The sequence below is a fragment of the Stegostoma tigrinum genome, chromosome 21, assembly GCF_030684315.1.
Source record: "Stegostoma tigrinum isolate sSteTig4 chromosome 21, sSteTig4.hap1, whole genome shotgun sequence".
NCBI lineage: Eukaryota > Metazoa > Chordata > Chondrichthyes > Orectolobiformes > Stegostomatidae > Stegostoma > Stegostoma tigrinum.
In genome coordinates, this window is record NC_081374.1 from 7,680,495 (window position 1) to 7,824,673 (window position 144,179).

The 144,179-nt window shown below is 43.8% G+C and overlaps 2 protein-coding genes across 8 annotated transcripts; both read left to right on the top strand.

The window, feature by feature from the left end:
* The first annotated feature begins 6,463 nt into the window (after nt 1-6,463).
* On the top strand, nt 6,464-45,492 carry klhdc8a (kelch domain containing 8A). 5 transcript variants are annotated; one of them, XM_048552934.2, is made up of 5 exons: nt 6,464-6,986; nt 8,822-8,986; nt 11,079-11,294; nt 12,456-12,557; nt 45,098-45,492. In XM_048552934.2, exons 1-5 carry the CDS (start codon nt 6,611-6,613, stop codon nt 45,196-45,198), a joined length of 960 nt encoding a protein of 319 aa, XP_048408891.1. In that variant the 5' UTR covers nt 6,464-6,610; the 3' UTR covers nt 45,199-45,492. The 5 variants fall into 5 exon arrangements, with proteins under 5 accessions (XP_048408891.1, XP_048408888.1, XP_048408890.1 ...); XM_048552931.2 differs by lacking the exon at nt 45,098-45,492 and adding an exon at nt 24,211-26,941; XM_048552933.2 differs by lacking the exon at nt 45,098-45,492 and adding an exon at nt 24,211-26,941 and having other exon boundaries at nt 6,464-6,923.
* On the top strand, nt 39,838-90,382 carry nuak2 (NUAK family, SNF1-like kinase, 2). Of its 3 annotated transcripts, none has more exons than XM_048552927.2 (8): nt 39,838-39,996; nt 49,368-49,671; nt 66,322-66,442; nt 73,440-73,591; nt 79,216-79,281; nt 83,870-83,989; nt 85,006-85,138; nt 86,538-90,382. In XM_048552927.2, exons 2-8 carry the CDS (start codon nt 49,408-49,410, stop codon nt 87,641-87,643), a joined length of 1,962 nt encoding a protein of 653 aa, XP_048408884.1. In that variant the 5' UTR covers nt 39,838-39,996; nt 49,368-49,407; the 3' UTR covers nt 87,644-90,382. The 3 variants fall into 3 exon arrangements, with proteins under 3 accessions (XP_048408884.1, XP_048408887.1, XP_048408885.1); XM_048552928.2 differs by lacking the exon at nt 39,838-39,996 and adding an exon at nt 47,845-48,275; XM_048552930.2 differs by lacking the exon at nt 49,368-49,671.
* The last annotated feature ends 53,797 nt before the right edge of the window (nt 90,383-144,179 follow it).

Genomic DNA, 144,179 nt, shown 5'->3' on the forward strand with positions numbered 1-144,179 from the left:
TCAGTGTGGTACAGTTCTGGTCAACTTGTGGTCACATTACAGCAGAGTGCAACCTCTTCCTATGCTTTCTGAGTACATTCTTCTTATCCAATGTCATGCTGAGGATTTGGCATATTTCCTCAATGTGGTTATAATTTTTGGATGTGCACCACAAGTGACAATAAAGAATTCACAGATTTATAGGATCCATTCCTGGTCATGTTGCATGATAGAAATAGGGAAGTAATCACAGGACTTTTTGAAAAATTGTTTGCCTCACAGATGTGGGCATTGCTGGTCGTTCTGGATTTTATAGCCTGTCCCTAATTTATCCATAGAATGTGTTAGTGGGCTGCCTGCTAGAACCACTGCAGACCTTATGATGCAGGAACATCCACAATGCTGTTCGGGGGAGAGTCCCAGGATGTTGACCCAGTGACACTAAAGGAATGGCAAGTCAGGATGATGAGTGGCTTGGTGGGGAACTTGCAGCTGGTGGTGTTCCCATTTATCTGCTGCCCTTGATGTTCATGATGGAAGCGGGTGTGAGTTTGGAAGGTGCTGTCTAAAGGGTGTTTGGTGAATTTCTGCAATGCATTTTGTCGCTAGTACACACTGCTGTTACTAAGCTTTGGTGGTGGAGGGATGGATGCTTGTGGTTGTGGTACTAATCAATCTGAGGTGGTTTGATGGCTCAGTGGTTAGCATTGTTGCTTCACTGTGCCAGGGACCCACATTCAATTCCACCCTCAGATGACTGCCTCTGTGGGACTTCTACATTCTGCCTGTGTCTGCTTGGATTTCCTCCAGGTGCTCGAGTTTTCTCCCACGGTCCAAAGATGTCCAGATTAGGTGGATTGGCCATGCTAAATTGTCCCATATTATCCATGTTAATGCTAGGTGGGTTAGCTATGGGAAATGCAGGGTTACTGGTATATGGTAGGGGTTGTGTCTGGCTGGGATGCTCTTTGGAGGGTCAGTGTGGACTGAATGGTCTGCTTCCACACTGTAGGGATTCTATGATTCAATCATGCTTTGTCCTGGATGGTGTCAAGATTCTTGAGTGTTGTTGGAGCTGTACTCATCCAGGCAAGTGTGGAGTATTCCATCATAGTCCTAAGTTTTAAGGTGAGAGGGGCAAGATTTACAAAGGACCTAAAGGACAACTTTATCATGCAGGGGGTGGTATGTGATTGGAACAAGCTGCCAGGGAGAGGGTTGGAGGTCGGTAAAATTACAACAATAAAATGAGTGGGTAGGTGTATGAATAGGAAAGGTTTGGGGCATGTAGGTAAAAGGGATATGGACCAAATGCTGGCAAATGGGACTAGACCACACTGGGAGGCCTGACCGATGTGGACAAGTTAGAGTGAAGATTCTGTTTCTGTGCTGTAAGACTCTATGACTTATGCATTGTAGATCATGGATAGGCTTTGGGGAGGTGAGTTATATGCTGCAGCGTTCCTAGTCTCTGATCTGTCACATTATTTATATGGCTAGTACAGTTCAATTTTGGTCAATGGTAACCCTCAGGATGTTGATAGTGGGAGATTCGGTAACAGTAATGACATTGAACATCAAGCAGTGATGCATAGATTTTGTCTTGTACAGCATTTCCTGAGAGTTAATGGATTGAGGACCTTTGCATTGAAAGCCATGTTGGATAAAATATTCCTCCCATTATAACGGCAAATTATTTCTCACAGCACGAATCACTTTAGCTGAAGAGATTTAATTGTATGCATTAGTGTAACAGTGTTTTCCATTGGCTGTTTCACAGCCAGAGTGGGTGTGATTAATTATGACAACTGAATGCCTCCATGCTGAGTGTTAAGACCTAATATATCATGGGACAGAAACTAACCTGTAACTTCAAGCAATGTTTTAGAATGGGATGATACATTTCCTGCTTGCTCAGTGGCTGCAAAAGACCCCCAGCCATTTTGCCAGAAAGGCAGGAGAGCTGTCCTTGAAATCCTGGCTGATGATTATCCCACTCCCAGCATCAGTACTGTCATTGTCTCATTTTTGAAGGCTTCCTGCTTTCCAGCCGTCCCGTTATCTGTGTCTATCCAGCCGTCCCGTTATCTATGTCTATCCACCCCTCCGTCTCCATCAACATTTGAAATTTCTGGCCTAATTCTATCAAAATTGGCCTTCCTCCAATTTAGAGCTCTAACTTTTATATCAGGTCTATCCTTCTCATAACTATTTTAAAACTAATAGACTTGTGATCACTTGCCCAACAGTGCTCCCCCTCTGACACCTCATCACTTGCACTGCCTTATTTCCCAAGAATAGATCACGTTTTGCTCCTTCTGTAGTAGGTACAGGATATTGGTTAGGCCACTTTTGGAATACTATGTTTGATTCTGGTCTCCCTGCTGTAGGAAAGATGTTGTTAAACTTGAAACTGTTCACGAAAGATTTATAAGTATGTTGCTGGGGTTGGAGGGATTGAGCTACAGAAAGAGGCTGAATAGGTCGGGGCTATTTTCCCTGGGGTGGTGGAAGCTGAGGGGTGACCTTATAGAGGTATATAAAATCATGAGGGGTATGGACAGAGTGAATGGTCAAGGCCTTTTCCCCAGGGTAAGGGAACCCAAACTAGAAGGCGAAGGTTTAAGGTGAGATGGGAAAGATTTAAATGGGATTTCAGGGGCAACTTTTTCACACAGAGGGTGGTGCATGTTTGGAATGTGCTGCCAGAGGAAGTGGAGGATTACAATTACAACATTTTAAAAGTCATCTGGATGGTAGTTGAATAGGAAGCGTTTAGAGGGATATGGGCCAAATGCTGGCAAATGGGACTGGATTAATTTAGGATATCTGGTCGAAATGGACAAGTTGGACCAAAGTGCCTATTTCCGTGCTGTGATTCTATAAGTGTTCTGATTCTTATCACATTGCTGTATGTGGGCGCTTGTTCTGAATAAATTGACTGCCATGTTTCCTGGATTACAACATCGAATATGCTTCAAAGGTACTTGTTGAGTTCTTTGAGACAAGAGGAGGTCTTCAAAGGTGTTATCTAAATACAAATCCTTTGCTCTTTCTTGAAACATTTTCAGCAGGAATGGGTTTTCATCAAATTACATTCAATCTCCAACACAGAAACAGACCATTCAACCCATTTAATCCATGCTACTTCTAAAGCTGCACACAATCTTCCTCCCACCCTTCTACATTTCACACTATCAGCATATCCTTCTATTGCATTCCCCTTCATTTGTTTATTTACACTTAAGGGCAGCACTGTAGCTCAGTGGTTAGCACTGTTGCCTCACAGTGCCAGAGACCTGGGTTCAGTTCCACCCTCTGGCGACTGTGTGGACTTTGTATGTTCTCCCCATGCCTGTTTAGGTTTCCTTCAGGTGCTCCAGTTTACTCCCATTGTCCAAATTTGGGCAGATTAGGTAGATTGGCAATGCGAAATTGTCTGTAGTATGCAAAAATGTGTGGGCTAGGTGGATTAACCGTAGTAAATGCAGATTTACAGGGATAGGGCGGGGCATCTGTCAGGAATGTTCTTTGAAGGGTTGGTACAGACTCAATGGGCCAAAGGCCTCTTTCTGCACTGTGGGGATTCTATCTTCCTCCTAAATGCTGCCTTTAGTATTCACATCAACTAATCTTTGTTGTAACAAGTTCAACATTCTAACAATTTGCTCGGTAAAGATCTTTCTCCTGAATTCCCTATGGAATTTATTAGTGACTGGCATATTGTTGGCCCCTTTTTATCGCCTGCAAGTGGACATATCATCTTAGTGTCTAGCCTATCAAATCCTTTCATAATCTGAAAGACATTTCCCAGATTGCCCTTCAATTGTCTCTTCTTTCATGAATCCTTTACACCCCTTCTACATACATATAAACAAGAGTAGGCCACTCGGCCCTTTAATACTGGTCTCCTGTTCACTAAGATCATGGCTTATCTGATTTTAACCTCAAATCTATATTCCTGTGAATGCCCGATAATCTTTCATCTCCTTGGCAATCTTCCACTGCCTTAAATTTTTGTTTTGTTTATTTGTTCTGAATCACCTGCTTACTGAGAAAGGGAATTCCAAAGATTCTTGACCGTCTGCGAGAAAAATATATTTCCTCATCTCTCTCTCTCAAATGAGATCCCCCTTTAATTTTAAACAATCACTACTCATTCTGGATTCTCCCACGAGAGGAAACATCTCTTCCACAGCCACCCAGTTAAGACCCCTCAGGGTCTCATTGCTCTGTCCTTTTTTTCAATCTGTAGGCCAGAACAATGCACAGTACTCCGAGTGTAGTCTGCATTTGGTTCGATATTATTTTAACATGAGTCATTCATATTCCTTGAGTTCCACAAGCCTCTTCCAACATTAGCTTCAGGCAAAATGATTTATGCAGAAAATACTTAGAAAGAAAATATACTCCTTTATCATGGAGATAATTTTAACCAGATGCGAGCAACAATACAGGAAAGCGATGTAAATGTTTTACCCATTCAACACTGTTGGCACATAGCTTCACAGTAGAACTCAGCCTGGTGACTCTGTGGGTCTGTCTAGTGTGTAGGTCAGCCCTAAGGCCAGGGAGATAACAGACTCTAGCCCTATCTGCATTCAGTTACCTGAAATCTAACCAAATTCCTACGCCTATAGTAAAAGCAAAATACTGCAGATGCTGGAAATCTGAAATAAAAACAAAGTGCTGGAGTAACTCAGAGATAATAGATGCTGGAGAATGTGAGATAACAAGGTGTGGAGCTGGATGAACACAGCAGGCCAAGCTGCATCTTAGGAGCAGGAAAGCTGACATTTCGGGCCTAGACCCTTCATCAGAAACTCAGCATGTCTGGCAGCATCTGTAGACAGCAAAAAGGATATGCTTCCACTTCAGAAGACCAGGCATGTGAGGAAAAGTCCTATTGGACTCAATGTTAACCCTGTTTCTTTGCTATTTTAAAATTTATTTGTGGGAGGTGGATGTCGCTGACTGGGCCAGTAATTATAGCCCATTTCAAAATTGCCCTTGAGAATCTGATGGTGCTGAGCTGCCTTCTTGAAATGCTGCAGTCCTTGGGGAATCATGACACTCATAGCCCTTAAAGGGAGAAAATTTCAGGACTTTGACCCAGCAACAGTGAAAGAATGACCATATATTTCCAAGTCGGGATGGTAAGTGATTTAAAGGGGAGTCTGCAGCCTTGTCATGCTGATGCTCCCAGACCTGCAGTTTCCATAACACTGTCTCTTTTTTTTCCCCAAATTCCTCCTACAGATGGGCATTTTTGACTCAGGCTATGAGCTGTGTGTTTGTATCTATGTGTCCCATGTGTTATGATCCCAGATGATGGTAGTAATGAGCAAGGCAGATCCCAGAATAAAATATGGTTTGATAGATCATTTATTTTGATTTCAGTTAACATGATAGTCATTTACTGAAAGATAATCACACAAAACTGCACACTTTAATAATAGAACAGAAGTTTACTACATAAAGGCTGAAAACCAAAGCAAAAACTACCTTGATATAGAACACATTGTGAAAGATTGTAAAACATACACCAAAACAAAGTCTCATCAACTTCCCCGTCTTACGATTCAGATCCAGAGGAATGACCTCTCTGTATAAAGTCTTTAAATTTGATGAAGCTGATCCTCCCAATTATTTCCTGTGAACCGTAAAGCCTTCATATACCAATATTCACAAAACTGAGAGCTTAGATTTTGTTAGCTTTTAATAACCTGTAGATTTCTAACCAAACTCTCCTGGTAACCGTGCTTACCCTGAACTGTTCTGTACTCCCTTTCTGTGAGAGAAATTATGTTTGCTTCTGACCTCAGACTGGATATCCTCCAGACTGTCTAAAAACTTCTATTTGCTGGGTTTTCTGAACCAAGTCAAACTTTGATTATCATGAAGCAAATCCGCACATGGTAGTGTGCAGATGTATTGACTGCCAATTTCTGAAGTTGATGTTGCTTGAAAACCTCGGAGGTCTGCTCACTGAAAATTAGAGGGAAAATTGCTAATAGCCTTCCATATCCCACTATGTTAAACCAGTAAAAACAATCTTCCATGAACACTCGGGACATTTCTGACTGTTACTGTCATGGAAAGACTGTCTGACCTAGTTATTTTCTTAAACTGTTCAGAAAAATAGCCAACCCTATCTATATGCTACTCCTTCAAACTCCAAACTGATATGATATTAATATTGAAATGATATTAATGTATATATCAATCAGAAACATTTTATCACAATTCTGAAAATAGGCTTATCAGTGATGCCCCACACAATTGAATAGCTAGCTGCCATTCATTGTCTCCCATTTGGAGAGTGGGCTTTGGTAAGGTTCTGGGGTGGTGTTTTTCCCCAGAACAGTGCTCCAGAGTGAGTCGGGGCTGGTGAGGAAAATTGGAGGGTATAGTTTTATAGCTTTATTTGTTTCTACATATTTCAGCAGTGCCATCTTCATTTTACCATCTTGTTTTCTCAGTCTTGCCTTTCTTTCATGTTGATGGAGAACTTGTGCCCAGTTGATGCAAGAAATCTGGAAGTGGAAATGGTCTTCAAAGTTTGACATTTCGGAGAGCCGTATGTCAGAAAGAGGAGGTGTAATCCTGCTAGCACGCACAGTCAAATGCCATGGCTGTGTCCAGTGCCAAGTCATTCCATTGGCAGTCCCTGGCATCGTTGCCTGTTGGCCGGGTGTACTGCACTCCTGTGGAGAGTGGGGACCAGCTCTATGTCATCGGAGGCTGCGATGAAGACGGAAGCCCGGTCAGCAACTGTGAGGTTTACTACCCAGAGGCCAACCAATGGACCAGCCTGCCGCCCATGCCCACAGCAAGAGCGGGCGTAGCTGTAGCTGCCCTGGGCAAACAGATATTAGTGATTGGGGGAGTGGGAGTTCATCAGAACGCCCTGTCAACAGTGGAAATGTACAATGTGGATGAAGGCAAGTGGGAGCAGAAGAGTTTCTTGTGTGAAGCTGCCATGGGAGTGTCAGTGACTGTAAAAGGTAACCTTGATCCTGACTTCAGTTACCTAGGGAGACGGGAGAAGCTGAAGAGCGGAAAGAGCCAGGGGGACTTTCAGTAGAGATGTTGGGAACTATGATGGAATTTGTTGGTGGAATGTGTGTTGTCTCTGTCAAGGTGGCCATCAGCATCTGGACATAACACACCCCACTGCCATCCACCCCCATGGGTCTTTAACCCTCCCCTCCCCTCTTCCCTCCCCCAAACCATCACTGCCCAAACCCCACTTCAACTTGTTGGCTACACCCCTCACTCTAATGCTTGACCTTTGGCCTCCTTCTCAGTGCACCAATTGGTGTGCCACCTACTGGTGGCATTGACAATAAATGCAGCCTTGTTTTGCTGGGAGTAAGAAGAACGGAAGTCTTACTTTTGTATCGTGCCTTTCACCAGCCAGCACAGGGTGTCACAAAGCAATATACAGCCAGTTAAGGTGTAGTCCCTGTTGTAATGTAGGAAATGGAGCAGCCAATATTTGCTACATGGGCTCAAGGGGCCAATTGTTTTGCAATTGTACATTGCTATTGAAGAATGCTAGAATGAGTTCTCATTGTAACACAAATAAGCATAAAATGTAGGCTCAATATTATCCTCCAACAACTTCCCACCATGCACCAGTTATTGCTTGTTGTCTCATGGGGTTACTGACTTGTGGTATTGATAATAAAAGCAAGATAAGTAGGAAGCTCAATACTAAAAGATAGCTGCTGCAGCATATGGTGTCCCTTGTTAAGGCACTCCAAGCTTGCTGGTGAGACAGCAAACAAGGCAGGTTTTCTGTATTGACTTGGTCAGCCTCGCAGCTTGCATCCAACAGTCCCAGCTTTCCCTCAAAAACAGTTAATTCATTGCACCTGTTCTTTTTAACCACAACCATAACATTAACCAAACTTAACAATTTTATTGACAAGGCATTAACATCCCCTAGGAGGAAGCTATTTGGCCAATCCTATACAACCCATCTCTTCACTGGACAGACCAAAGTTTAATCCCATTAGCAACTCCCCCCCCCCACCCCCCGCCTCAGTCCCCCCTGTGTTACGCATTCCTTACCAACGATCAGCTCTGTTTCAGTGGGAAGCACTCTCAGGCCTGAAGCAAAAATTTGGGGCTCAAACCTCACTTCCAGAAACCTGGGTGCAAAATTTGGGTTGACTACCCCAGTGCAGTGCTCAGGAGTAAAAGTAACATCAAAGAGGATCACTGTCTAATTAGTTGAAGAGAAACAATTGGTGGAGAGTTGAATCTGAGGGTCTCCATGTCTCAGCCAAGGGGTGAGGTTGAGAAGGTAGGACCTTTTATGGTGACTTGAGCTGGTACAGAAATTGAACCTGCACAGTTGGCACACTCTGCGTTGCAAACTTGCCATCCAGCTAACTGAGGAGGTGCTACAGTGTTAGAACATAGGACATAGAACAGTATGGCACAGTTCATGCCCTTCGGCTCACAATGTTGTGCCGAACTTTTACCCTAATCCGACCACAACTCAGAAGTGCTGCACGAGCTGTAAAGCAGAATCCGTAGATCATGGAAGATGCTGTAGAAATGAAAAATCATTTTTTCTTCTCTCTAAGTGCATGACCATCAAAAGTAGGCGAGGTGCGATTAAGTCTGTGGTGTAACTGTCTAAGTTCAGTTATGAGGACAATCCATTAATTGGGGGAGTGGGGAGGAAGCATGGAGACTGTAACAGGCCAGCATTGGTCATTTTCCCAGAGAGTCATGTGGAGCTATTGTGTAAAGTTGTTTAAGGATGTTGGATAATGTACGTTTGGTTTGAACATTGCACTGGGTTCCCTGGTTTGTTTAATTTCAGACTGTCGGGTCTATGCAGTGGGTGGAATGGGATCAGACATGTATCCACAAGCTAACCTCCAGCAATATGACATAGTGAAGGACATCTGGCTCTCACTTCCTGCCATGCCTACCCCGAGATATGCAGCCAGCACCTTCCTACGAGGGAGCAAGATCCATGTATTTGGTAAGTCCTGAGACATTAACAAAGAAAAACTTGTTATTTAGAGATTATTAACCTCAGGACATCTCAAAGTGCTTCAGAGTCAATGAACTGCTTTTGAAATGTCATCGCTGTTGTAATGTAGGAAATGCAGCTGCCAATTTGCTCACAGCGAGCTCCCATAATCAGGAAGGGGTATTAGCCAAAGAATCTGTTTTGGTGACAACGATAACGCTTGTGCTGTTTCTCAAAATAGTCCAATGGAGTCTTTTCCACCCAGCTGAGACAGCAGACTGGGGCCTTGAAGTAAAGTTTTGACTCTTCTGTAGTGTGGCTGTCCCACAGTACTGCCTGGACTCTGGTGTTCATTAACATATGGTGGGCCCTCTGTGACAGCCTGGGACACTCCCTTATTAGTACAGTGGGTGTATTCTGGGATCTCTCGATTGTCACCAGTTCTTGCTTCCCCTTTCTTGACTATAGTAGTTTCTTATCTGTCATTGGATAAGCATATGAACATACATGGAATAGTGTAGGTTAGATGGGCTTGAGATCGGTATGACAGGTCGGCACAACATCGAGGGCCGAAGGGCCTGTACTGTGCTGTAATGTTCTATGTTTTATCTAACTGTGGCTGCTGGATTTGGATCAGAACAGGAAATAGGTATTTATATCTATTCCACTATTCAGTGAGATCAGGGTTGTCTCTACGTCAGCTGATTGTATTCAGCATTAAAACACTTCTAAGGTCACTTTAATCTGAGTTTAAATCCTTTGGCAATCTCCTTGCATCTCTCCAATCTTTACTACATTTTCCCAATGGGCAGCTAAGCCAGACTTCCAAAGATAGCAGCGTCATTCTCTCAATCTCTCATACTGTAATTTTAACACTGGCCTAAACTGGGGCATACTTTCTACTCAAGCTAATATGAGATAGGGCCTGTCAGCAAGATGGAGAGGCCTAGAGAGAGTTTTTTTTTAAATTAACCATTTGTTGAGCTCCATGAGCCATACCTCCATAACCCACATGGTAAGATAAGACAAAGAACTAGATGCTAAAGATCAAAAACAAAAATTTCCAGAGAAACTCAGCAGGTGTGGCAACATCTGTGGAGAGAAAGACCAGAGTTATGTTTCAAAACCAGTGACCAGTTAGAATCAGTTCTGATGAAGGGTCTCTGGACTCAAAATGTCAACTGTGTTTCTTTTTTTGTAGATATGTCCAGATCTGTAGAGTTTCTGTTTTGGACCCATTTGGGAAGCATCAGCCTCCCTTGCCTTAGGTTCTCCCCTTCTTATCCATGAGACCCTGGTGAAGACTTCTTCACTAAATCTGCCTTTCTATTGGTGGATGGCCAGGGATCATCTGATTCTGTACATTCAGTCGCGACTTCCCACCACTTCAGATTCAGGAATTAAAACAGCAGCAGTACATGTCAGTGGACTGGTGATCCAGAACCCCAGGCTACTGTTCTAGGATCGTGGGTTCAAGTCCTACTGAGGCAGATGGTGAAATTTGAATTCAATAAAACATTAGAATAAAAAGCTAAGCATTGTGACCATGTCAGTTTGCCATAAAAACCCAACTGGTCCACTAATGTCCTTTACAAAGGAAGCTGCCATCCTTACCTGGTCTGGCCTACATATGACTCCAGACCCACAGCAATGTGCTTGACTCTTAACTACTGTCTGGACAATTAGGGATGGGCAATAAATCCCAGTGAGAGACACATCCTGTGAATGAATTGAAAAGTCTCAAATTTTCACCAATACAGAACACAATAGGGTCAATCACAGCTAGACCACGCCCTTGCTCTTTTTTCAAATTGTGCCATAGTATTTTTGCATCCACTTGAAAGAAGAAACAGGGTCTCATTTTAAGATTTCATCCTAAAGACATCACCTACTATAGGGCATCATTTCCTCAGTTCTACACTGGGACTGACTAGTTTAAGTTGCTTTTGAGCCGCTCTGATCTTCACCTCTCCCACCTTTCTCTTCCCTCTTCTGCTGGGGATGTTCGTGTTTGAGTGCTGAGACCGTGAAAGCTCTGCAGCATGACAGTGTGATAGAACAGCTTTCACCTTATTGTTTCAGTTTATTTCTCCCGTGGTAGGTGGAAGACAAGCAAAGAATCCGGTCAGCGCCTTCGAAGTCTATGACATTGAGGCAAAGTCATGGAGCAGGTTCCCAAGTATTCCCGGCCGGCGAGCTTTCTCGAGCTGTGTGATGACGGAGAAGAACTTCTTTAGTCTTGGAGGCCTGCAGCAAGCTCAAGGCTACAAGAGACCTAAGTTTGTCAGGACTGTGGAGGTGTTTGACGTTGAGCAGGGTATGTAAGGGCAGCTAACAGAGCAGAGAGTACGAGTCCTGTGAGTTGCCCAGTTTAATGTCAGAGTAAATGTAACCCAGTAACTAGAGACCATATAGTGTTTGGAGTTCAGTTGCTGGCAAGTACTCAAAATGGGAATGCCTGGTTTAGGCTCCAGTAGTACTTTGATACTATCTTGAACAAAGTGAGAAAGTGGAGTTGACCATAAGAAAATTAGAAATATGAACAAGTGCAGGCCATTCAGCCCCTTGAGCCTGCTCGACAATGCAATAAGATCATGGCCGATCCACCATTCCTCATGTCTACTTTCCTGACCTTTCCCAATAACGTTGGTTTCCCCAACTGATCAAGAATTTATCTACCTCAGCCTTAAATATATACAAGGACTCTTCCCCCACAACTCTCTGTGGCAAGGAGGTCCAAAGGCTCTCAACCCTCTGAGACAAGAGATTCCGCCTCATCTCAGTCTTGAAGTGGTGCCCCTTTATTCTGAGGCTATCCCTCTGGTCCTAGTCTCTCCCATGACGGGAAACGTACTCTCAGCATTTACCCTATCAGGCCCCTTAAGAATCCTGTACATTTCAATGAGATCACCTCTCATTCTTTTAAACTCCAGTGAGTGGACTCCCAACCTGTTTGGCCTTTGCTCATAAAACAATCCCTGCTTCATAGCACTCATCGTAGTGAACCTTCTCTGAACTGCATCCAATGGAAAGATATCTTTTCTTGAACAATGAGACCGAAACTGTTCACAATGCTCCAGATATGGACTCACCAGCACCTTATACAGTTGAATTAAGATTTCCCTACCTGTTATACTCCGACCCCCTTGAAATAAGGGCTGACATCCCATTAGCCTTCCTGATTACCTGTTGCCCCTGTGTGCTAGCTTTCTGTGTTTAATGCATAAGTCTCCCCAAGTCCCTTTGTGTTGCAGCTTTCTGCAGGCTTTCTCCAATTGAGTGAAAATCCAGCTGTTATCTTATTGTCCAGCTGAGTGGATTTGAGATACTTATGAGCCACTCCTGCTCCTAATTCTGCTGTTCTTACATTTTGTCTTTTCATTTGTCAGTTGTTTTATTTTCCCTTCATCCTCTCTCTCTCTCTCTCTCCTTGCCATGTTCTGCTTTTGATCTTCGTGCCTTTCCATTTCCTAACAAGGGGGCTGGATGAAAACAGGACGCCACCTAAACATGAGGAAGAAGAGAGCTGATTTTGCGTCTGCATACCTCCAGGGCAGGGTGATAGTGGCTGGAGGTCTAGGTAAGACACTCACTTGGCCTGTTGCAATATTGTTCTACCTTTTGTACAATGCTAAGCTCCTTTCGGCATTCCCAGTTGACAGCTTGAGTTGGCTTGTGCTGGCCTCTATTCCTCGATGGTGTTTGATTTTGAGTTGTGTCTAATTCTGCCTTTCTTAAAAAAAAAAGAAGCATCTGAATTTCACTGTCTCTTTTTCAAAATTGTTAAGCTTGGGATTTTTTTGTTTTGAAAATTTATTATTTTGTGGAATGTGGGCATCATTCACAAAGCCACCATTTATTGCCCATTGTTTTGTTGTACAAACCACTGCCAGCAAATGGTTGGCGTAAAGAGCTACCACTAATCCTTCTTCCTGCTGGATCTAAAGGTCTGTTTCATTAACATTGGTACAGATGAACCACTGATAGTCTTAACAGGAATTGGCACTTGTGTGAACAACAAAGTTTCCTCAGGGCAGTGCCTTCACTAATCAGACTCATCCTGCCTGGTTTAAATTTAAACAAAGCTTGGAAATGTTAGTTGCCAGTCATCATCTAACTGGTGCATTCTCCAAGTCATATCTTTTACAATTAGAGTCCGTTTACTGAACAATCAGCTTATTCTTCTCATGCTATATAACCATGTTGAAGGGCGTCACAGTGGCTCAGTGGTTAATACTGGTGCCTCACAGAACCAGGGGCCAAGATTCAATTCCAGCCTCGGGTGACTGTCTGCGTAGAGTTTGCACATTCTTCCTGTATCTGTTTGGGTTTTCTCCAGATGTTGAGGTTTCCTCCCATAATCCAAAGATGTGCAGATTAGTTGGATTGGCCATGCTAAATTGCACACAGTATCCAGGGGTATGCAGGAACTGCAGGGTTACAGGGATAGGGTAGGGAGTTGGGCTTGGTTGGGATGCTCTTCAAAGGACCAGTGCACTCCCACAGTGTAGGGATTATATGTCGCTCCCTTTTACACTGGTATTCTTGTTAATTGTCCTGATGTTTGCAAGATGGATAGTTTCAACAAAATGTGTCATTTTTCAAGAAAGAAAGAGTTGCATTTCTGTAACACCTTCCATAGACTCAGGACATCCTAACCATCCAATTTTGAAAGGTAGTCACAGTTGTAACTTAGGAAACATGGCAGCAAATTTACATACAGTAAACAGGATTGTGATTCTAATTTGATGAAAGGTCACAGAACCGAAACATTAATTTGTTTCTTATTGCACAGTTGCATCCAGACCTTTGAGTATTTCTTATATTTTACTGATATTGGTTGAGGAATAAATATTGGCCAAAATGATGGAGAGAGTTGCTCTGGAAATGTGCCGTGGGATCTTTTACATCCAGCTCTGAAAGCAGCTGGGGGCCCGTGTTTAACATTTCATTTAATAAGTGGCAGCTCAGACAATGTAGCACTCCCTCAGCATTTACACTGGGAGCATTAGGCTAGACTGCTCACGTCTCTGGAGTGGTCCTTCTGCTGGCTGTGTTGTGAAGGTGCAGTCACGATACCACAACTGACGCAAGCAGTCAGCAATGCAATGTCTGCAAGAGAATTCTCAACGCTCAGTAACATCTGGTCCTTACAGACTGTGCCCTGCAAAGGCTGCAGCCGTAGCCACTTGCATCCCTTCACAAATGGGAACACAGTTTTGTTGAGGAGACCCAAGAAAGGTGGAACATACAAGGAAGGACCTTTGAAACAAACACAGAGAATGCTGGAGACACTCGGCAGGTCTGGCAGCATTTGTGGCCAGAGAAATAGGTTAATGTTTCAAGTCCAGTATGTGTTTTCTTCAGAGCAATGTGTTCTTTTACCTAAGGAAGGACATACTTCCCTAGAGGAAATGAAACAGCAGTTAAGTACTGTGGATGCTGAAGATCTGAAACAAAACTAGAAATTGCTGGAGAAACTCAGCAGGCCTAGCAGCATCTGTGGATAGAGAAACAGAGGTAACATTTTTGACTCCTGTACAATTCCTCAGAAAGTTTTTGTTTTGTTTTTTATTAACCTATTTTCTCATCAAACTGCTCAGTTATGTTGTTACACATTTCTTGAATATGTGTGATTTGAACCTGCACCTTCCTGGCTCAAAGGTAAAGTTACCACATTGTGCCACTGCAGGCTATGTATGCTATTCAGATAATACAGTCAGTGAGGAGACACTCAGGTCTGAAGAAGAATCATACTGGACTTGAAATTTCATCTCTATTTCTCTCTCCACAGATGCTACCAGCCCTGATGACTTTCTCCAGCATTCTCTGTTTCAGATTTCCAGCATCTGCAGTATTTTGCTGGAAAGGAAGGAGACTTTTCTCTGTTTCTACTTTGAGAGGTATCTGGAGCCTCTACCTTTAAGAGTGTGCAGTTCTCAAATGTCGCCAGCAGAGGTTGCTGCAGGCAAAGGGAAGTAAAACAGGAAACTGGATGAAGAAAGGGCTCTTTCACCAGAAATACAATCTGGTTGTCTTGGCACAATGTCTAACTGCCTGCTAAATTGCATCAAAGCAATCGCTCTGATAGCCAACTGGGAATTCTATCCCTTTGAAATATTTTGAAAGAATGAAGAAAACTTATAAATCTGCAGCATATTTCATGACCCCGAGGTCATCTCAGAAAAGTACAGTCATAAGTAACCACGGTTATGGAGTCATAGAGGTTTACAGACCTTTGGTCCAACTTGTCTGTGCTTCCCAGTTTTCACAGTTAATCTAGTCTCATTCACCCACATTTGGTCCGTACCCCTCTATACCTATCCCATCCATGTACCTGTCCCAATGTTTCATAAATGACAAAATTGTACTCACCACCACCTCTACATCCAGCAGCATGTTCCACACACACCACCTTCTGTGTGAAAATATTGCCCCTCTGGACCCTTTTACATGTCCTCCCTTCTCACCTTAAACCTATGCCCTCCAGTTTTAAACTCCCCTGCTACAGGGCAAAGCCGTTGCCTATCTACCTTATCAATGCCTGTCTTGATTTTATCGACCTCTATAAGATTACCCCTCAGCCTGCTATGTGCCAGGGGAGGAAATCCCAGCCTATCCAGCCTCTCTCTACAACTCAAACCTTCCAGTCTAGGTAGCATCCTATTAAAATGTTTTCTGCATTCTTTCGAGTTGAATAATATCCTTTCAATAGCAGGGCAACCGGAACTGCACATACTGCTCCAAATATGGCCTTACCAAAGTCTTGTACAGCTGCAACAAGATGGCCCGACTCCTGCACTCGATAGTCTGAATGATGAAAGCAAGCATGCCAAAGGCCGCCTTCGCTACCCTGTCTGCCTGTGACTCCATTTTCACTCGTGTTAGAATGTATGCACAGCAGCCTCTCTCAAACAGTGAGGTGATCGCTGCTATTTGTATTATCGAGGTCTTGAAGGATAGTCTTCTTTGAGTAGTGGATCTCTTCTGTCCACCTTAGAGGGTAGAGGGGACATGTCCCAATACGGCACCTCTAGCAGTGCAGTACTCCCTTGGTATCCCACTGCAGGGACGGCCTGGATATTGCCACCCAGGAATGTGTGCTGAACCTACGACTTTCTGAGTTGAGGACACTGCCAAATGAGCCCACAGTTACCAGGTTGAGTGAGAAAGACTTTCTAGGCTTCAGCACAACTCACTGTTTCTCAGGCATTTCAGAAAGCTCAGAATTAACCAGGATAGCAGGGATTGCTGCCACATACTTTGATCAAGTACTCAAAAGTCCAATTTGGGACATTTTCACCCTTGTTAACCCAAATGATTCAGCTCAAACCTGTTCATTCCTTACACAGAGTGGCTGGATTCTCAGTGTTGTGTCCAGCAGTGACTGCAGGATGCAGATTAATGACTAATGTTGAGAACAGGCAGAGGGGAAAGGTGCAGGGCAGTGAGCTAGGAACAGTGTACCGTGAAAAACACCAGCAGGTAGCAGCAAGCAGATGATTGGGCTGTGTGGCAGGGAGAAAGATGGTGTAGAACTGGGCCTCCTCACGTACACTAACACTGCTGCTTGTTCCTAAGACGATCGACTGAAGAGGCCCCGGTGCTAGAGGTACTGCAATCAATCTGAGTAACCAGCAGCCGGGAAAGGGTTTTGTACGGCAGTGTTACATGCCTGTCATTTGTTTTCTGCTGAGTCTGTCAAACTGTGTGCTTATCAAAGAGTGACAGGACTGGTCTGTGATGCCTTCTGCAGTTGAATAGCACACCAATCCTCACTTCCTAATCTCTCTCACATGAAAAGTGTCGAGTTTTCATGAAGTTGGCAGGTTTCCATGAGGACCACCACCCAGTGACAACCGTCAGATGAGGGCAATAAGCCAACAGGAGTAGGTTCCTTGTGACCCTTTGACGTGCTGTGTCAGGCAGGAGGACAGAAAGGATCGATCCTGGATGCCAAGGTATTGCTCAGGGAGAAAATGCAAACCTTCCCTGTGAATTGTTACTCATAGCCTCCCAGCCAATTATGCCTGGATGGAGGGTTAGCTGTGCTTGAGAGGACAGGGACTGCACCTGAGGGCTGGGTCAAGATGTATTAACAGTTGTCTGTTTTCCAGGAGACCAGCCAGCAGTTCTGAGCTCAGCCGAGGCCCTGCACCCAACCAAGAACAGGTGGGAACGGCTGCCACCCATGCCCACTGCCCGCTGCACCTGCGCCAGCATCGTCTTTAAGAACCGCCTTTTGGTCATTGGCGGAGTGTCTAATGGACCCAGCGACGCTGTGGAAGCTCTCTACCTGATAGACTCATAGATGCTCGAAGTGGCCACATGTGAAGGAGAGCTCATCTGGAGGCTTCTTACTTCAGGGTTTAATTGTCATTTGCTTCTGGCTGTTGAACCTGAAGGCTGGTGTATTCTCCTCTCAAACCCAGTGAAGTGTTGGAATTGAGGCAGGACTTAAATCTCCACCCTGCTTCCATGCAGTATGTGGCAGACAAATACCTCCAACTCTTTGTCACTTTCCTTCTGTGAGTTGGTTCAGACCATTTCAATGGGACCACGAATCATCCTGTCAAATCCCCTTCTTTGTGGAACATGAGGCTGTCACAGAACTTCTCATCCTGTCCACTTCTTCCTCCTCAGCCACCTGGTTCCAGCAGGAAGTTTATCCCAGAGCGCCTCCTTTCACTTCTGAGCCGCTGATCATCCTGGAGATGGAGTATGTAATTGAGGGATTTGTCTAAAGGATTGAATTACCACAGTACACAGGGAGATGAAGGTTTGTTAGCCGGCTCAGTGAGGCAGTCAGTAAACATTTTGTTGATCTCTTCATCTTGATGCTACACCTTGACTGGGCACCTCAATAGGTCTTAGCTTTGCCTCTAACAAACAGCTTAGCAATCTTTTTAAAAAAAAATTTTGCATGAGGTGACTAATTGAGACAGAGACCCCGAGCTCAGTTCAGATGAAAGGTCCCTGGACATTAGCTCAGCTTTCTCTCCACAGATGCTGCCAGACCTGCTAAGTTTCTCCAGCACTTCCTGCTTCTGTATCAGACTCCCAGCATCAGCAGGTTTTTGCTTTTTCTCTTTTGGACCATCCTTGACATTGAAAAGGTGTTGGCTTCATCAGTCATTAACCAACAGGAAAATCCTCCAGCATGTTCAGAGACTTTGGAAATAAACATGTGGCGGAGTGAACTCCAATTGGCATCTTGCGGCTCTTGCTGCGATTCAGGGTGTAAGGCAGTGAGGCTATTAACCAACAAAGTCAGAGACTTGGATGACCCAGCTAACAAATATTGTAGGAAGCTGTGAAGTGAGAGATCTGGCAGATTGGCCCCTCTTACTGCAATAGCTTGGGTGTAATTTTAGTGTGAATCCATATTTAGAATAGCTGCACTGGTCTCTCCATTGTGACTGTGGATTGATGTGATTGGCAGTATTACCATATACCTCAGCCCTTCGACGTCAGAATCACCGATTCACCACAACACAACGGGAGGCCATTCAGCCCACCATATCTCTGCTGGCTGCCTGAAGGAGCAATTCACTAAGTGCCAATTCCCTGCCTTTTCCCTGTAGCCCTGCACATTCTTCCTTTTCTGATAATAATCTAATCCCCTCCTAAATGCCTCAATGAACAAGCTTCCACCACGCCCTCAAGTAGTATGGTGCACATTTTATGGTTAGTGTCTATCAGTCTGAAAAATCATTGGAATGAAAGGTTTTCAGTAGGTGGACTCAGCTACTGAGCCTGAACAGGTACTGTAAGGAGGTTGTGTGGCATCTGTGCTCTGGGTTCAAGTCCCATCCCAGGACTCAATGGTTAAGAAAGGCACAGCCAGAAGATGCACGAGCAGATATAGTATCAATTTCTAAAGCCTTCCAGCAACAAGAAGTGGGAAAGCTTCTTTACCAGCCACAATCCATAGCTCCCATCTGCCACAGGTATAGAATGCCAAAGTGGGCTGAAGGGCCTACTCCTAATCCTGTTTTCAATGCATTCAAAATTTTATGTTGCCATAGTGATACAAACTCTGAAAGATGGGTTTGGCTCGATATGTCTGTTGTCAACAGTCAGGGTTGAATCCTTTTCCTAACTGGGACTGAATTTGAGAACCAGCACCTCGTGAGGAAGCTAGTGGTTCTTTGGGTCAGACCTGCCTTTGAAAGGAGAAGGATTCATAAGCATTTCCTTCGGCACTTGAATATTTTTTGCCTTGTCGATCAGGAATGTTGCTAGGGATTCAAAATGGCAGCAATGAGGCCAGATTGGATAGGCTAGAACAAACAAAGTCGCTGGAAAAGCTCAGTAGGTCTGGCAGCAGCTGTTGAGGAGAAAACAGAGATAACATTTCGATGATCCAATGACCCTTCCTCAGAACTGATGGCGGCTGGGAAAACGTCAGTTTATATGCAGAAAATAGGGAGGTGGGTGGGGTAGGGAGTAAACGATAGGATAGAGCCCAAAGAGAGAGAAAGACAGATGGACAGACAAAGGAGTTGCTAACGATCAGGCTGGGAGGGTGAGGAGTTGTTAATGTTAGTGACTAACAACGGGGGGTGTGCAGTGGCAGGCGATGTGGTAACCTTGGTGTGTGGGATGGGGGCGCTGGGACAAGGGAGAGTTTAGGCCGTAAAATTATTGAACTCAGTATTGATTCCAGAGGGCTGTAAGATCCCCAAGCGGAAAATGAGGTGTTGTTCCTCCAGCTTGCGTTGGGCTTTGCTGGAACACTGTAGCAAGCCAGAGACACAGACATTGGCCAGGGAGCAGGGTGGTGCATTGCAGTTGCAGGCAACAGGTAGTTCAGGGTGTCTTGCGAGTAGAATGTAGATGTTCTGCCAAGCAGTCATCCAGTCTATACTTCATTTCCCCAATGCAAAGGAGACTACATTATGAGCAGTGAATGCGCTGGACTAGATTGTGGGAAGTGCAGGTGAAGTGTTGCTTCACCTAAAAGGTATGGTTTGGTCCTTGGATACTGGGGAGGGAGGAGGTAAATGGGCAGGTGTTGCACCTTCAGCGGTTACAGGGGAAGGTGCGGTAGGGCTGTGGGGTGGTGTTGGGGAGGAAGGAAGTGTGGACCAAGGTATCCCGAAGGGAACGGTCCCTGCTGAAGGTGGACAAGGGAGGGGAGGGATGTGTCTGGTGGTGGCATCTTGCTGGAGGTGGTGGAAATGGTGCCTGATGATCTTCAGGATGTCGATGCTGGTTACAATATAATATGCTAGATTAGTCCCATGGTTGTTACGATTCAATAAGCAGCAGGGTAGAAGCTACATGGACAATACTTAGCCATTTTGGGGGTCTGTTAGCTCAGTTGGCTGAATGGCTGGTTTGTAGTATCAATGATTGGATTCAATTCCCACACCAGCTGAGGAAACCCTAAAGGATTCTCCTGCTGAATGTCTCCTCCTCAAGTGCAGAAGGAAATGTACATGAATTCTTCTTCTTTCAAAGGCAGGTCTGACCCAAAGTGGGTTAAATTACCACCAGCCACCTGTCTCTAATGGCAGAGCAGCTTACAGTCTGATAAGATCATTGCAACTTGGCCTGTTTGTAAATGTAGTCATGTCTCCACATAAGATCCTGTCTTATTGGTTCCCAAATCCTTGCGTATGCAGGGTATGTTTATGTTGAAAGAAGAAAACCCATAATACATGACTGTCCCACCTCCCTGGGGAAGTTACTGACTTGTCCCTTACAGGTAATGATACGGTAGTGGAAGTCCACTTCAAGCAGATGTCTAAAAACTGAAACTGCATTGTAGCTGGATTGCACTAACTGGCAAAGTGGAGGTTTCAATAAAGATTTAACTCTTTTTGGGAGTCCTAAAACCCCTACACTGTAATTGAATATTAAACCACAGCCTTTCACCATGCATTAACTCATCTGGTATCAATGGTGGGAAGTTCTATATTGTAATCATTCTCTGGATTAAAAAAAGGTTTCTCCTGAACAGTGATTTATCAGTGATTGGCTTATACCCACAGTCCCTTGTTCTGTCTAAAGCCACTAAAGGAACAAACTCCAGCCTATTCAATCCTTGCCAATGGTTACAGCCGCTCAGTTCTCTGATAAACTGTAAATTTCAATGAGACCATGCAGAATAGAAGAGAGAAGCCAATGGCTTGTATATTTCATTAAATTGCTGTTGAGATTTAATTGTTGACTAATTAGTTATGACAGTGAGGAGAATCATTTCCATTAGCACAGGGGCTAATTTCTCATTAACATGTTGTCTTCCTTTGAAGTGTTAATACAGTTGATAATGAAATTAGTGATGTTTACTGTGTGTTTACCAATGGACAGTTTTCAATGTTGCAATTTGCAGTGTCTGTTGCCGTAGATTTGAAAAGCAGATAAGGTAAACTGGCTGATTGGCACACTGCAAATCAGAGTGGGCAAAGTCATATCACATTCCCGCACCACCCCCGCCCCTCTGAGTATGTTGTGGAGCATCAGTTCAAGTGGGCGTATTTTCTCCAATATACAGGTTGGGAAGTTGGGGGGAGCAAAGTGGGGTGTGAGGTCCCAACAACCACAACAACAGAACAAATAAATGCAACATTTGGAAGCAAGAGAGCTAGGAGTGAGACGAGGAGAAATACTCTACTCAGAGAGTTAGGATTCAGAGTGTGCTGCTTGGGAGAGTATTGGAGGCGGATTTCAAAGGAATCTCCAGAAGGGGGCTGGATATGTATTTGTAAAGGCTGAATTTCAAGGGCTAGAGAGAGAGAGAGAGAGACCTGGAAAGCTCTTTCAGGAACCAGTACAGACACTTGGGTTGAATGACCTCCTCTTATACTGTAAAGTTCTATGATTCTACTTACAATATTCACCAGCTGACTGTCCTTCCTAGTGGGGAATTTGCTGTTTTTTCGCTAGATCAATAATTCCAGCCTCTAGATTACTAGTCTATTATCATTACAACTGTCTGTCTGTAACCTGTTCGTCTGACATGTTCAAGGTGCTAAAAAAAAGTTGCTGTAAAAGCTCAGCAGGTCTGGCAGCATCTGTGGAGGAGAAAAAAGAGTTAACATTTTGGGTTCGGTGACCCTTCCTCAGAACCATTCTGAGGAAGGGTCACCGGACCTGAAACATTAACTCTTTTTTCTCCTCCACAGATGCTGCCAGACCTGCTGAGCTTTTCTAGCAGTTTTGTTTTTGTTACTGATTTACAGCATCTGCAGTTCTTTTGGTTCTTATGTTCAAGGTGCTGATAGCTTTGATTATAAATGTAATTAGTCATATTTCTTGTTTTAAACCTCATCTGAGGAAATGAGAGAATCTGGAACTCGGCATCTCATTGTCCTGAGTGTGACCACAAATAGAGAAGTGCAGGAGGACAGACAGTTTCCTAGTTTGGAAATGTTCAAGGTGGGAGGGTGAGTATGTAAAGGCGAGAATGAGATTAAAGAATGTGTCAGTCCAGAGCAAACAGTGACAACAAAGCATCTAGACCAAATCTTTGTTGGAAGAAAATTAAGTAAAAAATGTGATCAGGATTAAAGACTAACATGATGTCTCAATTGTATCACCCCCTTTTAAGGTTTCAGTGGCGTCTGTAGCTATCTATTTTATCAATACCCTTTCATTTCATCTTGCTGCAGCACAGCGCCATAATTGCTGAGCATTGCCATAAGATCCAAAACCTGAAACCAGACAGTGTTCAGTTACTGAGCGAAGGACCAAGAAGATCAAGTTGAGTCATTATCTCATCAATATCCAGATACACACACAGGAATCACAGGATAGTCTTTGAGGGCAGAAGCCCTGGCTAATCCTCCCCATCTTCAATCATACCAATGTCAATTCTAATATCCCAACTCATACAATGAAAGGATATTTATCTTGATATACAACACAGGAGACCATTTGGCCCAATCAGTTTCTGCTGGCTGTTTGAGGGAGATAACTAATTAGTTCTTCTCCTCTTGGTCTTCCCCCATCACCCTGTCTGCAAAGTTTCCAATTTTTGAAACTTGAACTCTGGGATTAAGATCCTCATGCTCCTCTGATGTAACCTGACCAAGGATTGAACCAGGGGCTAGGAGCAAATCACTGCTGTTATGAAGAGACATCAAATTTGGAATTTTAGCTTGCTGTCTCTCCACAGATGCTGCCCGATCTACTTTGATTTCCAGTATTTGCTTGCTTTTGAACCAGGATCTATCCCAGCCAGGAGGGACATATCATAATGGACTATAGATCTCCAGTGAGCATGCAGCAGAAACTTAACTGATGTGCTTTATTTTAACTCCTATAAAGTATCAGTTACCACCTTGTGCATTTAAATTAAAATTTTAATCCTTGTTTTCAAGTACCTGGATGGCCTTGCCCTCTTCTTCATCTCTGTAAATCTCTTCTAGACCCGGAACCCTTTGAGATATCTATATCCTCCAAGTCTGTTTTCTTGTGAATCCCTGGCTTTAATTGCTTAACAATTTGTAGCAATACCTTCATCTACTTCATTCTGGAATTCCCTCCCTAAGTCTCTGACCCTTTTTTGAATGAACAATTTACATATCTGGGGAGATACAGCGAAAAATAAATAAAAACCAAAAGAACTGCGGATGCTATAAATCAGGAACAAAAACAAAGTTACTGGAAAAGCTCAACAGGTCTGCAATGAATCTGTGAAGGAACAGACCTGGAACGTTAACTCTGTTTTCTCCTTCACAGATGCTGCCAGACCTTCTGAGCTTTTCCAGCAAATTTGTTTTTATGCAGTGAAAAGTGTTCAGTCACCAACATCATTTTGAGGTACACAGGAATAAAAAGAAAGTACTTAAATAGAGTTCATCTTCATTGGCCAGAATCCCAAACATAGCTATAGGACTTCTGCAAGGTCCCCTGGTCCAGGCCTACTGCAGCCAGGGGTCCTTGTTCTGGATCTACTGCAGCCGGGCGTCCTCGCTCTAGGCTTACCGCAACCAGGGGCCCTGGCTCTGAACCTATCATAGCCAGGGGTCCTCGCTCTAGGCCTACCGCAACCAGGGGCCCTGGCTCTGAACCTATCATAGCCAGGGGTCCTCGCTCTAGGCTTACCGCAACCAGGGGTCCTGGCTCTGAACCTATCATAGCCAGGGGTCCTCGCTCTAGGCTTACCGCAACCAAGGGCCCTGGCTCTGAGCCTATCATAGCCAGGGGTCCTCGCTCTAGGCTTACCGCAGCCAGGAGTGTTCTGCTCCACTACTGTAACCAATGCCATGTCACCATTCCAGGAATCCACACATCGAGCCTGGAGTCACCGCCGACACCAATCTGGCTTCCCCACCATGTCAAGAAGATGAAGAAAAGAAAAAGAAAAATGTCGAAAAGCAGAGGGAGAGATACAGATTGTGGTTGGCCTGGAGCAGACAGGCTCAGCCTGAACATTGCCTGCCATGCTAGCACCACCATCTGGGAGATGAAAGTCTTTTAAAATCATTGGAGCCTCTCTCTTTGACCATGATATTGATTGTCTTTGCTCATGAAGCCCGGTGTTAAACAATCCTTTAGCTTACCAATGAAGCTGCTTGAGGCTTTTGAAAAGCCCTGTTAAAGGTGCTATATGAATGCAAACTGTGGCTGAATTGAAATTTCACCAGCTGTCATGGTTGGATTATCCCCAGAACATTAGCCTGAGTCTGTAGACGACAATACGCTTTTGCTTTTCAATGAGTTGTTGTTTGGGTACCAGTGAGATACCCAAACACAGTCAATCTGAACCTAAAGGGAAAACCCTGGGGACTCTATACTTTAGAACCTGGCTCTGCGTGGCAATCGATCCTGCCAGCATTTCACAATCACCTTCCAGGAACCATGATACAGCCATGTCAGCTGATACTGAGGACACTGGCAGTGACATTGGCTTTGGCCTTGTAAACTTCAGAAATGTTTTCGGGCAGAACACTATTTATGTTTTATTGTCATGTGCTCAAGTACAGGAGTACAGTGAAAAGCATGCAATATCACCATTCCCAGTGCCACCTTAGGTAGAAAGGTACCGAGGTACAAAATCTGAGGTACAAAAATAGAGAAATAAGTTTAACATTGTGCTGAGTCTCTCCCACCTATTGATACTGTTATTGGCTCCAATGTCATGGGATGGTGGAGATGAAGGGAAGAAAGAAGAGTGGGAGAAAATGCTGTTAATATTGGAAAGACAAATGCAGCAGATACATAGGAACTCCATCGCCTGCAAGTTGCCTCCGTGTCATTTGTGACTTGGAAGCATTATCGTCGTTTCTCCATCGTCTCTGGGTCAAAATTCTGGAACTCTTTTCCTGACAGCGCTGTGGGTGTCCCTGAACCATGTGGAATGTTTAACTTAAAGCAACAAAAAGAAATAAAGCATCATTGGAGGGTTTTAGCTATAAAGAGAGGCTGAATAGGCTGGGCTATTGTCCCTGGAGCGTCGAAGGCCAAGGGGTGACCTTATAGATGTTTATAAAATCATGAGGGGCATGGATAGAGTGAATAGTCAAGGTCTCTTTCCCAGGGTGGGGGGAGTCCAAAACTAGAGGGGCATAGGTTTAAGGTGAGAGGGAGAAGATTTAAAAGGGACACAGCACAACATTTTCACACACATGGTGGTTAATATGTGAAATGAGCTGCCAGAGGAAGTGTAGATGCAGGTACAGTCACAACATTTTAAAGACATTTGGACAGGTACACCAGTAGGAAAGGTTTACAGGGATATGGACCAATGCAGGCAAGTGGGACTGGTTTATTTTGGGAAACTTGGTCAAGGTGGACCAGTTGGACCAAAGGGATTTTTTTTCATGCTGTCTTACTATATGACTCTATATATCAAATTGAAGTTAGTGTTGGTGATCATGAAGCTATTATTGTTATTAAACATTCATCTGGTTCATGAATTATTTAGAGGGAAGAAAATCTGAAGGTTGTGGAAGGTGCTGGATAAATGCAAATTATTTTATTTATCACATTTTAATGGTGCTTTTCACTAATATGCTATATGGAAGGATCATGCAATGAGTACCTCAGGTTGTAGAAGATTCCAAAAGCTGTATGTACTCAGCATGATGCAAGTTTGCTGCATATGGAATGAAGCTGGAAAGGTCAAGATAAAAGGCCATGTGAATATATAATGATCAACAAACATTTTGTTAAACACACATCTGCAGTTTTGCTGGTGATGATTCTGATGTTAGAAATCATTAACTGGGCAACAATGGTTTTCTTCCATCAATCCAATTGAAAAGGATCTTTAACCTCAAGACTGTTTCAGAAATTGTAAAGGGTGCTTCACCCACCCCAAAATGCTTTAACTTAAAGCAAATAAGAAATAAAAAATAATTAACATTGTATTTTCTGATTCAGGGCCTGCTTTTTCTCACTGCTGTGCAAATCTTGACTGTTATTAAAGAGAAGTCTTTGGGATGACACCAGAATATTTTGCCTTTTCGAAAACCTTACGGCTGCTGTCTTGTCAGACTTACTGATTTGTACATTTATGATTCTCTCCCTCTCCTTTAACTTGGCCCACCATGTCCTGGGATGTCAATTCCCATGCACCAATCTCCTGTTGACACTTTTCCAAGTGGGCATTTGTCTTGTATCAAACCCTTTGATGGGTGATGTGTATTACAGGCAAGGCCAGCATTTGTGGCCCGTCTCTGAGTGGCTTGATCGGCCATTTCAGACGGCACATTGCTAGAGTCACATTTAGACTAGATCAGGCATCCTCATAGCCAATAGGGCTGCTGAATAATTACAGTAATCAATCTCTAGTGAGTAGTCTACAAGACACCCAGATATGATGTGCAAATTTTTGGGAACAGTAGGTCCATGCCACTCATTCCTCCCAAGCTTGCTATGCTTCACACACGACAGGAATAGACCAGAGTATCAGGGACAGGACTAGCAGTCGGGGGAGGTGTGAGCAGACTGGTAAGACCATTGGAGAAGTGTACTGGGGACCCAGGTTTGATTCCATCGTGGCAGATGGTAGGATTTGAATTCAACAAAAAACCATCTGGAATTAAGAATCTAATGATGACCATGAACCCATTGTCAATTGTCAGAAAAACCCATCTGGTTCACTAATGTCCTTCAGGGAAGGAAATTGCCATCCTTACCTGGCCTGGCCTATATGTGACTCCAGAGTCTTAACTGCCCTCTGGGCAATTGGAAGGACAATAAAAGCTGACCTCGTCAGTGATGCCCTCTCCCCATGAATGAACAAAAAAGACGTAATCTAGAGCCCAAAGCAAATATTCTGGGCACATGGGGCTTGAATCCCACCAAAGCAGATAATGAAATTTGAATTCAATAAAATTCTGGAATAAGAGAGTAAGCTTAATGGTGAACCTGTAATCACTGACAATTGTAAAAACCCATCTGGTTCACTCATGTCCTTTATTTCTCTCCTTCCCTGGTAACTCCAAGGTTGCAATAATGTGGTAGACTCTTAACTGCCCTGTGGGCAATTAGGGATGGATAATAAATGTTGGCTTAGCCAGTGACACCCACCTCTCATGAACAAATAAAGAATTGTACGACTGTGTAAATGACAGGCCGTAACTTTTCAAACATGCTCTGCCATTTGATTAGTTAAATGCTGTCCTACCACCAACTCGACTTTCCCACCTCTATTAGTGCACAAAGAACAATTGGATTTCTGTCTTGAATATACTTAGCAACTAATTTCAACATCCCTCTGTGCAGAAGAATTTCTGACGTTTTAATCAACGTCATACAGAATATAATTTCACATTTTTGACACTGGTATCATCAATGCATGCACTAATCTAGTAATTAGACAAGACACTGACTTGGCACAGTCAGTGCCAGTGTGAAACTGTGCCTTAGCAGTGGTAAAGCGGAGGTCACTGAGACAAGATTTTTGTAAGTCAAGGTTGTGGGTTTTTTCATAATCTTTGGAACCCTCTTCTTCAAAAAGCAGTGAAAATAGCATCTTTAAAATCTGTTTAAAAAAGATAGATGGGTACTGATAAATAAAGGAGTGAAATGCTATTGGGGGGACAGGCAGAAATGTGAAGTAATCAGATCAGTCAAAATCTAATGAATGGCAGAGCAAGCTCTAGAGGCCAAATGGTTTACCCCTGTTCTGTATGAGCTGACCTGATTGAAACATTTAAGATTCTTAGGGGATTGACAGGGTAGATGTGGAACGATTGTTTCCCTTTGTGGAAGAGACCAGAACCAGGGGGCATAATCTCAGAGTAAAGAGATGTCTGTTTAAGACAGAGATGAGGAATGTCTTCAATCAGAGGATAGTGAATCTGTGGAATTCTTTACTGCAGAGGACTGGAGAGGTTGGGTCATTAAGTATATTCAAGGCTGAGATAGATTTGTAATCAGTGAAGGAATCGAGCGCTATGGAGAAAAGGCAAGAAAATGAAATAGAGGATTGTGAGAAATTGCTGGAAAAGCTCAACAAGTCTGGCAGCATCTGTGGAGAGAAATCAGAAGTTCTGATTTACAGCATCTTTAGTTATTTAAGTTTTTATTTAGAGGATTATCAGATCAGCCAAGATCTCAGTGAATGGTGGAGCAGACTCAATGGGCTGAATGACCTACTTTTGCTTCTACATCTCATATGTTTAGGGTCTAACTGGCATGTTTGTCTGTACAAACAGAGACTGAAAAGAGTGTGGTTTTCCGAGGAGTAGTTGACAGGCATGTCTTGGAGTGACCTGGTGATTTTTGGTCTGAATAGAAGGCGGTGATTAAAGAACGACACCAATAAAAGGACATTAGCCACCGAAGTGATAATACCCAGACAGCCACATTACTGAAACTAACAATCACACCATGCACCATTTACACTGCCCTTGGAATCCACAATGATAAAAAAATGATAAACCTCATACTCAGAGCCATTACTTGAAGTCATTATCATTCACCAAACAATGGAGTGAATCGTATTAGGGATCTATTAGAAGCAGCTACACACATAGTTAACATTAACTGGAACAAGGCCACTAAGGTGAACCCATAACAGGCACTTTGTGTATTGGAACAACAGAAAGGGACTCAAATGGGTCACTTTTAGAGCCTGTCAGTGTACACTTTAAAAATTCAATGACCACATCAACTTTTATGTGTGTAAAAATGAACAGACTCTTACTACCTGCTTAGATGATTCCTAGTGTCAGTATGTCCTCAATATTTTTAAAGATGATAATAAACCATAGTGTTCAAAGAGAATAAAAACAATAAGGCTGCTAAGATTTCTTTTTATCCTCTGTGCTGCTTACAGAAGTGTCGTGGAGATTAATCTTTACTTCCAGGAGACTCTTGCAGGTTCGACAGCTGTTCAGGCCTGACCTCGCTCCAGAATCAGTATTTGGCTGATTTCCACCATTAGTCACTAGGTGGTAACTGGGGAGAGGTGTCTGGGATCTAGCTCAACAGCTGGATAGTCAGGGACATGCTCAGGAGTTCTGCAGCCGAACGAAAAGATATTTCTATGAAGTAAAACGCCTCTTAGTGAGGTCAGTTTTATGACATTCCACAAGAGGAGTCAGTGAGCAGCAATCACACATCTCAGAGATAGTAGGAACGTCTCGTTGCTGGAGGGTCATGGATTCTAGCCCCGCTCCAGAGACATCATTGCATGATCTACGCTGAATATTGACTATCCTTTGTAGTGACGTACATTCAAAGTAAAATGCGGTGAAAAGTGTGCACTGTCGCTCGTGCATAAGCACCATTGACAGAATAAAATAAAGAATGATAACTTAAAGAGAATCCAACTTTCCCTCTTTGCTCTGCTCCGAGCTGCACCAGTCTGTGCCATACTGCTGTCGGGGGCCTACTCCGTGTGGAAAATGAGCCTCGTGCCAGGTCTCACAGGCTGGCACTGTAATGCAATGCTGCAGGGCTACTGCACTGCCAGAGATATCATTTTTCGAAAGAGAAATCAACCCAGGGACCAGATCTTGTCCTCTCAGGTGTAAATGATTTAGTGCATGGCACTATTTTGAAGAAAAGCGGAGGTGTACACCCTTACAATCTTAATCCCTCAACCAATATCAGTAAAACAAACTGCCTGGTCATAATGACATGGATGTTTGTCGGAGTTTGCTGCGCACAAATTGTTTGCTCAGTGTCCCACATTGCAACAGTGGTTACGCTTCAGAAATACTTCAGAGCTTGAAAACACTTTGGGGGATCTTGAAAACATGCAAGGTGCCGTTTAAATGCAGGTGTCCATTTTTGTATAATACCAGGGTTAATTCTACACAAAGTAGCTACTAGCCTTTTCAAATTGTAAAACAAAGGAGCAATGAGTAAATGAAGGGCTTCATTAACTGTGCAGCTATCTTCCTCAGTAAACTTTAAGAATTGTGTAGAAATTCAGATGACAATAGCTCACCATTAAGATATTTTGATTTACGGCCAAAATGTAAATGTATAGACAATTGGAGAATAGTTTACAATTCGCTATCTTTTTTATGTCTCAGTGAATGTGACTGTTTCTTTGTCTTTGCTTTGTGTGGGTGTATTTTGCTATCTCACTGAACAAGTCACATGATGGTTGATTAGTCCTTGCCAATAAATATACATTGATAAATTACTAGATGAACATTACCCTCCCTTCCTCACAGAGAATGAATTTTAAATTATCACTCTCTTAAATAGTCACTCATTCTAATTCTACCTGAAGATAACAGGGCAGGGCATTCTTTTCATTCAAATTTGAAATGACATAAAAACTCAGCTTTAGAAGGGGGGGAAATACTCCAAATTCCTCAAAAACTATGATGTAATCTTGACCACTCTATTGAGATTGACCCTCTAAATGAATGGTAACCTTTATGCCACACACCCACTCCGTTCCCAATTTCCTTTACACCACTCCCAACTCTTTATCTTCAAACACCCCTGACCTATTGTTAAAGGCTGACATGGTGTCATTTTTCAATCACTGTCCTCTGGACCATATTCTATCTCACAGTATAAGAAATATATTGAAGGCCATTCAGTACAATCAAGACTGACATTTTTGTTTGATTAACCTATTTTTCTAACCAACCTGTTCAGTGATCCTGCAGCTGTACAAGGTGCTGGTGAGGCTACACCTGAATTATTGTGTACAGTTTTGGTCTCCTTACTTGAGAAGAGATATACTAGCTTTGGAGGGGGTGCAGAGGAGATTCATTCGGTTGATTCTGGAGTTGAGAGGGTTGGCTTATGAGGACAGACTAAGTAGGCTGTGACTATACTCATTGGAATTCAGAAGTATGAGGGCAAACTTATCGAAACATAAAACTATGAAGGGCCTAGTTAGATAGAAGCAGGGAGGTTGTTTCCCTGGCAAATGAAACTAGAACTAGGAGGCAGAGCCTCAAAATAAAGGGGAGCAGATGTGGGGTTGAGTTGAAGAAGAACTTCTCCTCCCAAAGAATAGTGAATCTGTGGAATTCTCTGCCCAATGAAGTCGTTAGGGCTACCTCATTGAATGTTTTAAGGCAAAGCCAGATTTTTGAATAGTAAAGGAATTAAGGGTTATGGTGAGTAGTTGGGTAAGTGGAGCTGAGACCATGAAAAGATCAGCCATTTTCTTATTAGATGGCAGAGCAAACTTGATGGGCCAGATGTCCTACTCCTATTTATTATGCTCTTATTATACCTGTCCGGAGCAGGTGGGACTTGAACCTTGGATTCCCAGTCCAGGGATAGGAAACGTTACTATTGTACCATAGAGGGCCTATGCCACCATTCAGTAAGATGACCTGATACCTCAACTCCAATCTTATGTCTTGTGTTCATATTGCCCAATTCCTTCAATTTCCAACAATGTATTCGTTTTAATCCCAAATTCAATCAACAACTGAAACCAGAGCTTTCCAAACATTCAAAGCTTCTTAAAGTAACTTCCCATCTTAGTCTGGAATTGCCAACTCCATTATCCTGAGATTATGGAAACGCAGCTCTCTGCTTTGAACTATTTTTATATTTTAAAACGTTGACATGGTCTTTGCTTCAATCACTAACTGCAGAAATGTATCCACAGACTCACCTCTATCTTTATAATAGAAGGTTCTCATGTTCTCTGTCCCAATGCCCTCATTTTGAATCTTTCATCTGTTTCTAAATCTTTCAACAGCCTGTCTCCATCTACAATGTTCAGCTCTTCACAAATTAAACTCCTATCAAAGCACCCTGTAATTTCTTCGATAACAACAAAGCAGTGACCTTTTTCAGTGCTGTATTTTTATGAGGAACACACACCTATTTTAGACATTACTGCATTGTTTCCTCTGCATGGTTACCAATTTCAAGATTCTCATGCAGAAAATAAGAAGAGAGTTTTTCTCTCAATGATTGTGAGTGAGATTCTTAATGAGTACTTTGCATCAGTATTCACTGAGGAGAGAGACATGACAGATGTTGGGGTTAGGGATAAATGTTTGATTACTCTCAGTCAGGTTGGCATAAGGAGGCGGGAAATGTTGGGTATTCTAAAGGCATTAGGGTGGACAAGTCCCCAGGTCCAGATGGGGTCTATCCCAGGTTGCTGAGGGAAGTGAGTGAGGAAGTAGTTGGAGCCTTAACAGGTATCTTTGCAGCATCCTTGAGCACAGGTGAAGTCCCGGAGGACTGGAGAATTGCTAATGTTGTCCCATCGTTTAAGAAGGGGAGCAAGGATAATCCAGGTAGTTATAGGCCAGTGAGCCCGATGTCAGTGGTAGGGAAGCTGCTGGAGAACATACTGTGGGATAGGATCTATTTACATTTGGAAGAAAATGGGCTTATTAGTGATAGACAGCATGATTTTGTGCAGGGAAGGTCATGTCTTACCAACTTGATAGAATTCTTTGAGGAAGTGACAAAATTGATAGATGAAGGAAGGGCTGTAGATGCCATATACATGGATTCTAGTAAGGCATTTGATAAGGCTCCCCATGGTAGGCTGATGGAGAAAGTGAAGTTGCATGGAGTCCAGGATGCACTAGCTAGATGGATAAAAAACTGGCTGGGCAACAGGAGACAGAGAGTTGTAGTGGAAGGGAGTTTCTCAAAGTGGAGAATTGTGACCAGTGGTGTTCCACTGGGATCCGTGTTGGGACCACCGTTGTTTGTGATATACATAAATGGTCTTGAGGAAGGTATAGATGGTCTGATCAGCAAGTTTGCAGATGACACGAAAATTGGTGGAGTAGCAGATAGTGAAGGGAACTGTCAGAGAATGCAGCAGAATATAGATAGACTGGAGAGTTGGGTGGATGGAGTTCAATCCAGGCAAATGTGAGGTGATGCATTTTCGAAGATCCAATTCAAGAGGGAACTATATGGTAAATGGAAAAGCCCTGGGGAAATTGATGCACAGAGAGATCTGGGTGTTCAGGTCCATTCTACCCTGAAGTGGCAATGCGGGTTGATAGAATGGTCAAGAAGGCATATGGCATGCTTTCCTTCATTGGGCGGGGTATTGAGTACAAGAGTTGGCAGGTCATGTGGCAGTTGTATAGGACTTTGGTTCGGCCACATTTGGAATACCGCATACAGTTCTGATTGCCACATTACCAAAAGGATGTGGATGCTTTGGAGAGGGTGCAGAGGAGGTTCACCAGAATGTTGCCTGGTATGGAGGGTGCTAGCTATGAAGAGAGGTTGAGTAGATTAGGATTATTTATATTAGAAAGATGGAGGTTGAGGGGGGACCTGATTGAGGTCTACAAAATCATGAGGGGTATAGACAGGGTGGATAGCAAGAAGCTTTTTCCCAGAGTGGGAGACTCAGTTACTAGGAGGTCATGATTTCAAGATGAGAGGGGAAAAGTTTAAGGGAGATATGTGTGGAAAGTTCTTTACACAGAGGATGGTGGCTGCCTGGAATATGTTGCCAGCGGAGGTGGTAGAGGCGGGCATGTTAGCATAATTTGAGATGTATCTGGACAGAGACGTGAAAGGGCAGGGAGCAGAGGGATACAGATTCTTGGAAAATCGGCGACAGGTTTGGACAGAAGATCTGGATCAGCGCAGGCTTGGAGGGCCTGTGCTGTAATTTTCTTTGTTCTTTGTTCTTTTGTGATCCTGGTAAAGACCAGTGGAAGAAGATTTAGAACATTTGAAAGGAAATTGAACGAATAATCAAAACAGAGACACTTGCCGTGTGACAGATAATACGAACTGCAGATGTTGGAGCATCCGAGATAACAAGGTGTGGAGCTGGATGAACTCAACAGGCCAAGCAGCATCTTAGGAGCAGGAAGGCTGATGTTTCAGGCCTAGACCCTTCATCAGAAAAAGACCCTTTTCTGATGAAGAACCTAGACCCAAAATGTCAGCTTTCCTGCTCCTAAGATGCTGCTTGGCCTGCTGTGTTCATCCAGCTCCACACCTTGTTACCTCACACTTGCAGTGTGAATGTGAAAGAGCAGGGAGGAGTGGAACTGATTGAAATACTTCTTCACTGAGGGGAGCTAGTTGCATAATGGCAATGTCACTAGTCATTGAGAGATGCACTTTAATGGTTGGGGGACATGGCTTTAAATCCTGCTCCTGCCATATTGGAATTTATATTGATTTAAAGCAATTAATAAAACCCCAGAGTTGGAAGCAAGCCTCAGTGATGGTGACTGTGATTGTTTATAGAAACCCATCTAGTTCATTAGTCATAGCAGTATAGAATCCCTATAGTATGGAAGCAGGCCATTCAGCTCATTGAGTCCACACTGACCGTCTGACGAGCATCCCACCCCCCACTCTATCCCTGTAATTCTGCAATTCTCTTGGCTAATCCCTACACGTCCCTGGATGCTATGGGCAATTTAGCATGGCCTATCAACTTACGTTGCACATCCAACATCCTTACCCAGTGAAATAACTCATACTCTGTGAGGTCCAGCTGGCTGATCTTATTACAATCACTACACTCATTCTGGCCTCTACCTAACTGCAAACCCCCATTGAAGTGGATGAATGTAAACTGCCCTCTGAGATGGCCAAGCAAGCCACTCACTTCAGGGACAATTAGGGATAAGGGTAATAAAAAAAGCGAATATTAAGTTCACAGCTATGAGATCAATGACAATATTTTCTCTTTTTAATGTAAAACAAAGAAATATAGATGCTAGAAATTTGAAACAAAAACAGAAATTGATGGAGAAACTCAGCAGGTCTGGCTGCATCTGTGAAGAAAGAAACAGAGTTAATGTTTTGAGTCCAGTGACCCTTCATTACAGGAAAGGTCGCTGGACCCAAAACGTTAACTCTGCTTTCTATCCACAGATGTGGCCAGTCCTCTTGAGTTTTCCAGCAATTTTTGTTTTTGTCTCTCTTTCAGTGTGTTGCTTGATACCAAGGAGAACTTTCCTGCACTTCCCTGAAGTATAAGCTCATGGTATTTTGGACCCTTCCATAGAAGCAGGCTAGGCTTTGGTCTAAAATGCAGTACTATCAACATCTCAGCGAGAGTGTCAGTCTGAATTATAAATTCAACTCTAGAATGGAATTAAACTCTCCGGATTCTGATTCTAAGGCAAGAGTACTATCTGCTAAGTGAAGGAGACTTTCAGCTTTGTACAAATGATCAGTGTCATCCCGTTTAAAATACAGCAAAACACCAAAAGGATCTGAAAGTGCTTTGATAATACACAATGGTTTCAAACCAGAACACAGTTTTTGTCCTTGTCTTGTTATAGGATGATTGAGCACTAGGTGGCAGTGGAGAGACTTGTGGCCCTCTACTAAATTATCCTGGCAGCACTCGGTGAGACCAATATACCGCATTGAGTCATGACAGACACCCCCACTTTTAGCCACAATAATCCGTAAAACCAACAAACAGAAAAAAATCACCCCATCCAAGTATTTTGATTAATTTTAAAAAACCCACTGGAATGCATTACAATGCTTAAAATGCTTGCACTTTACAGTAAAGAATGGTGCGAGGCAGGGCTGCAGTTCAAAAAGCTGAATGCTATTCTCTCTTGACTTTTCTATCTGTAATGAGCTTCCTGCATAGTCTTCCTGTCCATTTGTCATCTTGCATTTTTTTTATTTTAACAATGCATTAATCTTTTAAGAGAGGGTGGGGGTCTGGAAATCTAAATCTAAGGAACAGCAGTTCCCTGAATTGAATGCATTTAAAGGCCAGAAGGAGACTGTTCAAGCCCCATCTAATTCACCTGACTTCAAACAGTCTCCTTCCTCATCCCAGTCCTGATCCTCGTCAGCACCTTCCTTATCCCAGCCATCCCACCCATCTTCAACATCACCAGGGTGGTACAGTGGCTCAACAGTTAGCACTGCTGCCCCACGGTGCCAGGGACTTGGGTTAAAATCCACCCTCAGGTGACTGTCTGCGCGGAGGTTGCACATTCTCCCTGTGTCTGTGTGGGTTTCCTCTGGGTGCTCCAGTTTCCTGCTGCAGCCCAAAGATGTGCAAGATGGGTGGATTGGCCATGCTAAATTGCCCATAGTGTGCAGGCTAGGAGGATTAGTACAAGGTTTCAGGGAGAGAGTGGGGGGAGGGCGTGGGGGGGTTGGGGGCACGGTCTCGGAGGTTGTGCTTCAGAGGGTAGAACATAGAACATAGCACATTACAGCACAGCACAGGCCCTTCGGCCCTCAATGTTGTGCCGACCTGTCATACCGATCTCAAGCCCATCTAACCTACACTATTCCATGTACGTCCATATGCTTATCCAATGACGACTTAAATGTACCTAAAGTTGGCGAATCTAAACCATTGCAGGCAAAGCGTTCCATTCCCTTACTACTCTCTGAGTAAAGAAACTACCTCTGATATCTGGCCTATATCTTTCACCCCTCAATTTAAAGCTATGCCCCCTCGTGCTCGCCGTCACCATCCTAGGAAAAGGGCTCTCCCTATCCACCCTATCTAACCCTCTGATTATTTTATATGTTTCAATTAAGTCACCTCTTAACCTTCTTCTCTCTAATGAAAACAGCTTCAAGTCCCTCAGCCTTTCCTCGTAAGACCTTCCCTCCATACCAGGCAACATCCTAGTAAATCTCCTCTGCACCCTTTCCAAAGCTTCCACATCCTTCTTATAATGCAGTGACCAGAACTGTACACAATACTCCAAGTGCGGCCGCACCAGAGTTTTGTACAGCTTCACCATAACCTCTTGGTTCCGGAACTCAATCCCTCTATTAATAAAAGCTAAAACACTGTATGCCTTCTTAACAGCCCTGTCAACCTGGGTGGCAACTTTCAAAGATCTGTGTACATGGACACCGAGATCTCTCTGCTCATCTACACTACCAAGAATCTTACCATTAGCCCAGGATTTTGCCTTCCGGTTACTCCTACCAAAGTGCATCACCTCACACTTGTCCGCATTAAACTCCATTTGCCACCTCTCAGCCCAGCTCTGCAGCTTATCTATGTCTCTCTGCAACCTACAGCATCCTTCGTCACTATCCACAACTCCACCGACCTTAGTGTCGTCTGCAAATTTACTAACCCATCCTTCTACGCCCTCATCCAGGTCATTTATAAAAATGACAAACAGCAATGGACCAACACCGACCCTTGCGGTACACCACAAGTAACTGGTCTCCAGGATGAACATTTCCCATCAACTACCACCCTCTGTCTTCTTTCAGCAAGCCAATTTCCGATCCAAACAGCTATATCTCCCACAATCCCATTCCTCCGCATTTTGTACAATAGCCTATTGTGGGGAACCTTATCGAATGCCTTGCTGAAATCCATATACACCACATCAACCGGTTTACTCTCATCTACCTGTTTGGTCACCTTCTCAAAGAACTCAATAAGGTTTGTGAGGCACGACCTTCCCTTCACAAAACCGTGCTGACTATCCCTAATCAATTTTTTCTTTTCTAGTGTGGACTCAATGGACTAAAGGGCCTGCTTCCACATTGTAGGGATTCGAGGATTCTTCATTCTAGTCTGAGCCTCTTACCTCGTCAGCATGTCCATAAGAAATAGAATCAAAAATAGGCCATTCAGCCCCTTGAGGCTTCTCTGCTATTCAATAGGATAATGGCTGATCCAGCATTCCTCACATCTACTTTTCCTGCCCTTTCCCCATAATCTTTGACTCCCTGACTGATCAATAATCTATCTCAGCCTTGAATACACACAAGGACTCTGCCCCCACAGCTCTGTACCAAGGAGGTCCAAAGACTCATAGCCCACTGAGAGAAGGAATTCCTCTGCATCTCAGGCTTAAATTGTCACCATTTTTGTCTGAGACAATGCCCTGTGGTCCTGAACTTTCCCATGGGGAGATATCCCCACAGCATTTACCCTGTCAAGCCCCTGGAGAATATTTTCCTATTCCTTTTGTATTTGTTTATTTTCACCTGAAAAGCAGTTCAGTTAGTCATTTCAACCATTTCTCGTGGGAGAGCGTTCCACATTCCCACCACCCATTGTATAAAAAGATTCCTTCTGAGTGACCAGCCTGATTCATAGTGGTTATTATTTATTTTTGCTCTTCTCAGCAAATGGGAATACTTTTCTTCAAACCCCTCCATTATTTTAAGGATCTCTATGAAGTCATTGGTGCATCAGCCATTTCTCTTTCAGGGCCAGACTGCTGTATCCTGTCCTGATCGATATAGACTCACAGCTCTGGGAACATCCTTACAAATGTTAAAACGTTTAGTTCCTCCCATCATCCTACTCCGTTTTACTCCTCCAGGTGCAGGCTTTTTTTTTGTGGTGGTAGATTCTTAACAATGCAGGACTATCAGTGTGATCATGTATAAATTGATAGTTTGTACAGAACTGTATCGTTCAGCACTAAGTGTTAGAGAGATCTGGTCACCCTAATCTCTTTCTGTTGCTCTGGTTGGCTGGTTTGGAATGTGGAGTGATGCCAACAGTATGGGTTCAATTCCTACACTGGGTGAGATTACCATGAAGGACTCTCCTCCTCAAACTCTCCCCCTTGTTTGAGACGTAGTGTCCCTCAAATGATCACTGGTTATTTCTCTCTTTCTCTCTCTAATTAGAGAGCAGCCCAATGGTCTGGTAATACTAATATGACATTACCTTTCACCGCACAGTGACCAGCAATCAGTGGTGGGGACCTCACAGAATGGAAGAGGTGGCAGATAGAAGTTGAGTACAGACATAAGCAAATATATTTTGGTTTGTGTTTTTTTTCAAACAATCAACCTTGGATCCTGCTTTCAATTGAACATGCAAACATAGGAATAAGGAACAGGAGAAGGCTTTTCAGCCCCCAGAGGCTGGTCTACCATTCAGTAAAATTGTGATTGTAAACTCAAATCCATGTTCTTGCTCACTTCGATTACACCTCACCTGCCACCACCCCCCATACACCCCAGCTCCCACTTAACAGGAATCTCTCTAACTCTTCCTAAAAAAGAATCGAAGACACTGTATCCAATGCCTTTTGGGGAAGAGAGTTACACAACTCTCTGCACAAGAAACAAAAACACTGAGAAATCTCTGTTTTAAATGGCTGACTGCTTATTTTTAAACAGTGAGACCTGGTTCTAGGTTTTCCCACAAGAAAAAAAATCCTTTTCACACACCACCATAGACAGCGCCTGTGGGATCTTGTATGTTTGAAATATTCTGGGAGTGGTTACTCAATCAGGGCAGAATGGCACATGATATCTTCACAGTCAAATACCAACTCACACCTCTCCCAACCTCCTCCAACGCCTGTAACAACAATCATTGGCGAGCCCCTGTGGATCCATCCCCCAACAGGAAATGGCACATTTATTGGAAGGAAGTAAAATCTGATTCAACATGTTTCCTGTGTTGCAGTGTTGCTTAATGAACTAATAGCTGCCACCTCTTCCCTGCTGAATAAGTCACCTGATAACATTCGTCTTGTTTCTCTTTCCGGTTGAACTGTGCTCAGCTGGGCACTGGATCATTCCTTCATTAAGCGAGTGACAGCAAACTGCTAAACACACAAAGTCGATGCTGGGCAGGCAGATAGGGACAAGCTTCAGTGGCCTGTTTGGTCCTTTGTCGTCCCTTCACTTCTGTTATATTCATAGGCAGGATGGATCTTGATAGGAAAATGTCCTGCTTTTAATCGGTAAGTCATCTTAACTTGGAGGCTTAAGCACAAAGTCTGGGCTGATACTCCCTGTGGAACACTGCGGGAGTATTACACTTTTCTGGATGAGAAGTTAAACTAAAGCAAGCTGTGTTTCCAATACTAAAACAGTGTGACTACATCTCAGAAACGAGGGGTCAGTAGCTCAGTTGGCTGGACAAGCTGGCTTGAGAGACACAGGGATGGGTTCAATTCCTGCACTAACCGAGGCTGCTGTGAAAGACTCTCCTTCACAAACTCTTCCCCTCATGTGAGTTGCTAATAAACCACCACCAGCTCCACTCTTCTCTAGCAATCCTGGAATGTGGTGACTTTGCCTTGAACTTCATCAGCTGTAAATCCTCTTGGGATGAGCTGAGGTTGTGAAAGTTGGAAGAGGGCAGAATAAATATTCCAAGGTTGCCAATAAAATGGAGCTGATGAAAGCAGCTGACCGCAGCAAGATGTGTCTGCACAGATCCTGCTGACATCACCACATTCCGTGCACAGGACCTCAGCAAGTGTGCAAGCACAGACTGCCCCGCCCTTGTGCTGCCTTGGCCACTTTGTGCACCCTGCCCAGGTTCCTTGCGTCGGTTCAGTCTAGGACATGGGGCTGGGGTGAAAGCAGTCGCTTAGAATGAAGGGAAGCCTCAAACAGCCAAAATCTTACTGTGTGTGTAACCACCATCTGATTACATTAGCAGTGTCATCTTTCTGACATGCAGCTGCCACTCTGCCCCTGGGTGGTGGCATCACAGTGTTCTGGTATTCGCGACAAAGGCCGGCCCTTATTGAAACACAAGACAACATGTCAGCTAATGCAGCAATCCCTGCACTGGACTGGAGTGCCAGCCTAAATTAAATCCTCAACTCTCTGGAGCGAGACTCAACCCCACAGCTTTTGACTATGAGTTGAGAATACTATCTACTAAGGTGTAGACATTGGAAAAACATTCAGCCAAGTGGACCTCATAGAGTATGAGTTTCCTGATTGAGGCTGTTAACCTGGTCCACTCAGGGAGTCCTGGCTGACAGATTAAAACAGGAGTGTCAGTGTTTCTGCTCAATCTAGGAGCCAGCTCTGAGCTAGCAGTGTCAGAGTCATGTACTATGCATATGTAAATAAAGGGTGGTTTGTTGAAGGGATTTCGGCTTTGTGGAGTTATTTTGCAAGGTTTGAAGGGCCCTTGAACAAGAAACTGACCAAGTTTGTGAAAAGTAACACAGGCATTCAAATTAATGAAGAACTATTGCTGAGATAATGCCAATTTTTGGATTGAAAAGCCTGTAAGTACAAGGAGCAAGAGAAGACTGGGGAGAGCCAGAGGGCTTTTGTGCCAAGGGAAAGAACAGATTACAGTGGGAGAGTAAATGATGAGTTTTCATTTCAACACATTGAGGATGAAGCAGGCAAGAAGAATGGCATGTTTGCAATATAATGCATTACCACGGGACAGGTGGGTTTGTTTTGTGGTTGCTGAGGAATGCTTGCTTATATACAAGCGAACACAAAGAGGTGCTAATATCAACACGTCCTGACAGTTCTGTCTTTAACTGGCTCGTGTGAGGAATGGAAGGAATGCTGGTGTGTTGTGGAAACAGCTTTCCCCAATACTGTCACAGCAGGTCGTGCTGTGGATAAATTTCTCTTACTGTGAGATCAGTCAGGCTGTCGATTGAGCTCCTGGCGATTGAGGCAGAGATCACGTCAATGTTAAGGAATTGATTAGATAGTTGGTGAAAGGAAAAGAGAGAGAGATTAATTTTGGAAATGGAGTGGCCACAAGGTGTTGGCTCCTGTAAAGGACAGAGGGCAAAGAGATCGTATGGGTTCCTGATCTACTCTGACCCCACGTCCGCAGTGTTGTTTTAATTCATTTAGAGGATGTGGGCACTGCTGGCTAGGATAACATTTATTGCCCTTCCTTAATTACGCTTACCAAGGTAGTGATGAACTGCCTTCTTGACCAACTGCAGCCCATCTGGTGGTACACACCCAGAATGCTGTGGGGATGGAGTTTCAGGATTTGAACCCAGCAACACTGTAGGACTGGCAATACATTTCCAAGTTGGGATGGTGAGTGGCTTGGAGGGTAATTTGCAGGTGGTAGTGTTCCCATGTACCTTCTGCCCTGTCCTTCTCAATGGAAATACTCGTGTGTTTGCAAGATACTAAATATGGGGTTTGATGAGTTACTGCAGGGTGTCTTGAAGATGGGACACCCCACTGCCACTGAGTGTCAGTGATGGAGAAAGTGAATGTTTTTGGCTGTGATGCCAATCAAGTGGGTTGCTCTGTCCTGAATGATGTCGAGCTTCTTGAATGTTATTGGAGCTGCACCATCCAGGCAAGTGGGGAGTATTCCATCTCACTCCTGACTTGTGTCCTGCAGATGGTGGTCAGGTGTTAGGGAATCAGGAGGTGAGTTGCTTTCTGCAGAATTCCCAGCCTTTGATCCACTCTTGTAACTATTACATTTATATGACTAGTCTAGTTGATTTTCTGGTCAATGGTAACAACGAGATGTTGATGGTGATACCATTGAATGTGAAGCATTGATGGTTAGGTTCTCACTTGTTGGAGCCTGACACTAGTGTGGCATGAATGCTACTTGCTACTTGCTACTTGTCAGCCCAAAATAGCAGGTCCACAGGCATAACCTTCCAGGAGGTGACTTCCAAACCAGTTACCTTAAACCTCATTGTCCTATAAAGGGTGGCTTACAGGCTTCCCTTACTCCCCATCTGAGGTGTGAGTAATGCCCAGGCTGTGAGCACAATGACACTCCAACCTGAAGGCACCTCATTTGCCAATGTAGAAAAGGTGAAATGAATTGGCTCGAAGGGCAATTGGTTTGAAGGGAAATCTAGAAAAGAAAATGAGTGCAGCCTTCCACGCCCTTTGGTGCAGTGACTGGGTCTCCTTTCCTGATGGGCTAGGAACGTGGCAAGTCTGAGGCTGCTCTAACTGAGCCTGCAGCCTCAGCAAACATTAGTCTGTTTTCAAAATTTATTTGCAGTGTTACTGTCTGGGCCAGCGTCAGGGATCATAACCCTAACCCTAAATTACCTGCCATTGAGAAGGTTGTATTGAATGCCTTCACACCACAGGCCCAGTGCACCCACAATAGGAAGTTCTAGTTTAACCCAGCCACAGGTCCAACTCACCAGCGGGTGTAGCTCGACACACCAGTTTTGGGAAATTATTGCCAGTGGAAGAGGTCCCTTAATTGCACTAATTGGCTGCTTCCTGCACAGAGCAGGTAGAAAAATTAGCTTATGCATCTTTGAATAAATCCTTCCAAGGTGGGAATGTGTTAGGGAGTACCCTCTGTCCTTTTATTCAAATCCAGATTTAGCATCATATCGTCATTAGATCTTCATCAGTTTGAATTTTGCTGCTACCTTTTGCAATCTTTGTCAGTGTTCTGCTCTATAAAACTTCAGGTTCACTTCAGACCTTGCCTCGATGGATAGCACTGTCACCTCACAGTCAAAGTTTTGTGTGTTCAGGTCCCTTTCCAGCAACATCAGAATATAATTTAGGCTGACATTTCAGGGCTTGCAGGATGAAGGGAGTGCTGCACTGCCTGAGACGTCATTTTACATTTACATAGCACTTTTCACAACCTTAGATCATCTCAAAAGGATTTACAGCCGTACTTCTAAAGTGTAATCACCATTGATTACAGCAGCCAGTTTTCACACAGAGAACTCCCACAAATGGCAATACAATAATGACCAAGCAATCGATTTTAGTGACAAAAACAGAAATTGCTGGAGATACTCAGTAGGCTTGGCAGTATGTGTGGACAGAAAGCATTTCAGGTCCAGTGACCTTCTTCAGAACTGATTTCAGATCAGAAAAGGTTAGTATATGTATGCTAAAGATAGGTTGGGATGGTGGTGGAGGGTTTACGATAGGTGGGTATGGAGAGCAGAGAGAGAATAGAAGAGGCAGACCATCAAAGGGGTAAAGGTCAGCCTAGGACAATCAGTAGTTGCAAATGGAAACATTAGTGGCTGACAATGGGTTGGTTGTGGTAAGAGTTCACATGACACAGCCTGGTGTGTGGGAGTTAGGGTAAGGACAGGGGAGAAGATGATCAGGCCCTACAATTATTGAATTAGGTGTTAAATCCAGAAGGCTGCGGAGTTGCCAGGCAGAAAATAAAGTGTTGTTCTTCCAGTTTGTGCTGAGCTTTGCTGGACCACTGCAACGAGTCATAGAACACGATGTTGGCTAAGGAACAAGGTGGTGTGTTCAAGTGGCAGGCAGCTGGAAGCTCAAGGTCATTTTTGCAGATGGAATGTAGATGTTCTTAGAAGTAGTCACCCAGTCTACGCTTGTCTCCCTAGTGTAGAGGAGACGTCATTATAAGCAGTGAATACAATCGACTAGATTGAGTGAAGTGCAGGTATTGTTGCTTCCCCTGGAAGGTTTGTCTGGGGCCGTGGATCGTGAGGAGGGAGGCAGTAAACAGGCATGTATTACTCCTTTGTGATTACATGGGAAGGTGCTGTGATGCTGACAGGAGATGTTGGGAGTGAAGAAGGACTAGGGTGTCCCAGAGGAAATGGACCCTGTGGAAGCCTGACAAGGGAGGGGAGGGCAATATCTGCCTGGTTGTGGTATCCTTCTGCAGGAGGCCGAAATGGCAACTAATGATCCTCTGCATGTGGATGATGGTGGGATGGTCAGTGAGGACAAGGGGGATACTATCACTATTGTGGGAGAGAAGACAGGAGATGAGGGTAGGAGATGGGTCAGACCCAACTGTCGGCCACAGTGCTGGGGAATCCTTGGCTGAGGAAGAAGGTGGATGTTCAGCGGTCCCCTTGTGAAAGCTGGTATCATCAGAACAAATATGGCCGAGACAGAGAAACTTGGAGAATGCAATAGAGTCTTTACAAGAAGCAGGGTGTGAGGATGTATGACCAAAGTAACTGTGGGAGCCGGTGGGTTTGTGATATTGCTGGCCAGTTGAAAGATAAATCTTGGTCAGAATATGAGGGATAACTTAACATATCTTCTTCAAATCACAATGTTACCTGCTATTTTCTTGGTTCCCCCTTCCTCTAACTCTGTCTCAATTAGGAAAATCACCCGAAGTTTCCACACAGTGGGGATGGAGTAAACAGAAAGCACTTACAGAAAAGGCACAAGGGATGAGAGTTCAGAGCATCACTGGCCTTTGACCCTGAGGGACAATTGATGTCAGGTAACCCTTGACCCCGAAGAATTACATCATCGGGACTGTGCGGTCAAGGAAACAGAAGACAGACAGTCTATTACCCTGACATCACTGTTTGTTTTAAAAAAAGATCTGTCACCAGTTCCTGAAAGAAACTTACCACAGGGAGAAATCACTGCAGGACTGCACATAGCAAAAGCAAATAAACCAGCTTTAAAATAGATGAGCAGCATTCTTTTTCTGAGGAAATCGAAATGTCTGCCTTTAAAAGGAAATATACTTTTCTTTAGATAGAGATTGTTCACAACTTAGAAACACCTGGGAGAAGAATATATTGAGCATTGAGGGGGCGACAGTGGTGCAGTGATATTGTCACTTGATCAAAAACCCAAAGGGCAGGCTTATTAATTCTCTGAGCCATAGGTTCAAATCCTACCATGGAAGCTGGTGGAATTTAAATTCAATTAATAAAACCTCTAATTGAGCAGTTTCTGTGTGCAGTGCATAGTATCCCTACTAGGACACATCTGCTCAAGTCTCACTCACTCTACATTGGGTGTCACAAAATGTCTGAAGATGTTGATCGGGAATATCTAAAGTCTGGAATTGAAAGCTCCCAGTGATGGTGACTGTGACAACTATTGATTGTCAGACAAAACCCACCAGGTTCACTGATGTCCTTCAGAGAAAGAAATCTGCCATCCTCACTTAGTCTGGCCTACACGTAACTCCAGACCTACTGCCCTTTGTGGTTGCATCTCCAGTGCCCACTGAATGGCCCAGTGGGACACTTGGTTCAAGGACAAGAAATTAAGTATGGGCAACAAACGCTGGCCTTGCCATTGATGCATTCTCCAAAAAAGAACATAGAAAAATCATATTCCAGTGTGTATGCCAGCCATACTCCATGGCAACAGTGAACAAAGGATTGAGGGAGAAAGGCTTCAGAAGAGAAATCCAGTGTCTTTGAATACCATATTGCTTGGCATCTTACAAACCCTGTCTGGGGGATAGTTTCTTCGACAGTAAGAATGAAGGGATAGAAGAAGACAGGAAGAGAAAAAGGAACATAAGAAAGAAAAGATTTGCATCCAGTTAAGTGTAACTACTGTCATAATGCAAGGAACACAGTAGTCAATTTGCACACAGTAAGCTCCCACCAACTCAATCGTGATAAAAACATGATAATCTGTTTTACTGATGTTCAGTGAGGGATAAATATTGGCTTTTACCTTGGCGAGAACCTGCCAGTTCTTCATCAATGCAGTGCCATGGGATAGCTTTTACCAACCTGAAAGGGCAGATGGACCCTCAGATTTAGTGTCCCATCTAAAAGATGACACCTCCAATAGTGCAGTGGAGTGTGAGCTGAAGTGTCTGAATGGGACTCAGATCCTCCTGATAACAACAGGCACGTGTGCTAGCAGGCCCAGGGAAGCTGGTAAGCAAAAGCCATCAGAGAATGCAAGGAAAATTATGCTATAATATTTATTGTATAGAATGTCTGAAGGAATTTTACTGGGGACTTTTGCTGGTTTTGATTATGAGCTCTTTGTTTTTCAGTAATAGCGTCACCGATGATTCATTGCAGGCACCATGTCAATCAAACAGACTCAGGAAAGCAAAACAATGCTGAATTCCTGATGTCGCTACAGGACTGGAGGTCACCCAAGCCCTTCCCGTAGACGTCTGATGGAGTCACGCTGTTCACATTTCAACCAAAAATCAATTTCAGAGAAAAATAGCTTCCAAGAGTCCCATTTAGCTTCCTATTGAATTCTTTAGTGGAACAGAAAGTCTGGATAAAATACTAAATTTGCCAGCCTTCCCCCATCCTACCCCACCCCAACCTCTTGACAGCTCTGGTGACATCACCTCAATTAGCACAGGCCTGGGATCTATCTTCACAATCTCCTGCTCTGTCAGTCTGGTTCATTTCCACATCAGTGCATTCAAGAACCCAACAACAACTAAATACGTAACTGGCTAGTAAATTGAGGCTTTAAATATGTACAAGGTTACATTCATTGCAACAACAGAAGGCCATTCAGTACTCAAAGTCTGTTCGGCCATTCAACTAGATCATGCCTGATTGGTGCCCTAACTCTATTTACTGTACCTGGCTTTGCTCCAAATTCCTTGATACCCTACTTTATCAAAAGCCTGTCTATCTTGATGCAGAAAAGTTAAACTGACTGCCTCCCCCAGCTCCCCAAGCCCTCATACACCAGTCATTTTGGGGAGAAAATTTCTACTTCTCTTTGGGGGCTTCTTGGGTTCTCACTGCTGCTGCCTTTCGGCAAACTGGAGAGAGATCACGCTAACAATTGGACCATTCCTAATGGCCGATCGTTGCGACATTTTACCACTGAGTCAGTTTTAGCATCTTGTGAATTTGTATTGCCCCAAAGTAAATACTGACAAAAGAACACTTTGCAAATTGCTAAACAATGAAATGGTAGCTATCGTGCATCATGTCTAGTTAATATTTGTGGCTAATGTTTGCTGAGAAAACATAATTGTTTTTGGACCTTGTACTGCCATTGTCCCCGGATTGGCATATGTCCAGTCCTTGGCTGACCATGCTTGTGGTAGCTGTGATCTCAGCACCTCCTAGTGGGCAGATCAAGACTTACAGGGACAAAGGCTGCGCCAATGTGGAAGCAAAATGCCACAGATGCTGCAATTTGTGCAAAACAAAACCCCAGCAAATGCTGGAGATCACAGCAGTCACAGAGAGAGAGAGCAAGCTAACGTTTCGAGTCTTCATCAGAGAGCCACCCTAGACTCTCAAAAAGACGATACATTGTCGTCTTAGATAATAAAGTGTGAAGCTGGATGAACACAGCAGGCCAAGCAGCATCTCAGGAGCACAAAAGCTGACGTTTTGGGCCTAGACCCTTCAACGCTGTTCATGTAAAAAGGACACAACTGACGCTGTTCTCAATAGATTTACAGAATTGGCCGTTCAACTACAGAAGCCATCATCGCGAAAGCTCCTTTCTTGCTGCAATTTCTGGGCCGCTCATTTTTCTAAGAAACTCTGTTCAGTGATGAAAAGCAGAAACCGATTGTTATCAGGTGATCTGGGGAATTGTTTCCGAATCCTCTCTCGGGCTATTGCTTCTCAGCTGGGGCATTTTAGCTTCCTTATATACTAGCTGTTGACGTCGTTTTCTACTTTTTGTTATTTTAATTCTGTGCAGAAAAGCTGATGTAATCGAGTCGCACACTCCCCAGCACCTAGCCTCGGGCCACCTTGATATCAATTTTAATGAAAGATTATCGACTTGAAACGTTAGCTCAATTTATTTGCAGATGCTGCTGTCCTGGCCTGAGATATTGGGAGTTTCTGGCAGCTTTATTTCATGCAGTTTTTTTGAATTTCTAATATCATGTAATGAGATTAGCCTGGTTACCCTCCTGGTTGGTACTCCAATGCTCCTGGATTGAATGCACGTTCTGATTAGCTGACCCTTGTCTGGGGACGGGGGTAGGGGAAACGGTTGAGGGGGGGTAGGTACCTGAGTATTCCTAGACTGATGGTGAGGGAGCTAAGAGAATTAAAGACTATTGTCACATCCCTAAATCCACCCCCGTCCCCCTGCTGTTTTTCCCCTCACTGCAGATCGGCTAGGTCTGTGCTAGGCCCAAGAAGCCCCGGCAGTCGAATAGCCAGACTTTCTCACAGTCGGAGTTGGACGGGGTGGTATAGTGGGTACCTCATCTGAGATAGCAACAGCTTTCCGTCGACTCGGTTCAAAAGCGAAAGAAGATTGGGATCATCCGGGGAAAGATTTTAATGATTGAGTGGAGGGCTGTGACGTTGAGAGGGAGGGTGGTTGTGATGTGGAAGTGGGGCGGGGTTAGGCTAATGAGGGATCTGCTGAAGGTTCCACACGCGACTGGGACCTGGAGATTGTTGTAACAGTGTTAGAGAGAGTGTAACATGGAGAGGGATACAGTGTATCAGAAACAGGGAACAATGTAACAGAGAGGGATACAGCCTAACTGAGTGGATATGTTGTAGCAGATATTGGTTACAGTGTACTACTTGGGCAATGAGAGAATAGTCATTGTAAATATGGGTGACTTTATTTACCAGGAACTTTGATCTTGTGAAATTGCTCAGTTTCTTTCTCTTCCACACACACCCCCTCACTCCTCTTTCAGCCTTCATTCGCATCCTGTTGCTTCTCCCTCTCTCTCTCTGATGGATCCAGCGTCTCCGTGCCTGAGCCGGGGCTCGGTTCTAGGCGCTGCCTGCCTGCCGTCTGCGGGTGGCGGTAGGGATCAGGGATCCTCTCCTTTGGCCTCTCGCTGCTGCTCTTCCTCGCAGCCTCCGGAGCTGAAACGCCAAGCAGTGAAGAGGCACTACCACAAACACAACCTGAGACACCGCTACGAGTTCCGGGAAACCCTGGGGAAAGGCACTTACGGCAAAGTGAAGAAAGCAGTCGACAGATCCGGCCGAGTGGTGAGAAATGCTGTAATTTCTGTAACCAAAAAAAAGGGTCAATTTGCAAATTATTTAAAATTGTTGCCAAATGAAGGTCGGTGTTTTTCTTACGACTGGGTGGGTTAAAGGGGATTTGAGAGGTTTTGGTGAAAGATGCTAGCGGCCAGCAGCCATTCAAAACTTCAGGAAAATGAGTTCCTCTAAAGCCGGCGCCAGGCTGCTGCTCTCTGCCTCGCACTCGTTTTTTTCTTGACAGATCTGGGCCAGATATTGTACTAAGTGCTACCCAGGACTGAGGTATTCGTTCCAGTTCTTGCTCCCGTTTCCCTGTAGACTTTTGTTTTTTTTTTATTTAAACAAAATTGTTCATGGTAAAATATGTATGTCAGAACAAATTTCCAAACGTTGTGAGTTTGTTACTCGCTGTACAAACCCCAGCTATTCTGAGTTGAATATGGATTGTGTAACTTTTTTAATTAAAAGCTCACAATCTGTCTGAACACGCTGTTGCTGAAATGATCTCATGCTATTATTTCCAGTGTTATCCAAATAGCTGACGCATGTAGCAAGTGTTGTCTGCAGGGTAAATACTAAACCGAAAGAACTGCGGATGCTGTGAATCAGAAACAAAAACAGAGATTGTTGGAAAAGCTCAGCAGGTCTGGCAGCATCTGTGCAGAGAAATCAAATTCGACGTTTCGGGCCCAAGTGACCCTTCCTCGGAACCCTTTTTCTCGCAACTTTAGTTTTTTTTGGTTATCTGCTTGGTGACTTGGCGATTGCGAACTAAGTATTCAATCCCGTTTCTTTCTCCGCAGTACCTGCCTGTAAATTATAATGCACCCTCCCGACCAGTTAGGGTGACCGAATGGCAAGCTTGTATTACATGAGCTTTCTTTGTGAGAGGTGCAATTATCCTCAGCTCGTTCACCTGGTCGTGGGCAAAAGATGGAGACAAACTCTTCCCATTTTAAAATTCCCAGAGTTTAACAGCAAAGCCTAAATATTGGCCAACACCGGTTGTTACCATGTCCTAATACCATTTGTCTTTCTGCACCCCAATGCTGCCCTGATCAAATGAGAGGGTCAGGAATTTCCCTGTGTATGGCTCTGTAATTCTCTAATAAGAAATCCCCTAATTCTGTTGGATTCCCCAAGAATTCAACTTCAGAAAAAGTGGGGATGTCTCTTCCACCACTCCCCTCCAAAAGAAAAGGGGGTAACACTGTCAATTTTAAAAAAACTCTCCAAGACTGCGGTTCTCGCTGGTAAAGTATAATCTGCATTTTCACGAGAACAGTAATCTGGGTCAATGGTTTGGAGATCCAAACTGACCCAGGTTAAACTGAATGATCTCCAGGGAGACCACCTGTTCCCTATAGGAGAAAGCAGGTTGGTCCCTGTTTGTCGTATGCAGATTCATTGAAGGTAGCCAGTCTGTCTTCCTATTTTCTCCCAGCCTGTGACCACTCTACACTTGCAGTTAAGTTTCCTTTTAGAACATAGAACATTACAGCACAGTACAGGCCCTTCGGCCCTTGATGTTGTGCTGACCTGTTTTGATTTAATAGGAATCACTGGTTGATTCTGATTTATTTTTCAGGAGGTTGTGAAGGGCCAATAATGGGCCAAAGTCCAACATGCATTTGAAGGTGCGCCTGACTTACCACACTGAGTGGTTAGTTGAAGGTCACTTCCAAGTTGTGGCTGAGGTTTTACTGAGCCGGTACAGTGGATATGTAAAGCCTGACACCTTTGGCAGTTGGAATTGCCACTGCTGTAGATATGGGATGGAATACAAGTGCAGGAGGTTTTGGCATAGTGGAACTGTCATTGGACTAATAATCCAGAATCCCAGTTAATGCTGAGCAGTGGTGGCTCAAATCCCATTATGGCAATGAGTGGAATACAAAACTTAAGTCTGCGTTCGAAAGCTCATGTCAGTAATTTTGACATGAAAACCAATACCAATTGTTATAGAGTGATATATATTTCTTAAAAACAAAAATATGGCTCACTAACGTCCTTCAGGGAAGGCAATCTGCCATCCTTAATATGTCTGGCTCACTTGTGACTCCAAACCCACGATAATGTGGTTGACTCCCTCTGAAATAGACCTTGTAAACCATTCAGTTCAAGCGTCCTTAGAAATGGGCAATAAATGCTGGTCTCATTAGTGATACCCATACTTCAGGAAATAATAAAACAAAGTGTGGAGGGTTGCTGAATATATCAGTGTAAGTTCCTGACCAGTGTGACCTCTGAAATGACAAAGAATCGCATTCAATCTTTGTGTGTGCCTGTGTCTGTGTGTGAGCTCCCTGAATCCAATTCTGACAGTAAGTTCCATTGGCAGACTGAAGTGAAAGTTGTTACTGGGGCAGAGCATAGTGAGCTGACCTACAATGACCCAGTGCACAATGAGACCATTTGACCCACCCTGCCTGTGTCAGCCAATTGATTCCATATCCTTCTCCCTGTAAATTGTATTCCTTTGAGAATTCATCCAATTCCTGTTTGAAAGCGGTCACAGTGCTATCACCATCCTCTCATACTCGTGTAAACCACTTCATGACAACTTGCTGCATTGAAAAATTCTCATTTCTCCATCCTTGTCCCTCCTGGCTCTTTTTACAATTTGGCAAATGTTCAAAATCTGTGTCCTGTGGTTACATTGGGTGCAGTGATAGGCATCAGTCTGTCACTGGTGGTGACTTCTTAGGGCAATATGTAAGAAGAGCACACTAAAAAATACAGGCTTACATTTAATTTACTCATGCCACTGTGTTAATGTCATGGGAGTGAGTCTTTAATCCAATACTGCAAAAAAAAAGTAGCTTGAGTTCTGGGATATTTCACCTATTAATGATCAGAAAATCATGGATGTGTTTCAGTTTTTTTCACAGGGATTTGCTTCCTAAGTGAATACTACCCCACTTTAACATTGGGATTTTTGTAGAAAAGAATGCAGGTGGAATAGGAGATCATATCTGGGTTGTAATCTTTGCTTTGTTTTCTGGATCTGTTGATTGGCTTTAATTAATTTCCCACTTCCCAGTCATGTCTCACTTCCCAAGTTAATGATTTTCAAACTGCCCAAAGACGACTAATTTTGTTCGAGCTGAGCTGGCTCTGTGCTACCCTTTTCAATCTTTCTTCTCCTATCTCTCCTCTTCATGTTTACTCCCTTCACTCCCTCCAAGAGGTGGGCTGATACTGTGGGATGGTCCCCTGAGGCTGGGAACTTATCCAGTACCCCCTGTAACTGATAGTTCATGTGCAAGTCAGGGCAGTGAGGTTGTCTGAGTTAATTGACCATATGTAGTATCATAACCAACTGTGGGTGAGCCCTAATCCAATGTCCAAAGTCCACATGCTTTCTTTTTGGGGGACAGGAATCAATCCACAGAATGAAGAGACACTGTGGAAGTTGAATTCTAATTATGGACTATGGTTAATTAGTTCAAAGCGACACAGCAACATTGAGGTATTCTGAATAGAAGCAAAGTCAAGGTTTTCACTGATCTTTGGAGCAGAATTTCTTGTGAAAGTTACTTGATGCTTTTCTATACATGTAGAAGTGGGGATGATCAACTATTGCAGAAAGAAATTGGTTGAACTATTGAGGGAAACACCGAGGTGGGGCTGCTGGACAGAGTGGAGAAATGAGAACCAACAGGAGTGCTTTACATAGAGCCATGGATATGTGAGGTAAAATGTGTCTGTCTGTTGTGACTCCATACCTCTATATCAATTGTGACTAGAAGGGCTATTTGAACTTTTTTGCTGTTTATATTCAGTGTGGGGATTTGGAATTTATTTGACTCAGAACTTCAGGTGTACTCTTATAAAAACAAATTACATTTTATATGTGACAGAATTGGATTTTGCTAACAATCCTAACCTTGTTCACTTTTCTTTGATTATAATGCTTCCAGAAAGATGGACCTGGAGTATGATGAAGAAAAAGCAGTTGGAGTTGAGCTATTGTGCTCATTAAAAGTATAATGTACCCAGACTACAGTAAAAGCACTAATCTAAAATTTACTGCAAGCAGCACAGAATTATTTTGTGATTCAGGCTTGTTTGCTCAGTAGTAACTTCTTGTCGACTGTTCTGAATCCCAAAATTCACACTGTTAGATGAGGCCATTTAAAAACAAATGTAATTTCAATAAAGCTTTATGCTCGCTAATATGCACAGACTTAATTGACTCTCCTATTATCATTATAGAACTATTAGTTTCTGTAACCATACCCCCAGAATCTAGTATCGCTGAGACAATCGGTCATTGCCAGTTATGTCTTGTGTCTCAAGCACCAAATGAAAGGTGGCAGGCCCAGTGCAATTAGCAGAAATGTTGTTCTGTCGGTGCTTAGAGAGACAGAGGCAGAGATATTGAAAGGGAACTATGCTGCATGTCCAAAAGAAAAGCTTGTTTCAAGAGTTTTTGAATGTGTTAATTTTCAGAATGTGAGCATTGTTGTGAAGTAAGCATTTATTATATAGTCATAGTTACTGCTTGAAAATGTGTTGGGGACCTTAATCCTGAACTGCTACAGCCTTTATCTTTAAAATATATTCATAAAATTTGTAAAAAAATTACCTAATCATTTAAATTTGACCATTCTGTAAAGTGCAATGTGATTCCATTTTTCCTACTGTACTAAGGTGTTCCATAAACTTAAAATTACAAGTTGTTTACAATGTACAACATTGAATAAAATTCATATAGTAAAGGTGTCCCTATGGGGCTGTTGGGTAGGCAGTTCTAGGATTGAGACCTGGTGATGATAAAGAGCAAAATATAAATCTCCAAGTGAGATGAATTATTGTTGTAACAGAATATTACCCCTCCCCCAATTGGTGGTCTTGAGCGAATTTTCACAACAACTTTTCTCTTTTTTTATTTTAAAAATATATTTATCTAACACTTCTCATGAATTTGACACATTATAGGTTGAAAATTATATTGTCAGATGACGTAAATACTCACTGTAGTTCAGAGAAATACAGTGGCTGGGCAGTACTCAGTGGCTCATTGTCATTGCTTGGCTGACGAGCTGGCCCCAGCTCTCAGTCAGTTGGCCTGTGTGAATGCACTTGGTCTTACAACAGTGCTCCCATTGAGCGGGTGGTTTTTCTGGAAGACAGCCCTGGGTGAGATTATTCAAACAGGTGCAGCCGTGTGAAAGCCAGCCTGTTCATTAAATATTTAAGACGTTTCTCGAGGAGTTGTCTTGGGATGAAAACGTGCTGATTAAATCTGCACTGAGTGTTTCTGAAATCTGCTTTCACTTTGGAGAAAGCACTATTGCAGGGAAGAACAACTTAAGGTGCATTTGTAATATTATAAGCTGACCCTGCAATCATGGAGATAGTTAGTTAGTTAAAGGGATGTGGGGATGGGGAGCTTTGTTTACTGTGCCATTGCATCTGCCTTGTTCCTGGATTTGTGTTAGAAGGGGATTTTTTTTTTGTTGCAATTTACACAGATGTTACCATTCTTCCTTGCTGTCTCGCTATTTTATTTGCAAGTATTCATGTTTCCATGAAAAGAATTTATAATGTTAATGTTTATATAGGGTTCATGTTTGGGAAGTGATGGTGTACTGGTAATGCTACTTAAGCAATCATTCACAGTCCCAGACAAACATTCTTGGAACACAGGGTTGAAACTCATCATAGCAGGCAGTGAAATTTGAATTCAGTAAAAATCTAAAATTAAAAACTCAAGCTAATGGCAATAACATGATAATCAATCATGGTGATAAGTAACCATGTGTTTCAGTAAATCCTTTTCTCAGGCAGGTTGGCATTCTTACTTGTCTGTCCTACATTAAACTCCAGACCTACAGCAATGTGATTCTTAACGTTCAAGGTCAGTTAGCGATGGGCAAGAAACACCAGCACAGCCAGTGATGCCTACACCCCATGACTACATTTTAAAACAAAAGGGTCTATTGTACAAGACTCACCACAACTGAAATCTAGGATGGGTCAGCACTGCGATAAGATTTTTAAACCTAGATTGTGAAGGGAAGACAAAGAGTGACAGTTTGTGTTTTCATAGAATTGCTACAGTGTGGAAACAGGCCCTTCAGCCCAACAAGTCCATGCTGACTCTCAGGGTATCACACCCAGACCCATCTCTTTATAACCCTACCTAATCTACACATCCCTGAACACTACAGGTAATTTATCATGGCCAATCCATCTAGTTTGCACATCTTTTGGACTGTAGTAGGAAACCCACACAGACACGGGAGGAAATGCACAGACTCCACACAGACAAACGCCTGAGGGTGAAATCGAACCCAGGTCTCTGGCACTGTGAGACAGCAGCGCTAACCACTGAGCCACTGTGCCACCCCTTTATACATGAGGCATTTATACCTGTCTCAGACATAGCGTGTGTTGGGAGAATTAGAAAATGTTTGTTTAGTTTATATTTTAGCATCCTGGTTACCAGATGACAGCAGCAATGGTGTCTGATGTATAGTACTTGAATTGCTGAATAAAAGACATTTTGTTGAAGCTCTTCATTTTTGGCTCAACAGGCCACTTATAAAAAGAGTCAATATAAAGGGAAAGCAAGTTTGGGCTGCAACCCCTAGATCCCAAGAGCAAATAAATCTCACACACCACCCATTAGACCTCCCCAAATGGCCAGTTTGAGCAAAGTTAATAACAGATATGCAGAATGCCTGATGTAAAGCAGATGATAGTGCATTAGCATTGTGCAGAATTCTGCAGAAAGCATTGTCATAAACTTATGGCTTCAGATCTTTTCACGATCTCTTGCAGTCCAATCTGTGCTCGCTATTCATAAACACTTTTGCCATGCTGTGGTATCCTACATGTTGTACAGTACTGGAGAGAATCAGAAATGTGCTGTAACGGGGCCTGAAGCCAGCTAATACGCATCTAAGTGAGATCTTTCTATTGTGACGGACTTTCTAACCTTAATATCAGACTGAGCCGTTTAGGGGCATGGTCAGGAGGCACCAACACACAAAGAGAAACAAAAGTCTGGGACTTGCTCCAAAACAGAGCAGCCAAGGCTGGAGGTCAACTAAAAATTTCAGGATGGAAATTGACAGTTTTCTTCGGTGGGATGTATTGAGAGATGAGAAGTGAATGGAGGTACAGACCAGCCATGTCTGAGTTGGTGGCAGAGGAGAGTGGCCTCCTGTTAGTATGTGAGACACCCACCAGCACCTGATTTTAATTGTACAGTTCTTTGGGAATGGGGTGGGGTGGAGGAAATCATGTTTATGACAGAAATGATTTCTCAGCATTCGTTTCATCTTGGTTCTATTTTTGCTGTGGATTGGAAGACCTTTGATAGTATATGCAAATAAAAGAGATGAGATTTGCACTGTGAAAGGCTGTACCAGCACAATGCACAATTGCAGTGTGATATTAACAAGCAAATGACATGCAATAAAATTGCTTTCTCAAGCGATTACAGTTAATTGTTGCTCCAAAGCCCCAAGAGTAAAGAGAATATGCAGTGAATTGGATGTTTGGGGTGGGAAGCAGCTGTCTTGCCAATTTATAGCACACATTGTAATTTCACAGGGATCTGCATTGTTCAAAGAAGACCTCTCTCCAAACCTGCTCAATTGCCTGTTCTTCAGGAGTGTGGGCCTCCGACTATTCAATAGGACCCTTCCCTGACGTAAAATAAAGAGCTGCAGATGCCAAAGACTTGAAACAAAAGTAAAAGTTGTTGGAGAAACTCCACAGGTGTGTCAGTATCTGTGGAGACAAAGCAGAGTTAATGTTCTGGTAACTCAAAGGTCACCAAGCTCAAAACTTAATTCTGCTTTCTCTCCACTGATTCTGGCTGACCTGTTGAATTTCTCCAGCAATTTTTTTTTGCTTCTTATCCTATTACTGTCAGATATCCTTGACTGCAATTTCTTTTCAGGTATCATGTAATGCTTATAAGGGCATGCAAATCAGAGACTTGCTTCTTCAAAAGCTACTGAAGTTGGGGATCAACAAATAATTTCAGAATGGGTCAGATAGCAGAAACTGCAGATGCTGGCGAATCTGAGGTAACAAGGTGTAGAGCTGGATGAACACAGCAGGCCAAGCAGCATCTCAGGAGCAGGAAGGCTGACATTTCAGGCCTAGACCCTTCTTCAGAATTTCTGAAGAAGGGTCTAGGCCCAATACATCAGCCTTCCTGCTCCTCTGATGCTTGTACTTCAGAATGAGTCATTTTGATTTTTGTTCCCTTTGGATGTTGAGGAGTAGGGAAGTGGGAATAGGCTTGAGTACAGATCAGCCGTGATGCAAATTATTCAGGAGTGGAAATCCTGATTGACATTTTGCATATATTCTCTCTCTCTCGCTCCAGCAAGGGGGATTGCAAAACTTTCTAACTGTTCTCCCAAAAGGCGATTGAATGAGGGAGCACCCTGGCCTGAAATGCCTCAGCACAATGCTGAGAAATGCAATCGTCTACACACTCCAATGGTGTCCACATGTTAAGAAGTTGTCTATCTGGTTAGATTGGTAAGAGTGTGGAGTGTGTCCTTTGACCGAGTACAAATCAGCTATGACTTGTTGAGCATCACTCAACCCCCTGGGTCAAAAGATTGTGGTTTCAGGTTCCACCTCAGTACTGAAAACATGTTGCACAGTCAGCAGTGTGATGTTTCAGGTGAGGTGTCAAACATAGACGAAGCTAAAATTAGACATCTAAGTCAAAGCTTTTTGTCTTGTACTGATCAGGAATAGGATGCAAGAAACCAAGGTTTGAAATGGAACACCAATTAATACAGCGTGAAAAGAATATACTGAATAGTTGACATTCGGATGCAACTGGATCTGGTGGTTGTCTTTCATAGCTAGCTCACTAACCTCAAACCAGGCACGAACACACTCGTCAAGCTTTTACTATAGGGAATATAGCAGGGACTTGCTGACCACTTTCTCAAAGGAAAATTAGTACAAACCCCTTTCCCCCTGACACACAAGGTCTTGAGTGCAAATACATGCAACTTCTAGCATTTGCAAATGCAATAGACTGAGCCCAATTCTTTCCCATTAAATCTGTTTCTGGTGTAATTCCAGACTGTTCAGTAACTGTTGCCCAGTAGCATCATTGACATCTTTTGCTCAGTGAATGGGAAATGTCCCTGGCATCCTGGTCAATACTTATTCCTCAATCAAAATCAATACATACAATTTATATAGTAATTATTTGTGAGAGCGTGCTGTGAGTAAATTGAACGCTGTGTTTCCTGCAAAATAATTTCAAAAATACTTAATTTTGCTGTAAAGTACTTTTGTATTGAGGTATCAATCAACATCAGTCTTGCATTCTTTAGACTGTTAACTGTGGATGCAGGAGATATGACAATTTAGATTGCGTAATTTTCAGTAACATTATTGCCCTTCATTAAGACAAAGTTTAACAATGGCAGTATAACTATATAAGATCTTGAATGACTGATGAAATTAGATAACAGAGTCCTAATGCATGTGGAATTGTTGAGCAGTTGGTTGATAAGCTCTTGCTGCTGATCAGTCAGTCTGCAGAGCAAGAAGGAAAATGAAGGTCAGGGTCAATGAAAGTGTGAACCATCTGGTAAGCACCAGCTGCTTTTAGACTGAGAATTTATGCAGCTGAATCTTAACAAGAAGAAAGCAGCTGATTTAAAAAAAAAGAGTGGAAACCCAGTATGAACAGATGGGTTTGATGCTCCAGCAGCAATCAACTAGACTTAGACTCCTCTTTATTAGAGTAATAGTGTTATATAGCATGAAAATAGGCCCTTCAGTCCAAATCATCCATGCTGACCGGATATCCCAAACTGATCTAGTCCCAATATTATGTCACCCTTAAATTGTTCATATTCATGTACCCATTCTGATGACTTTTGAATGTTGCCTTTGCAGAGAAAGTGGTTGGACACCTTCCCTCCCAAGAAATGCTGGCCTTGATTCTCCAATTCTGATCATCCTTTTTAGGGGATGGTGGTGAAATGAAATACACTGGCTCTGGAGAGCTCTCCTGATGGGGACTGGGATCTCTCTGAGTTGGCCAGCAGTTGCTGGGAGCGTGGAAGGGCTTTGAGTTCATGTTGAGTAGCAGAGGGCCAGTCAGAGTTTGCGCAGGTCCTGGCAGCTCTGACCCAACAAGAGCTGAAGTTCCACTTACAAAGAATGGGCTACGTGTGGAGAATAGCATTCACTGCTTAGTTTAGAGGGATTGGTGCCAATGCAAATTTGACAAGGTCTTTCCATGGATTGAGCAACCAGGATTAAGCATGTTTGTGGAAAAGAGTGTAGATGTGATCAGTTCAAAAGGCAAATATTAATACAGGTAACTAGTTTATTTGTTTAAATTGATAGATTATACTTCAATTTTTATTTTGGTTTTTGTTCAGTCTAACGTTGCATAAATTGGGATCCCAGGTGAAACTTAAAATATTACACCTATGCATCAAGGGATGGTCCTCCAGCAACAGAAGTACAGTTAAACCATTCACCTGGTTTTCAGATATGGAACAAAAGCATGTGGCTGTAGTCGAAATACAGAGCAGCCTTGATCTTGTTGAAGGTCAGAAAAAGGTTTGAGAGAAATGGATGATGGAGTGGTGTGAAAATTGCACGTTGCCTGAGGCCCTCTTGCCAGTTTCTGTGGGAGCGGTGCTGATCAGTGGTCTGGAACACAAACCCTGTGTTCCTCAACCAACAGTACAGCAGCTAGGACATGGGAAAGGCTGTGTCGTTCTGTGTGCATGCATTAAGTCAATGCTACAGTGAATACTGTGGAAAGTTGCCTCCTCCCCGCCCCCAGCCAGGCCTATTGGTTTGAGTCTTGTCTGTTTCTAATGGGCCAGTTTGCTCAGTTCCTAGAGCTGTCTGTTTGTACAGAGAGGTTCAGTTTGAGCTGGGAGACGTGTGGTCGGGACAAGTAAATAATTAATTTCACTTGCAAGCCATTGGCTCAATTTAAAACTAAATGTTTGGTTTTGAAATGTTGAAACCTGCAAATCAACCTGTCGACTCATGCAACGCCCTGCTTTAAAAGAAAACAGCTTGTCGGGGAGCGTTAGTCACACTGTCATGAGTCTAAATTTTTGTCCTATCACTTTCCTTATCGTTTAAGTGAAACGTGAAGTGAAACCTTACAAAGCATTGAGGTGGATCCACTATTATCTATCATGTACTTACCATGTGGAAGTTTGTGTGGATTCTGTATCTCTCTGAACTCTTGTTTTTGTAACTCAGTTTTTTAGAATTGCATCTGAGATAACAGAAGGTGTAGAACTGGATGAACACAGCAGGCCAAGCAGATTCAGAGGAGCAGGAAAGCTGATGTTTCAGGTCTAGGCCCGAAACATCAGCTTTTCTGATGCTGCTTGGCCTGCTGTGTTCATCCAGCTCTACACCTTGTCTCAGATTCTCCTGCATCCGCAGTTCCTACAGTCTTAGAATTACATCTGTCTGTGGCAGCCTTTTTCCTTAAAAGAGCATATTCTCCTCTTAAGAGTTGTTAAAAATGTGCTGAAATATATTCATTGAATATTTTCTAAATTCTTCCCATTTCCTTTTCTTTTCACCGTCCCCACAAACCACTTTGGGTGTTTTGTTGTACTGTTGGCAAATTCGGTGCACAAAAATAAACTTATAGTTAGCTATGCCTCCCCCCTTCAGGCATGGGCGACCCACAGCTCTGTTGATCCAAGTGTGTCAAATGCAGCTGAGTGGTAACACTCTCGCTCTCTTTCTCCTCCTGCGTCAGAATGTTATAGGTGCAGGTTCTAACTCAGTGACTGGAGGAGATGATCTAAGCTGGCTATGCTGCAGTGTTTGTGGCTCAAGCCTTTGATTGAAATTTCAAAGACTGAGGCCCCATCTCTGCCCACTATCAGGCAGACTGAACTCAACCCAGGACTTAAAAATGTAAGGAAACTTTTCCCTGTGCCTTGGTTGTTATTAGTCTCTGAGACAGATAATCAAGTCAGTCTCTCATTGTTTTGTGGGAGTTTGCTGCCACATTTCTGATCTTTTGCTCTGGATCTAAAGGAGCTGTGAAAATCATTTTCCACCCAAAACAAAAAGCATCTTTGCAGGTGCCAAAGAATTTTCATCAGGATGTGCTGAGATTTGGTGAGACGGGGTGTGGTTGCGGCTCAGTGGTAATACCCTTACCTCTAGGCCAGGAGACCAGAGTTCAAGCCCCAACTATTCCAGAGTTAACGTGCTTGGCCTGCTGTGTTCATCCAGCTCTACACTTTTTTTTATCAAAGAAAATGTCTATGGTGTGTTCAGGGCCAAGTGGGTATTCCACTCTTTCACCTCATCCCCTGTCCCATTTATTATTGGTTCTCATTAAGTTAATCAATGTTCTTGTCTGTGACAGCTTCATTATAATAGACATTCTCACCATAGGGAGAGATGTCCTGGACTATTTTATGATGAGGGTGTTGACATATTGAGTATGGACTTAGGGAAGAGCAGCGGGAGTCTAGAAGAGGGAATTGATGATAGGCCCAAAGGATGGGTGAACTGCTGTGAGGAAGGTCTGTCTAGGGATGCAGAGCACAAGGAGGTCAAATGGACTCCATGCACTTACTGGAGTTACAACATCTCAGAAGGAGACCACACTTTCTGTCCTAGCTTTTTTGAATTGAGTGCAGTCCCGTTCAGCCTCACAACCTGACTTTTCCTGCATAAATGTTCTATTGCATTAGCACAGATGCTGCTGTTTCTGCAGTTTTCCAGGGCCACATAGAATGTACAGCTGCTTCACCATTTTTTTTACAGCTTTTCCCTCATTGAAACATTCTTTAATAAGTAACAGGTCACACATCACAGCACAAATGCATCCAGTGCTCGAGCTGATCCCTTGAAAATTATTTGAATGACTAACCATGTGGGTGAGCCGTTGTTCAGCCTGAACTCCACACCATTCCTGCATTGTCCAATAACTTTCTTCACCCCAAGCCTCCACCACCACCGCGCCCCCCCCCACTCAACTCCCACATATTGCACAGTCAGAACACTCTGTGGGAATGATGACAGATGATACATACTGTCTCCCACAGAGAACTGCAAAGCATTGACATTTTTTTTTAAAAAAAGTACTGAATCAACTTTGAAGACATAGTGAATATCTGGGTCAGATTTCATCTGTCTGTTTGAAATCGCCCAAACGTTCAGCTCCCAAGTGGGAAAGGGAATAGTGGGATATAAGTTTTGTTTAAAATTCCAGAAGTGAAGCGGGTTCATGGACAGATGAGACAATGGGAGTGAAAATAACATTTTGGGGTGCTAATTTTCTATTTTTTGAGTTTCATGCTGAAGTTGAACATGATAGTAGCTGATGACTGACTGCCCTCATTTCAGATAGTGGCTGATTTTCTGTCTAATCCATCAGGTCATTTGACGTTTAATTCTCGTATTCCCCTAAAATCTGTTCTATATTCTCCGTGATTGAGCATCCCCAGTTCTCTGGAGTAGAGAATTCCAAGATTCACAGCTCAGTGCGGAGACATTATTCCTGTTCTCAATCATCAAACCCTTCATCTATGACACTGACCCCCTGTTCCAAATTCTTCAGCCAAGAAAACATTTTTCCAACATTTACCTTAAGGATTTCATGTGCTTTGAGTAGATTGTCTCTGTCTCTGATTCTGATTATCCTAAACAGTAGGGTTTGTAGTTCTAGCCTTCTCGATCTTTCCCCATAGAATAGCCACTTCATCCCTGGAACCATCCTTGTGCATTCCCCCTCGGGCTAATATGCCTTCCCTTGGGTAAGGAGACCACGGTGCCACTTTACCAATGATTTCAGGGGTGAGAGACCTGAAGGAAATGGAACACTTTGTTTCTGTCTTGCTGTTGGCAGTAAGTGCCACCAACTCGGGCATTCGGAGTAAAGCTGCCCCAATCTCCCAGGATGAAGCCATCCTTCGTGGTCTGCTGTTTTGAAACAGAACAGTGATCGACAATGCTGGAGCTGCAGTGAGAGCAGGTCTCTTCTGAGGTGATACCAGGAAGTAATTCATTACACAAGGGGTAATGAGAGTTTCCCCTCCCACCACCCCATCAACCCAACTCTCCTGAAATTTCAAATCTGAGATCACTAGATTTTTTTTTGTTAAATACAAGTGTGGTGGATTATGGAACCTACTCCCCCAGCTCATCTCATTCATACTGCCCTTCAAACCGGTAAATGCCTAATCCATCATTAGCTGTAGACTATAAGTGGACTCCCATACCCTGAGCTGACAGATGACCATTTGCATCCTTTCCTTCATCATTTATTTGAGCTCTGAAAGCGCAAATTTTAAGGCACTTCCTCTGTACGATTGCCCAGCTGCCTACATCCATAATTTCCTCTGAGATCTCTTACTTTGTCTCTGACCTCTCTTGTGCATTTCCAATTGTCACAGCTGGACCAGAGCAGCTGTGCCTTCAGCTATTTGGGCCGTGATCCCTGGAATTCTCTCCCTAAATCTCTGCCTTTTAATTCAAGCTGCTTTCAAACCTACAGTTTTGGCTAAGCTCCTGGTCCTGTGTCTCAGTAACCCCTTAATGTAACATTTTAAGAACCCTGTCCTGTGCATTTCACAGCATTTTAGAGGTTACAAAAGTGTGAGTTGTTGCTTTTGTTGTTCTGTCATCTCTGGTGTTGCCTCCTGGTGAATAAAGTCACATGTCAGTCATTTGGCTGAGTGCAATCTAACTCTCAGACCTGTGTCTGTTTACATTGAAGCTTTTCAAACGCAAACATTCTGAGCTGACTGGCTCCATGTTTCAGGGCGTCACGGGCTTGCCTTGTTCCATGAGCAGCATTCCAAATGCCTTTCTCCATCTGTTGTCCGGGTGACTGGGGATCATTGAATTTGTTTTTTTGTGTGTGTCTGTTTGTTCGGGATCAGTGAATGCTCAGGTCCTTTCCCAGGAGACTTGCCTCAGATCTGCAAGAATCCCAGCTCGGAGCTTTCTGCCCTGATAAGCTCCAATAAAAAGGTTTGTATAATTGCCCCAGACCTCAGACAGATGGGGAGCTGCCCTCTGCAGCCAGACTCCCATACGAAGCTGTCAGTTCAGGTCAGAGGCATCAAACTCAGTCTCAAACTTTTTAAAGCAAGAGAACAAAAAGCAGGAAAGCCTCTGCACCCAGTGTTCTGGGTCGTGCACAGGCATCAATACCTGTATTCTTAGCAAAAGTGCTGCTTCGATGGATTTAATGCACTCTTAATAATTTCAGGCTCCAAAGCTCCTCGTGTAGTGAAGTTGTTACACCCCGAACTGTTTTACAGACAATCAAGCGCTCCTCTTCAGCGGTTGTAATGTTGAAAAAAGCCACAGCCAATTTGCACACAGCACGCTCCCAGAAACAGCAACATGTTGGGTTGAGTAGGGAGAGAATCTCCTCTGAGAGAGACTGTGTAATGTGCAAGCTTGTAGCTATTCCAGAGTTTCAAGCATATTTCTAGACTGACCTCTTACATTTCAGTAGTAGAGGATTTTTATTTTGATTACATTCAGATAAGTACATGAAAAAGAAATATTTGGAATGATATTGGCCGAATGCAGGTAGGCGGGCCTAGTTTAGTTTGGGAACACGTTTGGCTTGGACCAAAGGATCTGTTTCTTTGCTGTAATGACTTTGACTGATTCTGTGATAATGACCAGATATTAGAGTACATTTTGGAGAGATGAGATGTGGAATAAATACAAATGAGGAAACTAGGGTGAATATCCCCCCCCTCCTCACCAAAATAATGGCCATGAGAACTTTTGCCACTACCAGAGTAGGCAGACTGGACCTTAACACCACTAAAAGATGGCCCTTCCAACAGTGCAGCAGTCCCGTGGTACCTCATGACTCTTTGGTTTCTGTTTAGTTTGTGTGCTTTGTAAAGCTGGAGGTGATTGCACTATTGGATAACCCTGGTGCAAAAATACCCCCATGTTTCTCACAGCACTTGAGATACATACTGACTTTATAAATTGTGTATACATCATTGGCCTTGCTAAGGTAGGAATAATGACCTGTATTGATGGGAAGTGATGACTGCAAATTACCAATTTACCAAACACTAGGGTTTTGAATGTTTAATGTAGTTGCAGACGATAGAAGAGTAACCGTCCCCTGGTTACTGAGATTGCTATAGTATTTCGAGTAGTTTCGCCATTTCTGTCATTTTTTTTGGATAAAGTCAGAAATCACATGATCACAGGTTAAAGTCCAATAGGTTTATTTGAAAACACCAAGCTTTCAGAGCCTCACTGAAGGAGTTCAGGTTTTAGTCTGTTTTTTGTTTTGGATAAGCAATTTTAACTGGTCTCATCCTAATGTTCAAATCCCTCTGACGACAACACTCCCCTCGCACCCTTACATTCTGGTTTGGGGTGACAACAGTAGGCCTGGGCCCAAAAATTTTGGGAGCAGAATTCTCGAGCTTTGGGCCCAGGCACCTGGAGGTACAACCGCCAATCCTGAGGGCAAAGTGAGGGATGGGCTGGAGTCCAGTTTGAAGGACAACAATTCTCAGGGGAGCGGTTTGTAGGACTAAATGGGGTTAGGGGTAAGGAGGGCATGAGACTCTGGAGGGACTTGAAAGTTTATGAAAAAAGCTTCAATGATTTAGGAGGATTAAAAAACACCCATTTGTATCCTGACAGGTGGCCATTAAGTCGATTCGCAAAGACAAAATCAAAGATGAGCAGGATCTTGTCCATATCCGACGAGAGATTGAGATCATGTCATCGCTCAACCACCCACACATCATCAATATATATGAAGGTAGGCCTGGGCTGCCAATATACTGGGAATTGACAGCAGCTTTGAATCCCAACCATCTTCTCTGAACTTTACCTTCGTAGTTACTTCCTAAGCTAACTCCGAAGTAAAAGAAGACATTTTGCCCTATCGCCATCTATCCATATTTCTTTTTTATTGTCCTGATCTTGCCTGTGTTTAAATTTGGCCACTTGACCCCCATTTTTCTTGCCCTACTTGCCCTTTGAAGTGCCCCAGATATTGGGGAAGAAGCACCCTGTCACTTCCTGTCAATGTGACTGCTGTATTGGGAAAGAACCAATACAATGTTCCCATAACTGAGGCAGGCACTAACCCTTCGCATTTTTTTCTTTTGGATAAGATGTTAAACCAAGAACCCATCATCTCTGGCTGAAAAAAATTCACTGTTCCTCTTCAAAGAAGCACAAGGGAGCTCCACATGGTGTCATGAACAATATTCAAGCCTCAACCAACATCACTGAAAGAGAGATAACAAAGTGTGGAGCTGGATGAACACAGCAGGCCAAGCAGCATCTTAGGAGCACCAAAGCTGACATTTCAGGCCTAGACCCTTCATCAGAGAGGGGGTCCACCTATCTGCTCCTCTATCCATATTTAGTCTGCTTTCCCCCCCCCCCCCACTCCCTATTTATTCCAGAACCCTCACCCCGTCCCCTTCTCTGATGAAGGGTCGAGGCCTGAAACATCAGCTTTTGTGCTCCTGAGATGCTGCTTGGCCTGCTGTGTTCATCCAGCCCCACACTTTGTTATCTCGGATTCTCCAGCATCTGCAGTTCCCATTCTCACTGAAAGAGAGTATCTGATCATTTTCACATTGATGTTTGTGGGATCTTGCTGTGGGGGCGGGGTAGGGGGGAATGGTTGCCCCATTTCATGCACTAAAATGGTGACTTAAAAAGTAATTGCAGGCTGGGGTGTCCTATGGTTAAAAGTTGCTTCTAGAAATCAAAGCTTATCTTTTATGTTGCTGTAGTGGGTCTAAATGTCTGATTTCAGCAGCACTAGTCTACCCCTATACAGGCAGCTTATTAAGTTTGTACATGGGGGAACGGAAAACTTCCCTGAGTTGAAGTCCCACTAACTCTTTAGCGGGCGAAGATTTTTTTGCTGAAACTGGACAGCCCGCCTGTATTGTACTGAGTACTGCTTTTTACGCACAAGCCCAGATGTGAACATCAGCCAACAATTGGGTTGCATTGGGAGAAAGGCCAGTAAAGTGGGGGCTGATCCCGAGCCCCTGCCCCAGCAGCCAGAACCCCACACATCAGAATGATCTGCTAGGATGAGATCCTGTAGGGTCGTCTTGTACCCCAGAGGGTGGGTTCACACCATCAGGGAGTAAAGTGGTGCTAAATGAGGGAAGTAAACAATTTGACTGTGTGCAGCTCCCTGACAAACAGAGTCCACCTGTAATTTTAGATTCTCCTGTATGCGCTGTGCAGGCCACGCCCTATGGGGGGGAACTGGGTCTGCTTTGTGTAAAGTGCACAGCTGTGTCCAATAGTCCCAATAACTCGTTTGGCAGTCTTCCCACCCTTGATCTTTAAATAAAAATGTTGTATGTTTTTTTTAATGCTTTTAAGTGGGTTGTAAAGCATACAGCATTGCTTGATTTATGAAGTGCCTCTTGAACCTTCCAAGCAAATAGCCTATGTTGTGGGATCTGCGGGGCACTGAGATGGTGTTTCTATGCATGGGGGCTTCAGTCATTCTTGTATCTCTTCCAAGACCTGCTGTGGCTTGGGGCCCAGGACCTGTAGGTACAGGAACATTCTTGCTGATTGCAGTCCCTGTTGTTCCCTGGTAACCTGGTATGATCTCTGGTCATCACTGAGGACCTGAAAGTACTGATGAGGAAATCTCCCAGTGTCCACTTTCTTGTTTTCCATCATGTGTTCCCATGGTGAACAATGCACTTGCAAAGTGGAAGGTTTGCACCCGCCATATGATTGCTGCTATGGTTGAGCAGCCAACTGTCACCCACCTCCTGGGCCCACTCAGTAAGAAATAGCACTGGGGCAAGAAAGTGTGGCCTACAGTGTCGACATTTTGAGAGAAGCCAATGCCTGGATAAGTGTGGTCATTGTCCCACAGAATGTCACTACTCAACCTGGTACAGAGTAGGCACTTGAAAATAATAATACCTTATTGCACTGCCAGTATCGCTCTTTGTACGGCTCTACACTTTGGATATGCTGATAAACGGTCAGTAAGTGACGTTGATGGATGGTTTTATTAGCCATTCCTGAAACAAGAGTATTGTGACTGTTTACAATAGGAAGGTGCCTGCTGATTGCATTTCCTTATAGCTCTGAGTGCTTTCTGTTGCTGTAATGAGATAACGGCGTGAGATGGAAACTCGAACCTTTTTTTTTCGCCTTCTCTTCTGTGACGGGAAATTCCACAAATCTAATGTTTGGTGTTTTAGCAAAGCCCCAGCCAAGAGGAAATTACTGACCCTTTCCAAGGTTGGTCTGTTTTGTGAATTTACACATTCTTTCTTGCGAGTGAACATTCCATTGTTCATTATTCCCTGCAATCACGTCGAGTCCCTATTATTGCCATGAATTCAGTGGATGAAAATGAAGGAAATTTCCATGTGGTTGGATAATGCCATCATTCTCTGGTGTCTGCTGTCTGATGTAAACAACACGCTCTTATTCGGCCCAAATCCGACACTTTTTTTTTGTTTTAGTGCTTTTTTTTAGCTGTTTCGACCTGGCTGATACAGTGTTGTGTCTCCTCTCCTGTTTATTGCATTGTCGTTCCTCTCGCTGTGTCTCTGGTGCCTCGTTCCACACCTCCAGCGGCCACAATGAACGAGAAAGGACTTGCATTTGTATAGCGCCTTGCGTGCTCCCAGGATGCCCCGAAGCACTTTGCAGCGAATGAAGTCCTGTCGAAGTTTGGTCACTGTTGTAATCGTAAGGAAATAGGTCAGCCAATACAGCAAGATCCCACAAATACCAATCTGTTAATGGCCGGATACTTTGTGTATGTGTGTGTGTTGATGTTAAATACTAGCCAGGACAGGGAGAGAGCTCTCTGGTTCTTCAAAATAGTGGTGTGGGATTTTTTTTAAAGCCCACCTAAGAAAGTAGACAGAGACCCCTCTTTTCCCCCCCCTCCCAAAAAAACTTTTTTTTTGAAATACAAAGAAATTGTGGAGTTTAAACTGGGGAACGCAGCCAGGTGACAGCACTACCAGCTGACTTTGTTGAGCCATCATAGTGTGAATATGTCTTAAGGTGTAAATGAGATTGCTATAATTTTGATGGTTTGGTGGATTTAAAACCTGCTGGTATTATGTCCCAATGGAGTTTTGCACTGGAAATAAGCCTGGCACCTTGGCCCTACTTGAGGTGTGGCCAGACAAATGATGAGTTTTTTGGTACCAAAGCACTTCTAACATATGCCACTTGGAAGCTAAACTGTAGGTCAGGAACAGCAGCTGGTGAGAAAAGAAACTGGAAGCTTAAAGAAGAATTGCTTTCTCATGAGACAGGAATTCTTAATGTTATCTTGGGTCAGACTCACCTCAGGTTTTTAACATTCTCTACGAAGCTCTCAGTTTCGTTTCATTTCATAAATGTTCCCGATGCTGTTTTTAATGTTAGGGGAATCTCTCTAAAGTGAAGGGGAATACTGCAAACTGATATCACCCCACAGGGATTTTCCCTCCTTCACAATTTATTTGGCTGATTTTCAGCAAATAAAATCAGAAGTCATGCCATTAGGTAAAGATTGAAGAGATTCCAGGCTCACCTACAAGTACCAAACCAACAGCCCCAGAAGAACGTTTCTGGTATTTGTGGTATTGTCTCCTTGGAGATCTCTTCTATGACGAATGTGCAGGAGTGCTGAAGTTCATTCCATGGTGCTTTGCCATGTCTCTCTGGTGCTACAAAGAATGGCATTGGGTTCTACCATCATCATTGGCACCTGCCATGCAGAAAATCCTCTGTGGTGCCTTCAGATGGTTGGAATGTCTGACATTATTTATTATTTCAAAGTAGGACCTCCCTGAAATGAGAGCCTGTATGCTGACCAGCCAGGGTATAGTGCCACTTGGGCTTTTCATTTATAGGATGAGGGCATCACTAACTAGGCCAGCATTTATTGTCCAAACCTAATTACCCAGAGGGCAGCTTAAGGTCACATTACTGTGGGTCTGGAGTCATGTGTAGGCCAGACCAGGTAAGGATGGCAGTTTCCTTCCCTAAAGGACATTAGTGAACCAGATGGGCTTTTCCAACAATCCACTGTGGATTCACTCTTAATTCCAGAGTTCTAATGAATTCAAATTCCGCCATTTGTCATGGTGGGATCCAAACCAGAGTCGCCAGAATATTAGATAGCAGGAATTGCAGATGCCAGAGAATCTGAGATAAAAAGGTATAGAGGTGGATGAACATAGCAGGCCAAACAGGAAGGCTGACATTTCGGGCCTAGACCTTCTGGGCCCGAAACGTCAGATGTCAGACTTCCTGCTCCTCTGCTGCTTGGCCTGCTGTGTTCATCCAGCACTACACCTTGTTATCTCAGTCTCCCCAGAACATTACTTGGGATTAACAATCCGATGATAATACCACTAAGCTGTCACCTTCCCCCAATTCGTCCCAAATGCGTAAGGCTGCATGTTGCAATTTCTTGTTCCCTTCTCCCATCCCTGACCTGAGCTATGAGTTGCTGTCTCTGGGACTAATATGTGCAGTCAGAAGTGCCAAACTGCCAAATATTGGAGACACTGGCATTGATTCCCTTGTCTCTGAGTCTTTCTTCCAGTCACTGCAGTCGATAATTAAGAACGAGTAGGGTTGACTATTTTCTGATGATCATTTGATTATTGCTAATGGCATCTTGTAAGGATCCTTCAGAGTTTGGCTTTCAAAGCTACACAAAACACCATTTTTGGTGCATTGGTGTTTAGGATAAACCATAAAAATTCTCATGGTCAGCGGAAACGGGGACTGACTGAGGGAGTATACGAGATATCAGAAATGAAGAAGGTTCCAAACCCGAAATGTCAACTTTCCTGCTCCTCAGATGCTGCTTGGCCTGCTGTGTTCATGCAGTTCTACACCTTGTTGTCTCGATTCTCCAGCATCTGCAGTTCCTACCATCTCTGAGTACTCAGGATTAATATTGCTGCCTACTCCTTCCCTCACCTGCAACCTTCCCATTGTGAGAGTTGCATGCAGTCTTTCCCTGCATGACTAAAAGAATGTTGTTGGTCACAGTCTATTTAATTTGATGGCTGTTGGAAAACTTTCGTCACTTCTTGTGGAATTCACACCAAGATAGTCAGGCTTCAGTGAGCACGCATTGTAGGGTGCTGTTCCTTTTTAACTTGAGCTTCTCTTGACCTGGTCAAGTCAAAGAATTGCACAAGTCAAGTGAAACCCTTAGCTCTCTGGGTCCTAATTGCATGCGAGTCTCCACCTCGCACCCTCGCCCCAACTTCCTGGAAGAGCCCACTATTTCTGGCAAGGCCAGAACATGAGGCAGGTTTGTTAGGCCTCCCATCTCCCAAAGTGCATTGCAAATGCTTCATTGCTACTCAGTCAAAATACTGGAGCTCCCTGCCTGTCAGCATTCTGTGTCCTAGCTGCGTATAGACTGCAGTGGTTCAAGAAGGTGGCTTACCACTACTTTGAGGACAACCAGAGATGAGCAATAAATCCTGCCCCAGCCAGCGATGCCCACAGCCCATGAAAGAGTTAAACAAAACGCTGAGCAACAGATCATAAGGCTCAGAATTTGTTGGTGTCATTTTCTTTTCAATAAATGTTGAGGTGTGGTTTGTTGAACAAAAGATAATGAGTTAGATTCCTAGTGGGTGGCTGGTGATGCGCAATCAATATTGTTCTTGTGATATGAAAATGGAGAGGGAGTTCCTTGACATTTTTTGTTCTGTTATTACAAAGATTATAACACATTTACTTCACAGACTTTATCTGTTCTAGTTGTTAACAAACATACAGCATGTTACATGGAGAGTTTTATGGTGCGATTTTTAGATGTCAAAATATGCCATACAGCAGAGGTGACTGGAATAACCCATTGTGAATAGGATCTAGCACTGAATCTAAGGAAGAACTGTAGTGATTGGACAGTGCGTGTATCAGAGATAATAGGAACTGCAGATGCTGGAGAATCCGAGATAATAAGGTGTGGAGCTGGATGAAGATGTTGCTTGGCCTGCTGTGCTCATCCAGCTCCACACCTTGTTATCTTGGGCAGTGGGTGTAGGTACTTTTCCAAGGTACTTCCACTTGCTATTGCCTTGGTCATTGAAATTTTTTGGGCTATTTGGCCATGAGGATATCACAGCCAAGCCTACCGTTATTCGGAGTCAAACACTGATGAGGCATCCTTTTCTAACAGAGTTTTTCCATGTTCTGATTAAGAATGACCCAGCCTGAGTTTTACTGAACTTTTTGCCATTAGTTAGCACTCTTACTGCTGCCTTCAGCTTTGGCTGAGGACAGACAAAAGAGAGGCCCACATCAGTTTGCTTACTTTCTATCAATGAACAGCCAGCTTTTTCAGGTAGCTGTGGTAACAGTGAAAATACAGATCTTGTTCACCAACAATCTTCATTTATGGTCCTGATGCCTGTTGCATTTAACTTCGTTGAATCTGCAGCTCTTAGGGTGATGCTGCTGTCAATTGGAGATTGAGTCAGAGGGTTATCTCCTAGCTTGGTCTTCAACCTGAGCTGGTATTGACTGGCTCCCCGCTGAGAGCTGTTATTTTAACATGAACCATTCATCCAGTCATTTTGAGCTCTTTCACTATGGCTATCAAAACCACCAATTTCATTGCCATCTGGTGATCTGAGTTCTAACCTCAATTAGGGGTTTGCTTTGGTGACATAAACTTGTCATGACAAGGTTTGCCAATGTTAATGGAATAGTGTACACCCTTCAAAAGTCAGTACACTTATGGGCTTTTCTTTATTCTTAATTTCTTTTAGTTTTTGAAAACAAGGATAAAATTGTGATCATTATGGAGTATGCAAGCAAGGGTGATCTATACGACTTCATCAATGAGAAGCAGAGTCTGACTGAGCAAGAAGCCCGTCATTTCTTCAGACAGATTGTATCTGCCATTCATTACTGTCACAAGGTATGATATCAGACAGCATCTGCTAAACAGCTTGTCTCTCTCGGTGGGTGGCATATGGGATTCTAACACAAATCGATTTTTTTTTTTCCCAATGGGCTTTGTCTGCACAATCGGAATTAGTGAACACTGCAACTTACATAGCTGTATGCAACTTTTATACTGATGTGCACACTGTCTGTCTGTGTCTGTTTCTCATTCGTTCAGTCTTACACTGTCTCTCTACATAATCCATTTTGGTGATTCTCTGCCCCACCTGCAGTACCACCACATCCCACCCACCCACCCAATCCTATCAGTGCCCCTCCCAGGTTGGTTTCAAGTTGTGGGGTTTCATTTAACTCCGCAATTGCAGAGCTTATTGCATATAGCATGAATACTGCCTCCTCCCCATGTCACTTCAGCTCTAATGATGAGTCGTCTAGACTCAAAATGTTGGCTGGCTGCCTCTGCATGGATGTTGCCTGACCCGCTGTGATTTCGAGCGTTTTTTGTTTTCGGTACAGACTCCTCCATCTGTAGTACCTTGTTCCTGCCTTTCGGTAAGAGAGATTGGTGAGGGACGTACATAAGTTGATGCTGGCGGATATGCACAGGCTGGTGTCTGGAGTGTCAGGGTTGGGTGTGGTTGTGAAGCCGCATGCAGTCCAATAGCTTGCGGATACTCTCTCCATTCAGATTTGCTCAGGTGAGGGATCAGTGGGTCCCTGGTACCTATTGAATGCTCAGCCCCCTGTGCTAATCAGTTACCCTGGGAACAGAGAAAGTGAAGTAACTGAAAGTAAAACCCTCCAACTGACACTCATTGTATTTTAATGAGGGCTGGTGAGAAACAGGTTGTTTTCAAACAATTACCTTAGGTGTAACCAGATTCTTTGCTGATAAGGTCACAGGTTTGAATGATGTTATTCTGTCCAAAATAAAATGGGTGCGTTGAGTGTGCTGACGAATATGACATATAGATCAACATGAATTCTTTGATTCCGGCAATCGCTGCTGGCTGGTTGATATCGACATGTTAATGACGTACTCTGCAGAGGGTTATGGGGGAAGGCAGGGTTGGAGGGGTTGAGAATAGGGAAGGAGTGTTTGCCATTTTTTGCATCTGAATTCCCATTCGTGCGAAGCTCTTTTTATCAACAAAGTGATGCTGCTTTTAATTAACAAAAGAAAACTGGGCAGGCATCAAGGTGTTTTCTTGTTAAATGTTTTCCTTTCTTCCCATCTTTTGTAATCTAACCCTCCATGCTTTCGAGAATAGCTAGACCAACAAGAATGCAGTCAAGTTCATTTGTGATTTTGAATCTAAAGTTGAGGAATGTGTGGGAGAGTTTTTTTTTTGTCTGTGTTTTGCCTCTCGTGAAACCTGAGCTGGCAATATCGGAGATTAAGAAACATTTTTACTGTAATTAAAAAGCATCTACAGTTTCTTTTTCCCCTCTTCTCCATTCACACTCGTATCGGGTGTGGTCCGAATCAAATCCAGCAAATTTCCTTCTTGTGTGATCCCAACTGTAATATCATCAAGACCCCTGATAGCTCTATAGGTGTAATGCCAGAGCCCACCCAGTCATGTCTTTTCCTGTAAATGTGACTGATGATCTGAGACAGCATTCCTTGACAGATTTCACTCCCTTCTCCACTCTCTGCTCCCCCCACCCATCCAGGTTGGACCAGATAAGTAAGCAAGCCTTGTATTTCCTGTTACTACAGGAGATTGTGTGGGGTAATCATATGGAATTGCTTAAAATTATAAAAGCATTGGAGGAGGTTGATACAGAGAAAATACCCCCTGCTGGGAGAATCATGAACAAAAGAGCATAATTTTAAAAGGAGAGCTGTGTAGGAAGAGAAATCAGGAAGCACTTGTTTGACGCACTCGTTTGACGCACTCTTTTGCTGGAATGTTTGTCAAAGCTGGGCTTAATTGGCATTTTCCAGACTCTGATGAATACCTCCCTCCACCAGCGCGCACAGGCAGTTGTCAGTACCATCTACACGAAGCACAGCAGCAAGTCTCCTTCAGCAGCACCTCCCAAACCCATGACCTTGACCAGTTCCAAGATCAGATACATGCAAACATTGCCAAGTGCAACTTTCCCTCCAAGTCTCACGTTCCCTCCCGACTTGGAAATCTATCACCCTTCATCCACTGTCACTGGATCCAACTCCCTTCCCAATGATACTACTTGTGTCCCAACGACTGCAACAGCTCAACATGGTGATTCACCATCACCTTCTCTAGGATTTGGGCACTATATGCTAGCCCAGCCAGAAAAACATACATCATAGCATTCAGTACAATAAGACTTGAAAGCAGAAGTAGGCCACTTGGCCCATCAAGTCAGCTTCTCCGTTCAATGAGATCATTAATCCTTAACTCCACTTTCCTGCTTTATCCCCATAACTTTTAATTCCCTTTATAATTTTAAAAATTGTCTACTTATTTACTGAGCCCCAGTGGCCCTCTGCAGTAAAGAATTCCACAGATTCGCTACCTTCTGAGAGAAGTGGCTTCTCATCTCTGTTCTAATTGGATGATTCCTTAATATGAGATTATACCCAATTCATCCAGTGAATAAATCTAAAGAAAAAGAAGTTGCTGAGTTGAGGACTATGGAAGTGATACAGAGCAGCCATGGTCTAATTGCATGGCTGAACAAACTTGAGGGGCCGAATGGCTGCTTCCTTTCATTGTGGTATTCACAGGGAGTTGGGGCACAGAAATTGCCTGGGTACCCATAATTGGCACCGTGTGTAGCCTGGGCTCTTTCAACCTTACCAACTACTCTTCCAGGCATCAACAAGCTAAAAGACCATTTGCCAAACACTCTTCAGCTGATCCCAGTGCCAGTGTTCTGTCCTCACTTGAAAACATTGTCCAAAAAAATAAATGTGTTCGTGATCATTTTCCCTTTTAAAGGAAAGGAAGTTGCAAGATTTGAATTTCCTGTTTCATTTTATTTTCTTTTTGCTCTCCCAAATAATCCAGTACTGTCTAGAACAAGTCCCATTTGTGTTTTCATAATATTTGGCGACATGCAAGAATCATTTCTAACCACCTGGGTCTTTTTAAAACCAAAAAAGTTAAAACAGATGTTGGCAACCCAACGTGACCAGCTCAAAATAGATGTTGTTCCCTATTAGTAATAATTCAATTATACCAGTCCCCTTTCTCGTAAGATTGCACAGGTCCCTTGTTAGAAGGGCTGAGTGTTTTTGGGGTGGGATGAGCTGCGTTTGAGGGGCTTTGTTTTCTTGCTCCTTGGATGGTGGTTGATTCGTCCCCAGGTACCTCTGAAGCAACCTGCTGGGGCACAGCAAGCTAGAGAGAGCTAGTCTGCATGCTGTGTGTCTTGGCGTTGTGCCACTTTGCGTTAGGGCAATACAAGTCATGTGCAGGGATCAGACGAAGCCTGTTTCCAATTGAGCCTAATTTACAAGCCCTGTGTTCACTGCAGGTGGAGAAAGACCGTGGGGGTGGTGGGAAGATAGGGGGAAGGCATGCCAGAGGTGAAAGGTCATTCTGCTTTTCCTCCCACACCACCTCCACATAAAAGACTCTACTCATTTTCCAGTTCTCTTTAGACAAGACTCGAGGGGAATTAAACCTTCAGGGCTTTTCTTCAAACACTCTTTTTCATTCAAGGGGAACCAAGAAACTTAATGGACAATTGTTTGGAATGTGGGGCCTGGATTCAATACCCACAATGAATGCTCAGCCTCAAAAGATGAAAGCCAAGCTGGAGATTTAGCTGAAAGCGACATGCAATCTTATTTTCTGTATGTCAGGCAATAAGACTCGTAGTCTGGTGTCTGAAAGCACCACTTGGCATTGCAGGAGCACATAGAGCCTTGACTTTCATTCCTCAGTCATTGCTATCTTCCCCTCCTCCGGCTAAGATGGGTTCCACAGTTATCTTCCCATCCCTGGGGTTAAGAATGCAAAAATGTAGCTGGGCTCCCTGTTCCTTTTCTGCCCAGTGAGATCCCCCGGCACACTGCACCTGCGTGGTGCTGATCAATTTCACAAGTAGATTTCAAGAATGCTGTCTTTGGTCAGATTTTCTTCCTGTAGGATTCAACATGTACTGCCCAGTCCTGCCCTTGAAATATTCTTTTTGTTTTTGACAGTTATGTCATCATAAGGATAGATACGATTGTGTTGGAGGTGGAATAGTTAAGGTTCACTAGGCCCCTGGAATGAGAGAACCATCAATTGAGGAGAAGCTGAAGAAACTTGGGTTTGTAATCCCTGGAATTTAGATGAATGAAAAGTGATTTCATTCATTCTGAAGGGCCTTGATAGGGTTAGACACAGATTGTTAGCCCCTCTTTGGGGAACCTAGAACACTGGGCGTAGCTTCAAGGTGATCACTTCAGTCTGTGATCAGAGAGAATTTCTTCATTTGATTTGTAACTGAATTTTCTGTCTCAAAAGGTTGACTATGCTCCATCACTAAATATACTTAGGGGTGAGATGGACTTCTTGTCTCTTGGCAAGATTGAGGATATGGGAAAAAGGATTTGAACCTGAAGATAGTCATATTGAATGGAAGAGCCATCTCAGTGGGCTGAATGGTCTACCCTAACTCTTTTTCTTTCACTTTTATCTCTGGTTCAAATGCTCAATCTTCAACAGCACCAATGCCTCACCTTCACCGTATGGACTGCAGGGGTTCAAGGCTGTCCTCCATTTTAACAGGGAACAACTAAGGAATGGTAACAAAAGGACACAAATTAACAACATGACTGGAAATTTTTTGTAAGCAAAACATGTTTAAAGAAATTGGGGGAAAAAAATAGACCCTGATTTTTTTTTTTCTGGTTTGAGAGATTAATTTCTGGAAACTTCAAATATGATTTTATCGGCTTGGACAAGTCTAGGGTGGATAGATTTGTGTGTTGCATTGCCTGAAATTTCATGTAATCTTCTCGCACTGATAAAGTGGGATTTGGGGTTATTTGGACATTATTGGATTGGGGCAGTTCTGTTCAGAGCTGTAGCACAGCATGAGGCAGCTAACATCTTCAGGAGAAGCAGGAACGAGCGCTGGAGGCTTGAAAATGAGCTGAATGCATTGACTGTAGAACGCTGAAACAACTGCTCCTTGGGCTAGACGGCACTCCCAGCCTAGTTTCCTCTGACAGGCAAGTGGGTGCTGTCTTCTTCCCATGTCTGCTGGTTCACATCCCGAATTCTTAGTGTCAAAGTTCCATGCCTCGCTATTCCAGTTAAACCATCTGCCAGACAAGGGCACACTGAACAATGCAGCTCTGCAGTGCTCAGTCAAGAAATGCAAACAACTGCATAACAAAGGCCCAAAACGTCAGCTTTTCTGCTCCTAAGATGCTGCTTGGCCTGCTGTGTTCATCCAGCTCCACACTTTATCTCTGCATAACAAAATTATTGCCTCTGTAGGAGCTTGAAGCCCTTCATGAGTGAGCACCACTCTCTGCACAGAGGGAGGGACAAAGGAACTCGAAGCTCCTTTGTTTCCACTGTCTAAACCTTTTTCAAGTATGCAGTAAAGCCGAGATGGATTGAGAAATGTTTGACTGTCTCTCAGCACCCTCTCGATCGGAGCGAAGAATTTATGGTCTTGGTTTGGTTTCCTGTTTTCCAGAATGGGATTGTGCACCGGGACCTGAAGCTGGAGAACATCCTGCTGGATGCCACCAGGAATGTCAAGGTAAGGAGTGCGGCTTTGCCAGGTTGCTGAAGTTTGTTCAGAGAGCAGTTTCTCGGTTAAAGGTGTGAAGTTTCCCTTAGCCATGGTGTTGACTTTTTTATTGCAGATCCCTCCATGGTTCTACCTCCTCCTCCCTATCTCCCATTGCTTTCATAGCCCTCTGAAATACCTGTGCCGCTCCAAATTTAGCGTCCCTGAAAGTGATCAGCAGTGTGATTGCTCACTATTTTCAAATCCAGCTGAGAGCCTTAAACTACAGAATTCCTTGCTGCACCTCTGTTGCTATGCTGTCCTTTTTAAAGTCATTTTTGCTTCATTGAGGAAGCCTTTGGCCATCAGCTCTAATGTCTCATGTGGCTGAATGTCGAAATCTGTTGGATAACATTTCCATGATATAACTTGAGATGCTTTGCAAAATTAAAAGTGCGATTATAAATATAAAATGGAGACTGTGTGTAGAGGAGAAATAGCCTCTGAATTGAAAAGTGTGTTTCTCCCTGATTCTGTGATTACTTAGGGATGGCCTGAAACAAGGTACCCTTGTCTGGAAAATCATTCACCTTTTGTTTCTGCCTCCACGTTACTGTACTCTTCAAATCAATAAGTATTACCTTCCTGACTGCAGCAGGCTAAGTTGATTAAAATACTAATTGCAGCCTCTGTTCCCTTGCAAACCAATAAATGGGATTGTTTTGTGATGGGTTTTCTAAAAGGTCACTTAACAAACAAGCATTGTCACTTAGCAACTGCTACAAACATACTCAGCCCTAACTATCTCAATAAGAGTCACTCAGTCCCAATCTCTCATTTTTCCAGAAATCTATTTTCAGTTCCAATGAGAGTGTCACTACTTCTCTCTTCCCCAGCATCAAAAACCACTCAATCACCCCAAGTAGCAATCACTGACACCCATTGCAGAATACCTACACACAATCTGTGCCCAGGCTCGATTTAAACCATAGCCATGGCTATCTGTGTCAAGAGCTACCTGTTTTAGATCTTCAGAGCAGATTTCAGACAGTCCAATGTTTCAGTTCACTTCACAATCATTTATTGGAATTGGGTGTTTTCCCTTCCCTTTCTGCTTTTATGTAGATATTGCAGACAGAATCTGTTCATTTGGTCCAACTGATCCATGCCAAGCAATTTATGGTACATCTAACCCTATCTGTGTGTATTTATCTTCCTTTCCCCCTCAACTGGATCGAACCATCACCCCTAGATATACAATAACGTTACCATCACTGAATTGCCCACTATCAACAGTTGCCAGAAACTGAACTGGACCAGGCACACCAATAATCCAGCTACACGAGCACGTCAGAGGATTGGAATCCTACAAGTAGAAACTAGCCTCTTGAGTTTCCAAAGTCTGCCTAGCATCCACAAGGTACAGGTGGAGAGTGATGGAATACTCCCCACCAGCCTGGATAAGCAGCCAATGTAATTGGTACCACAAGCCTTCACTCCCTTAAGTATCAATGCTCAATAGCAGCAGTGTGCACCATCTTCCAGCTGCACGGTAGAAATTCACCAGGTCTCCTTAGGCAGCACCCTCCAAACCCATTACTAACTCCATCTAGAAAGACCAGGAACATCAGCACCCGTAAGTTCCCATCCAAGCCACCCTCGTCCTGACTTGGAAATATATGTTTGTTTCTGCACTGTCACTGGGTCAAAATATGAAATCCTTCTCCTATAGCAAATAACCTTCAGCAATTCCAAAAGTCAACTTGCCACCATCACCTCACAGGCAACTAGGAATGGGCAATAAATGTTGTCCCAGCCAGCAAAATGCACATTCCCCAAATAATTGATTTTTCTGTTTAGAGAAAGAAACTAACTTTCCCTTAAAGAATGTTTCCGGTGCAGTGACCCTTCTTGTAAACAACAAGAGAGGTTCTTTCTCTGTGATGAAGAAAGACTACTCATCCCAAAACATTAACTCTGATTTCTATCAATAGAAGCTGCTTGAGCTGCTGAGTTTTTCCAGCATTCTCAGTCTTTAATTTTTGTTTTTGGACTTGGATAAATCATTGGAATGGAAAATATAGGGGAAAGATCAAGTAATTAGGGTGAACTAGATCATTTAAAGAGCTGTTGTTAACTTGGTTAGACCAACTGGTTTCTTCTGATTTTTGTCATTCTGAAATCCTTAGATAAAGAGACAGAGTTCTGAATATTCATTTCAGTTACACTACAGTTTTGGGCCTGATGATGGATGTTTTAAGGACAAAAAGATGCCGAATGGGAAAGTAACAAAGGAATGTTAAAGAGCATTAATCAGATCAAATTCATAAAATTCCACTCTACAGATGTTTTTTGCAATGGATTTCTGTAATAATTGATTCTAGTTGAGAATCTGTAAATTCTGTCTGCAATCATTTAACCAGATTGCAGCAGTTTGGTCTGATTTTCATTGAATATTTGAACTTTTTTTCTTCAGAGCATTGAATGCTTACTTACGGAGTGCATTCAAAACAGAGGGGAGAGGGGTCTAGGCCTGAAACATCAGCTTTCGTGCTCCTAAGATACTTCTTGGCCCCCTGTGCTCATCCAGCTCCACACTCTGTTATTTCAAAGCAGAATAGGATAGTTTTTTGTGGTTTTAAAGAAATTGGGGCTCATGGAGGAAATGCAAGCAGTGAGATAGAAGATAAGCCAAGATCTCATTGAATGGTGGAGAAATTTTGATGGGCCATATGGTCGACTCCAGCCTTGTCCCTTATTTCTTTAATTTTGGAATTTATTATTCAATCTGACAACACACCATGCACTTGTTTCAGTTTTTCTCCCCCACTTTGTTTTCTTCTGAAGCTGTTGAGTGCGGTTTCACAAGTATTTATACCTTTGTCTAGCCTATCCATTCTGTAGTGCCATGAAAATATTTGATTGTAGAAAATAACAAGAGGTCAGCCTGATTCTGGCATTGCCATAGCCCCCGTGCACCTAAAGGCAAGAAGTGCTATATGATAAATAGACCAGAGACCCCATCTGATTTCCTCCTCTGCCTCTCTGACCAGGCCCTGAAGTGAACTGTAAAAGCACTCCCCTCCAAAGGCTCAACCAGTAGCTGACTGGAGCCCACCCTTCACTGGGGTGTACTAATTGCATTAGACTCTCATTTTGCAGTATCTATTCAGCCTATTTTTGCAACGAGTCTGTGTTTATCTTTTGTGATGCTCAAAGGCCTGTGATCAAAGCTGACCCTGATTTTTCAAATTGCTAGTTAATATTTCACATGATCTCTTAAAATCTACAAAATTGAAAGCATCGAGGGAGGTAAAAACGATGGGCTCAAAATGCAGATCAGCTTTGATCTAATTAAATGATGGAACAGTTTTGAGGGACTGTAATGACCACATCTGTTCCTGTGGCTTTTCTGTCAGTTTAAGTAAGCAGTAGGAATGATTTCATCGCTGGGTGTATTCACAGTGCAGTGCATTTAGATGGAAATGGTTTTTATGTCAGCTGAACTGCTCAGTGTTTTTGAGGCTCAGGGCAGACCAAGGGGTCACTGGATAATTCAGGGCCAGGGTGTGTTACTCACCTACATAAGACCAGAGATCGTGACTTTGTGCTGCCTAACTTGTCTCAGCTCTGCCATGAGAACTGGCCTGGCCACACCCAAGATAGGTGAGAGAGAAAGTGTCTGGATGTACCAAAAGCGCTTTCCAACCTGTAATTGTTGTAACATAGGAAATAAAAGCCAATTTATGCGCAGCAAGCTCCCACAGTGTGGTGATAACTAGGTAATCTCTTTCTTTAATGGTTTCGATTGATGGATAAACATGGGCACACTTCTTGTTAGAAAGAAAGACAAATATTGGCATAGGACATCAGGTGCCGTATCTATCTATGGTGGCCATGTGGTTGTGTAAGTCAGTGCAGGTTGGCAAACATCCCACATGAAATACAGCCACACCAGCTCTTGGTGTTGACACTGGAGTGTTGGCCTATATTTGCTTTGTCCTCAGCACTCCTTTAGCCTTTTCAAATTGAAATTCTCTCCCTGTACTGCCATCTCTGGCTTGAAAAGATTTGAATGTACTCGGCTCAGCTACAGTCACTTTGGACCCCTAACTGCAGCAAGTGGAGGAGGAAGGAGATGACCAGCACTCCCCTCAGTCCCCCAGTCACTGCCTCCCTTCTTGACGTCTGATTTCAAACCAGTTGCAGCTGTTTTATTTTGGAAAAATAAGAAACGAGAATTTTTGGCTTGGTGCCTAACTCTTGTATTAGAAACGAGGCCAGAGAGACCCTTTGGGAAACTGTGCAGTCCAGACCCAGATATAGCTCCTCCTCCTTGCATTAACCCTGACATATAAAAAAAGTAATTACATACATACCATCTGTCAATTCTCTTCAGCTTGATCTGATCCAAGCACGTATAATTCTCTTAAGTAAATATACTGCGAATTGCACTGTTTGCTTGTTTAGAGTCTTTTTAGCAACCCTATGTTCATGCTACGTGTCACTTATCACTCGCAGTGAGTTGTTGTTTGAATTTTTGATTTACAAGAGGCAAAGTTCAAACAGTGATGGATCTTCTTTCCTCTAAAATTGTCTTTCAATCTTTCCTTCCTAGATTGCTGATTTTGGTCTCTCCAACTTATACCACCAAGACCGATTTCTGCAGACCTTCTGCGGCAGCCCCTTGTATGCATCACCAGAGATTGTCAATGGCCGCCCTTACAGGGGTCCTGAGGTCAGTGCAGTTTCTTAATTGTTCCCTCTGATTGGCAGAGACCTCAGAATATACTTTTCTCAGCGGGCTCTGTATTTGGTCCAAGCAAAGGTTAGGTGCTTACTTGGAGCTCTGACACAACACATCAACCATCCTCATCTTCGCACGCTGGTGTTCCTGTCAAGGACCTCTGTGTTGTGAAACCAGAGGAGGCCTGAGTTTGATGGCAGTAGCAAGTAGAGTCCAAACTTAGGAGCCAGGACTTGATGATGGTCTCTCAAATTCAGTAGCGAACTCAGGCAAAACTTCCTTATTCATGGAGTTGTTAGAATGTGAAGCTCTCACCATAAGGACTGTTTGAGGTGAACTGCACAAATGAAACTAGATGAGCACCCAAGGGAGAAAGGAATGAAGGGAATTGAAGACAGGATGAGGTGAAGGAAGGTGCAAAGAGGTTCCTTTACTTAAACGCCAGTAGAGGCTCAATGGGTCAAATATTTCTTTGCTGCAACTTCAATGTGATTGCATAGTCTAGATTTTGGCTGGGTTTGGAATAGGTCTCTAGTGTATATATAAGGCACATATAGCTGGGCAGCTATAATACATGCCATCTGGCCATGAAGTGTTAGCAAATAAACCAAGTGTCCTTTCTTTATAAGACAAATGTTGACACATTGCATTCTGTTGCCTTTAAGCAAACGTGATAGCAATTCTCTTAATCCCAGCTGCACACAAGTGATAGTCTTCAGAACATGTAACTGAAATAAGACTGATACGCCTCTGTACACAAGGCTCAGCACGTCTGTCTAAGATCTGTGTTGAAGGTAACAACAGTGTATTGATTACACATCAAGTTGACACAAGGTGTTTAGAGAGGCTTTGAGCGTGGACTATAGAACTGAACAATACAGTCTGAATAGTGCTAATTTATCAGTAGTGTTCTGAATAAAAGATTATCCTCCATTCACCACTATTTCTGGCTTCCAGTGTCCTTAATTTGGTTTCCTGGGTAACATGAATTGTTTTCCTTCTGGCAGGTTGACAGTTGGTCCTTGGGTGTACTACTGTATACTTTGGTTCATGGCACTATGCCTTTTGATGGGCATGATTACAGAAACCTAGTTAAACAAATCACCAATGGAGATTACCGAGAGCCTACCAAACCTTCAGGTAAAAATAAAACCTGCATTCATATAGCACCTTGTGCAATCTTGAGTCATTCAAAAGTGGTATGCGACTGATGGAGTGGCCTTAAGCGATTGTTCGTGGTTGGCCAATGAGGAGGGCAGGCACATCACTATGGATAAAAACAAAATACAGCAGATGCTGGAACTTTGAAATAAAAAGATTAAAGAGATGGAGAAACTCAGCAGAAAGAGTTAATGCTTCGAATCCAATATGACTCTCCTTTGGAATGGAAGAAAAGTCATTTTGATCTTGTAATGTCAACTCTGTCTCTCTCTCTCTCTCTCTCTCTCTGCAGATGCTGTCAGACCTGCTGATTTTCTCCAGTGCTCTGTTTCACATCATTATTGAAATTGTATCTCTTAATTTTTATTTCCATTAGGATAAGTGATAGTGGAAAATCAGGCAGCTTTACTGCCCGTATTAACTGAGATCATCAGCTGTGCCTAGGGCAGATCATCAAAGTTGGGACCCAAATACCATGCACTTTCCCATCAGAGCTAATGGCAGATAGCAAACACTGTTAAACACACAGTTTTACAATGATTCACTGGCAATGGTAGGAGGTGTTGTCTTCATTTAAACCAATTCCAGTTCACCCTTTTGCTCCTTGACCGATATTGGCTCATGGTCTGCCAGGATCTTTAATATAAATGTTTTCATCTTTGTATCAAATTTCACACCCCACCCCAGGACTTTATCCCCCTCTATCTTTGTAACCTCCTTCAGCTCATAAACCCACTGAGATTTCCACGCTGCTTCAGTTCTCACACTTGCACATCCTCTACGTTTTAATGGGTACTATTCACAAGATGCACCGAAGACTTCTATGAAGGCTCCCTTAGACAGCGCCTTCCAAACCAACAACCACTCTCATCTAGAAGATCCAGGGCAGCAGATATATGGGAATACAACCACCTTTAAATTTGCCTCCAAGATATTCCCCCTCCCTACTTGAATATATATTGCTGTTCCTTCAGTGTTGTTGGGTCAAAATTCTGGAATTCCCTACACCTACAGCACACAGATCTGCAGGCAGCTCAGCACCACCTTCTCAAGGGGCAACTAGGGATGGTCCAACTCGCGATGCCCATAACCCATGAATGAAAAAAATAATTCCATCATTGCAGCTGAAACCACAGCCTTTATAGAGGAAAGGTTTTGGAATTCCTCCTTTTTAAGATCGTCCTTTTAAACTTGGTTGAAGAGGAAGTTTTTTTGTCTAAATACCTCCTTGTAAAACTAGTGAGATCTTTTTGATTTGCTTCCTGCAAATCACCTTGAAAGCACTATTAAAGGTTCTGTACAAATGAGCTCATGGTGTTGTTGCTGCTCCAACCAATTAGAAATGGTGCTTCATTTTATATTTTTGACTGTGTCTCAGATGCCTGTGGGCTGATCCGTTGGCTATTGATGGTAAACCCAGACCGCCGAGCTACCATTGAAGATGTTGCCAATCACTGGTGGGTGAACTGGGGCTACAAGACCCCTGTCTGCGAGATGGAGCCAGTGAAAGACTATGAAACGGCAGTGACTGTCACTTCTGACTGGCTGCAGCGATCATCTCGCATTGTCTTCGAAAGCAGCTCGAAAGTGCGTTGTTTCTTCAAGCAGCATGGCTCGCCGCTGGAGCGGCAGAGGTCCCTCAAGAAATCGAAGAAGGAGAATGATGTCTCACAGTCGCTGCAGGAGGGGGGAGCTTCTGAAAGTCAGGGCAAGTCACTGTTGAAGAGACCGAAAGGAATACTGAAGAAAAAGAACAATTATGAACATCGGTCACACAGTGCGGGCAATGTCAATCATCCTACGCCTTCAGAGGAGACTGTCTTCACTCCAAAAGACTCGAGCACATCAGCAGTGGAAGCCAGTAGTCAGGAGCCCAACACTGCAGTCCCTGTGCCGAAGAAGGGAATACTGAAGAAGCCTGTCAAGAGAGAATCTGGTTATTATTCTTCACCAGAGCCAAGTGAGTCAGCAGACCTGCTGGACTATGAGAACTCCCCAGTCTTTGAGGTGGGGAGTTTTGACACCAGCCAGTCCATTGGCGATCGCTCCAAAGAGACAGCCTGCAGGCGCAAAGGCATCCTCAAACGCAATGGCAAGTACTCCTCCAGCAGCACTGACTCTGCAATGGGAAGTCCCACCCTGAAGAGCTTGGGCTCCTTCAATGAGTTGGCCTTCTCTGACATCAGGCTCTCATCGAACCGGAGCTACCCATCCAGTGCAGTAAGCGAGGACAGCATCCTCTCCTCTGAGTCCTTTGACCGGCTCGACCTTCCTGAAGGCCGGCAGGAGCGCACCCAGATGCGGAGCTGTGTCTCCGCCGATGACCTGCTCCACCTGGAAGAATCGGAGTCAGACTGCAGGCCACGCCTTCGGAAAATGAAGTGCTTCACAGAGTTGGGCGACAGCAACTTCTCCCTCATGGACCTTGATCATGTGACTGAGGTATACAAAAAAGCTGTGGCGATTTGCAATAAGCTTGTCTGAGTGGCTCTGTTATACCTGTGCCTTAATGATGGTTCGTTATAAATGGTTGATGTCAAAGCCCAAGTGCCGAGAGAAGGAAGATGAACAGGACGGAGACATGTCGAGATTACAGAACACCTCTTTTGAAAAAAGAGGAAGAAGCATAGAATATAGGACAAATTGAGAGTGCAGATGCAGAATGTGAAAGAAATTGCAGAATGTAGAACAGAGCCAAGGCATAGTGCAACGAGTCACTGGTTACTTCTTTGATCTAAATGTTTCACCTCGAGTGGATGGAAACTGTTTAATATCAAGCTGAGATCCTGAATGGAAAACACTCTGATCGGGTGACTCAGAAACTGCACTATGAACACTGAAATGAACAGTGAAAGAGGGGAAAGTAGTGATGATCATGTGAAAGGGAGGAAATAATGGTGTGCGGATAAGGAAAAGATGAGTGATCCCATTTTCCCTTCCACCTCCCTCCTACTTTTCTTTTGAGGAAAAGAAAATGTACTGATGAATGTGGGATGGGTGGAGGCAGAGACTGGAGAACTTTTACAATGATCAGTTTAACAAGAACCACCATTCAGATTGTCTGTCTGTACTGAAACTTGGGGTCACGTTAGTCTGTGATCTTGTTGGACAATGAATCATCAAGTCCATTCCACGGTGCTCTGGACTATTCGATTGTCGCCTGCATCGTTGGTCAAACAATGAGTACAATCGTACACCAAATTAACAGTCTCTGTCAAAAAGGAAAGGTGTACAAGAAAATTGGACAGTTGCACGAAACTGAACTGAGTTTACTATTTATGTGACAAACATATATGTATATATATAGCCTGTTAATTTATTTTTCCCTCTGCCTCAGACCTTTTGGTTATATGTAAATAAGTGAATGCGGAAGAAATTAATATTAATAACATTTTTTCTACTGCTCAATTAATACTGTTTATGACCATAATTCTGAGTACAGTCTTTAACTTGCAATGGAAACAAGTTGTTTAGAGAAAAAGAATAATGTGTGTTACACTGGGAAGAGCTGATGCCATTATACATACCTTTTGCTGTCTTCTAAGTGCTTTTAGATACAATTAGAATACCGAAAGTTCATTTCTTTGCTACCTAAATATATCATTCTAAGATTGAATGTTGCAAATGTTGTCATTTCCATTCTTTATGCAAGGTATATTTTTATGTACTAATTCATGATTTTGCATGCCTTTCTGAATGAATGTATTTGAGGGGTGACATTTTCTTTCTGAACGAGTACTTGAATCCTATTTGGGAGTGCCCAGACTCAGCGTAATGAGTTAAAATCCTGCATGTTTCATGAAGGCTGTGCAGTGGTCTGTCCTGTGAATATTTGCGAAGTGAAGAGTTTTTACAGGAGAACAGGCAGGAGTTTGAAAATGTGCCCATTACTAAGTGGGGACAGTTGGATCTTTTTTACCACATGGGCGTTAACCAACATTGACCAGCGTGTGACTGTAGAAAGGGAATGTTGAAATCTCGATTTGAAATCTGCCAAGAATTGCTTTTTGTTTTGAAAAATTGTGTAATGGGGAAATATTGGTTTTGGATTTAATTTGCCACTTACATTTGTATACAATGGGGTATAATCTTATTCAACATGTTCGGCTACCAGAAGTGGCCAGGACAGTAATGTCTTGAATCCTAGTGAATGGGTTTTCTGCTGGTTGGGAGCTGAAGGGAAGACACAGTCTAAGGAGACTTGGAAAGCAGAGTTTTTAGATTGAAGGGGGTGAAGCAAATTGAAATGTTATCAAGCTGGGCTTTTATTAGGAACATAAGCCCCCATTCTGTTCAGTTGAGGCTGATCTGTATTTTAACTCTACTTAATCAATTACCTATCTTTAATTCCATATATTCGATACTACTTTTGAAACATACATCTATCAACCTTTTTTATGAAATTGTCGATTTTTTTTCTCTCATCCTAATTTTGGTTTGGAGAGACAGTTGCAGCCTTGCAAAATTTGTGGAACAGTGCCCCCCCACCCCACATCACCCTAGAATAGTTGAGATCTAAATCTGGAGTCTTATGCTCCATTGTTCTGGATGTTCCCTCCAGCGGAAATTGTTTCCCTGATTCATGCCTGTCCCCCCTCAAATTGTCTGCTAAATATCTCTACTAGATCATCCCTTAATCCTCTGCCACAAGTGAATAAATTTGGAAGTGATTCCTTTAGTCTGCTCCTGAATTAGCTGACCAGAGCTTGGGAGTGTTCGTGGTTTGCTACAACTGGCTTCAGGGTTTGTAAAGGCAAGAAACTAGCAAAATTCCCACTTTCTGTCACAGGCTATTGACTTCCCTACTGTTACAGCAACCCTTGTTAGTTGCTGTGATAAGATCAGATTTGGCTGCAAACTTCCAATGCTCAATGTCTAAGTTCAAGGCTTTCAAAAAACTCTGTCAAATGAAAGGATTAGAACACTTGTGGAGTTACAGAATATGATGCCAATTACACCAATATTTCCCCACTCTCTGCACAATCTGAAAGAACCAGACTAGCTTAAAGCCAGTTTCAGGAGCTGAAATTTGGGTTTACAGCAGTCTGTGATCTTCTTGCCTATCTGCTGTGGACTACATGCTTTTCACATGTGTTCCTTAAATTACTGAGTAATTTGTATCAAACAGAATGTTAGACCGAAGAAATCTGTGATTTGTTTTGTTGTAAATTCTTAATTTATTTTTTCCTGTGAATTTCTTTTTTTAGATGGTTAAAATGCATTTGTCACAATAAAAATAAAAATATACCTTTTAGAGCTGACTGTTTAATGATTGATTTCTTTCTTTAATTAATCTGAAGGATGGGTGTTTTTGTAACCATGACTGTGTGTGTGTTTGTGTGTGTGTGTTGTAGTCACCATTCTTTTGTAGCCAAGTCTCCCTCGTCTCAGCTATTGGTGGCTATTTTGGGAGTGACTGTTTCTGGTTGCTGAACTTGAATAGTTACTGAAACTTATAAAAATCTGAAATGATGCAGCTTTTGGCTTACAACTTGCCCCCACAGCACTTTTCCTTCCTCTTCAAACTCCCAGCAATGTTAAGTTGTTGATTTGAGGCTGAGAAAAGCTGATCAGCAGATGCTCATATTTTCCACATGACCAGAACGAACAACGAAGCTGCAAAGATCTTGCTGCGTAGGAATGGACCATTTGTGCCTCCTTCGATGCCTACTTAATCTCACCCTGTCAGTATATCCTTCTATTCCTGTGCCCTTTTGTTATCCAACTTGCCATTAAACATTATTCACATCAACTACTCCATACAATAGAGTTCCACAATCTAACTATGTTCTGCACAAAGTTCCTCCTAAATTCCCTATTAGATTTATTAATGACTATCTTTTATGTACGTATGCCTTTCCCAATTTTTGACTCTCTCCAGCAAAGACATAAACTTGTCTACCCAATTGAAGCACTTCATAATATATCATAACTTCTTTCAGGCTTTTGTACAGAAAAGGGATCCAGTTCATTCTGCTTTTTTCTGATAGCTGTCTGATTTGATATTATTCCTATTGATTTTTTTTTTGTTACACCTTCTCCAGTGTGTCATTATCCTTTTTTTTTAAATGACCTGCTTAGACCTATTGCCTGCCTGCCTTGGAACAACTTTAGTGATGGATCAGCAAAAAGTTGTACACTTGTCTGTCTTAATCTGCACTTGCAAATGACAAGTAACTGGGCGGGGGGAAGAAACTAAGGCTTTCAACTTCACTAAAAAATTTGTCTTGAGATTGTAGGGCACTGTCTCGGGAAAGAAGCATTGGTCTTGAATAGGCACCAGCTCACCAGAGTGATAACTGGGCCATAAGGGTTAGGTTACAACAACTGCTTGATTTGACTAGGCTTGTATTGCCCAGAGTATAGAAGATTGATCTAGTTAAGATGATTAAAGGATTTAAGGGTAGTTGGAGACCGACTGCTTCCTCTTGGAGTGTGTTGGAGGAATGCACAATGTGCAGAATTACGGTCATAAGCTTGAAATTCTCTGATATTAAGGGGAGATAAGAAAATGCTCCTTCACAAATAAGGGGATGAAAATCTGAAATACGCAGCCCTAAGAAAAATGTTGGACCTGAAGGGTAATTCAATGTTAATTAGATTTTGTCAGGAGTGTTTTGAGAGTTGCACAAGTAATGCACGTCACTGGCATTGAGACAGAAATAGCTATAACCTGAATGGGTTTCAGGGGCTGGGTGAGCTCTTCCTGTTCCCACTGTTTCTAAACCTGTTTTTAAAATTTTTCCTTTGCCTCCCTTCCAGCTACATTATCCTGTCTAAGTTTTGAAAGATCTTCCCCATTGCTGTGTTTTGAGAACCTTTTTGAATTTCTAGAGATGAGTGGCTTCCATTCAATTGCTCAGGCAATTGTTCGGAATGAACTGGAATTTTGACCTATCAGTGGGTCATATTACCGATCATTGGGACAATGAATGATAGCGCCCAGGTAACTACTTCTTGAAGATGTTTACTAAGGAATAAATATTGGCCTAGGGCACTATCAGTGGAGAAATGAAAGGATTTTCTTCACTCAAACCTTGGTTAAAATCTGTACATAATATTGATGCCCCACAAAACTAGGCTCAATATGTTTGCTGGAGTTTCAATCCGAATCAGGTGTAAGTAAACTAAATCATTGCCTGCTCAAGCAATCTGAAATGATCCACAAAGCTGATTCTGTAAGCTAAATGTCTCTAACAGCTCTGCATTATGAGAATTGCTAAGCTTCCAGAATTAACCTGCAGCATCCCAAGCTTGAACACCATTCCCCTGGAATATCTGTTGTGATCAAATCCAGGAAAATTGTCAAAGGAGGTTCAAAGTAAGAAATGATATTGTTTTTAATTTTCCATAAGTGCTTTTGTTGCCACCATTTTTATGTGTGAGACACGGTTAAAGATGACATTTAACTGGGTTCAATGCCAGTCACTGGTGACTGTCTCTGCGGAGTTTGCACATTCTCTGGGCGCTCTGGTTTCTCCCACAGTCTAAAGATGTGCAGCTTAGGGGAGTAGCCCTGCATTTCCCATGGCTAAAGGTGGAGGGAAGGGGGGGGGGGTTGGGTCTCAGTGGGATGCCATTTGGTGGGTCAGTATGGACTCAATGGGCCAAATGTCCTGCTTTCACACTGCAGGGATTCTATTAAATTGATGGACAAGAACCAAATGGATAACAAGGAATCTGTGCATTTCTCCCTTTATGTCCAATGTGAAGACTGACCTTTTGGTAACCCATTGGAAGGGGATTGGTGCAGCCAGCAGGAGTTTGTGCTATTAAAACCTTACTGGCCACAGTTGGCCCTGAGCCAAAGACCTGATGACAGTATCACCCACCACCCCCAATTTCTTGAAAAGGCAGAAGTGCTGGAGAAACTCAATGGGTCTGGCACTGTCTGTGGAGATAGAAATAACATTAGCAAAGTTCAGTAGGACTCCTCAGAATCAGTTTTCTAGATTTACATTAGTTTCTTTACAAAGAGGACCACTGGAAGCATTTTGCTGTAAAGCTTTCTATTCCACATCATCTCTGCATGCGCAAACATTAGAAAACATAATCATGGATCAATTTCCTTCCTGACTGATATGGAATGTGAGATGTCTGAAATAGATGCAAAAATAAAGGCTAAATTTAAATTGTCTTTTTTTTTCATGAAGGAGCTAAATGTCTAGTTTGAATTGGGAATGGTGATTATAGGGTTAAATACACCCAGAAGATCTCTTATTTTACAGCAGGGTAAGGGATTATCATTTTATGCATGTAACAGCATTACTGTATCTAGAGCCAAATAAGAAAATCTGACCAGCTTTCCTTGATGTTTAATGGCATCACTATCACTAAATCCTTTGCCATCAATATCCTGCTGGTTACTAGTGACCAGAAACTAGGTATATAAATATTCTGGCTGCAAAATCAGCTCAGAGGCTAAGGATTCTGTAGTATAATCTCCACTTTCCTGGATGAGTGCGGGTCCAACAACACTTGTGAAAACTTGACGTCATCCAGGACAAAACAGCCAATTTGATTGACACCCCATTCACCAGCTTAATATTCACACCATCCATCGTCGATGCTCAGTAGCAGCAGTATGTAACATCTACAAGATGCACTGCAGCAACTCACCCCAAGCCTCCTTAGACAGCACCTTCCAAACCCACAGCCACTTCCATCTGGAAGGGCAAGGGCAGCAGAAACATGGGAGCGCCACCCCCTTGCAAGTTCGTCTCCAGTGGCATGAGTGTTCTTGCAGCCTGAGGATTGCAATAATTTGAAATACTTGCCACCACCTTGCAAAGGCAATCAGAAATGCTGATCTAGACAGCAACACCATAATTCCATGAATTAATGAAAAAAAATCCCAGGGGAAATCTGCACTGTCAGATATTTCCTCTTCCTGGTCAGAATTAAACTGAGACCACATCCACCTTGTAGGGCTATGGGTACGAAGGGTGCCATTGTGTGCTTTCAAAGTAATGGAGGCAGTAGAGTAATGATAACGTCACCAAGTTAGTAATTGAAAGCCTGCATTTGTGTCCTGGGGACAAGGGTTCAAACACCCCATGGGAGTTGATGACGTTTAAATTCAATGAAAAATCTGCAGTTCAAGAAGCCAGCCTAATGCTGATCACATAACTATTGCTGGTTGTGTTTCATTAATGCCCGTCAGGGAATTAAATCTGCCATTCTGGTCTGGCCTACATGTGACTGCAGACTCTCAGTAACGTAATAGACTCTTAAACCCCTTCTGGGCAATTAGGGATGGGCAATAAATCCTGGCCCACCCAGTGATGCCCACGTCCCATGAGTGAATTAGAGCACATAAATCCCCAGCATCTGCACTTCTTCATAAACTAGTTTCCAACCTTCCAATGCATCTATGCAGTACCACAAACATCAAGTGCTGGAAGCTACTAACAGGAACAATCAATGGAAATAAAATCTGACCAAATAGCTGCAACAACACCCACATCCTACCAGTGAATTAAAAAATTAAAGTTGTCCCCAGTGTCCTGGGCCAATCTTAACCCCTTGGTGATCATCATACTAAAAAAAATTACCTGGTTGTCTCAGAGCACTGTTTGAGGGAGCTTGCGATGTCAAGGTTTGCTGCAGGTTTTGGATATTATAATGGTTACTATGTACTTCTTAAAAGTATTTCACTGGCTGCAAAGCATTATTTGTGAAAGGTGCTATCTAAGTGCAGATCCTTTTTTACACCCCATCAAGGCTTCTGCAAGTGGGATGGTGATTGGGACAAAGGTACTAGGGGAACATCAGTGCCGGTGGAACTATGGCCCAGCAAAGGCAGATTCCCTGAGGGCTGACAATTCTCTCTCCAACCATTGTTACACTTCAAAAGTATGACTGTATGGAGCAAATGCTTTCAAATTCCCAGTCAATGAAGTGAACAGCTTGTTGTTTGCTCCACTGGTATTCTATCAATGATCAAATCCTTTGCTATTCACTCTAATTAACAGAATTCTAATGAAGCAAATCCAATCCTATTCACTTACATTGATGGAATTCCAACAAACTAAATTCCTTCCCCATTCACTTGTTTAATGTGCAATCCCTGGCTGAGATACAGTCAATGCCTTGATTGTCTGATAGTTCCTGTTTGGCACGAGAAGAAACTATCGCCTTCAAAACACTTAAAAAAAAATTAATCTCTGCAAAGTGTGTTTTTGCTTAGATTAAAATGCTGAGAGAATGATAAATGGGCTAAGAGATGAAGATTTACTCATTGACATTTTTTAACTGGAGTCAGTAGATATCCTTTTCCAACAATACCAGTTTTTGGCAGGAATGCTCCATGTTTATTGTGATCCCGCTCCTGCAACAATCACATCACAGAAACTAAACACCTAAAGTAAAATAGTTAGCCAGTGGAGTTGGGCCAGAGATGCCAAGAAAACATGTTGGCAGTGGAACAATAATTAAGGAGAATATATAGCTCAGGACTAAGCATCAGACTCAGATTCCTAAAAATGTTTCATAGATAGTAGGAATTGCAGATGCTGGAGAATCTGAGAAAACAAGGTGTAGAGCTGGATGAACACAGCAGGCCAAGCAGCAGCAAAGGAGCAGGAAAGCTGGCGTTTTGGGCCTAGGCCGTTTTTCAGAAATGGGGTAGGGGAAAGGAGTTCTGAAATAAATAGGGAGAGCAGGGGAGGCGGATAGACAAAGGATGGAGGAGAAGATAGATGGACAGGAGACAGACAGGCCAAAGAGGCAGGGATGGAGCCAGTAAAGGTGAGTGAAAGTGGGGAGTTAGGGAGGGGATGGGTCAGTCTAGGGAGGATGGGACAGGTCAAGGGGGCAGGATGAGGCCAGTGGGTAGGATATGGGGGTGGGGCTTGAAGTGGGAGGAGCCCATCAAGTGAATTCTTGGAATTGAAAGAAACGAGGCTATGTGCCTTTATACAACAATGGAATGTGCTCTTCTGCCTCCATAAGTGATTACCAAGGTAGCAGGTAGAAAAAATGTGGAGAGGAGGCAGAGCAATTAAAGTCCTGTGGACCTATTTTACAAGAGTGACAGAGTTTGTGACACTAAAGAGAATACAATTCACCTGTTTGGTGAATTCTGTTTCCCTCTTTGGTGAAAGGGACAGTTAGAACATAGAACATAGAACTGTACAGCACAGTGCAGGCCCTTCGGCCCACGATGTTGTGCCAAATTTTTACCCTAAAAGAATTTGACTGAGGTGTCCAAAATCTTGAACAGGTTTGAATGGAATAACCAAGGAAAGACTGTTTCTGGTGGCAGAATGGTCTGTAACCGTGTCTCTGTTTGGCTTGTCCTAGGATGGATGTGTTATCCCAATCAAAGTGGTGTCCTTCCTCATCTGTGTGTAAACTGGCAGAAAGCTAGCCACCAGGATACATGAACATCAACTAGCCACAAAACGACATGACCCACTATCACTCGTATCCTTACACACAGATGAGGAAGGACACCACTTTGATTGGGACAACACGTCCATCCTAGGACAAGCCAAACAGAGACACGCACGAGAATTCCTAGAAGCATGGCATTCCAGCCGAAACTCCATCAAACACATTGATTTGGAGCCAATCTACCATCCCCAGAGAAAAAGAACAGGAAATGACATCACCAATGCAGGAAATGACATCACCAACCCGAGGAAACCTAACCAGATAAATAGAAAGCGGGACATAACACCAGTGCTTCATCGGACGCTCACTGATGATGTTACCTAGAATGGTGACAAGACATCTGGGAACGAACCTTCCCGATCAGTGAACTAGCTTACATCTGGAACGCAATAAAGACCCACTCATCTGTGGACCGAGAAGAGGAGAGCACGACTGTGTTGGAGCTGGAAGGAAGACGTCGGGTTGGCTGTGCACCCTTGCAACCAGTGGATCTTAATGCTGGCTTCGGCCTAACGCTGGTTCAGGGGAGCAGCCAACCTGCAACAATGGCTGCGGCAAGTGCTCATGCCCCAGGTCAGGGGGTCCGGAACACCATTCGTGTTTCCGTGAAGAAGGTGGATGAAGGTGCACCTGTGGACAGCACCTTCTTCGTGAAGAGGGTCCTGTTGGACTGCTGTGGGTTCGCTGCTGCGGACATTTACTGCCTGCAGGATTTCCCCGGAGGAGGTTTTTACGATGTGACCTTCAGGAGTGCCAAGCTTTGCGAGCGCTTCCTGGAGGTTTTCAAGGAGAAAGGAGGTGAGGGCCCCCTCTCTGTATTGACCACTGTCCCACTGTTTGTGATGCCAGCACAGAGGAGCCGTATGGTGACTGTAGACATGTACAACCCGCATGTGCCAGCAGTTGATGTCCTGACCTTCCTCGGAAGGTACGTGAAGGTAGAAGGGGACCTAACTGACATCATGGACCCCTTTGGCATCTGGACCAGTAAGAAGCAGGTCAAGGTGATGCTGAGGATGGGCGCGGATGGGAACGTCGTACACCTACCGTCCAGCTTCGCGATCGGCGGGAGCAGGGGCTACCTGACCTATGCAGGGCAACCTAAAGTCTGCCATGCCTGTGGTAGGTCAGGTCACATGGCGGCCGACTGCAAAGCCACCATCTGCAGGGAGGAGGGACACCTTGCAAAGGATTGCCCACAAGAGAAAAGCTGCAACCTTTGCTGGGAAGCGGGCCACCTCTATAGGGCATGCCCGCGGCGTGGGACCACCTACGCCCAGGGTGCCATCAGGGGCAATGCGGGGCCAGACCCCCGGAGGAGAGGAAGGCACCAGGGCCCTGCAAGGACCCCACTAATGTGCAGGAGGGCCAGGTCGTGCAGTAGGGCCCAGCCCCGCAGGATGGGCCCGAGGCCAGCAAAGCACCCCTGCAGGCTCCGATCCCCCCCCGCCGCAACCCGACAACCCGGAGTCGATGGAGGCGGCGACAGGCGACCCAGGGAAGTGGGCGATGGTCCGGAAAGCGAGGAGGAAGGTGTGTCGGCGGGCCCAGGAACCGCAACCATCAAGCGGGAAGAGGCAGCTACAGGGGGGCTATAAGAGCTCCTCTGACGAGGGGGATTCGGAGAGGGCCCACCCGAAGCAGAAGTTAAAGATCTCAAGGGAGAAGGAAAGCAGCACCACGCTTCCAGGTGACGTGAGGTGTGCTGAGGCTCCCTCCGACACCCAGTCAAGTGCCGCTGGAGCACTGGAGGGCCCCCCGGTACTTCCAGGTGGGAAGGAGGAAACAGCGCGTCCCCAGCCTGAGCCAGAGCCAGACTCTCCTGCCTCCATACCCCTGATGGGGGGATGCCACCCGGAAGGCAGCACGGACGGTTTCCTGAGCCCAGAGAGCGTCCAGCAGTTAGCCCGGGCAATGGGCATGAAGGGACAGATGGAGGGGCTGGACCTTGGACTTGGGGAGGGTACTGCGGTCACTGCCCACAATGGGGGTACGAGTTGCGAGCATTAATGTGCGCAGCGTCAAGTCAACCGCAAGATGTGTTTCCACGTTGGCCTACCTGACCACCGTCAGGGCGGACCTCCTGTTTCTGCAGGAGTGCGGGATACCGCACCTCAGCAGGTTCGGGAAATGGTCCAGCACCTGGACCTGTGGGCCTTCGATCTGGTCGGGGGGATAACGACTGTCGCTCCTCGGGCCTGGCTATTCTGCTGCGGGGGCGCAACTTCACCATCTCTCAAGTTCAGGAGGTGGTGGGGGGGCGCCTCCTAGTGTCTGACATCACCTACAGGAACGGTCCCCTGAGGCTGATCAACGTGTGCGCCCCAGCGGTACGGAGTGAGCGGTTGACCATCCTGAAGCAGCTTCCACCCCTGCTGGCTACATCCAGGCCGGTCATCCTAGGTGGAGACTTCAACTGCATCATCGATGCAGATGGAAGATCCGGCGTGGGGACAGCTGCTGGGGGGTGTCAACTGGACATCACGTCCAGATTCCTGATGGGCACGGTGAAGGACGCCAAGCTGCTCGACGTCTTCAGCGCCCCTGCAGACGGAGCGCGGCGGAGGTACACCTGGTCGCGGCCAGATGGGTCTATTCGCTCAAGGATAGACTTCCTGTTTGTGTCACGGGCGTTCTCGGTCAGGTCCACCAGCGTCGAGCCGGTGTTCTTCTCTGACCACTGCCTCCTGCTGGCCGACTGTCACTTACAGGACGACCAGCCGGCCGGCAAGGGGACGTGGAAGCTCAACACGACTCTGTTGACCCCAGAGAACATCGAGGAGCTTAAGAGGGGGTACACCGGTTGGAGAACTGTGAAAGCCCTCTTTGAGTCTCCGAGCGACTGGTGGGAGATGGTGAAGGAGAACATCAAGAGGTTCTTTGTCCTCAAGGGTGTTCGGAAGGCGAGAGAGAGGCGGGGAAAGCTGTCGCGACTCCAGAAAAGGGTGCAGAGCCTGCTCCTTCTGCAGTTGATGGGGGTCGATGTCACGGAGGACATCCATGAGGTGAGGGGCCAGCAAGCCTCGCTCTTCGCCGCAGAGGCCTCCAGGATAATCTTCCGATCCAGGGTCCGCTCCGTGGAGCAGGGCGCGACGTGCTCATGTTTCTTCTTTCAGAAGGTGCACAAAGAGAGCTCTGTGCTTAGCCGGCTGAAGGAGGACGACGGCTCGGTGACGTCGTCTCGGCCCGACATTTTGAGGATCAGCAGATCCTTGTATGCCGGACTGTACGACATGAAGCCCACGGACAGCACGGCCTCCGAGTCGTTCTTGTCGTCTGTCACAGAGGTCTTAGACGATGGCACGAGGGAGTGGCTGGACCGGCCAATATCCCTGGACGAGCTGACCAGAGCCCTCAAGTCCTTGGAGAGGAATAGAACTCCCGGGAGCGACGGCTTACCAGTCGAGCTGTATTCTGCTCTGTGGGACTTGGTCGGCCAGGACCTGCTGGAGGTGTACGATAGTGCACTTCGGGCAGGGGAAATGTGAAAGTCCATGAGGAAGGGCATCATCACCCTCATTTACAAGAGGAAGGGGGAGAGGGAAGAAATTAAGAATTGGCGTCCCATTTCACTATTGAACGTGGACTACAAAATCCTGGCCAAGGTCATAGCCAACCGGGTCAGGTCTGTCCTGGAGTCAGTGATTCACCCTGACCAAACCTGTGCTGTGCCGGGCAGGAAGATCGCTGAGAGCCTCGCGCTCATCAGGGATACGATCGCCTACGTACGGGACAGGCGGGTGGGACACCTGCCTCGTCAGCCTGGACCAGGAGAAGGCCTTCGACAGGGTCTCTCATGCTTACATGAGGGACGTCCTCTCCAAATTGGGGTTCGGGGAGGGCATCCGCAATTGGATCTGGCTGCTCTACACCAACATCGTTAGTGCAGTTTCGATCAACGGGTGGGAATCAGACAGTTTTCCCGTCAGATCTGGAGTCAGGCAGGGCTGCCTGGTCTGTCCTGCCTTGTTCGTGTGCTGTGTGGAGCCCTTCGCCGCATCCATCAGGAAGGACGTGAGCCTGAAGGGCGTGACTATCCCAGGCAGCGGAGGCCTTCAGGTCAAGACCTCCCTGTACATGGATGATGTCGCCGTCTTCTGCACCGATCGTCGGTCGGTGAGTAGGCTGTTGGACATCTGCGGCCAGTTTGAACTGGCCTCGGGTGCCAATGTCAATAGGGGTAAGAGCGAGGTCATGTTCTTCGGGAACTGGGACGACTGCTCCTTCATCCCCTTCACCGTCAGGACAGACTAGGTGAAGGTGCTGGGTGTTTGGTTTGGTGGAGCTGGGGCGTGCACTAAGACTTGGGAGGAGCGTATCACCACATTGAAGCAGAAGCTGGGCAGGTGGACGCTCCGGTCCCTCTCCATCGCGGGTAAGAACCTGGTTGTCAGGTGCGAGGGGCTTTCGGTACTGTTGTATGTGTCGCAGGCCTGGCCTATTCCCTGGACCTGCGCCGCTGCGGTCACCCGGGCCATCTTCCACTTCATTTGGGCGTCGAGGATGGACCGGATCCGCAGGGACACCATGTACAAAGACCTGGAAAATGGGGGAAAGGACGTACCGAACGCCACCCTCGCCCTGATGGCTACCTTTCTGTGTGGCTGCCTCAAGCTGTGCGTAGATCCTCAGTACGCAAACACCAAGTGACACTACTTACTGAGGTTCTACCTGTCCCCGGTGTTGCGAAGGATGGGCCTGGCCTCGTTGCCGCAGAACGCTCCGAGTAGTTGGACCGTCCCGTACCACCTGTCCTTTGTGGAGAAATTTTTGAAAGGAAACACCTTTGACCACAAGGCCGTCAGGCAGTGGTCAGCACGTAGTATCCTCGAGACCCTTCAGGAAAAGGAGAGGGTGGATCCTGTCGTGTAGTTCCCCACGCAGACTGCCAAAGTCGTTTGGCAGAATGCCTCATCGCCAGAACTTTCAAACAAGCACAAGGACATTGCTTGGCTGGCGGTGAGAGGGGCTCTGCCAGTGAGATCCTTTATGAATACCCGGAATTTCTGCGCCACCGCACGCTGCCCTCGAGGTGGCTGCGGGGGGGACAAGACTGTCGATCACCTCCTTCTGGAGTGCGCCTATGCGCAGGAGGTCTGGAGGGGGATGCAGTGCTATTTGTCGAGGTTCATCCCGAGCAGCTCCGTGACGCGGGACTCCGTGATCTACGGGCTGTTTCCCGGGACACACACCGAGACCAACATCAACAGCGCCTGGAGGACCATCAATGCGGTGAAAGACACTCTTTGGTCTGCCAGCTGAAAGAACTGACCCCGACCGAGTGTTGCAGGCTGGCGCACTCCAAGGTCCAGGACTACGTGCTGAGGGATGCGCTAAAGCTTGGGGTAGCCGCCGCCGAGGCGCGGTGGGGAAAGACCACGGTATGAAACCCCTCATCCAGAATAGAAAAAAGGGCCCTATCTGGTAACTGGGCCCAGCTGGCGCCTTCCCCAACTGGTCAGGGGGCCAACTGGGACTGTGCGGGGTGACGACTGCCGGGGTATTTTCTTTGCTTTGATTTTTTTTTCTTCCTTTAGTTGGTGTATGTACCCCCTGGGTAACCCAGAGCGGCTTGCATGACTGGGTAGGTGTATAAATATGTTTTATTTTTTGTACATCTTATGAATAAAGTATATTTTTTCAAATAAAAAAAGTGACAAAACGTCTGAAAACTAACCTTCCAGCTCAGAGAGCAAACTCACATCCAGAACCTCAACCTGAGCTACAAATCCTCAAAACTCGCTAAAAGGTTAAGTTTGATAAAGAGATAGTAGGAACTGCTGATGCTGGAGAATCTGAGACAACAAGGTGTAGAGCTGGATGAACACAGCAGGCCAAGCAGCATCAGAGGAGCAGGAAAGCTGACTTTTCAAGTCTAGATCCTTCTTCAGAAAGGGTCTGAAGAAGGGTCTAGACCCGAAACATCAGCTTTCCTGCTCCTCTGATGCTGCTTGGCCTGTTGTGTTCATCCAGCTCTACACCTTGTTTGCTAAAGAAAATTTTTCAAGAACAGGGTGAAATGTTGGGATAGGTGGTCAGAGGCTGGGAATTCTGCTTCAAATAATTCAACTTCTGACCTTTCCATGGCTCTACATTTTTGCAAGATGTGGAGGTACTAGCGTTGGACTGGGCTGGACAAAGTCAAAAGTCACGTGATGCAATGTTATCATCTGACTGATTTATTTGAAATCACAAGCTTTCAGAGCACACTTGACAAAGGAGCAGTGCTTCAAAAGCTTGTGATTTCAAATAAATCTGTTGGACTGTAACATGTTGCTGTGTGGCTTCTGACTTTCTACATCTACAAAGCTAGTCAGGAATGTGGTAGGTGTTTGGATGAGTGCAGTTCTAATTTCATTCAAGAAGCACAATATCTTCAGAACAAAGCAGCTCACTTGCTCCACACCCCATGCACTAGCTTACACATTCTCTTCCTCATCCTGTAGCACACAGTAGCAATTTCGTAGACTGTATATGCAATACACTATAGTGACTTGCCAGGGCTCTTTTGAATGTACTTTCCAAACCTGTGATCTCTACCATCTAAAAGTAGAAGGGCAGTTAACACATGAGAATATCACCATATCTCAGAGACCCTCCAAACCACTCATCATCCTAATCTGGAAATAGAAAGGTAAGGTCGTTGGAGACAGATAACTGGTGGTGTTTTAACTAAGTGTCACCATACCTCAGGCAAAGGAAGAGGTTGAGAAGAAAACACATTCATGATAACCTCAGTCAGTTCAGGAATTGAACCCATGCTGTTGCCTTCTATTATTGTAAACGAACCATCCAGCCAACTGAGCTAATCAAACCCCCAAGAAGTACATTGCTATTCTGGATCACTGGGTCAAAATCCTGGAAGTCCTTCCTTACAGTGCTGTAGGTGGACTTACACTAAATAGACTGCTGTGGTTCAAAACAATAGCTCACCACCACCTTTTCAAAATTATAGGCAATAAAATTTGGCCTTGTTAGCATTGTTCACATTCAACTAATGAATAAAATCACTGGCGTAACAGGAAAGGCTGTGAGGCTCCATGATTCCCAATGCAAATTAAAGAGTCAATGAATGATCCAACTTGGGTAGTTTTAATAGTTTTGGTGACATTGCTGAGGCAATTCCTCACAATAATTTGTACATTCAGAGAGTACGATGAAATAACGAAGATGGTTAGATTGAACCTGATGTCTATACAGTTCACCCTGACTCAGACAATTGGAAATGAGACAGTTTCCTGACTGTCTGGCTTCCAGGTTTCATTCCTAACTCACAATAAACTGAGTGGAAAGTACAAATCCATAACTGCTCTCAGCAAATCTAGGTCATGTCACAATATATCTCAATTAAAATAATGCAAATGAATTACTCTGAGTAGCCCCTTTCTTGCCACAGTGCACTCAAAGAGCAGTTACAGTGAGGGTGATGTAGAGATGGAAGATGCAGATAATGTTGCAGAGAGACACATTATAGTGAATGTCTTCTATAGGGAGGGATAAGAAGGAAGTATATTGTCTTGGATATGTTTCATTGAAGAGACATTGGGCCAGATTTTGCTCTCAAAACATTTGTGCTAATGGTACTTCATTTGAGAGCCAGATGTACAGTTAAATAGCAATATGCTGAACTTACTATCACTGTTAGCTCCATAAAAGTAGCATTTCAGAGACTGTCTCACCATTTAAATCCATTGAATGACCTGAGGCTACTATATTAAAATGGTAAATGTGAACAAAAGTCACCAGAGAAAGTTAAAATCATGTCTCTTTCAAATTTAAACATGCTTTTTACAGCTTGATTATTAGCAACTAATATCTTTGCCACTGAAAATTAACAATTATAAGCATGGTATCTAATCCCTTTCAAATTTTACTTGTTGTTGGAGATTTTAAAGATGCTAGTTTTATGTATTTTTACTTTTTCTGACTTTTTCTCTTCCATTTTCCTATTTTTCTGCACTTTTTGCATGTCTAAATTGGGATTTCAACCTTTAATTTACATCCACTATAGAGTCATTTTGTCATACAACACAGAAGCAGACCCCTTGGTCCAACCAGTCCAAGCCAAACGTAATCCCAAATTAAACTAGTCCCACCTGCCTGCACTTGGCCCATATCCCTCTAAACATTTCTTATTCATGTATTTATCATGTGTCTTTTGAATGTTGTAAATGTACCTACATTCACCATTTCCACAGGAAGTTCATTCCACACACGAACTCCTCTCTGCATAAATAAAATTCCCCTCCTGTCTTTTATAAATCTTTCTCTTCTCACCATAGAAATATGCCCCTGAGTTTTAAAATGCCTCATGCTAGAGAACAGGCACCTGCCATTCACCTCATGATTTTATAAACCTCTACAAAGGCACCTCTCAACCTTCTACCCTCCAGTGAAAAAGTCCCAGCCTATCCAGAACCTCCTTATAACTCAAACCCTCTATTCCTGGCAACATTCTGGTAAATCTTTTCTGAACTCTCTCCAATCTAATAATATCCTTCCTATAAAAGGGTGACCAGAACTGCACACAAAACGCCAGAAGAGGCCTCACCAACATCCTCAATTACCTCAACATGACATACTCAAAGGTCTGAGCAATGAAGGTAAGCATGCTAAACACCAACTTAACAATAGACAATCGACAATAGACAATAGGTGCTGGAGTAGGCCATTTGGCCCTTTGAGCCAGCACCACCATCCATTATGATCATGGCTGATCGTCCACAATCAGTATCCTGTTCCTGTCTTATTCCCACAACCCTTGATTCCACTATCTTTAAGACCTCTATCTATCTCTTTCTTGAAACTATCCAGACACTTGGCCTCCAGTGCCTTCTGGGGCAGGGCATTCCATATATCCACCACTCTCTGGGTGAAGAAGTTTCTCCTCAACTCTGTTCTAAATGGCCTACCCCTTATTTTTAAACTGTGTCCTCTGGTTCTGGGCTCCCCCATCAGCAGAAACATGCTTCCTGCCGCCAGAGTGTCCAATCACTTAATAATCTTATACGCCTCAATCAGATCCCCTCTCATCCTTCTATGCTCAAGTGTATACAAGCCCAGTCACTCCAATCTTTCAACATATGATAGTCCCGCCATTCCAGGAATTGACCTCGTGAACCTACACTGCACTCCCTCAATAGCAAGAATGTCCTACCTCAATTTTGGAGACCAAAACTGCACACAATACTCCAGGTGCGGTCTCACCAGGGCCCTGTACAGCTTTGCTCCTATACTCAATTCCTCTTGTTATGAAGGCCAGCGTGCTATTAGCTTTCTTCACTGCCTGCTGTACCTGCATGCTTGCTTTCGTTGACTGATGTACAAGAACACCTAGATCTTGCTGTGCTTCCCCTTTACCTAACTTGACTCCATTGAGATAGTAATCTGCCTTCGTGTTCTTGCCACCAAAGTGTATAACCGCACATTTATCACATTAAACTACGCCTGCCTTGCATCCGTCCATTCACCTAGTCACCCTGTATTCTCATAACATCCTCCTCACATTTCACACTGCCACCCAACTTTGTGTCATCAGCAAATTTGCTAATATTACTTTTAATGCTTTCGTCTATATCATTAATATATATCGTAAACAGCTGCGGTCCCAGCACCGAACCTTGTGGAACGCCACTGGTCACTGCCTGCCATTCCGAAAGGGACCCGTTTATCACCAGTCTTTGCTTCCTGTCAGCCAGCCAATTTTCAGTCCAACTCAGTATTTTGCCCCCAATACCATGTGCCCTAATTTTGTTCACCAATCTCCTATGCGGGACTTTATCAAAGGCTTTCTGAAAGTCCAGGTACACTACAGCCACTGGTTCTCCCTTATCTATCTTCATAGATACATCCTCAAAAAATTCCAGAAGAATAGTCAAGCATGATTTCCCCTTCGTAAGTCCATGCTGACTCTGGCCTATTCTGTTACTGCTATCCAAATGAGCCCTAACCACCCTGCCTACATGTGACGCAAACTTCAAAGAATTATATACCTGAACCCCTCTGTCTCTCTGTTCTACAACAGTATTCAAGACCCTACTTCTAATTGTATGAGTCTTGCTCTTGCTTGTTTTACAAAAATGCAATACCTTGTACTTGTCCAAATCAAACTCTCTGCTTCTGGGTCTTTGCCTGTCACAATCCTTCAATTCAATTAATTAATTTGATACACAGTCATTCATTCAGGCACCAGATGCCCAGGTTACCTAGAAACAATGATATCAGTGCACACTTATAACAAATTGTTAGAGAGAAATATTAAAAATAATTGCACTGTAAGGTACAACAGACACTGTTAAATTTACTTCTACAACAATACACTTAAAGAACAGCTATGGCACCAAAGGATATCATTCACTAATTGTGATGGTGCCAGCTTCTAAGACCTTATGGGCTAATGGCATTCTCTATAACCTTGAATTTTCTTATCTTTGGGTTTTAATCCAATTCCTTTTTGAAAGCTATAATTGAATCTGCCTCCACCATGCTCTCAGGAATTGTATTCCAGATCATAAGTACTTACTATCTAAAAGCATATTTCTACCAGTTACCTTTGGTTCTTTTGCTGATCACCTTAAATCTGAATCCTTTGGTACTCAACCCTTCTACCAATGCAAACAGGTTCACTCTTTCAACTCTGTCTCATCCTCTTGTCATTTTAAACACCTCTATCAGATTTCTCCTCTTGCTTATTATTTCTAAGAAGAGTGAACACAGATTCTTCAATCTTTCCCTGTAACTGAAGTCATTCATTATTGAACAATTCTCCTACATCTTTTCTGCATCCTCCCTAATGCCTTCACATCCTTCCAAAAGTGCAATGCCCAGAATGTTTGCAATACTCGAGCTGAAACTAAACCAGGGTTTTATAAAAGTTCATCATAACTTTTTACTTTTGCACCTTATTTATAAAACCCGTGTGCCTGTTTAAACGCTTTCTCAATCTGCTTTACCACCATGAACTATTTGTACATGGTCTCTCTCTGTTCCTTCACCCGTTTGGAATTGTACAGAATTCTTTAGTTTAGAAGCATATTTGTCCCCATATGTAATAAGGATCTCATGACAGCAATTTTCTAGAGTTTATCATGGATCAGATGTTACAGATGATTATAGTTGCAGTGAATTGTTGCCGAGAATGTTATGTTACAGCCTGCCAGGAATTCAGCCTGACTATTAGCCTGAAGAAGACCAACGTGCTGGGTCAAGGTGTTGAGCACCCCCCGTCATCACCATCAACAACTACGAGCTGGAGGTAGTCCATGAATTCTCATACCTCGGCTCCACCATCACAGACAGCCTCTCGCTGGACTCCGAGATCAACAGGCGGATCGGACGAGCAGCCTCCACATTCGCCAGGCTGACCGAGAGAGTCTGGGAGAACAAAAACAGACTCCAGGGCATGCGTCCTCAGCACACTGCTTTACGGCAGTGAGACCTGGAGCCTCTACTCCAGACAAGAGCGGCGTCTCAACGCTTTCCACCTTCGCAGACTGAGACACATTCTGGACATCGAGCGGACTGGCTGAGTCACCAACACCGAAGTCCTCATCTGCGCCCAGGTACCCAGCCTCTTCACCCTACTCCAATGACGCTGCCTCCGCTGGTTGGGTCACGTACATCGTATGCCGGACGGGAGGATCCCGAAAGATGGGCTGTGTGGGGAATTGGCCATTGGCAAGAGAGCATGAGGGCGATCTCATCTTCATTTCAAAGACGTCTGCAAAGGGGAAATGAAGTCAATGGACGTTGAGAGGTGGGAAGACGTCGCAAACAATCGCTCACGCTGGAGACGGGAACTACGCAGAGGGCTGGAGCGTGGAGAGGAGAAACTGAGGCTTGCCGCTGAGGAAAAGCGCGCTCAATGTAAAGACAGCAACACGGCAACACTGGAGGAGAGTGTCTCCAAATGCAGTCGCTGCGACCGAGACTGTCACTCCCGCATGGGTCTGTACAGCCACAACAGATACTGCGCTACCATCAGCAGCTGAATCAAAATTCTCCAGGCGCAGATCCATGGCCTCTCGAGACTGACGGATGCCACAACAGTATGTTACAATAACAGGATTATAAAGACCATTCATACCACACCTGCATTTTCACAGGAGGCCATCCACATATCAATAAGACACTGTACACAGACTCATATTACAATAACTCAATTTGGAAGCTAAAGTCGCTATAAAACCCCAAAATGAATTAATCATCAGCTGAATATTTTTAGAAATAGTTTTGCACAAGACATAAATCATAAAAAGAAAGACTTGCATTTATGTATCTTTCATAGTCTCAGGTCTGCCAGCAAGGTTTTTGAAGTACAGACTTTGTAGAGGTTGGTTGGCATGGCTGGTTAGTGAGTGGTTCAGGATAATGCCAATAGTGATGGTCTGATCCCAGTTCCAGCTGACATAGGCTTGAGCCCTTGCTCCATTACATGCTCCTGAGACTAGAAGACATGGTGAACCATCTCAGACAGAAAATAGTTTTGGATGAAACATCAGAAAAAATTAAGTCAAAGACCTAACTCCAAGAACTGCATGAACAAACAACCAAGCACCCATTGTAATGTACACAGTCTATTGTGCACAGCAAGCTCCCAATTAACAGGGAAGGAAAGAGGTAGTTTTTCAGTGTGTGGATACTGATGGAATGAGCAGAACTGAAGATGAACTGTTTGTGGATGAATTAACATTTATCAAGGACTGCTTTCTTATTTCAAGCTCTACGTTAACAAGTTTTAATTTATCTGTTTGAGCCAATAAATCAACAGATTCTTTTTGTTTGTTGAGGAAAGGGTCTAGGCCCGAAACGTCAGCTTTTGTGCTCCTGAGATGCTGCTTGCCCTGCTGTGTTCATCCAGCTCCACACTTTGTTATCTCGGATTCCCCAGCATCTGCAGCTCCCATTAACTCTAACACACATAGGCCAGATTTCCTGTCCTTAGGGGCATTTGTAATGCCAGCAGCGTCTTTACAATTATTAGTGATGGTTGTCATGAGACATGATTGAAACTTACTTCATATTCCAGGCTGATTATTAACTGAATTTAAATTTCACTATTTGAGATGAATTGAAACTGATGATGCCACTGTATTAGATTAGGCCTCTGGGTTAAAATTGAAAGAGCTGCAGATGCTGTAAACCAGAAACAAAAACAGGAATTGCTGGAAAAGCTCAGTATCTGTGAAGAGAAAGCAGAGTTAATGTTTTAGGCCGGGTGACCCTTCCTCAGAACTGATAGTGACTAGGAAATTGTCAGTTTTTATGCAGAAGATAGGGTCGGGGGGGGAGGGGGTAAGAGGTTAGTGATAGGTGATTGGGCCAAAGAGAGAGAAGAGCAGTTGGACAGAGAAAGGAGTGGATAACGATCTGGATAGGATGCTGAATAGCTGTTAAAGGCAACTGTTAGTGGCTAACAATGGGTAGTGTGTAATAGCAGACTATGTGATCACAAAACCTAGTGTATGGGGCTGGGGGTCTAGGACATGGGAGAGTTTAAGCCCTCAAGTTATTGAACTCAATATTGAGGCCAGAGGGCTGCAGGGTCCCCAAGCAGAAAATGAGGTGTTGTTCTTCCGGCTTACACTAAATTTTGTTGGATCATAGCAGCAAGCCTGAGTCAGAGATATTGACCAGGGAACAGGGTGGTGTGTTGAATTGGCAGGTAACTGGAAGCTGAGGGTCATTTTTGTGAGCAGAATGTAGGTGTGCTGTAAAGTGGTCACCCAGGGTCTAGGCCCGAAACATCAGCTTTCCTGGTCCTATGATGCTGATTGGCCTGCTGTGTTCATCCAGCTCTACACCTTGTTAACAAAGTGTGGATCTGGATGAACACAGCAGGCCAAGCAGCATCTTAGGAGCACAAAAGCTGACATTTCGGGCTTACACCCTTCATCAGAAAAGGGGCATGGGAGAGGATTCTGAAATAAATAGGGAGAGTGGGGGAGGCAGACTGAACATGGATAGAGGAGAAGATAGGTGGAGAGGAGAGTGTAGGTGGGGAGGTAGGGAGGGGATAGGTCAGTGCGGGGAGGACGGATAGGTCAAGGTGGCGGAATGAGGTTAGTAGCTCGGAAATGGAGGTGCAGCTTGAGGTGGGAGGAGGGACGAGGAAGAACAGGTTAGGGAGGTGGGGGATGAGCTGGGCTGGCTTTGGGATGCAGTGGGGGGAGGGGAGATTTTGAAGCTTGTGAAATCCACATTGATACCATTGGGCTACAGGGTTCCCAAGCGGAATATGAGTTGCTGTTCCTGCAACCTACGTGTGGCATCATTATGGTACTGCAGGAGGCCCAGGATGGGCATGTCATCTAAAGAATGGGAGGGGGAGTGGAAATGGTTTGCGACTGGGAGGTGCAGTTGTCTATTGCGAACCGAGTGGAGGTGTTCTACAAAGCGGTCCCCAAGCCTCCGCTTGGTTTCCCCAATGTAGAGGGAGCCGCAACAGGTACAGCGGATGCAGTATACCACATTGGCGGCTGTGCAGGTGAACATCTGCTTAATATGGAAAGTGTTCTTGGGGCCTGCGATAGGGGTGAGGGAGGAGGTGTGGGGGCAAGTGTAGCACTTCCTGCGGTGGCAGGGGAAGGTGCCAGGTGTGCTGGGGTTGGAGGGGAGCATGGAGCGGACAAGGGAGTCGCAGAGAGAGTAGTCTCTCCAGAAAGCAGACAAGGGTGGGGATGGAAAATACCTTTAGTGGTGGGGTCGGATTGTAGATGGCGGAAGTGTCGGAGGATGATGCGTTGTATCCGGAGGTTGGTGGGGTGGTACGTGAGGATGAGGGGGATTCTCTTTTGGCGGTTATTGCGGGGGTAGGGTGTGAGGGATGAGGTGCGGGAAATGCGGGAGACATAGTCAAGGTGTATTTGACCACCATAGGCGGGAAGTTGCGGTCCTTGAAGAACAAGGACATCTGGGATGTGCGGGAGTGGAAGATACAACGGCAGCAAAGGAATTGGGAATAGGGAATGGAATTTTTGCAGGCGGGTGGTTGGGAGGAAGTGTATTCTAGGTAGCTGTGGAATCGGTGGGCATGAAATGGACATCAGTTTCTAGGTGGTTGCCTAAGATGGCGACAGAGAGGTCCAGGAAGGTGAGGGATGTGTTGGAGATGGCCCAGGTGAACTTAAGGTTGTGGTGGAAGGTGTTGGTGAAGGGGATGAACTGTTCGAGCTCCTCTTGGGAGCACGAGGCGGCGCTAATACAGTCATCAATGTAACCACATTGAGGAGACCACATTGTGACCAGTAAATGCAGTAGATTAGACATTGGTAACAGGTGAGTGCAGGCAGGGAGTGGTGGGGATTGGTCAGTGAGGTGGGAGAGGCAGATAGGTGTGAGGGAAGATGGACAGGTTGTGTCAGGTCAAGGAGATGGGAATGAGAGGGAGGGTTGGTCATGGGATGGGGAGATTTTAAAATGGGTGAAATCCACTTTTAGGCTTTTGGCTGTAGAATCCCGAGGCGGAGTATGAGGTGCTGCTCCTCCAGTTTGCGGGTGGAATCATTGTGACACTGGAGGAAGTTCACTTCAAAGAGAGGTTTGCCATTTGCAAAGAATAAACTCTGGTCTCTAATGGATTACATCCTGCAATGAGGACAAGGTATGAGTTGAAAGGAAGGCTGTCCTGACGGAAAGGAATATTTCCTTCCAGGAATACATAAGAAAAGGGGTTTAAGAACCACTAACTCCTGTGTGCTAGTGAGCTAGAAAGCTGGTGTGCTGGTGCACCGGTCTGTGACTGAGTAGGAACTTTCATCAGACACCCACAAAAGCAGATAAAAATGAAACAAAGTTTCTCACACTCTGCAGAAAATAAATCATTAGCAAAGTCACTGTTGAAGGAAACCAAAGATACCCCTTTTAGCTGCCTAAAGAATCAAGAATCTCCAAAGAACTACTCAACTTCCAAAGTCAACAATGCTGGAATCACCCACCATGATATTTCACAATCTATTCCTCACAGGCAAGACAAAGATAATTTTATTTTACTTTTATATTTTGGAATTGCCTCTCTAATCTACATGTATGTCCTGTTTTAATATCTTTTCTCATAGTTTAGTGGCTAATAAGCTCACTTTTCATTTAATTAAACAAACTCCAGTTGGATTGGTTCCATTTAAAACATAAAAATATGATTCAAGGGGTTTTTATTTTAAAATTGACCTTGTTCTGACCATCAGAGAGCAGGGTTGAATAAAGGAAGGGAGGCAATTATAGAATCATAGAATCCGTACAGTGTGGAAACAGGCCATTTGGCCCATTGACTCTATTCCAGCCTGCCAAAGAGCATCCAGACCCACACCACGCCCCACCCCATCCTTGCGACCTGCATTTCCCATGACTAATCCACTTACCCTTCACATCCCTGGACACCCAAAGCACAACCATTTTATCCATGAAAAGGTGTAAATACCAACGTTTTTCTAACTAACACCAGTCGTGAAGAAGGGTCATGGGACCTGAAACATGAACTTGGTTGCAAGCTCCACATCTGAAAAATCACATAATGAGTCCTTTCTTCTGCATGTGCTGATGAAGTGGTCCATGAATTCGGTCAGCTTTTGTTTATATTACCTGATTTACAATCAATGAACACAGACATTTAACCTGTCTCTGACTGGGTCTTTTAATGCTGACAATATTATCTTTCAGAGTTCTTTTCACTCCTCAGCTGTTAATTCTGATGTGTGAAATCTGTGTATACCTTTGATCCCAATTGCTAAACAAATTCAAAGGCCTTTTTTTTGCATCTTACATAAATCTAGACACCAGAGCTCTAAATGCTGTGTAAATATTTTAAATTTTGTTAGGAAGTCTGCTTCCTAACTTATCTTCCATTATCTTACAAGATAATGTATGGCTTAGAAAGGGTGGACGCTGGGAAGTTGTTTCCATTGGGGGGGAGACTAGGACCCGTAGGCACAGCCTTAGAATTAGAGGGGGTCAATTTAAGATGGAAATGAGGAGACATTTCTTCAGCCAGAGAGTGGTGGGTTTGTGGAATTCATTGCCATGGAGTGCAGTAGAGGCCGGGACGTTAGATGCCTTCAAGGCAGAGATTGACAAATTCTTGATCTCACAAGGAATCAAGGTCTACGGGGAGAGTGCAGGGAAGTGGAGTTGAAATGCCCATCAGCCATGATTTAATTGGCAGATTGGACTCAATGGGCCGAATGGCCTTACTTCCACTCCTATGTCTTATGGTCTTATGCTGTGTCCCAGTTTAGACTGTGGAATTTTCTGAGTTTTTTTTAACCTTTCCTTGCTTGCTATTTATCTGGCACTCATCTGCTTTAAATAAGTGAACCAAACTGGTTGCTCAATAAGGATTTATCTCCTTACCAGCAGACAATTTTTTTAACACCCTCCAATGCTGTACCAAACAGACATTGAGGGTTGTCAAATGCCCTCTCGTATGATTTACGAATGCCGACTATGTGTTTCATCTGTAGATTAATTTGCTGGCTGACTGTTCATGCACAAAAAGCCTCATCAACACAATGCTTTCCATTGCTATTCCCCATGTCATGATCATGATAAGTGTCCAATCGTCATTAGCTGATCAGGAGTTGATTTACACCTTGGATTTGTTTATTGAACTTGAATTCCAGAAGTAGACATCATAGCAAAATAACCAGCTTCTGAGTGTACAGTTTACAAACCTACAGTAGATTAGCTGGCAGGCAATGTTGCAATATTGTATACACATGACATGTTGAATCCTTAAAAATAGACCTGTTTAAAGGCAAGGTATGCATACAACACATTTCATACTGTGTACAAAGTTCACAAGGGACTTAAAATGCACTGTTTGATTCAGCATTGTCTGTTTTTTGCCACCACTCAAAGTAAAATTTTTCTTCAATGTGACTTCAAAGACTTGTATAATGGACAGGATAAAATCCATGGAAGATAAGATGTGCTTTGAGGCCACAAATGCTACCATGAAGCATACGGCAAGCTTTGAGAACATAAGTGCAGTCATCAAATAAACCAAATATACCTGGGAATGGTTTTGAGTATATTGGGAAAGGCTAACATATACTCAAGAGGGTTGCAATGGGCGTACAATATATTCAAGAGTGTAGAGTAAACCTGAAGGTACTAAAATGAAGGATATAGTATACTTGAGAGTATTACAGTCAGGGACTATATTTCAGAATGCGATGATTAGTGGAAATGTTAAATCAAATGCTATGATATTTGTACGTTTGTTAAAACAGGAGGCTTCTGGTGGGTGTAACTTTCTCATTAACTATTGTTCAGTGCAATTAATTAGCAGTGATGTTGGGTGGATTTAGTTTAGAGCAGGGACCTGCCACAATTCAGCAAGGAGAGAGCTGGAGAAATGCTGATTCAATGAGTCGAGACAAGCTCTGGGAGGATTCTATTGAATTGAAGCCCACGATTGTGTTTGACCTAATTTCTTTTCTCTCCCCCACCCCCCCCCAACCCCGCTTCCAGCACGTTCAGACAAAGAAAGGATTACACACGCCCAGCTGTCTGGGGGAAATTCTAATAGCATTTTCAGAGAAAATTGATTTTATTTTCAAACAATGCTGGGCCTTGTCTTCGATGCAAGCGCCGCTGCAGGTGTTGACATTAAAGAGAATCCAAAACCCTTGTTATCAATAGCCAAAAAGTAGGAGTTTTGCTTCAATATACCGTAACCACAGACTTCCTCCTTTGAATGAGCCTTTGAGCTGCGAAATTCCACTGAAGATATGAATGTTTTCTCTGTTATGTGAAACCCCTTTGATATTTAGTCCACACTTCTTAGGCTGAGAAAGGGCACTGCAGGAGGCAAGGTAGGGCAATGCAGCATTGAGCTGTACCTGAGAAGCAGCAATTCTTATTTCCCTGCAGGATGGGATGTAAGTGTTGCATTTAATGCCAGTTCTGAATTGCCCTGATGAAGGGGTTTAGGGGGTGTAGGAATGCTGAGGCTGACCTTATCCTTCATGGGCACAGCGAATGATGGTACTCCCTTTTATGAAACTAGCTGTGTCAATGAAGGATATGGTCAGGCCCAGCATCCCTATTATAAATGAAGTCTTTATGATCTCATCTCTCAAGATTAGTGCTCAAAAGTAACTTCTCTTCTTTAGTCAGCAAAATAACAGGATCCTTTCTCCTGGACTATCTACCATGACAATTTTTGTAGAAATTAAGAGAGGCTTGGAATGAAACATTATCATATCTTAAAGTCATACAATCATGGCGACATGGGAGGTCACCTGACCCATTGAGTTCATGTCTTTTCTGTGATTCATTGCAAAGTTGTAAAACTTTCTTTTTGATTTTTACCTTTCTAGCTTTTTTTAAAAATTCTGTACAATCCCCGCTATTTTTTAATCCATCTGTCATTGGTCTATTTGCCCATTTCTCAAACACTGAAACAAGCAAAACAGAAATTGCTGGAGAAACTCAGCAGATCTGGTATTATCTGCAGAGATAGAAACAGAGTTAACGTTTTGAGCCCAATGACCCTGCTCCAGACCCCCCAGCATCCACAGTTCTTTGTGGTGTTTTGCCCCAAACACTGAGCATGAATTTACTGAGAATGGATTTATCCAAGTGTTGTGCTCCTGGTTTAAAGTAGGTCTTTATTTAGAAAATAAGACCTTAAGAAATAGGAGCTAAAGTAGGCCATTCAGCCCCTCAAGCCTGCTCCACCATTTAATATAGAGAAAATACAAACTAGGAACAGGAGAAGGCTATTCAGCCCCTCGAGAATGCTCTGCTATTCAATGTGATCATGGCTGATCTCATCTCGGCCTCAACTCCATTTTCCTCCCCATAAATGAGAAGGTAAGATGTCAAATGTGGTGGGTGATGGGGCATTTGTTGGATGGTGGTCAGTTGGTGTTCTTTAGTGAAATAAGGGTGGATGAAGGTGAAGTTGTGGTTGGTGGGTTGATGGGACATGTGATGTCTCCACCCATAAAACCCCAGGGGGGTTGAAATTGAACATGCCGATGTAGGAAATCAGATGGTATCATGTCAGTTTCCTATCTGCACCTCACTTGGTATTCAGTTCAACTGATTTCAATCACTCTTTTTTAGTGTCTTAGAAATAGAACCATCTTGTAAATATTTAACTGGCTACAGGAATGTTTTACTGGTGGTGTTTATTAGTTAAAAAATGCAAAAGAAAAGGTCATGATGATTTTGTTAGTGGAAAGGTTATTCAGTTGTGTGTAAGAGCAGTTCTGGGTAGAAAATAACTAAAATATCAAATAGAACTGCCTATTTCAATCCATTTCCCAAGATGGAGTGATAGCACTGCGCTCTCTCAGTAACCTGTTCTGTTACCTCTGGAATATCGAGCATTGGTTTTCAAGACAGGAATATTCTGGAAGCTGTGTGAAGAATTCTCAAATGTTGCTTGTTACCTTAAATGTTACCCTGCCATTCGCCTCTGGGTTCACATCAATGGGAGCTCCCCAGGTGTCCTTTAAAACTGAACCGTAGGGCAGTCAGATTGCAGCTGTCCCACATTGCCGTTCTCTCTCATAGCTGCAATGGAGACTCAGCTTAGACACTCTGCTCACATTTTTAAAGTGGAGGTGCCAGTGTTTAATTGGAGTGTGCAAAGTCAGAAGTCACACTGCAGCAGGTTATAGTCCAACAGGATTGTTTGAAACCACAAGCTTTCAAAGCACTGCCCCTTCGACAGGTGAAGTGTCTAAAAATGACAATCCTCTGACTCAGAACCAGAACAGACCTCCAGATAAAAATAAAATTGTCAGAACGTCATAAGAAAAAAAACAACACAGCACTCATTATCCCACTTTACTGAGTCATTTTACCTGAACTAATGGCAAATGACCATTTTGCATGGTGTGGTCTGGTCTGGACTGGACCGGACCAGTCTCATTCCCCGAATATGGCCTTTCACTTTCGAGCTGTCTGTGCAGCGCTGCCTATAAAAGCCAGACTCATTCTTTTAGTCTCTTTATGAAAAAAAGCTGGACTGCAGTGTCAGCTTTTAGTCAAAACTGAATGCACCTACTCTCAAGAACAAAGTCTGTCAGCTTGACCTGGCAATGACCCTTTGCTAAGTTCAAATGTAAAGGGTTGATGTGCAGTGTGAATGGTCATTGGAATGTCAAATTATCTTTTGTCGTCTCCAGAATGTCAGGTCCTGATGCCCTGGTCTGAAACTTGATACACACCTGTAGCCTGAGTGTCTATGAATTTAACCCCATCAACACAAAATTTAAGAGGGACAATTTGTGAAGTAAATGTAGATAAAAATAAGTCCCAAGTTAGTTCATAAGAGTGTGACAAGACAAAGAAATGACAGATAATAGTTGGTAAACTAAATGCTGGCTAAAAGATCTAGCTGCCAATGAGTGTATTTAAGAAGTTGCAGAAGCAGAAAGGGTTAAAATAGGGAACATAACAGTTTGGGGACACAGCCCAGGCAGCTGAAGGCACAGCTGCCAATGATGAGGTAGAAGTAGTCAAGAATTTCCCACTGGTCAGAGATGGAGGGAGTAAGAAATCTCGAGATGTTTTAACCCAAGGCCCAGTCCTGTTGTTAGTGGGCTGTGTGGTTGGGCATTATTCCACCACTAAGGGTCTCTTTGAATTGTATTTGCTGTCATACCAATCACAGCTTAACTGTTTGGTGAGAGAACCAAAGTAAATTTCAGGATACAGATCAAAGGCAAATAGTGTTAAGTGGCTTCTTGAGTGTGACATCAATAGTCCCACATCTGGAGCACTGAAATGCAACATCTGGAACATACCTGGCTTGTGACATTTGGAATATGATTTCAAGTGACAAACACACACAAAATCTATCTTCTCTAAAATGTGTACATCCTAGGATATCATACCATTTGAACACTCTGCCACACACATTATACAGGAATATTACGTCACCGTAACTCACAACGACCTTGGCATTATTATGGGTTTACTTATTGCTGTCTCCTTTGTATTATCTGGCTTGAGCCCAAGAGAATTTAAGATGTAAACAAGAGGAAGGGAACAAACATGCAAAGTGCAAATTCAAGGTCCAAGGTTTCTTAAACATGTGATTCCACAAAAGAGATGTCAGAACTGAGACCAAAATTTCAGTTGAAGTTTGGTAACTTGTAAATCTTCTGAGATTGGTGGCAGTCTGTTGAGAAAATTTATTACACTGCAATAAGATAGCACCTGAACTTGTGGCTGGGGTTGAGGGGTTGGGCAGCAGAGGTTGGGGAAATGTCACGTTTAACCTCAGTACATTGGCCCGGAGAGATGAAAGGTCAACCAATGGTACCTTCCAAAGATGAGAAACCTTCGGGCACTGTACATGCGCTTGAAATCTAACCTCAAGGACAGAAGCTGTAGACCTGCATTTCATTGAGAGATAACATTATAAATGGAAAGAGACAAAGATTGCAGACACTTATCATGGTTTGGGACATTTCCCTCACAAATGCACGAATCAAGTTCCTTCACATTCTCATCACATTTTGGGCTGAATTTGGATTTAGTGGGCACAAGAAGGGCTGGGTCCTGATCTTTGGCCATCTTTCTTAAAATAAAAACCATTTGTTTGTGTGTCACTATCTAGGCCAGTATTTATTAGCCATCAACCTTCCATCCATTCACTCCATCTACACTTCTCATTGTTTCAGAAAGGCAGCGAACATTAACAAAGACCCTTCCCACCCTGATAACAATCTCTTCCCACTTCTTCCAATAGGCAGAAGATGCAAAAATTTAAACAGACATACCAACAGGTTCAAGGATAGCTCTTTCTCTGCTGTTATTTCTGAATAGTCTTCTCAAATTTCTAGCTAATGTTGATTTAGTTTTTTGTGTGCTTTCTCTGCTGCTGTAACTTTGCATTCCTTGCTCTGTTCAATCAGCCTATAATCTTTGTATGCTATGATCTGTTTGTACTGCACGCAAATTCACTGTACCTAGGTGTATGTGACAATAATAAAAAAAAACAAAAAGTCTTAGCTGAGAGAGTTTGGACAGACTAGATTGTTTTTCTTGAAGCAGCAGAGACTGAGGGAGGACACGATTGAGATGTATACAGTTATGAGGAGCACAGACAGGAAAGACAGGAAGAAACTTTGCCCTGTACTGGAGGGATCAATGACCGGGGCATATATTTAAGACAAGCGCCAGGAGATTTAGAGGGGATGTCAGGAAATTGTGTTTTTCATGCAGAGGGCAGTAGGAATCTGGAACTCACTGTCTGTAAGGGTGGTAGAGTCAGAAATGCTCATAACATTTATTACATATTTAGGTGTGCACTTGTGATGCCAAGTCATGCAAGGGAATGGGCCAAGTTCTAGAAAATGCGATTAGATTAGTAAGGTGCTTGTTTTTGACTCGATGGCCTTTATCTATGCTGTAGATCTCTATGATTCTTATGAGTCAAACACATTGCTGTGGGTCTGGAATCACATTTAGCCCAGAGCAGGTAAGGATGGCAGTTTCTTTCCCTAAAGGATATTAGTGACTCAACTGTGTTTTTACAACAATCAACAGTAGTTACACAGTCAACATTAGACTAGATTTTTATTCCATGTTACTTTTTTAAAGGTTGAATTCAGATTTTAACCATCTGCTATGTGGAGATCTGAATCCATATCCCCAAAATATTAACCTGGGTTCAGGATTATCCCAGTGACATTACCACCTCAACATATATAGTCCTACACTGCACAACACAGTTCCTCCAACAGCTCCTATAACACCCACAACCACACAAAAATAATAACCTTTAGTTATATAGCACCTTTTACTGAGCACTTTAGGAACATTTTTGAACAAAACATGGTACTGAGTCACCGAAGGTGATATTAGGCAAAGTGGCTGAAAGCTCAGTCAGAGAGGCATTGGGTTTTGAGGGCCATCCTAAAGGAGGAGAGCGTCATAGAGTTGTATAGCACAGAAACAGACCCTTCGGCCCAACTTGTCCATGCTGACCAGGTATCCTAAATAAATGGAGATCCACTTGCCAGCATTTGGCCCATATCCCTCTAAACCCTTCTTATTGACGCGATCATGCAGGTATCTTTAAAATGTCATAATTATACTGGCCTCCACCACTTCCTCTGGCAGCTCATTCCATATGCGCACCACCCTCTGCATTAAAATGTTGCCCCTGAGCTCCCTTTTAAATCTTTCCCCTCTCACTTTAAACCTATGCCCTCTAGTTTTGGACTACTCCACCCTAGGTGGAGACATCAGCTATTCACCCTATCCATGCCCCTCACGATTTTATAAACTTTTATAAGGTCACCCCTCAGCCTTTGATAGTCCAAGGTAAATAGCCCCAGTAAGAGCTACATCATGAGAAAATTCCTGAGCTCAGGACCTGGGAAACTTGACGGTGGTTCTGGGTGGGGATTTGTAAGTAGCCAGGATTGGCAAGCAGTGAGTTGCAAAGCATGCAACAGTTGTAGGAAGAGTTTCCCAAAATTACGAGTGGATGGAACTAGACAAAGAGAGACCACACAAAGCCCTAATCTAATGCACAGTAGGCTAAATTAATCCTCTCCTTCCCCCAACCATGCACTAACCTCAACTCCTGTCAGCGAACAAGTGTTACGAGATGGGTTGCAGCATTCCACCACCTCCCCCACCCCTACAGTGTGCGTGTCTATAACTAGCATGCAGTCTAAGACATATCGGTTAGTAACTGACCATTCATCAATGTGCTGTTTGTGGAATCTTGCAGTGACTGATGTGTTAGCCCACAGGAATCAATGCAGTTCAAAAACAGTTCATCAACACATGGAAACATTTCTGAGACATAGATGTAGCCCAGTCTGAGAAAAATGTGTACATTTTACGCAATTCAGTGAGACTTAGTGTTCCATTTGTTACCAAGTATGTTGTTTTAACAAGTTACAAATCTGAGCAATGCCAGACATTGACCATTTCATTTCATAGAACAGAGCTGAGGCTGTCAGAGAAATCATAATACATTTATACATATTTTATTTATATATAAATGTGTGTGTGTGTGTGTGTGTGTGTGTGTATGTGTGTGCATTCCTGGTGGGTAATTATATCAATTTGTCAAATAGATTATTTGCTTAGCCACAGATCAAGCAATTAAAATATTTTATATGATTATCCACTCTAAATTCTTTGCCATAGGAAACTGAAGATACGAATCTTGTGTCCTGTGCTTGAGTTAGTGCAAAGTAAACTCCATCAATTTTGTCCGACAGGCCTGCAGAAATCTGTGGAATTCTGTCTGCTCTCTTTCAATCTCCTGATTTCCTGAGCTCACTCTGCCTGGGAGCTGCATTCCTCTAATTCTTGCGTCTCCACTGCAGCTGCTCAGGAGCAGGAAAGGAATGTTTATTGCGTTCGATTTGCTACAGTCACTTACTGCTCTGGGACTAAGCAGCATGTGATCTGTTCTTATGATGATTGAAGGGCAGATTATCAGAGGAAATGGTTGCCTCATGGTGGACGGCTGGAGCTATTAACCCTTTGCACCATCTTCTCTTCCCTGCCCGCACCTAAATCCTTTTGTACCTCAGAATCCTTCCCAATGTTAAAGATGCATTAGACTTGGAAAGTAAGCATTTGACAAACTCTGTGTTGTGCGCTTACCAAGCACATAAATCAGGAGAAATGCAGAATGAAATGATTTACCAACACACCATTGTTGGCTTATAGTGATAATGGGAACTGCAGATGCTGGAGAATCTAAGATAATAAAATGTTGAGCTGGATGAACACAGCAGGCCCAGCAGGTCTAGGCCTGAAACGTCAGCTTTTGTGCTCCTGAGATGCTGCTGGGCCTGCTGTATTCATCTAGCTTCACACTTTATTGTTTGCTTATAGCTGGTTTCATTAGAATGGAAAAAATGAGGCAGTTCTCTGGCTCTTGTTCTAGGTACATTAACTGGACACTCCTTTAGTTAATTCCATACAACCTAGTGATAAAATTTGTTATAGATAACAAAGTGTGAAGCTGGATGAACACAGCAGGCCAAGCAGCATCTCAGGAGGACAAAAGCTGACATTTCAGGCCTAGACCCTTCATCAGAGACTCTCTGATGAAGGGTCTAGGCCCAAAACGTCAGCTTTTGTGCTCCTGAGATGCTGCTTGGCCTGCTGTGTTCATCCAGCTTCACACTTTGTTATCTTGGATTCTCCAGCATCTGCAGTTTCCATTATCACTGATAAAATTTGTTACTTCCTCACAGAAGTACAATAGGGAGATATTGGTTTGGTGGCAATGTCACTAGGCTAATCCATGAAGTCCAGAGGCGAGCAGAGATGTTAGATTGTTGTAGAGCTGGAGCAGAATATCAAGATGAGAATGCGGAGATATTTCAAAACAAGAATGAGGATTTTCAAAATCAACTCATTGCCAGACTGGAAGTCAATGCTGGTGAACCAGCAAGATAATGATGAACAGTTCCTAGCAAGATTTAGGACATACACAGCAGAGTTTTACAGAAGCCTACATTTACAGAGGGTGTAGGATGCAAAAACAACACTTGGATGAGTTATGTGGACAAAAATAAACACTTAACATTTAGATTTTCCCATCAGTCCTATTTAAATCCCAGCAGTACCTCAGTTGAAAAAACATGGAATCCCTACCCAGTTAGTGATTCATATCTTACCATAGGAAGTGGTTGAGACGAATAGCATAGACTTATTTGAAAAAAGGCTGGAGAAATAGATGAGGGAGAATGGGATAGAAGGATATACCAATAGGTTTAAAAGGGCTGGAGTAAGCTTAAGTGGAGCATAAATATCAGCCTTGGGTAGAATGGCCTATTTCTGAGCTGTTATTTACCAATTTGTGGGATGTGGGTGACCCTGGCTAGGACATTATTTATTAGGTCCATCCCTAATTGCCCTTGACAGTGGTAGTGAGTTGCCTATTTCAGCTGGTGCAGCCCATGAGGTGTCGGTAGGCCCACAATGCTGTCGGGGTCGGGGAACTTCAGAGTTTTGACCCAGTGACATTGAAGGAACTATGATTTATTTCCAAGTCAGGATGGTATGTGGTTCAGAGGAGAAGTTGCAGAAGATGGGATTCCCATGTATCTGCTGCCTATGCCCTTCTGGATGGTAGGAGGTTGTGAGTTCGGAAGGTGCTATTGAAAGCTTTTATGTCTCTTCTGAGGTTGCAACAGGCTCTGGGCTGGGAAACCAAACACAGCAGGCAAACCTACAAAGAGCTTTGTTAACTCATCTGCTCTCTTTACTAATGCAGACTGGCTTCCAGTGCTATAATATCGATTGGTGTCGTAGATGTCACCATCTGGCACTGTTTTTCAACAACTGTCTGATATTGAGTTTAAATTAATATGTCATTGTTTAGTGTAGATCCGGATTTGTTCAATTAATGATCTGTCATTTCTGTTGCCAGTTTTAAACATGTGACCATGTAATCTAGGTGATCAGCTCTTTTGGGGCCAATGTACTGACTTGGAGAGGAATCATCTTCATGTTGGCAACATTAGTAACTACCAGCAATTAGGTATTCGGATCAAAAGACCTCACTAACACTGTATGTATTTTTGGTTTCAATCAAAATAGGCCACATTTTAAAATCCGATGAGTCAGGCTGGTATAGCTCCTTTTTTAATTAGTTTCTTTTTGCTTTATTATCAGTGGTGGTGGATTTTAGTTCTGGGAACAAGAACATTTTGAGCTTAAAGGAATTCCAAATCAGCTGTAACCCAATTAGGGGGAAAGAAAGGAGGACCTACATCTATGTAGCGCCCCAGGACTTCCTAAAGCAGTTTACAACTATTTAAGTATTATTGAAGAGTACTGATTGCTGTAACACAGGTAAGGTGAGACCTAAAATGTGCACAGATTTGTGTCCACTAACAGAAATCTTGTTGTTTTAGGTGTTGGTGCATATTTTTTGGGCAAGGACACCAGGAAATTCTTCTTTGCATATTGTCCATGGGGTCAGGTTAGGAACAGGTTAGGGAGGCAGAGACAGGCTGGGCTGGTTTTGGGATGCAGTGGAGGGAGGGGGAGAGCTGGGCTGGTTTTGTGATGCAGTGGGGGGAGGGGAAGAACTGGGCTGGTTTTGGGATGCAGTGGGGGAAGGGGAGATTTTGAAGCTTGTGAAGTCCACATTGATACCATTGGGCTGCAGGGTTCCCAAGCGGAATATGAGTTGCTGTTCCTGCAAGCTTCCAGTGGCATCATTGTGCCACTGTGGATGGACATGTTGTCTGAGGAATGGGAGGGGGAGTTGAAATGGTTCGCGACTGGGAGGTGCAGTTGTTTGCTGCGAACTGAGCGGAGGTGTTCTGCAAAGCGGTCCCCAAGCCTCCGCTTGGTTTCCCCAGTGTAGAGGAAGCCACATCAGGTGCAATGGATACAATGTACCACATTGGCAGAAGTGCAGGTGAACATCTGCTTGATATGGAAGGTCGTCTTGGGGCCTGGGATAGGGGTGAGGGAGTGTAGCACTTCCTGCAGTTGCAGGGGAAGGTGCCGGGTGTGGTGGGGCTGGAGGGGAGTGTGGAGCGGACAAGGGAGTCGCAGAGAGAGTAGTCTCTCCGGAAAGCAGACAAGGGTTGGGATGGAAAAATAGCTTGGGTGGTGGGGTCGGATTGTAGATGGCGGAAGTGTCGGAGGATGATACGTTGTATCCGGAGGTTGGTGGGGTGGTATGTGAGAACGAGGGCTATCCTCTGGGGGCGGTTGTGGCGGGGGTGGGGTTTGAGGGATGTGTTGCGGGAAATGCGGGAGACGCGGTCAAGGGAATTCTCGACCACTGCGGGGGGAAAGTTGCGGTCCTTGAAGAACATGGACATCTGGGATGTGTGGGAGTGGAATGCCTCATCCTGGGAGCAGATGCAGCGGAGGCGGAGGAATTTCAACTCCCCCTCCCATTCCTCAGACGACATGTCCATCATGGGCCTCCTGCAGTGCCACAATGATGCCACACGAAGGTTGCAGGAATAGCAACTCATATTCCGCTTGGGAACTCCGCAGCCCAATGGTATCAATGTGGACTTCACAAGCTTCAAAATCTCCCCTTCCCCCACTGCATCCCAAAACCAGCCCAGTTCTTCCCCTCCCCCCACTGCATCAAAAACTAGCCCAGCCTGTCTCTGCTTCCCTAACCTGTTCTTCCTCTCACCCATCCCTTCCTCCCACCTCAAGCCGCACCTCCATTTCCTACCCACCACCTCATCCCGCCTCCTTGACCTGTCCATCTTCCCTGGACTGACCTATCCCCTCCCTACCTCCCCACCTATACTCTCCTCTCTACCTATCTTGTTTTCTCTCCATCTTTGGTCCGCCTCCCCCTCTCTCCCTATTTATTCCAGTTCCCTCTCCCCAACCCCCTCTCTGATGAATGGCCTAGGCCCAAAACGTCAGCTTTTGTGCACCTGAGATGCTGCTTGGCCTGCTGTGTTCATCCAGCTCCACACTTTGTTATCTTCGATTCTCCAGCATCTGCAGTTCCCATTATCACAGGCACAATATTCCACTGCCCACAAAAGGCTGTCCTAGCCAGAATGTCAAATTACTGGGGAACTTGTGATGTCTGCATGAGTTCAGCAGGGTAGTGTGTCTGCCTTGGGACCAGGAGACTGTGTGTTCAGAGCCCAGTTTTGGAGATTGTATCAGATAATCCAGGCTGGTTCCCCTGCATAGAACATAGAACATAGAACATTACAGCACAGTACAGGCCCTTCAGCCCTCAATGTTGTGCCAACCCGTCATACCGATCGCAAGCCCATCTAACCTACACTATTCCATGTACGTCCATATGCTTGCCCAATGACGACTTAAATGTACCTAAAGTTGGCGAATCTACTACCGTTGCAGGCAAAGCGTTCCATTCCCTTACTACTCTCTGAGTAAAGAAACTACCTCTGACATCTGTCCTATATCTTTCACCCCTCAATTTAAAGCTATGCCCCCTCGTGCTCGTCGTCACCATCCTAGGAAAAAGGCTCTCCCTATCCACCCTATCTAACCCTCTGATTATTTTATATGTTTCAATTAAGTCACCTCTCAACCTTCTCTCTAACGAAAACAGCTTCAAGTCCCTCAGCCTTTCCTCGTAAGACCTTCCCTCCATACCAGGCAACATCCTAGTAAATCTCCTCTGCACCCTTTCCAAAGCTTCCACATTCTTCTTATAATGCGGTGACCAGAACTGTACACAATACTCCAAGTGCGGCCGCACCAGAGTTTTGTACAGCTTCACCATAACCTCTTGGTTCCGGAACTCGATCCCTCTATTAAAAGAAGCTAAAACACTGTATGCCTTCTTAACAGCCCTGTCAACCTGGGTGGCAACTTTCAAGGATCTGTGTACATGGACACCGAGATCTCTCTGCTCATCTACACTGCTAAGAATCTTACCATTAGCCCTGTACTTTGCGTTCTGGTTACTCCTACCAAAGTGCATCACCTCACACTTGTCTGCATTAAACTCCATTTGCCACCTCTCAGCCCAGCTCTGCAACTTATCTATGTCTCTCTGCAACCTACAGCATCCTTCATCACCATCCACAACTCCACCGACCTTAGTGTTGTCAGAGAAACTGCACCGTCAGATATGATGGTGAACCAAGGCTCAAAAAAATTCCCAGGCGATAACGTTTTAAAGAAGAGAGTTCTACCTGGTGTTCTGCCCAATATTTATTCCTTAACCAACATTGCTAAAAAGAAACAGATTATCCGGTGACTGCTTTGTTGCAGTTTGCCAGGTTTGCTATGCTTAAATAAGACAGTGACCACACTTTGAAAATATTTCATCAGTGGTAAAGCACTTTGGGTCATCTTGAGGTTTCGAATGGCGTGATATAAGTATTTTGTCAGCTAGCAAATAACGCTAAATATGAGCCCTTGTCCCAGAGATGAAAGCTAAGTGCCTACATCACAGTCCCACCCAGTCTCTTACACATCTTGATTTTGATCCTGTGCGTGCAGCTCCGTTCCTCCAGCATCAAAGAACTTTCCAGATTAAAAAAACAATCAATGCCAGATCATCACAGCAAATCCCTCAGAATCTGATGGAGAGGAAGTAGGTCAACATTTCAATTGAATACCTGCTCTCTTACCTTCATCACCTTGTACAGCATTCTATGTAAATCAATCAGTTTGTTCCAAAAATAATTAATTATCTGTGAAGAGTAAAGTTCACTAGGACATGCCCCAGAGACATGGAAAGGAAACATTTCTATAATACACACACACATTTTTTCTAACATTTCTATAATGCCTTGTCATGTCTCTTAGAATTATCCCTGGGGCTTCGAGCATAATTAATGCTTTTATAAAGCAGCAAATCCCTCGGTCAGGGGAAGGGGCAACCGTGAGTACATTAATTCAACTAAAAGACCAAGAACCTTGCAGGATTCTTTTCATACTGTGGTAGTGTCCCTATTTTTGTGCCAGAAGGCCCTGGTTCAAGAACGACCTGCCACCAGTGTGTGCCATAACATGTCTGAACTGGCTAATTAAAAGTAAAAATAAAAACAAATACCCTGAGGAACACCTACAATGATATTGTGAGACAGAGATGATTGACCTCCAACAGCTGCAATGACCTTTCTTTGTGCTGTGCATGGTGCCAACCAGTGGGGAGCATGCTCATCGACCCCAGCTTTGCTAGGGCTCCTTCATGCTGTACATGGTCAAATACAGCCTTGATGTCAAGAGCAGTTGAAATCACCTCTTTTGTCCATATTTCAATTCAGCTGAAGATCTAACTGGTCCTGACAGAACTCAAACTCAATCTCAGTGAGCAGGCTATTGCTTAGCATGTGCCATTTGATTACACTGTCGATGACACCTTTCACCAAGTTGCCGATGATCAAGAGTAGGGGCGGTAACTGGCTGAGTCGGATTTGTCTTGCTTTCAGTCAACAGGACATACCTAGGCAATTTTCCACATTATCAGGTAAATGCCAGCGTTGTAACTGTACTGGGACAACTTGGTCAGGAGAGTGGCAAGTTCTGGTACAGAAGTCTTCAGTACAATTGCCGGAATGTTGCCAGTGCCCTTAACCATTGTAGTATCCAGTGCCTGTTATCATTTCTTGATATCACATGGAGTGAATTGAATTTGCAGAAGACTGGTATCTGTGATGCTCCAAAGGAGGCTGAGATGGATCATGCATTTGGCACTTCTGGCTGAAGGTTGTTGTGAATGCATTGATTTGTCATTGATATCCTGGGAAACTAATTATCTGGGTTGGGAATATTTGTGGAGCTTCCTCCTCTAGGAAGATGTTTAATTGTCTCCTCGATTCACAATGAGACGTGACAGGACTGAAGAGCCTAGACCTGATCCATTGATTTGTGATCACTTAGTTCTGTCTATCACTTGCTGCTTATTTTGTTTGGCATACAAGTAGTCCTGTTTAGCAGCTTCACCAAGTTGACTCCTCGTTTTTAGTTATATCTAGTGCTGCTCCTGGCGTGCCTTCCTGCACTTTCCATTGAACCAAGAGTTGCTCCCCTAGCTGATGGTCATGGTATGACCTGGATACGAATGTATTGGGTCATGAACTTGATGATTGTGGTTGGATACAATTTGCTACAACCCACAGTGCCTCATGTATGTTAATTTATCAGTTGCTAGATTTATTCAAAGTCCGTCCGAAGTAGCATGGTGATAGCGCTACACAACACAATGGACGGTATTGTCAATATGAGGGCTGTGCAGTGGTTATTTCTGTGGGTACAATCATGGACAGATGCATCTGTTACCGATAGATTACAGATGATGAAGTCAAATAGAGTTTTCTCTTTTGTTTGCTCCTTCATCGCTCACCGTATACCTACCTCTGCTGGGCATGTCCCACTGGTGGGACAGGACATATCCAGGGATAGTGGCGATGTTGTCTGAGACAATGTCTGTCTATGGTTCTGTGAGAATGACTAGGTCATTGGTTGACAGCTCTGCCAATGTTGACACCACTACCCACGTGAGGATTTTGCAGGGTTGTTAGGGTTGGATTTGCTATCGTCATTGGCAGCACACACACTGCTGTTCTTTTGCTCTGTTGTTTTTACCAGATTAAGGTCAATCAATTGAGAGATAAGAAAGTGTTTTTAGGTGACCAGAAATTTTAGTTTAACAATTGGGAATTTAGACTCTATATCTTTAGAATCCACTGGATACCCTCATATTCCACCCACAATAGAATCGTAACACCAAATTTGTTCCTAAACATTCAGTTTTGTCTTCAGGCTTTCTGGTTTTAATGTATTCCTACATGAGTGAAAGAATGTTGGGTGTTTCTCTTGGTTAAGTTACAAACCTAACTACTTGTTTTCACTTGCCATAGACTTATAATTAGGCTGATCCTGAGTTGTCAGCTATTACGGCCTTATGTCAGCGCATTTAAAGCTGTCAATTATCTTTCCTCGTCTTCCACATGAAATCTCTTTTTAAAACTCATTCTTGGAATGTAAGCAACGTTGACAGGATCCCGTTTACTGCACATCCCCAAGAAAGTGATGGGTGGGCTTTTTGCTTGAGTCAGAGCAGCCCTTGTGGTCATGGTGTCGCTACAATGGTGATAGAGAGAGAATTCCCCGATAACGGCCTCCCAGTTGCAATGAAGTAATGCAGTAGGTGTCTAAGTTATGATGATGCATGACCTGGAGAGCAACTTGGTAGGTTGTGGTGTTCCCATGCTTTTGCTGTCCTTGTTTGTCTTGGTGTTGAGGTCAGAGGAGACAGGGAAGCCACTGAAGTAAATTGATGGAGTTGCTGCAGTGCATCTGTTGAGTGTAAATGATGGAGCCCTAGTTCGCTGAAGACCAAGGGCGTGGACATTGAATTTAGTGGAATGTCAATACTTCAGAGAGCTCATTCCTGGGTGGGGCTGCATTTCTAGAGAGTTATTCTAAGCTTTTTCTGACGGATGCTTCTCGGCAACAAAACACTGAGAGCTGAACAAAACTTAAGGTATTAATTTTGAAACAAATGTCAGATCTTGTTTTTTTTCTTTCCATATAATGCCTCAGCTTGACCTTTATCTAAAAGCTCAAGGCCTCAAACTGGGTGATTGAATTTCTAAACATGCATCCAGCCATGACAAAGTGGGAGTTCTGAGGAAGGGTCACTGGACCTGAAATGTTAACTCTGTTTTTTCCTTCACAGATGCTGCCAGATCTGCTGGGCTTCTCCAGAAACTTTGGTTTTGTTCATGACAAAATACAAGTTGGTGGCTAACATATTGAATGAGCGGGTGATTGTTGGAATATTATGAAATTCTATACAGCAAGGAAAGAGTTAAAATGTGTCTCACCTCCACCAAGCCTTTATCTGTGGAGGCCTTTCCTGACATTTATCTTGCCCTCTCAATCATGTGTGAACACGCATCTACACTCTCCTGCCTGTTGCTTTAGCCCCAATGGGACATACTAGAGGTAGCCACTGTTGACAAGCCCAGGAGCTATTACTCATTGTCTTGAACTTCAAGTATTACAGTAGTCGAACAAATATTGAAAGGATAATGCACAGCTGCAAATCTCACAGTGCGTTCCACTCTCCCTGTCTCTCTTCGAGCTTAAGATGTGAAACCTGTTTTAGACAGTGCCTGACTCACAAGACCAGGGTGTGTAGCAAGGTTCACACACCATTGTTAGTCAACATCAACTACAATAGAAAATTGGAATCCATGCTAACCTGAACAGTGTTTTTTGTGTATATATAAACTGCTGTGGTAAAAATCAGGCAAACAAAATGAGGGCAATAACAAGGTCTAGAGCTGGATGAACACAGCAGATCTGGCAGCATCAGAGGAGCAGTAAAGCTGATGGCTTGGGTCTGGACCCTTCTTCAGAACTGCTGTGTTCATCCTTGTTATCTCAGATTCTCCAGCATTAGCTATTCCTACTACCTCCAAACAAAATGAAAGGATCTTTTTATGCTGTATTTATAGCAAATGGCTTGACCATTCACCCACTTCCATTAACTCCCTTGTTTTCTCATCACATCTTCATTGCTTAGGTGGTGGATATATAATAAAGTTGATCACCAACCCTGTGAGCTGGTTTCATTCGATGGAATTTCCATTCATTCATTACTGTGGCTCCCGTTTGGGTTAAGTGGTGCAATTGGTATGACTGAGTGTCTTGCTAGGCCATTTTGGGGGACGGTTAAGAGTCAACCCCGTTGCTGTGGGTCTGGAGTCACATGTAGGCCAGACCAGGTGAAGGTGACAGATTTCCCTCCCTGAAGGATATTAAAGAACTAGATGGGATTTTCCCAACAATTGGCCTTGATTTCATGGTGATCAGTAGATTCTTAATTCTAGTCTTCTTTTTTTTTAATTATTGAATTCAATTTCCCACCTTTTGCCATGGTGAGATTCAAACACAGGTTCCCAGAACATTAGAGATAACAAAGTGTGGAGCTGGATGAACACAGCAGGCCAAGCAGCATCTCAAAAGCACAAAAGCTGACGTTTTGGGCCTAGACCCTTCACCCTCTCTGATGAAGGGTCTAGGCCCGAAACATCAGCTTTTGTGCTCCTGAGATGCTGCTTGGCCTGCTGTGTTCATCTAGCTCCACACTTTGCTATCTTGGATTCTCCAGCATCTGCAGTTCCCATTATCACTTCCCAGGGCATTAACTGGGTTTCGTGATTAATAGTCTAGCGATAATACCACTCGGCTATCGCCTATCCTGGTGTGTGTGAAAGCCCCAGTGGCAATGAAGATTGTGACAGTGTCTTGTTGATGTTACTGTTATTATTGCTATTCTTTCTGTTTCCTTTCCAATGAACTGACAAGATAACCTAGATATCCATGGAGGGACATTCTAACAAAACAGTAAAGACTCATTCCGTACGGTTTAAGCCCTAGTTATTTCAAACAATAGGCTTGTTTAATTCAGACTATATGTGCATTGGGAAGTAAATCTCATTTATTTGAAAAGAAATCACAGGTTAGTTAGAGCTGCGCTAAAGAGATGATAAAGGAATCCAAAGCCCATGTCAGATTCATTAAGAATCAGAAGACAATGAGCATCAGAATTTGGGATGTTGTTCATCTGAGATCTGTTTCTTTCTATGCAGTAAATTGCTATGATGTGGAATGTGTTTCCTGAAGGTCAGAGCAAAGCAGACTCAAGAATAAGTTGATTTGAAACGTATATTTGAAAATAAGCAACTTGCAGGGTTATGAGGAATGAGAGTGGGACTAATAGGATAACTCTTTCAAAGATTGAACAAATGTGTGATGGGCTGAATGACCTCCTTCTGGGCTGGACCAGTCTAGGATTCTACTAAAACACTGAGTGGCCAATGCCTCTAGAATGCAGTTTAACCAACTGGCCCTTCATCACCCAGATATGATTGCCAGAAACGGGGAAGGAAATTAGATGTGAAGAACTAAACAACAAAAGACAAATATCGGGACAACCCTTTTTAAAATGAAGCATGGTTTTGATGAGCAGAATTTACCGATGTTGAGACTTTCACAAATCCTTCACTATTAATTGAGTTTTTAGATTAGATTAGATTCTCTTCAGTGTGGAAACAGGCCCTTTGGCCCAACAAGTCCACACCGCCCCTTCATATATCCCACCCAGACCCATCCCCCATAACCCACACACCCCTGAATACTACGGGCAATTTACCATGGCCAATCCACCTAGCCTGCACATTTTTGGACTGTGGGAAGAAACCGGAGCACCCGGAGGAAACCCACACAGACACGGGGAGAATGTGCAAACCCACACAGACAGTCGTCTGAGGCTGGAATCAAACCTGGGTCTCTAGTGCTGTGAGGCTGCAGTGCTAACCACTGAGCCACCGTGCCACCCTTTTAAAATGGACATGTAAGTGTCCCACTGAAACAAGAGAAAAAACATTTGTATTAGAAGGTCACTACAAATATGATATTGGCTTCCTATTTTTACTGTCTCCCCCTCTGGGCATTTCCCTAATTGGTACCACCTTCACTCCTCTAAGTGGTTGCCAATTAGACAGTTGTTGGCATACATCTGGCTTAGCTGTTTGTCATCTGACTTAGCTGAACCCCATCAAGCATGATTGACCCCTACTCCCCATTGATGGGATTGCTCAGAACTCTAAGATTATCATCATAGAATCTCTACAGTTCAGATAGAGGGCAATTAGGCCCCTTGAGTCTGCACCAACCCTCTGAAGAGCCTCCCATCTGGACTCACTCTGTCCCCTATCCCCATAATCCTGCAATAACAGTGGCTAATCCACAATCCTGGACACTATGGGCAATGTAGCATGGCCAATCCACCTAACCTGCACATCTGCAGGACAAAACTAGAGCACCCAGAGGAAACCTATGCAGATGCAGGGAGAACATACAAACACCACACTGACAATCACTCGAGGCTAGATTTGAACACAGGACTCTGGTGTTGTGAAGCAGCAGGGCTGACCACTGACCCACCTTGCTGCCCTAAAGAATGTAAACAACCTAGAACTCAATGAAAATACCTTCAACCCCTGCATCCTTCACCCTTACTGTCAACAAATGCAAGCTGTCCCTGGCCACCTTGGTCAATACAGTGAAGACCATTATCTGACCCTCCTGCATCCCCCTCAACCCGGTCCTGGCCCATTTTCTGCTGCCTAGAGTCTCAAAATCCAACGTGAATCTTGAATTTCTCCAACATTGACACATTGATCAACCATCAGCTGGAAGGAGGCTGACTAATTCAGCCTCTCCCTAGCTGAAGGGGTGTTGTCTCCAATTATATTTTCCCAATTTCTAGTAGAACTCACAAGTCTTCAAGCCACGGCCAATAAAAGAAACCTAATCCAAAATTGAAGCAAGCTATTGACCAAGTCGTACTGAGTTGTAATACAATATCTCTTAAGTGAAAACCACAAAGTACGTTCTTAATTATCTTCAGCGGGGATTAATATGACACACACTGTCTGCACCCAGCCGTGGGTGGTGCATGAGAAGGTGCCTGGGGCTTGTACAGCCACACAACAGTATCCTCGTCAGCAGCTTCAGTACAAAGTGAGAGCAATATTGGTAAATGAACTGATCCAAAAGGGGGTCCTTGCTCCTTCCCACAAACCAGGTTTCCCTGGACCTAATTGAATTCATTCCAATTGTATCAAAGGTGCACACTGGATCTATCAGTAAGAATAGATTCTACTCAATAAATACTTCAGCTCATTTTTTAAAAGTTTGTTTCCTCAAAATAAAACAAAAACAAGAGAACTATAATCATTGATTCATTGCACAGCAACTTAATTGGAGGGAAAATCAGGCACTTTTATGAGGAACACAGACACAGGGTACAGATTTAAGACAACTGATGAATAAAAGTTGCGAGGAGAACCATTTTTCACACAGTGAGTTGTCAGGATCTGGAATGTGCTGCCTGACAGTGTGGTGGAGGTAAGTTCAAAGAAGGGATTCAAGAAGGTTTGGATGGTATTCTCTAGGGATCTTTGGTGAACTGCTGTGGTGTATCTTGTAGATAGCACACACTGCTACTTAGCATCGGTGGTGCAGGGAGTGAATGTTTGTGGATGTGCTGTCAATTTAATGAGCTGCTTTGTCCTGGATGGTATCAAGATTCTTGAGCGTTGTTGGAGCTGCACAGATCCAAGCAAGTGGGGAGTATTCCATCACATACCTGACATACCTTCTGTGTTTGGCGGAAATAACTTATTTCGTGCTGTATCACCATCACCGAGCCTCCTACTATTTAGATCCTGGGGGTTACCTTTGACCAGAAACTCAACCAGACTCACCGTTTAAACACAATAGCTGCAAAAGCAGATAACAGGCCAGGAATACTGCAGGGAATAACTCACCTCCTGACTCCCAAAAGCCTGCCCAAAAGGCCCAAGTCTTGTGTGTAATGGAATATTCCCCACTTACCCGGCTGGGTACTTCTCCAACAACACACAAAAGTTTGACACCATCCGTTCGCTTGATTGACACCACATCCACAAGCATCCACTTCCTCCACCAGATCCTCAGACAACACTTTCCAAACTCACAATCACTTTCATCGAACTCAACAAGGACTGTAGGTATGTGAGAGCATCTGCAAGTTCCTGTTCATGCCACTCATCATTCTGACTTGGCAATATATCACTGTTCCTTCAGTGTCGCTGGGTCAAAATCCTGGAATTCCCTCCCTAAGGGCATTGTGGGTCCACCTACAGCACATGGACTGCAGCTGTTCAAGAAGGCAGCTCACCATCACCTTCTCAAGGGCATCTAGGGTTGAGCAATAAATGCTCACCTAGCCAGCAATGCCCACGTTACACGAGTGATTAAAAAAAATCATTCCTGCCTACGTCTGATAACTGCTTGCCTTCATTGGTTGGAACATTGTGTACGGGAGCTGGGGACATCATGTTGCAGATGCAGAGGACATTATTAGAATACTGCAAACAATTCTGGTTACACTTCAACAGGAAGGATGTTGTTCAACTTGACAAGACGTTGCCAGGAGTGGAGGGTTTGAGTTATAGGGAGAAGCTGAATAGGCTGGGGCATTTCCCCTGGAGAGTCGGAGGCTGAGGGGGTGACCTTATAGAGAGGCATGGATAAGGTGAACAGCCGACGTCTTTTTCCTAGGGTGGGAGAGTCCAAAACTAGAGGTTTAAGGTGAGAGGGGAAAAATTTAAAAAGGACCTGAGGAGTAGCCTTTTCATGCAGAGAGCGGTGTATGCATAGAATGAGTTGCCAGAGAAAGTGGTGGAGGCTGGTACAATTACAGCATTTAAAGACATCTGGATGGTTATATAAATAGGAAAGTTTTAGAGGGTTCTGGGCCAAATGCTGGCAAATGGGGCTAGAACAATTTAGGATATCTGGTCGGCATGTTTGAGTTACACTGATAGGTCTATTTCTGTACTGTATGACTCTATGACCTCTACCTTAAAAATATTCAATAACTGTACTTCCACTGCTTTTTGGGGAAGAGAACGCCATAGATTCACAACCCTCTGAGAGAAAAATGATCTCATTTAAATTTCTTCCCTTCTTGTCTTCACAAATTTCAGCTCTAAGAATGTTTCTCAATACTTTGTTTGCTTCCATTATTACTGGCAAAATGACTGACTTTGTGATCTGCCCACCAGAAGTCCCAAACCTTTTGCAGTCCTGTGTTATTTCAAGTACAGTGTTCCATCAAACCGTAATCTATCTCCCGTCCTATTCCATCTAATTCCTTCAATGTGATCTTTCCATGTGGAATTCTAACCACCACTGTCTGCCCACAACTCTGTCTTGCATGCTTCTATTTAGATGATGGAATTTTCAATATTTTCTAGTGTCTTGGTATCAGACAATGAGGTCTGTTTTGACCTGCTGTGGTTCTTTAATCTATCAAAACCGAAAGCCTTCATCTTTTTACTGCCCAGTGCAATAAATATTTTTCCTTTAATTTTTAATGATGAATATTTCTAGAAAAATAGATGGAGCCAGTTCCAGAATTCTTAGAATACATTGGATAAACTGACTGGGATCTTGTTTTCATTACTGTGTCTGGCACAGGCTAAGTGTTGGAGGAGACAAACAGTGGCAGGTTCTGTGACAATTTACAACCCTACAATAAGTCTGTCGCTCTTTTTTTGTTAAACTTGGCTTCCTCAAAAGACTTATTACATAAATGTTTTATGATGCAGTGTTCAGACAAACAGATTCCAAAGGTCGAAGGTAAAAACTCCATGTAGCTCAGAATTAAATGGAGTTGACTGATACAGGTAGAAAGCTGCACATGGTCTCTAGTGCTGTCACTTACCAAGATAAAACATAAGAAATGGGAGTTAATTTGAGCTATTTTGCACATCATATCTGTCCTGCACTTGTAAACAAGATCACAATGTACTTGGGGTGGCTCAGTAGTTCGCACTGCTGCTTCACAGTACCAGGGACCTGGATTTGATTCCAGCCTTGAGTGACCGCGCACGTTCTCCCTGTGTCTGCGTGGGTTTCCTCCCAGTGCTTCAGTTTCCTCCCACAGTCCAAAGATATGAAGGCTATATGGATTGGCCATGCTAAATTAACCATAGTATCCAGGAATATGTAGGCTAGGTGGATTAGCTATGGTAAATGTAAGGCTACATGGAAACTGCAGAGGGTTGAATCTGCGTAGGATGCAGAGGGGTAAGTGTGAGCTCAATGGGCCGAATGGCCTGCTTTCCCTCTGTGGAGATTCTATGATCACTCCTGATCTTTAAGCTCAGCCCAATCGTCCACACATTATTCCTATAATTCTGTTGTATCCAAAGTCTTTCTCAACCGTTTAACGTAATAACACCTTGAGCAATCACAGCCCCCTGAGGTATAGAAATCTAAAGATTCAAAACATTTGAGCGAAGAAACATTTTCTCACCTGAATCCTAACCAGCTGATCTCTCCTTCTGTGATAGGGAAACTGTGCTTTGCATTCCCCAGGTGGACAAAGGATTTTCTCTGTATCTAATTCATCAAGACTCTAAAGCTTTTTATGCTTCAATCTGATCACCTCGCATGTTTCCAATCCTCACTCAACTGTCTGTCTTCAGCTGCAAATTTTATGAATAGTGCAGTACTTGACTGGCACTACAGCAACTTACATTTATGTAGCACCTCTGAAACAATCATCCCAAGGAGTTTCAATGGAGCACCATCAAACAAAATTTGGCATCTTAAGTAAGGTGACCATAAGCCTGGTCAAAGATAATAAAATGTGAGGCTGGATGAACACAGCAGGCCTAGCAGCATCTCAGGAGCACAAAAGCTGACGTTTCGGGCCTAGACCCTTCATCAGAGAGCTCTCTGATGAAGGGTCTAGGCCCGAAACGTCAGCTTTTGTGCTCCTGAGATGCTGCTTGGCCTGCTGTGTTCATCCAGCCTCACATTTCATTATCTTGGAATCTCCAGCATCTGCAGTTCCCATTATCTCTATTAGCCTGGTCAAAGAGACAGTTTATAAGGAACATCTTTTAAAGGAGAGAGAGAAAGCAAGATGGAAATGTTGAAGGGGGGGATTTACAGAGCTCAGGACTTGGACTCAGCTCATCTAAGTCCATATACTTGATCCTCTTCAGGAAGCACGTAAATAACACTTAAAGGAATAGGAAATCTTGGCAGATAATATCCCTATTGTAGCTCAGAGCATTTGGTAAAATTAAAAAGTAGAACTGAACCAAGTGAGCACAGACTTTAATTGGAATTCCCTCTTAACTGTACTGTGGTCCGTTTACACCAAATGGATTACAAAGGCACAAGAAGGCCAGTCACTATCACTGTCTCAAGGGCAACAAGAAATGGCCAATAAATACTGGGTCCAACCAGCATCACCCAAAATGATGAACAGAGAGCTTTCTTGTGATGTCCAGTTATTCAAGAATTAATAGATGCTCACACATTATGCTGGCGAAGTGCTGCAATCCCACAGTCCCCTGGGAATGACTGGCCCAAGACTGTTCAATATGGAGGAGGTACATCTGGGAAGGTGTCGAGCACCTTGAGACTTGCTGTCAGGTAAAATGGGGGTAAATTTAAAACGGAAATGAGGCGACATTTCTTCAGCCAGAGAGTGGTGGAATTGTGGAATTCATTGCCACGGAGTGCGGTGGAGGTTGGGACATTGGATGCCTTCAAGGCAGAGATCGACAAATTCTTGATCTCAGAAGGAATCAAGGGCTATGGGGAGAGTGCAGGGAAGTGGTGTTGAAATGCCCATCAGCCATGATTTAAATGGCGGAGTGGACTTGATGGGCCGAATATCCTTACTTCCACTGCTATGTCTTATGGTCTTATGGTCTTATGGAAGGCAGGCAGAAACAGCACAAACAGCATGCTGTCACAATGATGCCCCACCCACCCATTCCCGTCACCACCTGCCCCCAAGTGTAACAGAGCCTGCGGTAGATGCATCAGTCTACACAACCAACTATGGACTGACCCTGCGAGTGGACAAGAGTCATTTTTGTCTACGAGGGACTGTCAACGATGTTTATGCTGTGATGTGGAACACATGACAGAAGATATACCGAGATAGTAAGGTGTAGAGCTGGATGAACACAGCAGGCCAAGCAGCATCAGAGGAGGAAGAAGGCTGGCGTTTCGGGCCTAGACCTTTCTTCAGAAAAAGGGTCTGAGGAAAGATCTAGGCCTGAAACGTCAGCTTTCCTGCTCCTCTGATGGTGCTTGGCCTACTGTGTTCATCCAGCTCCACACCTTGTTATGTCAGATTCTCCGGCATCTGCAGTTCGTACTGTCTCTGACACAGAAGATATACCATTTATTTTACAGATATCACAATGATGTTCTCTCCCTCTGTAATTTTTAAACTTTGCTTTTTTACATTCATGTCTGTTGACAGTTTATAGCAGAGCTGCAAAAGCAGGGATCAGGGTGCTGAGTGGGGTCCTGAATACTGAGGCAGAAATGGCCACTGTGGATTGGTGCTTGAGGCGATAACAGCTGACCTACTGCTCTTTGACGCTGAGGATCCCAGGCCTCACCCTATTCTCATATGGCACCTCGCCCCTCCCCCCAGACATCCCGTACGCTTTCCCACACTTCTTCAGCCCTCTCTGCCAGTTCTCACTCATGGGTCATGACAAGATTCAAACCTCTGAATGTGGTCACAGTGGGGAAAGGTTTGGGAGGCACTGATGTCCATAATTCACAATGTTCAAATATGAAGAGAAGACATCAGATCATTAGTTTCCTTATCTATCAGGGGTTCCTATTTTTGTTATTGTCTGATCATTCAAAAACTTAATGATATTGCGAAAAGTGGTTTGTATTACAAACTAGAAAGTGTTGGCATGGAGATTCTAGGGGCAGAATGGGGCTCTGCTTTCTCAGTTGAAGCTCTTAGGTAGGAGATGAGCTGCCTTTATGTACAGTCTCAAATTAAACAACCAGGAAGGAAAGCTTAAGAACATAAGATATAGGCCCAGGAACAGCCCTTCAAGCTGCTCCACTATTCAACAAGATCACAGTTGGGCTGGCCTTTTTCATACCTGCCTCTCCTGGCACATTCCCTGATATTTTAAAAAAATGATCTAGCTCCTGTTTAGATGATTTCATTGATCTAGCCTCCACAATTTTCTGGGGTAGAAGATCCAGACATTCACTACTCTCTGGGAGAAGAAATTCTCACATCTCGGTTGTAAATGAGTGCCCCCTTATTCTGCCAATATGGCTCCTTGTTCAAGAGAGCTCTACTAATGGGAACTTTTTCTCAACTTATATCTTGTCAGGGTCCATCAAAATATTGTATGTCTCAATAAGATCACCTTCTTCAAAACTTTAATGCCGAGACTGTTTTCTGAAGCTGTTCTTGATAAGTCAGCCTGTTCATCCCAGGAATTGGCCTAGTGAATCTCTCCTGAACTGCCTCCAATGCTGATATAACCTTCCGCAAATGTGGGGACCTAAACTGTATACAGTGCTCTAGGCGTGGCCCCACCAACACTCTGTTGTAGCAACACTTCCCTATTTCAAAACTTCAACCTCCAACAATAAAGGCCAAAATTCCATTTGTTTTCTTAATTACTTGCTGCACCTGTATGCTAAAGTTTTGTGTTTCATGCACTAGACCCCCTGGTTCCCTCTGAACTGCACATTTTGGAATCTCCCTCCATTTAACAAATGTTTTTTCCTTTTGATTCTTCCTGGCAAAATGCATAACCTTACACTTTCCTACATTAAACACCATCTCCCAAGTTTTTGCCCACTCTGATGGTGCCTGGCCTGCTGTGTTCCTGCAGCTCCGCACTGTGTTATCTCTGACTCCAGCATCTGCAGTTCTTACTATCTCTTCACTGATAGTTTGTTTCACTGGGCTAAAGCGGCACCTGGGTTTTGTCTCCAAGCTCTAATCTCACCCAGTTGCAACCAATAAATTCTGCCCACAGTCTTTTTGATCCCTAGTCTCAAATGTACTGATCTATTAGTGGTACACAGCTTCTTTGGAGCTTCCTAAACTTCCCTGAGCCCTAACTATATAAAACACATGGAGTTGAGCTGCCTTTAACAGCACAGTTAACAGCAAAACTGCCCAGCATGGAGACCGTTCCTGTCATGGCCTGTCGCCCATACACACTGTATTTTCTGAATGCCCTGTAGTCTTTGATCTTTTCTTAGGCGACCATTGAACTGTCTTGAGGCATCTACTGAAAACCATGCAATAAACCCCTTCCCCATTGCTGGGCTGAAATGAATGTTGCAACTTAGCATCTCCTGGAACTGGGTGTACTCTGAATGTGACAATTTGGATTGCTGCCCCACCCCACTACAACTGGATACAATATGAAAACAGATGACATCATACCCCCCCCACCCCCACCAAACCACTGAAAGAAAGAAGGCTTCATCACAGCTGTCTTGAGAATAGCTTTGGAAATTCAATGTCAAATTTTCTAAAGATGCTTCATATCTGATATTTCTCAGAGGACTTAATTTTTGAAGGATTCTGAAAAAAAATGTGTTTATTTCAAGTTTTGTGGAAATGCCTGGAATGGTTTCTTTAAAAGAGACAACCATGCATGATTAGTGACTTGACCACGGGTGCCAGAATATCAGTGTGAGAACCTTCAAAATACCCTAAGTTTATCCTTTAGCTTCCATTAACAGCATGGAATCAAAAGCACATCTCTGCAGAGAAATCCATGTTTTTCCCCTCTTTAACCGTACGTGCATGTGTGTTTGTCCGTGCCTTTTGAGAATTATGTAGAGGGATAAATGTTTATATTTCAACATCAATGACTGTATAGGCTAACCAGTTATTGCTTCTTCATTGATAATGGAAACTGCAGATGCTGGAGAATTCCAAGATAATAAAATGTGAGGCTGGATGAACACAGCAGGCCAAGCAGCATCTCAGGAGCACAGGTGCTCCTGAGATGCTGCTTAGCCTGCTGTGTTCATTGCTTCTTCATTGAATAAGTTTTATTCTGATAATAAACTAACATTAAGAAACTTGGTTGGTATATCTTTTTACTTTTAAACATAAGAACATAAGAACACAAGAACTAGGAGCAGGAGTAGGCCATCCGGCCCCTCGAACCTGCCCCGCCATTTAATAAGTTCATGGCTGATCTTTTTGAGACTCAGCTCTACATACCCGCCCATTCACCATAACCCTTAACTCCTTAACTGTTCAAAAATTTATCTAGCCTTGCCTTAAACACATTCAGCGAGGTAGCTTCAACCACTTCACTGGGCAGGGAATTCCACTGATTTACAACCCTTTGGGTGAAGAAATTCTTCCTGACCTCAGTCCTACATCTGCTTCCCTTTATTTTGAGGCGAAGCCCTCTAGTCCTAGTTTCACCTGCTAGTGGAAACAACCTCCCTGCCTCTACCTTATCTATTCTCTTCATAACCTTATATGTTTCTATAAGATCTCCCCTCATTCTTCTGAATTCCATTGAGTATAATCCCAGTCTATTCAGTCTTTCCTCATAATCCAACCCTCTCAACTCTGGAATCAACCAAGTGAATCTCCTCTGCACCCTCTCCAGTGCTAGTATATCTCTTCTCAAGTAAGGAGATTAAAATTGCACACAGTACTCCAGGTGTGGCCTCACCAGGACTCCAGACAGCTGCAGCGTAGCCTCCCTGTTTTTAAACTCCATCCCTCGAGCAATGGCAGACAAAATTCCATTTGCCTTTTTAATTACCTGCTGCACCTGCAATTCTACTTTTAGCAATTCATACACAAGGACACCCAAGTCCCTCTGCACAGCAGAGTGCTGCAATTTTTTACCATTTAAAACATAGGCCATTTTCCTGTTATTCCTACCAAAACGTATGACCTCACACTTATCAACATTGTACTCCATCTGCCAGACCTTTGCCCATTCAGTTAGAGTATGTATGTCCCTCTACAGACTTTCACTGTCCTCTGCACACTTTGCTCTACCACTCACCTTAGTGTCATCTGCAAATTTTGACACACTACACATAGTCCCCAACTCCAAATCATCTATGTAAATTGTAAACATCGCAGTCCCAACACTGATCCCTGAGGCACACCACTAGCCACTGACTGCCAACCAGAAAAACACCCATTTACCCCAACTCTTTGCTTTCTACTGGTCAACCAATCCTCTATCCATGCCAATACATTACCTGTAATACTGAACAACTTTATCTTATGTGGCAGCTTTTGGTGTGGCACCTTGTCAAATGCCTTCTGGAAATCCAAATACACCACATCCACAGGTTCCCCATTGTCTACCATACAAGAAATGCCCTCAAAGAATTCCACCAGATTAGTTAAACATGACTTACACTTCATGAACCCATGCCAGGTGCTCCCCTTAGAACAATCTATATCCAGATGTCTTGCTATTTCTTCCTTAATGATAGATTCAAGTATTTTCCCCACTACTGAAGTTAAGCTAACTGGCCTATAGTTACCTGCTTTTTGTCTGCTTCCTTTTTTAAACAGTTGCATCACATTGGCTGTTTTCCAATCTGCAGGAACCACCCCAGAGTCCAGTGAATTTTGGTAAAGCTTGAGATAGATAAGGTATTTAGTTGACCACCTTGGTAGGAAAAACAATTTTTATTTTATGTTGTGACCTGTGGATTAGTGGAACTAGGGCAACAGTGTACTCCTCCAGCCTTTCTTGTAACACTTATCAAAAACCAACTAACGAACAGCTTATTACAGACTTTAAGATAACCCTTTCATTTA

Coding starts and splice junctions, on each gene's coding strand:
- klhdc8a (XM_048552931.2), top strand. CDS start 6,611: ATGGCTGTGTCCAGTGCCAAGTCATTCCATTGGCAGTCCCTGGCATCG. Junction 8,987..11,078: donor GAGCAAGATCCATGTATTTG/GTAAGTCCTGAG, acceptor CTCCCGTGGTAG/GTGGAAGACAAGCAAAGAAT. Junction 11,295..12,455: donor GGTGTTTGACGTTGAGCAGG/GTATGTAAGGGC, acceptor TTTCCTAACAAG/GGGGCTGGATGAAAACAGGA.
- nuak2 (XM_048552927.2), top strand. CDS start 49,408: ATGGATCCAGCGTCTCCGTGCCTGAGCCGGGGCTCGGTTCTAGGCGCT. Junction 73,592..79,215: donor CCATTCATTACTGTCACAAG/GTATGATATCAG, acceptor CCTGTTTTCCAG/AATGGGATTGTGCACCGGGA. Junction 85,139..86,537: donor AGAGCCTACCAAACCTTCAG/GTAAAAATAAAA, acceptor ACTGTGTCTCAG/ATGCCTGTGGGCTGATCCGT.